The following is a 144179-nucleotide window of genomic DNA, read 5'->3' as shown; positions in this document are numbered from 1 at the left end:
TATATATCATACCCAGTATATATATCCCAGTATATATATCATACCCAGTATATATATCATACCCAGTATATATACCCATATATAATACCCAGTATATATATCATACCCAGTATATATATATATATCATACCCAGTATATATATCATACCCAGTATATATATATATATCATACCCAGTATATATATCATACCCAGTATATATATCATACCCAGTATATATATATATATCATACCCAGTATATATATCATACCCAGTATATATATCATACCCAGTATATATATATATATCATACCCAGTATATATATCATACCCAGTATATATATCATACCCAGTATATATATCATACCCATATAATACCCAGTATATATATCATACCCAGTATATATATATACATACCCAGTATATATATCATACCCAGTATATATATCATACCCATATATATATCCCCAGTATATATATCCCAGTATATATATCATACCCAGTATATATATCATACCCAGTATATATATCATACCAGTATATATATCATACCCAGTATATATATATATATCATACCCAGTATATATATCATACCCATATATATATCATACCCAGTATATATATCATACCCAGTATATATATCATACCCAGTATATATATCATACCCAGTATATATATCATACCCAGTATATATATATATCATACCCAGTATATATATATATATCCCATATATATATATATATCATACCCAGTATATATATCATACCCAGTATATATATCATACCCAGTATATATATCATACCCATATATATATCATACCCAGTATATATATCATACCCAGTATATATATATATATCATACCCAGTATATATATCATACCCAGTATATATATCCCAGTATATATATCATACCCAGTATATATATCATACCCAGTATATATATCATACCCAGTATATATATCATACCCAGTATATATATCATACCCAGTATATATATCATACCCAGTATATATATCATACCCAGTATATATATATATCACCCAGTATATATATCATACCCAGTATATATATCCCCAGTATATATATCATACCCAGTATATATATCATACCCAGTATAATATATCATACCCAGTATATATATCATACCCAGTATAATACCCAGTATATATATCATACCCAGTATATATATCATACCCAGTATATATATATCATACCCAGTATATATATCATACCCAGTATATATATACCCATATATATATCATACCCAGTATATATATCATACCAGTATATATATCATACCCAGTATATATATCATACCCAGTATATATATACCCAGTATATATATCATACCCAGTATATATATATATATATATCATACCCATATATATCATACCCAGTATATATATCATACCCAGTATATATATCATACCCAGTATATATATCATACCCAGTATATATATCATACCCAGTATATATATATATATACCCAGTATATATATCATACCCAGTATATATATCATACCCAGTATATATATCATACCCAGTATATATATCATACCCAGTATATATATCATACCCAGTATATATATATATATCATACCCAGTATATATATATATATCATACCCAGTATATATATCCAGTATATATATCATACCCAGTATATATATACCCAGTATATATATCATACCCAGTATATATATCATACCCAGTATAATACCCAGTATATATATCATACCCATATATATATCATACCCAGTATATATATCATACCCAGTATATACCCAGTATATATATATCATATATATATATCATACCCAGTATATATATCCCAGTATATATATCATACCCAGTATATATATCATACCCAGTATATATACCCAGTATATATATCATACCCAGTATATATATCATACCCATATATATATCATACCCAGTATATATATCATACCCAGTATATATATCATACCCAGTATATATATCATACCCAGTATATATATCATACCCAGTATATATATCATATCCCAGTATATATATATACCCAGTATATAGTATATATATCATACCCAGTATATATATCATACCCAGTATATATATCATACCCATATATATATATACCCAGTATATATATCATACCCAGTATATATATCATACCCAGTATATATATCATACCCAGTATATATATCATATCCAGTATATATATCATACCCAGTATATATATCAAACCCAGTATATATATCCCAGTATATATATCATACCCAGTATATATATCATACCCAGTATATATATCATACCCAGTATATATATATCATACCCATATATATATCATACCCAGTATATATATCATACCCAGTATATATATCATACCCAGTATATATATATATATATATCATACCCAGTATATATATCATACCCAGTATATATATCATACCCAGTATATATATCATACCCAGTATATATATCATACCCAGTATATATATCATACCAGTATATATATCATACCCAGTATATATATCATACCCAGTATATATATCATACCCAGTATATATATCATACCCAGTATATACCCATATATATATCATACCCAGTATATATATCATACCCAGTATATATATATATATATCATATATATATATATCATATATATATATCATACCCAGTATATATACCCAGTATATATATCATACCCAGTATATATATCATACCCAGTATATATATCATACCCAGTATATATATCATACCCATATATACCCAGTATATATATCATACCCAGTATAATATATATATATATCATACCCAGTATATATATCATACCCAGTATATATATCATACCCAGTATATATATACCCAGTATATATATCATACCCAGTATAATACCCAGTATATATATCATACCCAGTATAATATCCATATATATATCATACCCAGTATATATATCATACCCATATATACCCAGTATATATATCATACCCAGTATATATATCATACCCAGTATATATATCATACCCAGTATATATATCATACCCAGTATATATATCATACCCAGTATATATATATATATCATACCCAGTATATATATCATACCCAGTATATATATCCCAGTATATATATATATATCATACCCAGTATATATACCCAGTATATATATCATACCCAGTATATATATCATACCCAGTATAATATCCAGTATATATATCATACCCAGTATATATATCATACCCAGTATATATATATATAGTATATATATCATACCCAGTATATATATATCATACCCAGTATATATATCATACCCAGTATATATATCATACCCTGTATATATATCATACCCTGTATATATATCAAACCCAGTATAATACCCAGTATATATATCATACCCAGTATATATATCATACCCATTATATATATCATACCCAGTATATATATCATACCCAGTATATATATCATACCCTGTATATATATCATATAATACCCAGTATATATATCATACCCAGTATATATATCATACCCAGTATATATATATATATATCATACCCAGTATATATATCATACCCAGTATATATATATATCATACCCAGTATATATATATATATCATACCCAGTATATATATCATACCCAGTATATATATCATACCCAGTATATATATCATACCCAGTATATATATCATACCCAGTATATATATCATACCCAGTATATATATATATATCATACCCAGTATATATATATATATCATACCCAGTATATATATCATACCCAGTATATATATCATACCCAGTATATACCCAGTATATATATCATATATATATCCCAGTATATATATATACCCAGTATATATATCATCATACCCAGTATATATATATATATACCCAGTATATATATCATACCCAGTATATATATCATACCCAGTTTATATATCATACCCAGTATAATACCCAGTATCTATATATACCCAGTATATATATCATACCCAGTATAATACCCAGTATATATATCATACCCAGTATAATACCCAGTATATATATCATACCCAGTATATAGAATCTTAATGGTACCTGACTTATTCGAGTTATGTAAATTCTCAGGGAGCTCCCTCTGCAGAATAACAGCTTTTAGTTTTAATTTCATATCACGTGTTTCATGTAGTGGATATTCTTCTAAGACAACCAGAAAACACCGACATGGGAACATACTCATAATCCAAAATTAACTTCAATAAAACTTCAACAAAATGTGAACAAAGGAAAGATTTGCCGAAGACTCATGAAAAATCGAAAGGAGAATAAGTCTACGTGTTCCTGAAGAGTGAGCATAATATGCTTCATCTACGACACCCACCATGTAAATTGGATAAAATCGTTAGATACCTGTATATGAACATAGTGAAATTTATTGAATGACGGGACTCACCTCACCATCTAGAGAGTTTAATATTTCTTTGAATCACTTTAGATTTTTCTAAGGCTCATCCAGTGTTTAAAGATTTATACCACATGGTCACTGACGAGTCCTAGAGGGACGAAACGACCATATGATGCACTTGACTTAATTACTTAGCTATAAAGCGCCTATTCACTTGTGTGTTGTGTGACTCTGTACTATGATGAACTACAAATCTATTTAATGTTTCATATAAAGCTTATGAGATAAATCACTTATTGTTATGTAAACAAAAAAATTGTTGTAAGAAAGTCATAAAAATAAATGGAGCCTCTCAGTACAAATTCTCAATTTTATTGTAGTATAGTCAGAACAAAGTTAAATCGCATCATACAACTGTTTCGTCCTTCTATGGCTCATTAGTGTTTAACTGGTTGAAACCAAGGAAGCGATAAATGAAAACCAAAATTAGTCAAAACAGAAAACAAAATTACATGATTGGTGCACCTACCCTCATTAACCCCTAAATTAAAAAAAAAATCTCGACATGATTTCTGTATAATTGTGGACTAGAGAAATCTATACAGAAATATGATATTAATTCTAGTGTGTACTTAAAGACCATGTTACACTTTGTTAGATGCAGTTTAATTCATTATTCAGCCTTACTGTATTTAAGTTGTATCGAAAAGTGTATTTATTTTGTTCAGCTTTTGTATATCAATTTTAGATAAAAACAGAAAAAAATATTAATTCATTGTACCAAAAATCAGGTCCATTATGATATCACCGGCCATATCCTCGGAATCTGTGTACATGTTGTGATAACATGTAGATCTATATCTGAAGATGTTATATTAAGAGAGGATGAGGAAGATGACATTTAAATACATTTTATCAATGCTAGATTTTCATATAGGTTTTTAAGTGACCGACAATATGATAAATAACATCTTAATAAAAATAAGTTTTTGGCGATAATCGGCTCGGAAGTTGAACCAGATTTTTATTTTCATTGTTTAAAATGCTTACCAACAACACCGATTGGTGTTTAGGGTATTTAATTGATATGTGTGCTTTTAATGAAATCAACACCAGGTTTCAGTATCACTAGTAACAACTAATGCGATGGATGACGAATGTCGGAAAATCGGTGATGGGGTTTGGGGAGGGGTTTTCATTCTCTGTTCAGGAAATACTGAAAAGGAATTTCTCATTTATTGCCATCTTACTTTGCAACAAATCGCATTTAGTAAATGTCATATTGTTCCTGTGAATATTTACCATGTACCAGGTATGGACCTTATATTACCTTATATAAAGATATATATATTTACACGTATATATCAAATGTCACATTGATTTTGTATAAAAAAAAAATTCCGATTAAGGATATAAAAGGGGCAGATAAAAATGCTGGTATATCCAATGAAGAAAGATATACACGGTCATCACGTGACATCAACTGCCAATTGAATGCGTTGGTTTTATTCTAAGAAAAATATAAAGAAATATAATCGGTCACCACGTGACATCAATTGTCCAATGAAATGCGTAGATTTTATTCCGATGGAAAATAGAATAAAGAAATTAATGGTATACCGAACAATGAAATAGACACTGTTGGTGGACTTTTAGTCCCCGAGGTTTGCCATAACCTGCATGCCACGGTTAAATCATACACATGTACTTGGCGTTGTTCCAAAATTATCAGATATATGAAAGATACGAAATATTTTGAATTATGTGACTAATGCACCGCCATTTCATTTCATTTCGATCACTTCGGATTTTCCTCGGTCGCCTCATAAACTTCACTACTTAAGCCCTTATCATCACTATCAAGCCCTAGAAGGACGAAACAGCTGTATGATGTAGCATCACTGACGAGTCCTAGAAGGACGAAACCGCTGTATGATGTAGCATCACTGACGAGTCCTAGAAGGACGAAACCGCTGTATGATGTAGCATCACTGACGAGTCCTAGAAGGACGAAACCGCTGTATGATGTAGCATCACTGACGAGTCCTAGAAGGACGAAACCGCTGTATGATGTAGTTTTATTCATTGTTTGGCTCTAATGTATCTAACTCTAAATTTTCATCAGTGTTATTTACACGTGTCCTTTGTAGAATCTTGAAACCGTTAAAATATGGTATTGATTTGGTCTATTTTAAGGAGTCTATATATGTCTTTTTATCACCGTCTTTTTTCATCTACGAAAAATGTTCATTTTTTGTCACTTTGTAATAAAAATATCCATCTGTTAAACCATATTGAAATATTTATGTATTCATTATATAGTTCGTATTATGAATGTAAACTATAATGCTGATCCTTTTACACTGATAGACTATTTAAATAATACTCAATGCTTTCTTTACTAATCCAATATCTATTCGGACAATTAAAACTTTGTCCATCAGTCATATGCCATCCACAGGAAATTCTTTCCGAGCTGATACCAAGAAACTGACACATTCATCTGTGAGATATAGGGCATATAAATGCCATTTCGTTTGTTCATGGTATACACTTTTGGCCTTGAAGATGCTCAGCTATAAAAATATTAAGACAGATATCTATATTTTAAATAATCACTCATTCAGAGCCATTTCCGTAGTCGCTCACTCTCGCGTGGTAATATAAAACAAAATGAGACGACTGATAAATTTTAAAGCATATTCATGCAAAAAATATTTTTATGATCTGTCTTATAACTTAAATAAAACATTTCACTTTCAGGATTCTATCATAAAGTTGTCAACATTTTTATCATAGCAAAAATGGATCACACATAAAAAATCATCAATTTTTCTTAATCACATTTTTCAAAAGTTATCTATTTTAGTTCCAATCTTTACAAATATGTTATATTTTTGACAATCTGTATGTAAAATGCTAACAAATTCTAAAAACGTGTTTAGTGTTTTAGGCCTTTAGCATCACTGACAAGTCTTAGAAGGACAAAACATGTGTATTGTGTAACATCACTGACGAGTCCTAGAAGGACGAGTCATGTGTATTGTGTAACATCACTGACGAGTCCTAGAAGGACAAAACAAGTGTATTGTGTAACATCACTGACGAGTCCTAGAAGGACGAATCATGTGTATTGTGTAACATCACTGACGAGTCCTAGAAGGACAAAACATGTGTATTGTGTAACATCACTGACGAGTCCTAGAAGGACGAGTCATGTGTATTGTGTAACATCACTGACGAGTCCTAGAAGGACAAAACATGTGTATTGTGTAACATCACTGACGAGTCCTAGAAGGACGAATCATGTGTATTGTGTAACATCACTGACGAGTCCTAGAAGGACAAAACATGTGTATTGTGTAACATCACTGACGAGTCCTAGAAGGACGAGTCATGTGTATTGTGTAACATCACTGACGAGTCCTAGAAGGACAAAACATGTGTATTGTGTAACATCACTGACGAGTCCTAGAAGGACGAATCATGTGTATTGTGTAACATCACTGACGAGTCCTAGAAGGACAAAACATGTGTATTGTGTAACATCACTGACGAGTCCCAGAAGGACGAATCATGTGTATTGTGTAACATCTCTGACGAGTCTTAGAAGGACGAATCATGTGTTGTGTAACATCACTAACGAGTCTTAGAAGGACGAAACATGTATTGTGTAAAATCACTAACGAGTCTTAGAAGGACGAAACACGTGTATTGTGTAACATCTCTGACGAGTCCTAGAAGGACGAAACCTCTGTATGGTTTAGTTTAATTCATTGTTTAACTTTACTGTATTTAATTTAGATTTTATTACTGTTATTTGTATAATGTTTTCAATACACAAAATTTACACATTTGATGGAATTTTGAGCCAAGTGCGACACTTTCGATATCCTAACTTTTGGCCCCCTTTTAACTTTAAAAAAAAACCAGAGAACGATGAAAAGACAGCATAAAATATTTCAATATTCAGTAAGTACTGTATCTAGGTTCGTTATTGAATTGTGGTAGTCACTTAGATGTAATTTACACAATCCATTGATATGAAAACTAAAATACTTATACAACAATCCTAATTCTTCTCTGAATGTAGCTTTGCCATCAGTAAACTAAATAAGATAGTCGTGTTTCTATCATTGTTCCTCATCTATTGTTCATTTGGAACAGATATTAGTTCTTTTCTAGATAAAATTGCGTTATGATCTCGTTATTTTATTTATTCATTAAAACTATACCTTATTTCCGCATTCAAAACTGGACAAGGAGATAATTACACTCCAAATTAACTATCCTTTACCCTAGCTTTGTCTTTAGGAAAGCATCTGTTATCATATTTGTAGACAGGTAATGCAACTTTATTAAATATATTATTATAAATAAAAGATCTTTTGATATAAAGGAATACTATTGATTCCAGCTGTTAAGTCACTACTAGAGGTCAGGTGAAGGGTATACACTTATCCTTATCTACCAACAGAATGTACATCCCAATTTTTATTCACAAATTCTATAATCTTGCGATCTACGTCGGAGTTGGGTTGGTCTTAATGAAATGTACATTTGACATCGCAGCTTTGAAGAAGATATATTAAATGTAGCTATGAGTCTGGGATAAACTAAGAGTGATATTCCTTACCTAATCTCCAGCAAATGTTCTCATGAAAAGCCTCAGGGACTTTTACCTTCACCTATCAACGTTAGTTAGCCGTGTCTGGGCGTGAGCTACTTTCCAGCAAGCATGCAACAATTAGTACTCCCAAATCAATGGCACATGTCCTGCATTATTTCATTTTTCACTAATTCTTATAACAGCAAACCATCTCCAAGTACACCAAGATAGTTTTATTACACATGATAGGTCCTATACAATACATACGTTAAGCAAACCATTATAAAATTCCGTCATCACAAAAAGAGAATTTTGTAAAAACGTTTGAAAACTTTCAGATTAATCATGTTAGGTTATAATCAAAAAAAGAAAGTTGAATTCCAGTCTTTTCATCTTCAATTATATCACAAATTTGTAAGCACGCGCTTTTGTAATAAAGTTTCTTTATTCTAAAAGTGTCTTTAAAGTTTCCGGTCAAATCTGGGGCTATTATATGAAAGATATTAAAAGATGACAGAGGATCCTTAAGTTGATTATAATTAGGTTCTTTACAGGAGAAAATTTTCAAAACATCGTACAGGATTCCTGGTTCAACCCTTTACTGTTTGGTCTCACCTTAGTTGCGTTCCACTTTCACCTCTAAGTGTCAAAATTCGGGGTTCTTTGTTACATCAAACAGAACCAGACTGATTTAGAGGTTACAACACAGAATACAGTGTAAGACTTTATTTAATAAAAACAAGTTTTATGGTCTCTAAAATTAATATCTTAACACTAACGAACGAGTTTCATTTTAAAGTTTTAATTCATTCGAATTGTAGCACGGTTCAGAAGTATTTGACGTTCTTTTGAAATTATCAGATGTATGAATTTTCGAAATTTATTTCAGTATGTGACAAGAGCACATCTCCACTGAGATTTGTTTCTTCGAACACTTTTTTAACAGTTTTAAGATTTAGGCCCTTAGCATCACTGACGAGTCCTAGAAGAACAAAACAGCAACATGATGCAGTTTAATTCACTGTTTGCCTCTACTGCACCTAATTCTAAAATTGTATTGAAAAATGCTGTTCACTTGTGTGTCTTTTGTATAATCTTCAAGGAAGATTCTTCTTCATTTTCATAAATCAATCTTCTTAGTAGTTTTTTCGGAAATAAGCTCTTACTGTTACAAACATTGCTATGACCAAGACGATAAGAATTTCAATACTCGGAAACATGTTTGCAATTGATATCAAACATTGTCGTAATCAAGATGGGACACGGATTTCCGGAATGACTGGACATCGTCCAGGATCCGTCAACATGTGGCCTCATACCACAATTAATCTACCAGAAAAAAACAAAAATTAAGATAAAATTTTGCAAATGTCCTGGTTCTAGCATCATATTGTAGAACTATTTAAGTCGAACTTATACTTAGCTGGAAAGTACTTCATGACCTGTATTTAAGAAAGATATTTTCATTCAAATTACACTACCTCTCAAAATTATAGAGAAATACCCAAATCGCAAAATATCACGAGACTCATCACACAATGTGTCCTGACACACCAACAAACATGAAAATGATGTCAACATCAAATCCATCCACTACAATAGATATTGTACAACAATTCGGAGTAAGCTATATGTACATATCTGTTTTAAGTCTAGAAAACTATTTCTTAAGTGACATGTAATTTCATTTTGCACCAGGTTTGTGTACAACGACCCGGAAGTGAAACAGTGGTTTGGGGCCATGTATCATAATACAAAAATAAACCAACTTTCAGGGAATTACAAACTGTTTAGTCCACTTACTTACATCCTGACCATCTATATCTCAAAATTTTAGTAATCTTTCTCACAAAGAAACTTCCCGTTCATTAATAGTAACTAAACTTTGAATACTTCCTGTTATTGTTTATAATTTAAACATTTAGTAGGAATTTTAGCATTATTCAAGATTAAAGTATTTTCAAACAGATAGTTGACCAGATGAGAATTTTAAGTGTGTAGTTGCAAACATAATCGTAATATTAAAGGATACCTACGTACGTAACAAAAGGAGAACACAAGGGGATTAAATCATGTTTCGTAGAATGCGTAAAGGAATGCCTTACATCTTATTAATATTTCCTGTCTGAAACAACGGAGCATTTCACAATAAAATGTGAAAAAAAAACAAAGAAAACTACGTGTATTCAAAAGTATCATCAGTGGAAAAAGAAATATGTTCCAATTATAGAACCCAGAAAATAGTCATCGTAGTCAATTAAATAATAATGATAGTGAGGTAGACATCATATCTACCAGTGAGGTAGACATCATATATAACAGTGAGGTAGACATCATATGTAACAGCGAGGTAGACATCATATATAACAGCGAGGTAGACATCATATGTAACAGTGAGGTAGACATCATATATAACAGCGAGGTAGACATCATATCTACCAGCGAGGTAGACATCATATCTAACAGTGAGGTAGACATCATATGTAACAGTGAGGTAGACATCATATATAACAGCGAGGTAGACATCATATCTACCAGTGAGGTAGACATCATATATAACAGCGAGGTAGACATCATATATAACAGTGAGGTAGACATCATATATAACAGTGAGGTAGACATCATATATAACAGTGAGGTAGACATCACATATAACAGCGAGGTAGACATCATATGTAACAGTGAGGTAGACATCATATATAACAGCGAGGTAGACATCATATATAACAGTGAGGTAGACATCATATGTAACAGTGAGGTAGACATCATATATAACAGCGAGGTAGACATCATATCTACCAGCGAGGTAGACATCATATGTAACAGTGAGGTAGACATCATATGTAACAGTGAGGTAGACATCATATATAACAGCGAGGTAGACATCATATCTAACAATGAGGTAGACATCATATGTAACAGTGAGGTAGACATCATATATAACAGCGAGGTAGACATCATATATAACAGTGAGGTAGACATCATATGTAACAGTGAGGTAGACATCATATATAACAGCGAGGTAGACATCATATCTACCAGTGAGGTAAACATCATATCTACCAGCGAGGTAGACATCATATCTACCAGTGAGGTAGACATCATATCTACCAGCGAGGTAGACATCATATCTACCAGTGAGGTAGACATCATACATAACAGTGAGGTAGACATCATATCTACCAGCGAGGTAGACATCATACATAACAGTGAGGTAGACATCATATATAACAGCGCGGTAGACATCATATATAACAGTGAGGTAGACATCATATATAACAGTGAGGTAGACATCATATATAACAGTGAGGTAGACATCATATAGCACAGTGAGGAAGACATCATATATAACAGTGAAGTTGACATCATATATAACAGCGAGGTAGACATCATATATAACAGTGAGGTAGACATCATATATAACAGCGAGGTAGACACCATATATAACAGTGAGGTAGACATCATATATAACATTGAGGGAGACATCATATTTAACAGTGAAGTAGACAACATATGTAACAGTGAGGTAGACATCATATGTAACAGTGAGGTAGACATCATATATAACATTGAGGTAGACATCATATATAACAGTGAGGTAGACAACATATATAACAGTGAGGTAGACATCATACATAACAGTGAGGTAGACATCATATATAACAGTAAGGTGGACATCATATAACAGTGAGGTGGACATCATATATAACAGTGAGGTAGACATCATACATGAAATGATGTTGTAGAAGAATTAAGATGTCTATTTTCTTAATCACATTTTGACACAACATGATATTTGACACGATGTAAACCGTAACACAATAAGGTCCGAGTTCTCATGTTTATATTTTCTGATGGCAAATTAGATGCTTACATAACACATTGATGTATACCTACATTTACCTACTGTATATACCGGGTGGACGTATATTTGCTACAAACGAGGCACAGGGGAGATAAATCTGTGAACTGCACGGGAAAAAAGACAAGTATGCATTGTACATGTAGGTAGTATTTATTTGGATAATCTTTGTCACGAGATGTTTATAAGATGTGTAGTATGCACGACTAGTTTTTAAAAATGAAAATCTGTAACATACATTGCTTTTGAAAACATTCAATACGGAAGAAGATTTCGTTTTATCTTCAAAATTGTATTTTTCAATTCTCAAGATCATGATCTGCATATATATTTCATAGGAATATTTCACGACTAAATCCGATATTCTTTAGTGGTATTTTGATTGTTTTTAACATAAAACCTGTCCATTTTGCATGATGATTTATGAGAAGGTACAACCAAAATAGAAATGTATCATTTTTGTATTCCCGTACAACACCTTTGGTCTTGCATCGATAGAATAATAAAAAAAAAACACTTTGTTCTCGAAGCTTATCGACTCTGATCATCTACAATGCAGAGCGAACCAAACCTACCAACTGGACAAGATATAATCATACTGCAGAAAAGATACAGAAAAATGTCCAAACTTCAGGACAATTAGGTTATCATGCAAAGTAACCATATTTTCTTATTTCAGTTTCCACCAGAAGATTCCAGGGAAAAAAAGTATTTTTTACTACGACAGATACAAAGTATATCAAATTCCAGATACTTTAAAGAAAATCAATGACTGTAATCAATAGTTCAACTTCGAATACATAAACACTCTCGTGTGTTCTGAATCAACTGTGACATATAAACTACTGATACATAGAACAGACTCTGGTGTAGTGAATCAACTGTGACATATAAACTACTGATACATAGAACAGACTCTGATGTAGTGAATCAACTGTGACATATAAACTACTGATACATAGAACAGACTCTGATGTAGTGAATCAACTGTGACATGTTAACTGATACATAGAACAGACTCTGGTGTAGTGAATCAACTGTGACATGTAAACTAATACATAGAACAGACTCTGGTGTAGTGAATCAACTGTGACATGTAAACTACTGATACATAGAACAGACTCTGGTGTAGTGAATCAACTGAGACATGTAAACTGATACATAGAACAGACTCTGGTGTAGTGAATCAGCTGTGACATGTAAACTGCTGATACTTAGAACAGACTCTGATGTAGTGATTCAGCTGTGACATGTAAACTGATACATAGAACAGACTCTGGTGTAGTGAATCAGCTGTGACATGTAAACTACTGATACATAGAACAGACTCTGGTGTAGTGAATCAACTGTGACATGTAAACTGATACATAGAACAGACTCTGGTGTAGTGAATCAGCTGTGACATGTAAACTACTGATACATAGAACAGACTCTGGTGTAGTGAATCAACTGTGTCATGTAAACTGATACATAGAAGAGACTCTGGTGTAGTGAATCAACTGTGACATGTAAACTGATACATAGAACAGACTCTGGTGTAGTGAATCAGCTGTGACATGTAAACTGATACATAGAACAGACTCTGGTGTAGTGAATCAACTGTGCGTGTAAACTACTGATACATAGAACAGACTCTGGTGTAGTGAATCAGCTGTGCGTGTAAACTACTGATACATAGAACAGACTCTGGTGTAGTGAATCAGCTGTGACATGTAAACTACTGATACATAGAACAGACTCTGGTGTAGTGAATCAACTGTGTCATGTAAACTAATACATAGAACAGACTCTGGTGTAGTGAATCAACTGTGACATGTAAACTGCTGATACATAGAAGAGACTCTGGTGTAGTGAATCAACTGTGACATGTAAACTGCTGATACATAGAACAGACTCTGGTGTAGTGAATCAACTGTGTCATGTAAACTGATACATAGAACAGACTCTGGTGTAGTGAATCAACTGTGTCATGTAAACTGATACATAGAACAGACTCTGGTGTAGTGAATCAACTGTGACATGTAAACTACTGATACATAGAACAGACTCTGATGTAGTGAATCATCTGTGACATGTAAACTACTGATACATAGAACAGACTCTGGTGTAGTGAATCAACTGTGTCATGTAAACTGATACATAGAACAGACTCTGGTGTAGTGAATCAACTGTGACATGTAAACTACTGATACATAGAACAGACTCTGGTGTAGTGAATCAGCTGAGACATGTAAACTGATACATAGAACAGACTCTGGTGTAGTGAATCAACTGTGACATGTAAACTGATACATAGAACAGACTCTGGTGTAGTGAATCAACCGTGACATGTTAACTGCCGATACATAGAACAGACTCTGGTGTAGTGAATCAACTGTGTCATGTAAACTGCTGATACATAGAACAGACTCTGGTGTAGTGAATCAACTGTGTCATGTAAACTGCTGATACATAGAACAGACTCTGGTGTAGTGAATCAACTGTGACATGTAAACTACTGATACATAGAACAGACTCTGGTGTAGTGAATCAGCTGTGACATGTAAACTACTGATCCATAGAACAGACTCTGGTGTAGTGAATCAGCTGTGACATGTAAACTACTGATACATAGAACAGACTCTGGTGTAGTGAATCAACCGTGACATGTTAACTATTAATACATAGAACAGACTCTGGTGTAGTGAATCAACTGTGTCATGTAAACTGATACATAGAAGAGACTCTGGTGTAGTGAATCAACTGTGTCATGTAAACTGATACATAGAACAGACTCTGGTGTAGTGAATCAACTGTGACATGTAAACTGATACATAGAAGAGACTCTGGTGTAGTGAATCAACTGTGACATGTAAACTGATACATAGAACAGACTCTGGTGTAGTGAATCAGCTGTGACATGTAAACTGATACATAGAACAGACTCTGGTGTAGTGAATCAACTGTGCGTGTAAACTACTGATACATAGAACAGACTCTGGTGTAGTGAATCAGCTGTGCGTGTAAACTACTGATACATAGAACAGACTCTGGTGTAGTGAATCAACTGTGTCATGTAAACTAATACATAGAACAGACTCTGGTGTAGTGAATCAACTGTGACATGTAAACTACTGATACATAGAACAGACTCTGGTGTAGTGAATCAACTGTGTCATGTAAACTAATACATAGAACAGACTCTGGTGTAGTGAATCAACTGTGACATGTAAACTGCTGATACATAGAACAGACTCTGGTGTAGTGAATCAACTGTGACATGTAAACTGCTGATACATAGAACAGACTCTGGTGTAGTGAATCAACTGTGTCATGTAAACTGATACATAGAACAGACTCTGGTGTAGTGAATCAACTGTGTCATGTAAACTGATACATAGAACAGACTCTGGTGTAGTGAATCAACTGTGACATGTAAACTACTGATACATAGAACAGACTCTGATGTAGTGAATCAGCTGTGACATGTAAACTACTGATACATAGAACAGACTCTGGTGTAGTGAATCAACTGTGTCATGTAAACTGATACATAGAACAGACTCTGGTGTAGTGAATCAACTGTGACATGTAAACTACTGATACATAGAACAGACTCTGGTGTAGTGAATCAGCTGAGACATGTAAACTGATACATAGAACAGACTCTGGTGTAGTGAATCAACTGTGACATGTAAACTGATACATAGAACAGACTCTGGTGTAGTGAATCAACCGTGACATGTTAACTGCCGATACATAGAACAGACTCTGGTGTAGTGAATCAACTGTGTCATGTAAACTGCTGATACATAGAACAGACTCTGGTGTAGTGAATCAACTGTGTCATGTAAACTGCTGATACATAGAACAGACTCTGGTGTAGTGAATCAACTGTGACATGTAAACTACTGATACATAGAACAGACTCTGGTGTAGTGAATCAGCTGTGACATGTAAACTACTGATCCATAGAACAGACTCTGGTGTAGTGAATCAGCTGTGACATGTAAACTACTGATACATAGAACAGACTCTGGTGTAGTGAATCAACCGTGACATGTTAACTATTAATACATAGAACAGACTCTGGTGTAGTGAATCAACTGTGTCATGTAAACTGATACATAGAAGAGACTCTGGTGTAGTGAATCAACTGTGTCATGTAAACTGATACATAGAACAGACTCTGGTGTAGTGAATCAACTGTGACATGTAAACTGATACATAGAACAGACTCTGGTGTAGTGAATCAACTGTGACATGTAAACTGATACATAGAACAGACTCTGGTGTAGTGAATCAACTGTGACATGTAAACTACTGATACATAGAACAGACTCTGGTGTAGTGAATCAACTGTGTCATGTAAACTGATACATAGAACAGACTCTGGTGTAGTGAATCAACTGTGTCATGTAAACTGATACATAGAACAGACTCTGGTGTAGTGAATCAACTGTGACATGTAAACTGATACATAGAACAGACTCTGGTGTAGTGAATCAACTGTGTCATGTAAACTGCTGATACATAGAAGAGACTCTGGTGTAGTGAATCAACTGTGACATGTAAACTGCTGATACATAGAACAGACTCTGGTGTAGTGAATCAACTGTGACATGTAAACTACTGATACATAGACACTGGTGTAGTGAATCAACTGTGTCATGTTAACTATTGATACATAGAACAGACTCTGTTGTAGCGAATCAACTGTGACATGTAAACTGATACATAGAACAGACTCTGGTGTAGTGAATCAACTGTGACATGTAAACTACTGATACATAGAACAGACTCTGGTGTAGTGAATCAACTGTGTCATGTAAACTGATACATAGAACAGACTCTGGTGTAGTGAATCAACTGTGTCATGTAAACTGATACATAGAACAGACTCTGGTGTAGTGAAACAACTGTGACATGTAAACTGATACATAGAACAGACTCTGGTGTAGTGAATCAACTGTGTCATGTAAACTGATACATAGAACAGACTCTGGTGTAGTGAATCAACTGTGTCATGTAAACTGATACATAGAACAGACTCTGGTGTAGTGAATCAACTGTGACATGTAAACTGATACATAGAACAGACTCTGGTGTAGTGAATCAACTGTGACATGTAAACTGATACATAGAACAGACTCTGGTGTAGTGAATCAACTGTGTCATGTAAACTGCTGATACATAGAACAGACTCTGGTGTAGTGAATCAACTGTGTCATGTAAACTGATACATAGAACAGACTCTGGTGTAGTGAATCAACCGTGACATGTTAACTACTGATACATAGAACAGACTCTGGTGTAGTGAATCAACTGTTTCATGTAAACTGATACATAGAACAGACTCTGGTGTAGCGAATCAACTGTGACATGTAAACTGATACATAGAACAGACTCTGATGTATTGATTCAACTGTGACATGTAAACTACTGATACATAGAACAGACTCTGGTGTAGTGAATCAACCGTGACATGTTAACTATTAATACATAGAACAGACTCTGGTGTAGTGAATCAGCTGAGACATGTAAACTGATACATAGAACAGACTCTGGTGTAGTGAATCAACTGTGTCATGTAAACTGCTGATACATAGAACAGACTCTGATGTAGTGATTCAACTGTGACATGTAAACTACTGATACATAGAACAGACTCTGGTGTAGTGAATCAGCTGTGACATGTAAACTACTGATACATAGAACAGACTCTGATGTAGTGATTCAACTGTGACATGTAAACTACTGATACATAGAACAGACTCTGGTGTAGTGAATCAGCTGTGACATGTAAACTACTGATACATAGAACAGACTCTGATGTAGTGATTCAACTGTGACATGTAAACTACTGATACATAGAACAGACTCTGGTGTAGTGAATCAACTGTGTCATGTAAACTGCTGATACATAGAACAGACTCTGATGTAGTGATTCAACTGTGACATGTAAACTGATACATAGAACAGACTCTGGTGTAGTGAATCAGCTGTGACATGTAAACTACTGATACATAGAACAGACTCTGATGTAGTGAATCAACTGTGACATGTAAACTGATACATAGAACAGACTCTGGTGTAGTGAATCAGCTGTGACATGTAAACTACTGATACATAGAACAGACTCTGGTGTAGTGAGACACGTGTGATACATGAACTTGAGACATCTTAATTGAATTTAATCTTTCTGTTCTATAAAGCCTATATCTAGGTATTGTTTTTTTAAATATTATTAGCTGCCATTCACCTGTTCCTTTCATATGTTAAAGTATGGGAAATTATCCCTTTTTGGGAATGCGGTATTTTGTGTTCATGAAATGGTGTAGCTGAAATTAATGAAACGTTTGTTTCTGAGGGTGTGGTACAATCGTAATGCTGTCGTTAACAAATTAGCAGATTAATCAATATTATTTTCTAAATACAATTAAATTTTATCACGTAAATATAGCAGGGAGCAAAGTTATTATACTAAATCAACATTCCAAAGCCACAAAACCAACATGTCAAAATAATTATAATAAGCTCGAATTCAATAAAAAGATAACAAGAAAGGGGACTCATGAAAATGTACAACGAGAATTAAACCAGGTGTTCCGGAAGAACAAGCGTCGTCTGCTTCATCGACGACACCCACCATGTAAACGTTGGTCAATCCAAGTAATGCCAGATATGCACATGATAACATGGTATACAATATCGAAACATACAATCTAACGAGCTTTAAACACGTCCAGCTTCATATCACACAAATAATTAGAATAATGCAGAATATCAAATTCTGAATGAGCTGACAAAGTAATCATAAATTCTGTGATAATGAAACGCTTGTTTACCTGTCACCATTTTATTATGTTGCGTTAATCAGATTCGCGGTCACTGTTTAGATGAAACCCTTCAGTTTGTACTAGACATTAACTCCGATCTTATCCTCTAACACAGCATGCAGTGTGAAGGATTCTGCAGTGCACCTAAGCGCCTCGAACAGAGTTTAATCAACAGAACAAGACAGATGTGGAAATACCTATTGGAAACATGGGACCAATAACGTTCAGTGGAATGACAGGAAACAATACTGAGGAGAGCTAGAAAGATCGACAAGACAACACGCTTTGTCAAGTGAAATCACCTTGTATGTCACCGTGTAACAGTAGAACGAAGACGAGTTAATGAATGTTTTTACATAAATGATGTTGATATACATTTTAAAAAATACATATTTAGAAATCGGAATATTTTCAGAGTCGTAATATTTAACGACAAATGTATCAGTAGGAAAAAAAGATTCAAGCCAAATTCCATACATAAAACGTATCCATCCTGGTGCTTTATTTTATCATTGAATGGCAGATAGCTTTTATCTCAGAATGACTTGAATCATTATTCCAGGAATTTTATTACTTTTAACCAATATGGCTCACATTTTATGATGAAATTTGCGGTCGTTAAGTCCTACTGTGGACTTATTATTTATTTAACTCTTACATGTCTAGCCCTTTCTCAATTTATCTTGTTTAGATATTGGATTATATGTTTGTCAATTGTTTATTCGATAAAGATTTTTGTCTTTGGTCTTTGCTGTCGTGTCCTTAGACAAGACTTTTTTAATCTGGGGGGGGGGGGGCATGCGACGAGCCTCTCTTGTGTTGTTCAGTGAAATAACCACCAGCTACCTCAAGGAGACCCTGCTTCAAAATGGCTCTGACTGTTCACGAGAAGGTGAACCCAACACATCATTAGTACCCCGCCTCTTGGTCATCATCACTAGTACCCCACCTCTTGGTCCTCATCACTAGTACCCCACCTCTTGGTCGTCATCATCACCAGTACCCACCTCTTGGTCGTCATCATCACTTGTGCCCCACCTCTTGGCCATCATCACCAATACCCCACCTCTTGGTCGTCATCATCACTAGAACCCCACCTCTTGGCCGTCATCATCACTAGTACCCCACCTCTTGGCTGTCATCATCACTAGTACCCCGCGTCTTGGCCGTCATCATCACTAGTACCCCACCTCTTGGCCGTCATCATCACTAGTACCCCACCTCTTGGCGGTCATTATCACTAGTACCCCACCTCATGGTTATCATCATCACTTGTACCCCGCGTCTTGGCCGTCATCATCACTAGTACCCCGCGTCTTGGCCGTCATCATCACTAGTACCCCACCGCATGGTTATCATCATCACTTGTACCCCGCGTCTTGGCCGTCATCATCACTAGTACCCCACCTCTTGGTCCTCATCACTAGTACCCCACCTCTTGGTCGTCATCATCACCAGTACCCCACCTCTTGGTCGTCATCATCACCAGTACCCCACTTCTTGGCCATCATCATCACTAGTACCCCACCTCTTGGCGGTCATTATCACTAGTACCCCACCTCATGGTTATCATCATCACTTGTACCCCACCTCTTGGTCGTCATCATCACTAGTACTCCACCTCTTGGCCGTCATCATCACTAGTACTCCACCTCTTGGTCCTCATCATCACTAGTACCTCACCTCTTGGCCATCATCACTAGTACCCCGCGTCTTGGTCGTCATCATCACTAGCACCCGACCTCTTGGTCATCACCCACCTCTTGGCCGTTATCATCACCAGTACCCCACCTCTTGGTCGTTATCACCAGTAACCCACCTCTTGGTCATCACCCACCTCTTGGTCATCATCACTTGTACCCCACCTGTTGGTCGTCATCATCACTAGTTCCCTACCTCTTGGTCGTCATCATCACTTGTACCCCGCGTCTTGGCCGTCATCATCACTAGTACCCCACCTCTTGGCCGTCATCATCACTAGTACCCCACCTGTTGGTCGTCATCATCACCAGTACCCCACCTCTTGGTCATCATCACTTGTACCCCGCGTCTTGGCCGTCATCATCACTAGTACCCCACCGCATGGTTATCATCATCACTTGTACCCCGCGTCTTGGCCGTCATCATCACTAGTACCCCGCGTCTTGGCCGTCATCATCACTAGTACCCCACCGCATGGTTATCATCATCACTTGTACCCCGCGTCTTGGCCGTCATCATCACTAGTAACCCACCTCTTGGTCGTCATCATCACTAGTACCCCGCGTCTTGGCCGTCATCATCACCAGTACCCCTCCTCTTGGTCATCATCATCACCAGTACCCCTCCTCTTGGTCGTCATCATCACCAGTACCCCACCTCTTGGTCGTCATCATCACTAGTACCCCTCCTCTTGGTCACCACCATCACTAGTACCCCGCCTCCTGGCTGTCGTCATTACTAGTACCCCACCTCGTGATCGTCATCATCACTAGTACCCCACCTCTTGGTCATCATCATTAGTACCCCACCTCTTGGTCATCATCACCAGTACCCCACCTCTTGGTCGTTATCATCACTAGTTCCCCACCTCTTGGCCGTCATTATCACTAGTACTCCACCTCTTGGCCGTCATCATCACTAGTACTCCACCTCTTGGTCCTCATCATCACTAGTACCTCACCTCTTGGCCATCATCACTAGTACCCCGCGTCTTGGTCGTCATCATCACTAGCACCCGACCTCTTGGTCATCACCCACCTCTTGGCCGTTATCATCACCAGTACCCCACCTCTTGGTCGTTATCACCAGTAACCCACCTCTTGGTCATCACCCACCTCTTGGTCATCATCACTTGTACCCCACCTGTTGGTCGTCATCATCACTAGTTCCCTACCTCTTGGTCGTCATCATCACCAGTACCCCACCTCTTGGTCGTCATCATCACTAGTACCTCACCCCTTGGTCGTCATCATCACTAGTACTCCACCTCTTGGTCGTCATTGTCACTAGTACCCCACCTGTTGGTCGTCATCATCACTAGTACTCCACCTCTTAGCCGTCATCATCACCAGTCCCCCTTCTCTTGTTCTTCATCATAACTAGTACCCCACCTCCTGGTCGTCATCGTCACTAGTACCCCACCTCTTGTTCTTCATCATAACTAGTACCCCACCTCCTGGTCGTCATCGTCACTAGTACCCCACCTCTTCGTCAGTCGTCAGGTACTGGTCTATATCTGTGGTTTTTCTCTCGGAACCATGACTTTCGTCCACCATTAAAATCTGACACATCTTTAAACGACAAAGGTTGTCAATAGCACATAAAGCAACAATAAACTAGATAAACTAAGTATTGAAATGTATTCCCATTTTTACACATGGATATCTTTTGTATAGTCCTCTAGTATGAGATTCATGCTGTTATACATTTATCTACCTAGTATTTTTACAAATGCCGCTGATATTTTATGAAAGCATATTTAACAGGTATCTATAATTCTGTTATAAAATATCATACAGGCAAATATAACAGATATTTTTACTAGCGTGACTAATGTTTTTATACAATCAAACTTGGTGGGAATTTTGCTGATGATACTATTACCTTTTTCAGGGAACATATATCAGGTTTTCTTTTCTAATACATATATGATAAGTCATTTGTTACTACAGTAAGTAGGTGGCATTCTAATCAATGATAGCCTACCTAACACTTTGTCCTGTGTTCAAGTAAAACCGGCATGGTTCTTCCTCGAATAACCGGCATTTGTCAAAAGTACAGATGACATTGGTACCCCATACCGACATGTTGGATTTTGTAGTACAATTAACGAAGTAAGGCAATTTTTGTCTCGTGCCCTGTCGGAATCTCTACATCACGGCCTACGTCACCAAATCGGCTAGTAAGGAAATTCAAGACTGCCTTATCATTACGCAACCACAACATCCCCCAAAAAGTATGTTTGGAAGTTGTACTGTAAGACAGCGGGAATTTTCTCTAAATGATCATTTTGGCAAATTGTCTAATTAAGTGATATGAACACCTGGATCGCAATGTAATTACATACATGGATACGAATTGTACATACATCACACATCACACTCGGGTACAATTACGACAGGAAATTCAAATCTTGGAACCTTTGGATCAACATTACTGTATATGATGGTGTTAATTCATTGATATTTTGAACACTGTAACACAATTAACAAAGGACACAACATTTTACTCCTACCCTGTCCGTGCCTCGAGCACGTATGTATGTATGTATGTATGTATGTATATATTAAATATGTATGGTTACTTATCCGGCAGTAGCAAACATAAAGAGTAATCATTTGGAAAAGTACATTTTGGCTAAAATAAGTCTCAGAGATACTCCAACAAATATCGTTGGAAAACAGTAAAATTGCTTTTCAATTTTATAACAAAAAATCAATAATACAAAAACTGGAGAAGGGCGCCGTATCGATGGAGTACAAATGTAGGGTCATCTGTAAATTTCTGTTCTTTCATTTCAGGATTTGATTTAATGAAAAAAATAATAAAAAATCAACGAAGCTGTATGGAAATGCACCGACATTTTTACGACGACGCAGGACAAGATAAGAGCCATTCGAGGTGTACATGAAAGCTCATACAACGTTCTTACTGATCTTATTCAACAAGAAGGAGCATCTCACACTGTCACCCACTTTACTGTAGAAGGAGTATCAATCTCATCGCCATTTATCTCCTGTACAGGATTTACTGCCGAGTATAAATTTTCCTCTGACTTTGAATTAAATGCCTGCAAGAAGAGTAAAAAGGTCAACAACATCTTAACATCTACAACGGGTTGAAGAAGAAATAATGTGTAAAACATGTTTCTTTTCGCATTTTTTTCTGTTTTTCACAATTTAACATCTAGCTCCTGAAGCGTATACGTATAGCCATCTTCACATGACAGGATGTCACTTCCGTGCGCCAGAACCGAGGCTCGACGCAGTTCATCTCGGGCAAAACGTCAAACCTTATAGGGCTGTTAGGAAAATACAGAACAAATAGAAAGGTTAAAGTGATAGATGTCTATACAAAGAATGTTTATGTATTCAAAACAGAAAACAGATCAAATCTAGTACACACAGCATGCATGAATCCATTGACAAACTCTCAAAGCGCCACTGCAGTCAAATGACTGACACCACAATAGCGTCGCTACGGGACGTAAATTAAGACAGACGACAAAAATTATCACAACCCATGTTAAATGTAAATCAGAATTCTGTTGAATAAGGCCTTGATGCGGGTCCTGTACCTATCTGCACGCAGAGAAACCTGACTTTACCTACACTTGACCGTCAACATCAGTTTATTCTTCTCTCAGATTTACTAGTATCAAATTCTCAGACACACTGTATTATCCGACTTTCAAAAGACTTCGACGACGTCACGAAATTCAGAAATACCAAAATCCTGTATAATCCGACACACTGGGGTATCAGACTACAATGTCTAGGACGTATAAGATGGATCAGGCCTCGTTTAACACACATTTTTATACAAATATATCAGTCCATGTTTAAGGATATGACATTGACAATAAAACTGGCATTACTGGGTAACACTTTTTACTGTAATTAACTGACTTGACGAGAATTGTTATTGTTTATTTATTCATCTATTTATTTATCTATTTATTTTTGAATCGGCAATAACGATATCGGTAAAACCCTGGAAGTTTATAGTGGTAATGCAAACAACAATACTAGAACCACCGAAACGACAAGAACTGGACAGACTCTAAAACAGGGAGAGGGACAAAACCATCAGGCACTGGACAGACTCTAAAACAACGAGAATAGGGAGAAGGACAAAACCAACAGGCACTGGACAGACTCTAAAACAACGAGAATAGGGAGAGGGACGAAACCAACAGGCACTGGACAACAGGCAACACTAAAACAACAAATAGATTTCAGGGGAACACCGACACAATAAGAATAGTAGAGAGACGAAAACGACAGGGACTGGACAGACTCTAAAACAACGAGAATAGGGAGAGGGACGAAACCAACAGGCACTGGACAACAGGCAACACTAAAACAACAAATAGATTTCAGGGGAACACCAACACAATAAGAATAGTAGAGAGACGAAAACGACAGGGACTGGACAGACTCTAAAACAACGAGAATAGGGAGAAGGACAAAACCAACAGGCACTGGACAGACTCTAAAACAACGAGAATAGGGAGAGGGACGAAACCAACCAACACTAAAACAACAAATAGAATCGAGGGGAACACCAACACAGTAAGAATAGTAGAGAGACGAAAACAGCAGACGCTGAACACACACCAAAACAATATAACAGAGAATATCAAAATAGGAGACGCCGAAACAACAGGAACTGTGGCGTGGTACCAAAACAATTGATACTGTTGCGAGAGAACAACAGCAAGAAATGTGGAGACGCCGAAAAAGCCACGTGTCATTAATGCTGGCGTAACCCCACATTACTCCAGCACAGGACTGCACAATGTAACATTTTCTGTCAAACCATGAAACTTCACGTCCATAATCTCTACTGACCGACATAGTTATTTTTTATTATTCAACAGAACATCGTGTGTGATATATTTTGTTGTTGTTTACTGGACTGATGCGTCTTGTATTGTCTGCAGTATACCTTTGCGCGGAACACCAAGCACTCTGCGTATACCAGTCATGTAGTGATGCTGTCATTGTCATTCCATGCATTGTTTTGGTTACGATTTTCACTTGTGAGCTGGTGACATAATTTTAGACTGAGATATGTTATGTGGTGTTACGCGGTATTGAAATGGCGTTTGTTCTCGAAGTAAGTCGCTCCCATCACTTAAGACTAACATGATTCCGATGTGGAGGAGGATAGTGTAGTTTACGCAATTAACCATTCAGGAAATAGTACTTGTTGTTTAATTAACCAATCAGAAAACGGTAATAATTATAAAATAACCAATCAAAAAAGAAAAAGAGTATTCGTTATATAATTAACCAATCAGAAAACAATATATGTTTTACAATTAACCAATTAGGAATCATTATCTGTAAAATAAAACCAATCTAAGAACAACATTTTTTAATGTATCCTCAAAAGATATTTCCAAGAAATTCAAATCAAAAGCAACTATCCCTGATTTCTAAGATTTTAAGACGACCAGACCTGGACTTACAGCAAATGCATGTCACGCATGAAACTCAAAATGTGGCTAGCCGAGGTCAAAATGTCGACAACTAAACATGATTATTCAAATTGCTGAGGATGTCAAGTATAGTTTTATCAAAGAACCATATGCGCGTGTCTTCATTGAGGGATGTTGTGAGTGTTCCTTTGTCCCTGTGACTGTGGACACCTAAAACTAATACTAGATGTAGTGTCATGTAAATATTTAACTTTTGAAAAAAAATAATTTCAGAATATGTTTACCACTAGCAATTAGAATATACAAACAAAGGTGACAATAGATAATGACGCCATCGAAATAACATCGAAATTACCATCATTCTTGCAAACACAGCATAAAAATTGACTCACTGAAAATATACATACACATCAGAATTTTAAAACCAAATTATACACATTGCATATTGTTTTGGCATACGTGACAGAAGCCATTTACATTTGACTGATATATGAATAAGCAATATAGTTTGCATTGAAACTTAAGTTCCAGGAGAACATAAAGGGATCGCAAATGGTCTTCAAAGAATCCCAACTTTTTATTTAACACCTAGACAGACAGACACTACCTATTATGGTAATTCTGTTGTTCGGAATGCATGTCCATCACCGGTGAAAACGCCAATACGGTCAAATTCTACACAGGAAACTACAGGTCACAGCAAAGTTTGATAAATGAAAGAAAAAAATTAGCATAATTGAAATAAATGTACGCGACATTGTCGATTATACATGGCCGGTGACCTGATGGCAGATCCGGGCATTTCTTTCATGTCTCCAAGAGAAATATCAAGCCCGACTGGAGACACTCGGCTATTAGCCCTGGATCTCATATATATCTATACAAGGAAATGTAGTAATTTTATTTCCTTGCATTTAAGGCTGAATGTTAAAAGTGATGACGTCATTAAAGAGAAGTATGACGTCAACGAATTAAAACATAATCAGCTATACAGCAAAATGTATAAACAGATATTATTCACAATGTATATACAGTATCTTGTCTTACAGGAATTCGATAATTTGATATGTCACACGCCTTAAACGAATACGAATTAAATTAATTCCATACTTCATCGGCACGAGTTTGTTTTCATCATATAACCCGAATCTAAACAAGGGGGAATCTCTCTATTTAATTTTACTCTAAGTCAGGCTTATATTTCTGACAGACATGACAACAAGCCAGCTGTTAAAAAAACAAATGGAATTTTAAAATATCATTGCAGGATCTGAATATTTCTCCTGCTTTAAAACAAAGACGGATAAATACTTAATAAATGGAGACTAGATCACTGAAACTTCATCATATTTGCAAGTCTGTGGCAAAAATAAAAAGAAAACTATTATAAATCAAATGCAAATGTAACTGAAAGACAATTTTTATCATAAGGACTAATTTACTATTTTTCTTCACGTCACTTAATTTTCCACTTGTCTTCCGCTACCAGCTGAGGTGTCACCTTTAGTAGTAAATCGAATGACTCTACACTAAAAGTAGGTCAATGTTAATTAACTAGAAAAAAATAACGCGATCAGAAATTCATAATTGACTTTATTGATATTTCAAAACAAGGTCGTGACATAGAAACTGGTACTTACAACCTCAGGGGCATCTATCATTTCTTGAAATCTTAATCCGGTCTTATTTCGAATTCTATGAAAGTAGGGCAAAATATGAAAAGAAAAATATTTACACAGAGACACGTGAAAACAAAACTTAATAACAGGACCAAGTGTCCCGGAAGAGTAAGCGACGATACCTGGCATGTAAATTTTGGTCAATTCAAGTTCGTAATGTCACGTTCACAAAGTCAAACACGGTAAACAACAACGGCACCAACAGGTGTACTGACGACCACCAAAGACGGTAAACAACAACGGAACCACCAGGTATACTAACGAGCATCAAACACGATAAACAACAACGGAACAAACAGGTGTACTGACGACCACCAAAGACGGTAAACAACAACGGAACCACCAGGTATACTAACGAGCATCAAACACGGTAAACAACAACGGAACCACCAGGTATACTAACGAGCATTAAACACGATAAACAACAACGGAACCACCAGGTATACTAACGAGCATCAAACACGGTAAACAACAACGGAACCACCAGGTATACTAACGAGCATCAAACACGGTAAACAACAATGGCACCAACAGGTATACTAACGAACATCAAACACGGTAAACAACAACGGAACCACCAGGTATACTAACGACAACCAAACACGGTAAACAACAACGAAACCACCAGGTATACTAACGACAACCAAACACGGTAAACAACAACGGAACCACCAGGTATACTAACGAACATCAAACACGGTAAACAACAACGGAAACACCATGTATACTAACGAACATCAAACACGGTAAACAACAACGGAACCACCAGGTATACTAACGAACATCAAACACGGTAAACAACAGCTGAACCAACAGGTATACTAACGACAACCAAACACGGTAAACAACAACGGAACCACCAGGTATACTGACGAACATCAAACACGGTAAACAACAACGGAACCACCAGGTATACTAACGAACATCAAACACGGTAAACAACAACGGAACCACCAGGTATACTTACGAGCATCAAACACGGTAAACAACAATGGCACCAACAGGTATACTAACGAACATCAAACACGGTAAACAACAACGGAACCACCAGGTATACTAACGACAACCAAACACGGTAAACAACAACGAAACCACCAGGTATACTAACGACAACCAAACACGGTAAACAACAACGGAACCACCAGGTATACTAACGAACATCAAACACGGTAAACAACAACGGAAACACCATGTATACTAACGAACATCAAACACGGTAAACAACAACGGAACCACCAGGTATACTAACGAACATCAAACACGGTAAACAACAGCTGAACCAACAGGTATACTAACGACAACCAAACACGGTAAACAACAACGGAACCACCAGGTATACTGACGAACATCAAACACGGTAAACAACAACGGAAACACCAGGTATACTAACGAACATCAAACACGGTAAACAACAACGGAACCACCAGGTATACTAACGAGCATCAAACACGGTAAACAACAACGGAACCACCAGGTATACTAACGAGCATTAAACACGATAAACAACAACGGAACCACCAGGTATACTAACGAGCATCAAACACGGTAAACAACAACGGAACCACCAGGTATACTAACGAGCATCAAACACGGTAAACAACAATGGCACCAACAGGTATACTAACGAACATCAAACACGGTAAACAACAACGGAACCACCAGGTATACTAACGACAACCAAACACGGTAAACAACAACGAAACCACCAGGTATACTAACGACAACCAAACACGGTAAACAACAACGGAACCACCAGGTATACTAACGAACATCAAACACGGTAAACAACAACGGAAACACCATGTATACTAACGAACATCAAACACGGTAAACAACAACGGAACCACCAGGTATACTAACGAACATCAAACACGGTAAACAACAGCTGAACCAACAGGTATACTAACGACAACCAAACACGGTAAACAACAACGGAACCACCAGGTATACTGACGAACATCAAACACGGTAAACAACAACGGAAACACCAGGTATATAACGAACATCAAACACGGTAAACAACAACGGAACCACCAGGTATATAACGAGCATCAAACACGGTAAACAATGACGGAACCACAGTTAAGGCACACTAACGAACATCCAAACACGGTAAACAACAACGGAACCACCAGGTATCCTAACGACAACCAAACACGGTAAACAACAACGAAACCACCAGGTATACTAACGACAACCAAACACGGTAAACAACAACGGAACCACCAGGTATACTAACGAACATCAAACACGGTAAACAACAACGGAAACACCATGTATACTAACGAACATCAAACACGGTAAACAACAACGGAACCACCAGGTATACTAACGAACATCAAACACGGTAAACAACAGCTGAACCAACAGGTATACTAACGACAACCAAACACGGTAAACAACAACGGAACCACCAGGTATACTGACGAACATCAAACACGGTAAACAACAACGGAAACACCAGGTATACTAACGAACATCAAACACGGTAAACAACAACGGAACCACCAGGTATACTAACGAGCATCAAACACGGTAAACAACAACGGAACCAACAGGTATACTAATGAACATCAAACACGTCATGTCCTATAAGCCTACAGACGACTGTAAAACTTTCCCATCATTTTCATCAACCTGCATCTCTCGAAACTCTGTGTTGTAAGTTTGTCACTTACCGACAGCAAATGCAGCGTCAATGCACTATAGGTTATGTGTGCAGGAATGTTACTCCCAAGAAATGGAAAATTAACAAGTAGAAATGGAAATCATTACGCTCAATACACAGCTTGGTAAATAGATATCCGTGTTGATTTCGTTGTAGGAAAAGATCGAGGTAACCAGCTGATGAAGAAGGGTCTAACGTGCCCTAGATTTCCAATTTAGACGGGTGTACAATGGACTTCGTCAATAAAATTACTGTATTATTAATCAAAGACAAGACATCATCAATATATCTGATAAGGTGACATTCAAGAACTTCGCAAGGTTTTGTGACTAGTTTTGATAAGCTCTTCAATAAATTTAGTCTCATATGAAAACAAAATCAAGTCGGCCGGGGGATCATGGTTTGTTCCTTAATGTATTTCTATAGTGTAAGATAGCATAAAGACCTCACAACAAGAAGCCGTTCATTCTTTTTCAAATGGTCACGGTAGGTTAAAATTAAAATGCATGAGTATGTTAAAGAAAATGTGAGGATTCTGTTACAATTCACAACAAAGAGATTTTCTTTTGGTAACTTCAAAGACGGAACTGGTTAAATAGTACATACAACCTGTAACTCGTGTTAGTTCCGTGTATCACGTGAGAAGTCCGTCACGAGATAGTGTTGCATCACTAGGTATTCCAGCATTACAAAAGTGTGCGGAGGTTCATCTCCATACAACAATTTTGACTTCACCGATACAGTCCAAATAAAAGTAAATGAGGACGGCAAAATAAAAAAACACCATCGACATAGCCTTTAGAAATCATTATTTCGATGTCGACATGGACACCAAACGCGAAGGGAGCTCGAATAGGGTTTGATCAATGAAAAGACTACACTACTTGCCTGCAGTTTGGCTGGTGAGGTGTTTCCACATGTCAGAAATATACAGGTAGATACCATAGAATTAAAAAGATCAAGTTAAATAACATTGGAAAAGCATATCAGATCATGATGAATGATTTTATAGGGCAGGACATCAACTGGTCCCATTAAAAATTTTTGACGCATGCGCTAAATGACCTAACTGGACCCACCATGTTTGTAGGAACTTCTAGCTGAGCATCTTTCTAATACTCATATTACTTAGGTAGGTGATATATAACGGGATTTTTTTCATATGAGAACGCAAAGTTAAACGATAAATCGATAGAATCATTGTTAACCTAGCAAAAAGATCCTTGAAGGTGATCAGTGAACTCGAAGTTTTTATTTTCCCCTACTGGTTTACTAACATTGATACAATCTCGGAAATCGTCGATGAAGTTTTATTTTTTTATCGTCTTTGTTACCTTTACGACTCTCCCTTTTCTGCTTGATCTCGTTTTACGCAGATGCAGTAAATATTTTGCATGTTTTGCTTTTGATAATCGTATCCAAAAACTTGACCAGTTGAAGTTATCCGACTGTTTCAAATGTAATTTGTCTAGCGAATTATCATTGATTCTTTTTTTTTTCGTTTTAGTTTCAGAATCACGATTTTAAATGTTATGTTCGATGTAACGGTAAGCAAAGTATTACACCACCTCAAACAAAATGAGAAAAGTTAAGATAACTACTTATGATATCAAAACTCACTGTCTCGTCTTTTAACTTCACCATATTTCCTCTGGTCCACAGGTCCGTATTAAGATCGCCGTCGTGCGCCATGCGCCGTCCGTTGTGCGCCATGCGCTGTCTGTTGTGCGTACACTTTTTTCAACTTCTCATGTTAAGCCTACGCCTAAAGTTTGACGGAAATAATCTTGCGTTGTTCTCGTCTTATCATTTTTCGGAGATAATATGAATTCTAGATATGGCCGCCATGACTGCCATATTAAAAAACTTATTGAAACTTCTCCAGTTCCACAAGTACTTTCGAGTTGAATCTTGGTAGGGATATTAAGGAAAGAAAGCCGACAAAGTATTGCTATTTTTTTCATCTTGTTGAAACTTCGAAATGGCAGTCATGGCATGTGCAACTAACGGTTTCTAATTCTTATTCTTATTCTAAACGTCCTCCCAAGTTCCACCAATGAGATTCAACTCTAACTTGCGTTATATTTTTACTTATTCTGAAACCCAATCTGGCCGACATTTAGAAAAAAAAAATTCAAGATTCTTCTCTTGTCCACTGTGGTCACTCAGATAAAATTTTGAAGGAAAGCTGAAAATACTGAAATGGAAAATTATTAATATGACTACTGAAATATTCAGAAATGTTTTACTCATAGCTCACACAATAACTAATGTTATTAAATCATTGGTAGAATTTATAGTCAGATCACTGTCAATGCTCGTGAGCCTGTTGCTATGGTGATTTTTCCCTCCTTATTTTTGGCTATTGAAACATCATACTTCGTGCGATATTTAAAGACGCCATCAGACAACTTTATAACGATTACTACGTGTCTCTGTACATGGATCGTTTAAATCATGTGATAAATTTGTAAAATACAGCTACATGATGTATTTCATACCTTTATATTGTCTTTGAGGGGTTGTAAGAAAAAAACCGTCCTTTCTCAAAATAACAGACATTTTGATGGTTGGTTACAATATGGTGGAAGTCAGCACCTGGTCTGTTTTAACAGCGCACAGACAATAAACAAGGACTTAACATGGCAAGGAGCTTCATAAATCAACTGAGATGGACGATCCGAGTGTCCTTACATAACGCAAAAATGGCGACACTATTGTAATATCAATAAAAATCAATGTGGACGGAAGGTCATTCCATCACTAGGGAGAAATGAGCTACTGGCTTTCGGAACACAGCTTTATAACGAGTCTCGCATAAAACACGTCTGTCAGCGGTGTCATGACAAAGGTCCTGATTTATTTTCTTCCGAATGGCACTGTCGCATGGACGATCTTGTTTTAGTGTGAAGGAGACCATACAACCGTCTTCTGAGAGTGTTCCGAACGTCACATTACGTGACATGCTTACGATTACGTGGATTTTCGTACCATTTTCGATAAGACTTTAATTCCCATTTTTATATCCGTACCTTGCAGCAGTTTGGCGGATAGCACAAACTCTTTATTTAAAAAAAAACACACAGAAAAGTGCAATCGATCCCGTACACTGCGGCGTTGTCGGAGCGATGAACGCGTCACATCTATGTATATGACTACGTCCATTGTGTCATATCTTGGTGTCATGTTCAAAGACAAATTTTGAATTTTACATAAAAATCGTCAACAGCAACTTTGAGAGTGATAATTAATTTAAAATTGTAGACGTCTTAATTCGTAAATATCACCACATTAATCACTGTCACCTTTTGTTGAATTGTAAAATATTATGTTTTTTTTTTTGTTTTGAACAGTACATCTTTAAAACCTTTAATTTTAATTTTCACAAGTTGATCTACTACTTAATTAATTAAACTAACGTTTATTTATGATGGTTTTCGAATTTAAAACGTTAAAAAATCTTTATTAATATGTTTTATTGCTAAACTCTATTATTGATTGTCTGGTGTGAAAAGAAACCAGAATTATTCGAAGGGCAGAGGGGCGTTACAATAAAAACAAACAGGAAACTGCAAACAGGAAAATACGTCATGACAAATACGTTTTCATGACCACATCCGGCCACTTAACCCTATCACAACTACGATTACGGATTGCGAGGAATTTAAGACTGTGAAAGTGTTTGTTATGTTTGTGATTTATGAATGTAATCATTTAATAATAATATGGTTGTTTTGGTACATTATATATACAAATTTCACAACATTTCAAAACTTTTATGTGATATGTCACACATGGACTGATATCGAAGTGTCTAGATTTAGATTTTTTTTCGCTTGACATTTTTTTTATCATTTAAGACACGGTAATAAAACAATATGATGCTGTACGATCATTTTTCTGAAGCAAAAATAAATGGTACATCTGGATAGGATAAGAAATAATAGCGAAATACCTAAGAATGTTCTCGTGTGTTGACAGTTTCGTCGTGTTTTTTGGTGTACACAGATGCTGTGGTATATTTCTCGTTACTTGTTTCTAGATACTGTGTAATAGTGGCCTTGTCACTTCCCCGATGTTTTCACACAGATTGTAAATCTGGTTTTCGTCAATGTCCAACCCTGGCCTTGACGCCTGCTTGTTTCCCAACAGTTCCGTATTAGTTTTTTTTTGTCCATATTTTCCTTTATTTCTTATTTTATCGTTATTGCAAGAATACACCTTACTCTGTAAACTTAAAAAAAACAAGTAAATTCTCGCGAGATTGGAGGAAAGGATAGGTTAGCAACTACAAGCCCAGAGATATTCTGCACAGTGACGTGACGGCAATTGTAAATATGCTGGAAAGTAAAGTTGTCAAGGAAAATGACCGAAACTACTTCGTATAAAACATTTAATTCCTTTGACAAATATGCAAGTTAGTAGAAAATGTTTTTTCTTTCCGTAGATTTGTAATTTATAACTATTGCGCTGTTGTAGACTGTATAGAACATTGCCTGAAGGTCAAGACTTGCAGGGTCTCTTGTGGTGGTTTTTATATAAGGTAGAATTCTGACTATTAGTCTTCGGCAATGACAAAAGAAAATCGCAGATATATAGTATGAATCCTTCGGACTACACGTAAGCTTGCGACATAATCGAATCTGTGACAATAAAACAGCAGGTACGTCTTGTGTGGACAATAGTCTGGCCGTTAGTCGTATAAGTACATTTTATTTGTCCATAGATGGTACTAAACCCAATGCTACAGAGCAATTGAGAGGACGTCAAACTCATAGTAGCACTGAAACTAACATGGCCCAGTCTGAGACAGTTGTTTACGGCGACCTTCAGAACATCGCCAACACCAGAGGCTAGTCTAAGACACTTGTTTACGGTGACTTTCAGAACATCGTCACTACCAGAGGCTAGTCTGAGACAGTTGTTTACGGCGACCTTCAGAACATCGCTAACACCAGAGGCTAGTCTAGGACACTTGTTTACGGTGACTTTCAGAACATCGTCAATACCAAAGGCTAGTCTGAGACAGTTGTTAACGGTGACCTTCAGAACATCGTCAACACCAGAGGCTAGTCTAAGACACTTGTTTACGGTGACCTTCAGAACATCGTCACTACCAGAGGCTAGTCTGAGACAGTTGTTAACGGTGACCTTCAGAACATCGTCACTACCAGAGGCTAGTCTGAGACAGTTGTTAACGGTGACCTTCAGAACATCGTCAACACCAGAGGCTAGTCTAAGACACTTGTTTACGGTGACCTTCAGAACATCGTCACTACCAGAGGCTAGTCTGAGACAGTTGTTAACGGGGACCTTCAGAACATCGTCAATACCAGAGGCTAGTCTGAGACAGTTGTTAACGGTGACCTTCAGAACATCATCACTACCAGAGGCTAGTCTGAGACAGTTGCCAACGGTGACCTTCAGAACATCGTCAATACCAGAGGCTAGTCTGAGACAGTTGTTAACGGGGACCTTCAGAACATCGTCAATACCAGAGGCTAGTCTAGGACACTTGTTTACGGTGACTTTCAGAACATCGTCAATACCAAAGGCTAGTCTGAGACAGTTGTTAACGGTGACCTTCAGAACATCGTCAACACCAGAGGCTAGTCTAAGACACTTGTTTACGGTGACCTTCAGAACATCGTCACTACCAGAGGCTAGTCTGAGACAGTTGTTAACGGTGACCTTCAGAACATCGTCAATACCAGAGGCTAGTCTGAGACAGTTGTTAACGGTGACCTTCAGAACATCATCACTACCAGAGGCTAGTCTGAGACAGTTGCTAACGGTGACCTTCAGAACATCGTCAATACCAGAGGCTAGTCTGAGACAGTTGTTAACGGGGACCTTCAGAACATCGTCAATACCAGAGGCTAGTCTGAGACAGTTGTTAACGGGGACCTTCAGAACATCGTCAATACCAGAGGCTAGTCTGAGACAGTTGTTAACGGTGACCTTCAGAACATCGTCAATACCAGAGGCTAGTCTGAGACAGTTGTTAACGGTGACCTTCAGAACATCGTCAATACCAGAGGCTAGTCTGAGTCTCTGGGTACATTTTCTATTGTGATAATTAATCAACTCAATTTACTCTGTATATTTCAGAATTAAACTCGTTGCCTTCTTTCTGCTCAGTTGTGTCATCGATGTTAGATAAAAGACACCATTTCTGAACATGTTGGGCTGCCCTATCAGATGACCTTTGTTCCAATGGAAATCAACATGCGGTATCATTTTAAAAAATGAAAAGATAAGTTGCTGTTTGTACATAGTATGCAAATCCTTGAAAATGTTGTCATATTTCTCATGAAAACAAGATGAATATTGTTTCAACACCAAAAAGTCAATAAATCAAGAAAATTATGTATTTTTCAAATTAATGAGAATGACGGTTGCTGTTTATCTCCTGGGGCACATCAAACTATCAACTCTTACACTTGAACAACGCACGTCACGGTAATAGATGTGCTTTTCAACAGAACCATCCGAAAGGCTTCGACGAATCTAGAATTTTTAACACGGTAATGGAAAATCTTAGTCGCTGGTGTCAAAAATTACGATCTATTAACCGAGCACCAAAACTTTTGTCAAGGATTTCACCAATAGAAAAGTCTTTTAACAGCTTTCATTTTTCTTCTTTACCTTCTAATTCGTATTTAAGATGTCAATGATGCACCCGATGCAATCAGTGCCCACGATTTCGAAAGCTTCTTAGTCTCCTGTGGTCTTCATTATGTTTCTCTTTTGCACTTTTGAAAGTTAATGAAAATGAGCACTTTGAACAGCCAGATTTCCGGCTCCGACGCAAACGCTTATTTTTGTAGGTTGATTTTTTTTTTTTTTTTTTTCCTTTTTAGTTTTCATTTTCCATTTAGAAATTGCTTGACATCATTCTAGCCTTCTTTAAACAACAAAGAGGTTTCCGGTAACGGAAAAGCATCATGGCGATACAGAATGGACATACAATGGTTTTAGGTGATTTCTGTCCATTAAGGTTTTTTTCTCTTTCTGTCTTGAACACTGAGTTGTCATAATATGATAAAAAACGTTGATACTAAGTTTATCATAAAATCAACAACAGCAAATGTTAACATGATGTTCTTTTTACGATGTCGTATTTCACTGCAGTATGTTTACTCCTGGCAGATCCCCGTGTCGATAAAAAGAGTGTGGTCGAGTAGGTCTGTTGTGGTCGAGTAGGTCTGCTGTGGTTGAGTAGGTAAATTGTGGTCGCGTGGGTCAGTTGTGGTCGGGTAGGTCAGTTGTTTCCGAGTCGTCTTCTACATCGGCGTCTGGAGTTTGATATCCTGGTCGGACGAGATATGACGGTATAAGGTCACAACCACGAGTGTTTTAATCAACCCAACCTCCTTCAACAATATGACCTTCTGCACATTTACCTCCCGTCCAAAAACACAATTGCTGTAAATTAGAATGAGTTATTTCCAAATTGTGAAAGGAATAAAGCTCACAATTTAAAAGGATTACATTGAAAAAACATCATATTGATAAATACTGTAATCATACCTATTATAGCTGTTCTATTTTAGCGCTTTAGTATTGAGCTAAATTATTGTTGTACTGAATTTTTGCCTTCTGTTTACTTTTTATATCGAAATAATTGTTCTTGCTCAAATTTATCATTGCGCTTATTTGCTAAAATGTGATTATGCGCTTAAGTTTGATTGATACATTTGAAGTTTGTCTGAATACGGTTTGTCATTGTTTGAAATTGTAGACGTCATCGAAATCGTCAATTGTTTAGTGGCGTTACGTACTTATAAGTAAGTACACTATCCGGGAGAGACTGTATGCTCCAGTTTAGTTTTTTTTTTATATTGATAACGAAAGACATTGACTACAAGCACATTTCATTTTAATAATATATATAACTTGTTATTGTAAAAAATGAAGGTTTATTACACGAAGCTAAAATGTACACAAAACATCAACGGCATATAACAAATGTGTCTTGATTTTATAGTACCAAGAAATCCCTCTGAAGTGTCTTGACTTTATAGTACCAAGAAATCCCTCTGAAGTGTCTTGTACGTTATATACAATTCACTTGCATGTCTATGTATTTAAATTATGATAGCCTTTCCCTCGGCTACTTTTATACAGTTTCCTGTTTGGCGGAGTAATAAATATTGTGCAAGAAATATATAACATTATCACTCACAGGTTGTATTCATTATTTCTTTGTCTGTTCAAATTAATGAGCTATAGTTATCTAGTCTCCGTGGGTTAAAAACAAAATGCAGTTTCTAAATAAAAGTAGAAATAATTATGTACACTTAGTTTCGTAAATCAAAATTTGGATGAAAAAAATATATCAGTTTCGGCTGATTTTGTTTAATGTGGGACACATTTTAGAGAAAACCACTTATTCTCCCCGAAAAATTAAATTAAATGGAAATTAGCTTGGGCTACGTGTAACTAAAGTTTGGGAGATTTCTCTCAAAATGGAAGATCGACTGGCGACAATATCCTCTCAAAACTCTGTAATTGCATGCAGGTATGCTGACTTTTTGTTAGATAATTATATTTTGCTTTCATTATTTTTGAAACACTTTCTGATTTAATTATTTGTGTAGTTGTAGGGTGAATGCACAGGCTGATACACCAGAGTACATCATGCGTCATGCTTGGTCGTTTTCATGTATATTTCATAATACATGAACGTATACCGATATATTTATTTATTAGTAAATTGAAAATATTACCTATTCAAACTCAAAGCAATCATGTGTATGAAATATGCTCATTTAGAAATGTTCTACAATGGTTAAGTGCAGAATGTCTTACATTTGTTTACCCGACAATGTCATGCATCTGTTTTGATGTTCATTCATTTACACTTGTTAAAATAAACCATTTCTACTTTTGTTTCCTCAGGAATGCTGCACAGTTTTCTAATCAACAATCTTCTACTTTTGTTTACCTAATTACGTGTCATATTTGTTTTCTTAACTATGTTGTACTTTTGTTAACTTAACAATGTTGTACATTTGTTTACTGAACAATGTTGTACTTTGGTTTACTTAACAATGTCATTTTTGTTTACTTAACATTGTTGTTCATTTGTTTACTTAACAATGTGGTATATTTGTTTACTTAACAATGTTGTTAATTGTGTACTTGATAATGTTGTACATTTGTTTACTTAACAATGTTGTACATTTTTTCCTAAACAATGTCGTACATTTGTTTATTTAATAATGTTCTACTTTTGTTTACTAAACAATGTTCTACCCTTTTGTTTACTTAATAATGTTGTCTTTTTGTGTACTTACATGTATTATCTAACTCGTAGTTACTAGTAAAGCTTGTTCAATATTAACGATTGAGCTACTGTGGAGGAGTCATTTACCTTCTTTGACTCTTGTGTACCAGAGTTAAAAAGATCGAAGTTTAATCAGACGTTACGCGAGATTTTGGGTACAAATGACATTTTGTATCAATATAATATGTGTCTAAAAACGAAATATCAAATCTTTTCACTTCTAAAAATATTCTCGTGATGAAAGTAAGTAGTTCAATGCAGTCAGGCTGTAAATGACATGTTTCAGATTAAACTTAAAAGACACTTGATCCAATATTCGTCACTTCGTTGTTTTCATGAATGCCTCATTAATGACGGATAGGTGGAAGATATGATTAAAAAGAAGCAACCAGGAGACTTAATTACCTGCCTTTGAGCAGGTTTTCTCTGCTAAATTGTGCCCGTTGTATTTTCGAAGCGAATTTCAGCGAAGGTAAGAATACAAAGCGATGATATACTGGTAAAAGACTGTCCAAAACAATGTGCAACTTTGGTTAGAGAGTTTAAAACAATGATGGACGAGAGTCCCATAGTATTGAACAATGCTATACTGGTTAGAGAAAACAAAGCGATGATAAACCGTTTAGTGAGTATCAGAAAATGATGTACTGGTTGGAGAGTAAACAGCGATAGCATACAGGTAAACGATGGTAAAATGGTTAGAGAGTATTAGACAATGATATACTAGTTAAAGAGTATGAAACAGAGTACAAAGTGATGGTATTATAGCAAGAAACACAACTTCTTCTTTTAGGAATACTTAAACAGAGAATCAGTACAACTTTTATTGTTTATGACGAGCTTCGGAGGTTTCCACATGAAACTGAAGTTGAAATTAGGTTTTGGAATAAGTTAGTGCTGGGAGAAGGGGTGATTTATCTAGGAAAATATACATATGTAACGGGAAAGAATAATGAAAAACACCCTGCTCCCGGCGGGGTTCGAATAAGAGAACCTTTGGACTCTAGCCGAACACTCTACCGCTCGACTAAAAGAAACATTTGTGTATAGATTAATTTTGATATACTGGTTTGCATGTATGTTATGGTACTGGCCACAAAGCGCGTAACGATGATTTGATGTTTAGAGAGTATTTTAAAATACTGGTTAGAGAGTATATTACTGAGTCGCCTAGAAATTACTAAACATTGCTGGTTATAGAATACATAACGGTCTAAGAGGTTAGAGAGTCGATGTCGACCATGTTTAATAAGCATTGTACCGCTGTTGTACACATATCACTTATTGTCATTTTATATACGACATTTTAATGTGTTTTATGTTGATATTGTAAACCTACTAGCTAGAATATCATTAGATGTATCAATTATTTATAGCATTAACAATAACATGGTGTTGCAATAAAAATGTTAAGTGCGTGTGTACTTCACTTGTCCATCTTGGTCTCCGTGAACTGACACGTGCTTATGTACGAGAATTCGGATCGCCATGTTAGCCTCGGCTAGTGGGAATTTACCTTCAGTCAAGCGGTAGAGGGTCCGGCTAGACACCGAAGGGTCGTTAGTTCGAACCCAGGCAAGGACAAGGTATGTTTCAATTCTCCTTCCTATTACGGATTTGGCGCCGTCTACCATTTCAAGTGTAGTAGCTATGGGAGATTGATGTGTTACTTTGATATATGAACATGGGTTGTTGTTGTCTTTGGGTCAAAGAAATGTGAAGGTGAATAGTGTAGAAGATGAGAGTACAGGTCATCTTACTAGCTACAGTAAAAGCGATAGAATGTCCACTAGTTCGAACCAGAGCGGGGGCAGGCTAAATCTAGTATTTCTCTTCCTGTCACACCAACATGACATCAGAAGGCACAGCAAGTTAATGCTAACTGACATTTACTAATTAGGATCAAAAAATATAATTACTTATCAAGGTGTTTGGACACAGTGCACCACAAAAATCAAAGAAGAGATAAACGAGAGAGGTAAAAAAAGAAATTAAAATCACAGATAAATGAGGAGTGATAGACAAAACCTATCTAAGGGATGTAACTCTTACAAAATTTAAATTGACGAAAAAAAATAAATAATTGACCGCCCTTACATCTTGGGAGTCGTTTGAAGCGTTTAAAGTGAGTCATCTCAGTGTTTCAATTGATAATTACATCATTAGTTTTATTTAACGATTTTTTTCTTCCTGGGTGTAGAATTATTTTAAATAATACGCTTACGTGTTAGCAGAGAAATACTGGCCTCTCTTCTCGCTCGGAGACTGATTAGGACTGGTGTAATGTGATCGATACATCTAACACGAAACACATCTTTAAAATTGAACCAACGATAAACCTAGTTATTTCTGTAATTCTTTGTTGATCTCAATAAATCTTTTTACAACAAATTAAAATTAAACGATTTAAATTTTATCCGATATTTTTAGTTATTTGTTTACCCTGTAAGATGTCGTGTTGTAATAGACAGTGATTCTTCACACGTGTGTGAGATAGGATATATACATTATTTTTTACAGGTGTAAGAAATATGATAATCCAAGGTACACAAAGAAAAAAGTATGTATAAATGAAATGTGTTTCACATTAAATTGTGAAATTCGTTAAGTGAATTAAATGTCATAAATAATCAAATTTCTTTTTAAAGCTCCATATACGTGTTTTGTGACACATGCAGACAATAATAGGACCGAATACACGCTAACAACGCATAAATCAAGGGAAAAGGTGATGTTTTCTTTGTTTGCTGGGCTTATCGCCCCTTGAACACCCTGGGTCATTTTAAGGTGTGGTATCCTTCTAGTAGCCAGTGGCAATCTCACTGAACAACATATGAGAGGCCCGCCGCATGCCATTCAAAACCCCATATTAAAGTGTCTTGCCCAAGGACACAACACAACGGCACTTGCTATGATTAAAATTGTGGCGTCATCATTTAATGGCGCCATTGTGATGTCACCAAAGGAAGACATAGTTTTGAATTTCACTAAAACTGGTTTGACAACCTCATATAAATAGAAAAAATATACACCCACTGCAGGTAATTACTATTCCAGTATTTGGATGTGATATTCATTTATGCGGCCGGATTCTTTGGTAACGCAGAAGACGCTTTCCTTCAGGAACATCCAGGAAACCATTGTCATGCTCTCGCATGAATTTTTTTTATAAAACCAACTTTCTTTAAATTCGCTTTAATCATGGATTAGCAATTAAAAAGAAAAAATCTAAACATTGAACATAAAATCTCACTCAAAATCTTTCCGAAATTTCCTTCAAATTATTGGAAAAAAGGATAATTCATATATCAAATTTGTCACTTACAATTATTGAGCTTCAGCCAGTATTTAACCATGAGTACGGTTTCTTGAATTTTAATTGAGGCTACTTAAAAAAAGTCGAAATGCGTTTTTCTTGTTTTGCTGAAGACATTAAGGCCATATTTGCAAAAGTAGATTACGAAAACCGTCTTAATAACATTTACTCGATGGATTTGCTATAGACACAAATCAAACAAAATTTCAAACTTTATTAAACGTATTTAATTTAGAAATCATGGAGTTAGTACACAGGGTAGCTTGATAGATATCTTTTTGATTGTGTGTTATTCAATGGATAAACCCATATAATATTTCAAGATTTACACACGTGTTACAGAACCTCTATTGACATCATGTTTAGATCGTATTGTGACGTAACAATGGAGAGCATTTGGTATATAACTGGAATAACTACAAGTCTGACGTGGAAATGTCCGTTCAATACAGCAGTCGCTGAACATGTGAGAAACAGGATCTTTAACTCGTTTCCATTTGGCGTGTGATTATTGTAAGAGCCTAAGAATTGTTGATTTTCGAGAGCCATTTTTATGATTGGCTGTGCTCACTGCACCGTAATTTTGTAAAAAAAAAAAAGCAATGTTGGTTTAGAACCTGTATGTTTTGCGATAAAGATTTATTTCATTTTAAAATTCATTTTAGATCATTTTAATTGGCTATATGTTCTTTACAAATATGTATTCATTTATTCATTTATCTATCCATCTATTTGTTTATTCTATTTTTGTATTAATTGAACTCACATTTAATGAGAACAGTATATATAATAAAAATATCACATTGTATGGTTTTTTTTTTATAAAATTGCCTCTTATCAAATATGTCATGAACATATTGTAGATAAACATATAAAGTTATGAACTTGATAACAATAAAAGTTAATATGTTATACTGATAACTTATAAACAATTGTGGCAGATGTAAACATCTGTGTAGGAACAGAGTGCAGTGTTGTAATGGGACGTAAGTTATACATTTAAAGGTCTCCTGGTCCCGAGAAAATCTTAAGTCTCCTCAATACTTGAACGATATTTCATTCTAGGCATAGCGAACATTACAAGTGGGTTCAGCATTTGTTTCCAGCTGACAACAGGAAAGAGCCTGCAGACTTAAAAAGGGTTTGTTCCACTCTTCTACGGGCTTCTTGTAGCTCATTTGTGAACAGAAAAAAACCCAATTATTTTGTTACAAGTATTTGCTAACTCTTCAACAGCCGAGATGAGCTGACAGAATGAATCCTTGTACATCATGTTCCCGTTCTTGATTGTCGTACAAATTTCGTGGGATCAGAAGATATATGTACAATGCGTTATCTACGTGAGCTTATTATTGAAAAATAAACATTTGGAAATTGAAACTAAAAAGAATTATACATTCAAGATAATCTTCACGTCATTCAAAATAAGATATATAAAAGTCTTTGTTTTTCAACCTTATAGATTTTCAAATTTACAATTTGAAAAAAAGGGGGAAAACATTATGCTCTGTTGTATTGTGGTTGCCCGTTAAGGGCACTTAGCTTCATAGAAGGACGAAACAGTTGTATAATTTGATTTAGTTAAATCATGTCTATAAATAAATTTATATTGAAAGTTGATATTCACTTGTGTGTTGACTGTACAGTCCTTTGTATCAATATTAAAATTAGGAAACCATAGACTTTAATTACTAGTCATCTATTTAAAAATCCCGATTAGAGATAACGAGATTTGTCGTGTTCGTTGTACTGGGCATCCATCACACAAAACAAGCTGTGATGCTACCCGGACAGGTCAGATACCTTGGGGAGGCATATACAACGGGACCTCTTCTAATATGTTATTTACAATCATTTTATACGGCGTGTTTCACTTATAATTGGTTCAATTTGTTTGCTTGTCTCTGACAGCAGCCGACTCTGACTAGTCCAGTGGGTAGATAGTACCCAAACCCTGTCCCAGAGAGGGACACAGCTGGCAATGGCGTCGATATTTGGGGTTGAGGAAGCCATAGCTCAATCTGTCGTGTTGTCAGGGAGGAAGACAAATGGAACGGCCGCCATGTTTGATATTTGGGATCATTCGGTACAGACCTGCATTAAAGATAATGTAGCAAATTTTGTGTCAAACTGAAAACGTCTCACAATTTATGAGTTATCGAACCGACAAGGTCAAACACTTACTGTACATGCCAAGTTGTCAGGAAGGAAAGACATGAGATAAATGGAAACTCTCTGAGAGCATTCAGTGCAGTTGAAGTTTTCAAATATTCGAAATTCTTTTTATTAAGTTTTGCATCGATAACTTCTGAAAAACGAACAATAGAATTGATAACTTTGTTACATTTTTACATATTAACAAAGGGGGTCATAGAAACTGGGACGTTAAAGAAATTTCATTCCAAAGAATTTCTGTAGTCAACTTACTCTGTGACAATCAGTTAGATAATTCTGATTAATCACAGAATTATTGTATTGTCATCAAACCGGACATCTGTTGTTCTCTGACAAATAAGATATCGAATACATCTTGTGTTAGAAAAGTCTGTGATAATTGTACAGAGAAGTGAAACAGACTAGAATTGATGACTAATCAAACGAGTATTAACAAAAGGAATAGTTACATGAAGTCTCCTGGAGGAACGCAAGAAAAGTAATATAATTCGTTCCGGCAGAGTAAGCGTCTTCTGCTTCATCAACAACACTCGCTATGTAAATCTGACACCATATCCCGCAAAGAAATAGTATTTCCCGACGAGATAATTATGACGACTGTAAAACTTCCTTATAATCTTCATCAGTCTGCTTGTCTCGAAACCTTGCGTCTGCATATTGCATGTAATTCTCGTTATATCGGGAACTAACCAATGAATATCGAATCAACTGCGACATGTAAACACAATAAAATGTGGATGCACGAATGTTGCGATCCAGAAATGGAAAGTTCACATTGGAAAATAAAATCATCCCGTATATTGTATTCCCTTGTGCTGTAGAATAAGACCAGATGTCCAGTTTTATTCTCTCCATTTTAGGACTCTCCGTGTAAGTCTTTCTTTTGTTCACATTTCCCCTAGTCCGATTGAATTTGAGTTTGGATTATGGTTATGCTGACATGTTGGTATTTTCTTGATTTCTTCAGACGTGTTCAATGTCCGTTAGTATGCCTGGTGGTTTCGTTGTTGTTGTCCTTGTTCCCATCAGATCATTATGTATTTTTTAGGATCTCTGTGGAAGTATGTATGTGCCCTTGTTTCTTCAAAGTTAAGATCTTCTTGTCGTAAAATATTGTAAATGAATTGATGGTGACAGTGCAGTTATCGAAAAGCCACTCTGTAGCCTTCTCCTGGTTGTGTAATAAGAACGTCTATTCCAAATAGTAAATAAGTGTGTCAGAAATGCGACAAAAATAAAGGAAAAAAAGATAAAGTTCAAAGTTCAAGACGACAAACATACAGAAATTCAAAAATCCTTAACACGAAGATGTGTTAAAATAAACCTTAGTAATGGTTTTGAATGTCTCACTATTTGTTAGTTCCGTATATGGTTGCCGGTGTTACGGTAGAATTAAGTACAATTAAGATTATTCTGCTTAAAGCCGCCAAAAAAGCACGGAAACGTATACCACATCTCCTAATTAAAATAGCAGGTAGATTTTTATATAAATAATTAATTAGGCGTCATCACCCCTCACGCAATCGGGGGTCCATGGTGATGAATGAGTCAATACCATATGACCAGCGCTTTCCGCAGGATCAATACACTGATCCCTGATGTTACGACATAAGGCCGATTTTGATCTCGCGAGCATCGTATTACGGTGGACAATATGGAAATGATGTAGTCCTACTCAGCGTAAGTGGCCACGGCTTCTAAATTTAACGCTGATGTCACCAGACGCTAAACTAAACGACTAAGGGCTCGTCTTACACTTCCTTTTCCGTCCTTACTTCTGGGGAAACTTCTCTTTTTTTTAACTTCCTATTGCCGTCCTAAATATTAGGGACGCTTCATACATAAACTTCCTACTTCGTCCTAAATACCGAGGATATTGCATTTTTTAATTTCCTTCTTCGTCCTAATTACGTGGGATACTTCATACCTTAACTTCTTATTTCGTCCGAAATACCAGGTATAATAGATTTCTAAAATTCGTATACTTCCAACTTTGATATTGTGCACACTTCGTTATTTCAACTTTCTATTTCCGGACCAAATACGGGTGATACGTCACTACCTAACATCCGACTAACTTCCTAAGACTAAATATGTCTGCCAATCATTAGTCTCCAAAGCGGGTCAGATGTAATGACTCACGTTGTGGGCGGTATTACAAATTAGGCAAGCTTTTACTTTTGAAGACAGAAAATCGATTGAATCTTATATGCAAAATCATTGAAACAGAGATTTAATGAAGAGTTGAAATGATAACTGGACTGCGGCGCTATTACCGAGAAGGAAATGGTGAATAAAATTATACCAGATAAATACAACCTTTGATATTGTCATCATTAATTTAAATATTAACGTTAATAATGTTTTTTCCACGTTAATGATGATGTTTTTACGTTATTGCAGATGTCTTTACGTTAGTGCAGGTGTCTTTACCTTAGTGCAGGTGTCTTTACGTTAGTGCTGGTGTCTTTAGTTTGTGTTGGTGTCTTTACGTTAGTACTGGTGTCTCTATGTCAGTGCCGGTGTCTTAACGTTAGTGCTGGTGTCTTTACGTCAGTGTTGGTGTCTTTACGTTAGTACTGGTGTCTTTACGTCAGTGCCGGTGTCTTAACCTTAGTGCTCGTGTCTTTACGTTAGGGCTGCCTCTACGTCAGTGCTGGCGTCTCCACATTAGTGCTGGTGTTTTTATATAGTGCCTTTAGTTTGTGTTGGTGTTTTTACGTTAGTACAGTTGTCTTTACCTTAGTGCAGGTGTCTTTACGTTAGTGCTGGTGTCTTTAGTTTGTGTTGGTGTCTTTACGTTAGTACTGGTGTCTCTATGTCAGTGCCGGTGTCTTAACATTAGTGCTGGTGTCTTTACGTCAGTGCCGGTGTCTTAACCTTAGTGCTCGTGTCTTTACGTTAGGGCTGCCTCTACGTCAGTGCTGGCGTCTCCACATTAGTGCTGGTGTTTTTATATAGTGCCTTTAGTTTGTGTTGGTGTTTTTACGTTAGTGCTGGTGTCTTTACGTCAGTGCTGGTGTCTCTACGTTAGTGTTGGTGTCTCTACGTTAGCGCTGGTGTCTTTACGTCAGTGCCGGTGTCTTTACGTCAGTGCTGGTGTCTTTACGTCAGTGCTGGTGTCTTTACGTCAGTACTGGTGTCTTTACGTCAGTGCTGGTGTCTTTACGTCAGTGCTGGTGTCTTTACGTTAGTTCTGGTGTCTTTACGTCTGTGCTGGTGTCTTTACGTCTGTGCTGGTGTCTCTACGTTAGTGTTGTGTCTCTACGTTAGTGCTGGTGTCTTTACGTTAGTGCTGGTGTCTCTAAGTTAGTACTGGTGTCTCTACATTAGTGCTGGTGTCTCTACGTCAGTGCCGGTGTCTCTACGTTAGTACTCGTGTCTTTATTTTAGTGCTGGTGTCTCTACGTTACTGCCGGTGTCTCTACGTTAGTGCTGGTGTCTCTACATTAGTGCTGGTGTCTTTACGTTAGTGCTGGTGTCTCTAAGTTAGTACTGGTGTCTCTACATTAGTGCTGGTGTCTCTACGTCAGTGCCGGTGTCTCTACGTTAGTGCCGGTGTCTCTACGTTAGTGCTGGTGTCTCTAAGTAAGTGCTTGTGTCTTTACTTTGTGCTGGTGTCTTTTCGTTAGTGCAGGTGTCCTTACGTTAGTGCTGGTGTCTCTACGTTAGTGCCGGTGTCTCTTCGTTAGTACTCGTGTCTTTATGTTAGTGCTGGTGTCTCTACGTCATTGCTGGTGTTTCTACGTTAGTGCCGGTGTCTCTACGTTAGTGCTAGTGTCTCTACGTTAGTACTCGTGTCTTTATGTTAGTGCTGGTGTCTCTACGTCAGTGCCGGTGTCTCTACGTTAGTGCCGGTGTCTCTACGTTAGTACTCGTGTCTTTATGTTAGTGCTGGTGTCTCTACGTCATTGCTGGTGTCTCTACGTTAGTGCCGGTGTCTCTACGTTAGTGCTAGTGTCTCTACGTTAGTACTCGTGTCTTTATGTTAGTGCTGGTGTCTCTACGTCAGTGCAGGTGTCTCTACGTTAGTGCCGGTGTCTCTACGTTAGTACTCGTGTCTTTATGTTAGTGCTGGTGTCTCTACGTCATTGCTGGTGTCTCTACGTTAGTGCTGGTGTCTTTACGTTAGTACTCGTGTCTTTACGTTAGATCTCGTGTCCTTACGTTAGTACTCGTGTCCTCACGTTAGTGCCTGTCCTGATTTCTGTATTGTACAAGTACTCTATTGTTTTTTAGTTCATCGGGTCTTTTAATCCGCTCCTTAATGACTGCAAATAAAATTACTTTTCAATTTACTAAATCTATGGGCAACCGGAAGTGAAAGTGCACCGAAGGACGTTTCCAGTTAGTACATTATCACTGTTGGCATAAAAGCAATTTGAAAATAAAAATTAATACATCAGCATGATAGCTTTGACATTTGAATTATGAACGGTAATATTCATCATTGAATCGGATTGATATCAATACACAAGCTTCTAAGTAGAAGATAGAGTACGTTCAAACATTATTGGGATTCCTTCGTTCACAAAAATGTTTGTTTTAAATATCAAATTTACTGTTTAAATATTTTCATAAGCTGGATTCCATGAAATTCCCAGGCAATTTCCTCTGTCGTATTGTTGGCGAGTCTATTGGTACTTAACCTTTTAATGCCCAATGGTTTGAATATAAGAATTATTCCCCGAGATAACAACAGATTGTAATTAAAACCGACCATACACAATACAGGGATATATTTTTGTCATTGAAGAGTAAATGAAAATGAAACCGCCTTGCAAATACACGCCTGTCATTACATAATGCTTGTGTCGTCTGCTCGACCTAGATAGAACGGCCGGAAACGATAACAGCGTAGTTTTATCCTGAAGGACAACATTTCTTTGATCTGTGGTCAATCAATCAGCTTAATTGATATTAGCTCTTTGAATGACCGTGCCATCTTCATAACGCAACACAGTAGCAAAGAGAGTTGCCAAGTCACGCGAGAAACGTGAACTCGTTGAACATCCTAACAGACATTGACCAAATACACAAGCTATACGTAATGACACAAGCATGAGATGACACATTTCAAAAACAAAATTCTTTCATTTGAGTTGTGTAATAAAATAGGTAAAATTATACTACGTAAAAGTGTATATCATATTTCTCTAGGGTAGGAGTTAATACCAAGGGAAAATGACCTCGGAAATTGTGGGTCTGTGATCAAAGAGCTCGGCATTACGACTTGTCATCAGCGATAGAGAGGCCCTTTGGGAGATTCTGATGATAACAGCAGTACATGTTTTGTAATTAACACTAAGAGAAGACATGGACAGTCCTTATGTGTATAGAAGGAGTGGTATGAGATAACAAGTCTAAAAATATGTTGAATCCTTCTTCGTCGCTGTAAATAAGTCGATTGACGTAGTTCAGTTTTTTTCTACTCCCAAGATTTCAAATCTCAAAGTACAGTGCTGATGTCCAAATATCCATAAGAAGATTTAATAGTGCAAATGGCAATACATGAACTTTTTTCTCTATTTCTTATGATTTTTTTCATCTCTATCTTTTCCTAAATATATATCAGGTTTGGTAATACGAGTTATGTGATCTTTACATATTTTTTTGTTCTCACGGAATCAGGTAAATAATATGTATACCCATCTAGCAAGAGGGCTGTAGCCTATCAAGATAAAGGTCGACTCATTTTTTTATTATTATTTTTTTTTCTGTCAGCAAAATTTCTCCACCATTGAATGGTTTGAACTGGAACTTCCTAATGGTAGATGATACTGTTTTCGATCGCTGTTTAGATTTTATTTATTTATTTATTTATTTATTTTCTGTGTATAATTAGTATATACATAGAATAATCCGTACACACAGTCATCAGGATAGAAGATAATTGTGTCAAAACATAGGCCACTTTCAGCCTTACCCGATATAAAGAATATCTGCATGACACCAAGCTATAGAGGATGAGAGTTTCGTGAGAACGTAAGGCATTATACACCTTCCAGTTTTTTTGTTTTTGTTTTTTCAAATGAAGGTGGTAAGAGATATTAATACAATATGTATATATTTCTATTTTCAGAATCCTCGCTTTAACAAGAATTATATGAAGACGGGTACGTGGATATAATCAGGAAAAAAAGAAAAGATAGATGAGTGACAGAAGCCACTATAGTTGTACATCTGATCCGCCATGATATAATGACTATGTTTCAGGTTCCATGTGATGCTCTCTATAAAGCTTTGTTCGTAATACGTTTACCTGTTGGATATATTCGTGGGTCCAAATTTCACGGCAATTACATGACATTTTTCTACATTTAGATAAATGTTCAGGTCTATTTGGATTTTCTTGATTATTAAACAGGTACACAGGAAGTCTTTTTATTTCCTTTAGATAAAAATTGTATCGATCAATAAATGAATAAATAAAAGTGTAAATATGTGTGTTTTACATTATTTTTTATTGAAATCGACGTTTTCCGTGTTTGTTTTTTTTATCACTTGTGTCTACTGGGTGCACTTTTTTCTATTGGTATAAAATACCAATATCAATGGCCATATCTCAATAACTACCAAAACAGATATCCAAATCGACCAGTACTTAGGACACGCCAATGTTGATTGGCAGTGGCTATAAATATACAAATATTCGTTATCTGCTGTTTCTAAATCAATACCACTTTGAAAACCAAGTATAACATGCTTAGTGCCAAGGCCGTAATAAGTGTTTATCAATGATCAAATTCGTATCTTCCGTGTGACCAAATGAAAAAAAATGCTACAACTCAAATTTCATCCATTCATACTTTATCTCATTAGGAGATGTATGTAGAGAGATGATAAAAAATGTGTTTACAAGAAGCCAAGATATTTCCAATTTGATGAAGTCGATTGGGTTGCAAGACAGGAAGTGGATTGGCAGGACCGGAAGTCGAATTAGAAAAAATCGAAATCAAACAGCCAACCTTATTAGGTTTGAAAGGAATCCAGTTTCTCCTGGCAATCGATAAGGAATTGGTGTTGAGGTGGTGCCACCCTCCAATTACAACTTAACGTGAAGAAAACAGGTCAAATTTGAATCAGGAAGCCGGTATATTGGAAGAAACAGTCGGTACAAAATTTTGCACACATCATTTTAAATCTTTGGGCGAAGCACCGCCGTGACATTAGGGGAAATTACAGTGCAAGGTCAAATTACCAGGCACGCTACTAAAGCATAGTTCGTTTAAATCCATGCTGTGATTTTTTAAAAATGTTTTGCCGGTGTTAAATTTATAATTAAGGTATAACTATTTTATTTTAGGAAGTTTTATTTATTTTCTTTTTTTCGCAAAATGTTTTCAAAATGGAAGAAATTATAAAAGAAATGTTTTCTTTATAAAATCGTTTTGACTGTACTATCTAGAAAAAAATCGATGAAAACTTTAACCAGTACACTCCATTTCTTGAACTACTTTTACAAAAACAAATATACATTTACATCAACACAATGTCATACTTGTAGATTTTATGCAATCGACCATTTTCCTTCCAAGAGCGAAAAGCTGACAGCAGCGATTTCGAGCCAAAGCTAACAGTGCCTAGCTTATTTGGTATTAAGAACCCGTATGTTTCGAAAACGTCGACTTGGAATAGTACAGTCGTATTTTCCAAACATTAGCTTGGTCATTAAATATCTTATTCATTTAATAAGGGTCGAGCAGAGGATAGCAGTAACCAGGAGCAATTAAACCAGATACAAAACGTTATTCAATTTGTTTTCAGATACGTTACTCTTTCTGTTGTTTTTTTTTCCGGGCTGAACTTAGTCTTTTCATGCTCACATATTCTTCCATATCTGTGTTTACAGCTGACACATCTAATCTCCAACGAGCATCCGAACATTATATGGCGTAAGTTTGTATATAACGGCAGTCTCCATCGTCTGAAAACTAGCCACTTACGACCAACGTGCCTAGCACAGCCAACCTCCGCCTAGAGACCCCCTCAATAGTGGCTATGACAGAGATATTTAAAAACAAATTTTAGAATGAAAAAAAACATAAGACATTTTTCTTTTCAGACATTTTATTTCCGTATCAAAATATTGTATAACGTTCAATTCCCTGTAGCGAAGAATACACATATGTTAGTCACTGTAAATATGGCTTTGTCCTGATAAATTATCTCCCCTGACCGGAAGAAGATCCATCAAGATGCAGTACCCTTCGTTCCTTTGACAGAGGAATGCGCATCGTGGCGATAATTCATCTAGTCTGCCCATCCAATGAAGATCGATGAAGAATAGGACATGCACTATTTCGCTCTACTAGGGCGTATTCAGGTTTATTGGTAGTTTCTCTCTGCTGCAAAATGGTCTGAAGAATTTGTCAAGAAAGACCCAAAGTACATATCACTGTAGAAAGTTATATGCAAACGCTAATGTTTAAGGAAAAAAATATAAAAGAGTTTGATGATTTTAAAATCTCCGAATCCTCTGGTGTTCAGTTTAACATTATGATGTTTATAAATCGAAATGAACCTAACGGTTGGGTTTACAGTCTTTACAATGCATTACAGATAGCAGTGATACCGCCCTAGTGTCTGCTACCGACTTAAACGTGGACGTAAAAAGGTGTACATAATTACCTTGTCAACTAGACCAAGCTTGGAGCGTGAAGGAAATCGAATTGGGCCTCAAGCACCTCTGAATTAATGCCAGGCGCCATTAATTATCAAGTATAGTCCTATACATAATCAATTTGGTCGAAAAATTCATTATTACACAACAAGCGAAGCCCTAGCAGTGCATGTGCGTTGGGGTACGCAAAAGTTCAAATTTCTAATAGTGTCTCAACTGAGCATAGAAGCCAAAAGTGTCGTGTGATTTCTTTATGAATTCTCGGCTTGTCAGATACAGCAAGTTCACAAATGCATTGGTCTGCTTTAGAAAATAACACAGTTTTTTCCTTATATCTTTCATTTCGTTAGTTCTTTTTTTCAAATCAACACTATCTTGGAGAAAATTGGCCTCTTTTGTCAGTTCATCCCTGCCCGTTGTGATGCCGCGGTATGAATGCTCTAGCTAGCCTGCATCTTCACATTGTCAACACCATGCATGGTTATAAGCCCTAGTCTAATTGTACCCACTGGCAACGGCAGTAACCATGAGAACCAAAGTATGAGGCCACTCCTGACACACAAGGTTTTCTTCTGTCCGCTAATTATCCTTGGAAACTGCCTACATTACATAACAACTTGTCAAATTTCATCGCTAACGACACGTTGAGATGTAGTGAAACGCATATTGCGGAAAGAAGCACCCTCTATGCTATAACCCTAAAGAGATGTGTAACAGTTTTCAATCCACCATTAAATTAGTGACGTACTTTCCATTCAGGGAATTACAGACCTAGAAATGATGTGAAGGATACATGTGAATTTGGTGATAATTATAAGAATTAAACAGAGGACTATTTAACAAAGACACGCCGTAGTAGGGAGTGTCATTGCATGCTGTTTACCGTCATATCACTGGCTTCCAGCATGGTCATTTCTATGGTACATTCAAACACGTAGATTTTAATTAAATTTTTCACTTTAAAGTTAAATGAAATCTTCTGAAATGGATTCGAGTGAAATGGAACGCAAAAATCAATAGTTTGTCATCATATACCCAAAGGTTTAGTGATTTTTTATAATATGCATTGCCAGAAACATGATCTTTTGCTAGTCTTTTTTTCCTATGGAACAGCATGGCTATATAATTATGTTTTATTCTATCTAATTACTGGACACGTGCTACGAATTATTGGCCTATATTCAAAGCAGAAAAAATCGTGTGAAAATGTGAAAAAGTGTCAGTTCTGTAATTAATTTACGTATAGTATAATGTCTCACTTAAAAGTAATTTCTTAAACATCGATTCTTGTTAAACTAAAAAAATTTCACGCAGATTTTTATTTTTATTTGTGAAGTTATAATTGCGGTTAATACCGATTATTGGCCGGAGTAACAGTAGTCTCCCTCAGGAAGCCGAGAAATCCTCTAGATGTCATTAGACGGACCTTCCGAATGTTGATCAGTAAGCAATCCACCAGGTTCTACAAGGTGTTCACGTCTCAGCATTATCCATGCTGTTCACAGGAAGATACACCAGAAAGCAAACAAATAAGTCCAATGCTGTCAAGAATTTGTGTTATAAATACAAGTTAAAGAAATTAAGGTAATAAACAGTAAGTACTAAAACGAGCCAGTTTGCTAAGATTTTTTCTCTGCAGTGGAAGACTCTAGTGTATTTGCTATATAAACCGAGTTAGCTTTAATTTAATAAACACATGTTAACAACTACACAACAATGAACAAGAAACTGCAAATAAACACAGACCGAAATCAGTTTTGTAGTTAATAAAGTCGACTGAGGAGGTAATACGTCGAAAAGAAAAAACCAAGATATGATAAAAAAAAATTAACAAAAAAAACATATGAGCCTAGTTATATGCATCAATATTTCATTCATTTAAAGGAAGCGAAAATACTATGTTGTCAATTTTCAGTTGAAACAACTTCCATTTACAGGTCACTTGTGGGTCATAAGATTCGTGTAAAGCAAAGTCGCGTGCTAGAATTCTCAATGGTCACGTAAAACTGGTCATTGTAATGTTTGATTTACAGTGCCATACTTCCGGACAAATTCTATATATGTTGTCCCCTGAACATCTCAAATATGAAATATCTTGCCTCTAGGCATTGTGTAAGCTTTCAAAAAATTGTTTAAGAAAACCGGAATTAGACATTTCAGAAAAACATTTCCTGAATAATGTTGTCTATTTGTTATCCTACATAACATATCCAGGGATGACTTAAATACATTCAGCCGTTAATGAGATATTGCAATAAAAGGCAAAATCGGATATGACGTCACGGTGGTCATTTTGGTTTTCTGATGAAGTTGAAAATGTCACTAACGGATGAAGAATATAATTGGAAACGTTTCTCACAACAATTAGGTGAAATACAAATACAAATAAATTGAATTAAAATTTGTGACCTTTGACCCGAAAAAGAGCTTTTTATTTGATATATTTTGTATAAGTATTTATTGTGAAAAAGTTAGACATGGAAATTATCTACAAATAATATAATTGAATAAACTCTGTACAATCAATGATTTTCGAGATATGACTATTTTTAACTTTTTAACATATGACGTCACGGCGGCCATATTGCATTTTTGACAAACTCTAAAATGTTACACGTACATTTTCAGATACTTACATACAAAATTGTAACTAAACTACAAACCTATTTCTTACCCAGCAAAATATTTTGACTTCACAATATTTCTGGAAAAAATAAGAAGAAGAAACATAAAAACAATGTCTTTTTCCTCAGATGGTGAAAGCCTTAGATCAGACATGGAGAGCGAACAGCCAATTAAAACACAAACGATAAGTTTTATATCGGTTGTCTTTGATTCTGCAGTGACGCATGGAGAACACAAATGTTTTGTGAAACTGTAACACCATTTTGTCACGTGTTAATTATTACGGCATGAGTAATCTCCTGGCTGTTCCAAGAAATTCGTGAACTGACGATAGCAGTTTGAAATGATTAAACAAGTATTAAGATTTTATGAAGATGTTTATATAAGTAATTATTGTTTTAGGGAACGCTGTTAAGGTTCTATAACACAGTACGGCTTAAACAAATAAACTGTCGTTAGTCCTTCCTGGGGTTTGTCAAGTTTGTCATCAGAATGTTTTAAAGCATTAAACCAGTAATAAGGATAAAAAAGGATGGGGGATAAAATTTGACATAAACAAAAAGGTGAAGAGTTAGATAAAACTATTTACTTAATTCAAGTGATGCTTGAGTAAGTGATGTGAAGTTACATACAATCTGATGATGACAAGACAACAGGACACCGGGAACAATAAAAATACAAGCTTATCTCCAAAACAGGGGGAAATATATCTGACTGATAAAACGATCAGATAAACAAGGTTAACAACGATGTAAGAGAAGATGAAATAAAGAGACGCACAATTTTAGAGTAATGACATCCAAATACGACACACGAAAGACATTATGATAAAAACACGAAGACACCGAAACTAAATGGAAGGCTATTATTTCACTCTCTTCGGGCGAGATAACGGGATCTCAGCCTGAGGGGAAATCATTGCACGTTTCAATTCATTCGAATAGTGGCATGGTTTAGAATATAGTCATGTACTTGACGCTGTTCTAAAAGTATCACTAATTCGTCTCTCTATCTAGATTTTTATATTTATTTCAATCACACTGGATTTTCTGCAGTCGCCTCCTAGGTTTAAAATATAGGCCCTTAGCATCACTGACGAGTCCTATAAGGACGAAACAGCTGTATGATGTAGCATCACTGATGAGTCCTATAAGGACGAAACAGCTGTATGTTGTAGCATCACTGACGAGTCCTATAAGGACGAAAGAGCTGTACGATGTAGTTTAATTCATTGTTTGGCTCTACTGTATCTAACTCTAAATTTGGAGCAGAAGGTCGTTATTAATTTGAGTGTTTTCTGTGCAATCTCTTTAACTAGTGAAACACGAGCTTTTCCCATTTCAGTCACAAAGAAGTGAAGAATTATTTCTCTCTTACAAGTACCCTTCTGGTCTTTATAGATATCTTGTTAAGCATTAGGTGTTGTTGACATTACGTCATTGAATAGATAACTTGACGTCATTTAAATATTTTTGTGATGTCATACAGTTGTCATAACACAAATACCTACGTCTCCACCCTAGGAAAAGACAGGTAACTATCCGTACAGTTTTTTGCTGTTGTGCAGTGTAAGCGAAAACATAGCACGATACTGTAATACATTTACCTACAAGGAGGGGAGACATTTTGGGGAAACCGAAACAACACGGGAATCAACACTGAACTGAGACAGGAACGTTTGCCATTAGTGCAACGAGACTTTCAAACTAGTCAATTTCCATGACGAATAGAAAATAGATTTTGTTTTATAAGCAAAGGTACATCTGTTATCTGCTTTAATCAGGCGACTTATGATTCGTTTGTTGTTTTGTGTCCTATTTACTAACATTCAGGTACAAAGCGAGCATTAATTTTACCATCCACGTTCATAGAAGTCTTTAATATTTGACAAAACAGGCATGAATTGTTCCAGAGAACTGTTGGTTTTTGCCTATACAATATATAGATAATCGTCACATAATTTTCTTTAAAACCACGTGTATAGGTTGGCGGTGCCAGAGGATACAAAACTAATGGCGATGATTATTTTCATTCGTGATTTCACAGCTTCACTCTGGTCCGTGTATAATACCAAATGTACTTTGGTTTATTGTGCAGTCGTCCCTCTCTTCGATCTAGTATAAACTCATTTTACAATTTTAGAAAGTAATTCCCGGCCCAACGTGTGCTCTGTCAACTCTAGTTTTCAAATTAACACACGTATCATACATAGAAGATACGAAACTGGTGGCTGCCATTGACAAAAACTTCAATGCCCCGAGGAAGATGTACTGTTAAAAAAAATAGTTATCCAATCAAATTGTGGAGCGTAATCACATGATGTTCTAAATAAGAAAGATTTTTCTATTTACTACTGGTATGGAGACGTGTAGTTGACTAACGACTGCCCCGTAAAGGTTGAAGTTGTGTAATGAGTGTTGCTAGTAAGTTAATTAGGGAGAGCAAATGTCATTGGCAGCACTTTGGTGCTGATACATTTCCTAGAATCAGAGGTCAAGGTCACATATTGATGACCGTTAATATTGATGACTAACCCTGGAAGTAGCAGTAGAATAATACGAGATTAATATCTGCAACTGCATGAAAAAATAGTAATATTATGATTGTTTGAAAATATGAAATCTAAGCCAAAATTATTTCCCTAATGAATAGTCGACAAGGAAATTAAAATAATAAAATTCATCTGAAAAGAACGCACAGAAGACAACAAATCGTTTTACTCGCCAACATAAAAAAACCAATGCCTACACAACCATAAAAACACGAAAGACAGTTAAGCTGTCAATTATACATACAATTCAGTCTTAACAACTATTTGTCACAAATAGCAACAGAATTTCTTTCGTGTATAGAGTTACTTAAATGAATGTAAGCCTAGCTAGCCAGACTCTGGCGAAACATAGGAACACAGAGAATGAAACGATCTGGCTAGACTGTGAATCAATCTAGAGACGACACTTGACTCTGAAGGAACAGAGAAGCATAGAGAAAGATACCAGCTAGCCAGACTCTGAAGAAACAGAGAAACACAGAGAAAGATACTAGCTAGCCAGACTCTGACGAAACAGAAACACAGAGAAAGATACTAGCTAGCCAAACACTGACGAAACAGAAGGATACTAGCTAGCCAGACTATGAAGAAACAGAGAAGCACAAAGAAGGATACCAGCTAGCCAGACTCTAAAGAAACAGAGAAACACACAGAATGATACTAGCTAGCCAGATTCTGGAGAAACAGAGAAACACAGAGAAGGATACTAGCTAGCCAGACTCTGAAGAAACAGAGAAACACAACGCAGGATACTAGATAGCCAAACACTGACGAAACAGAGAAACACGAAAAGTATATTAGCTAGCCTGACTCTGAGGAAACAGAGAAACACAGAGAAGGATACGAGCTAGCCAGACTCTGAAGAAACAGAGAAACACAGAGAAGGATACTAGCTAGCCAGACTCTGACGAAACAGAGAAACACAGAGAAAGATACTAGCTAGCCAAACACTGACGAAACAGAAGGATACTAGCTAGCCAGATTCTGAAGAAACAGAGAAACACGAAAAGGATATTAGCTAGCAAAATTCTGAAGAAACAGAGAAACACAGAGAAGGATATCAGCTAACCAGACTCTGAAGAAACAGAGAGACACAGAGAAGGATACCAGCTAGCCAGAATCTAGAGAAACAGAGAAGAACAGAGAAGGATACTAGCTAGCCAGACTCTAAAGAAACAGAGAAACACAACGAAGGATACTAGCTAGCCAAACACTGATGAAACAGAAGAATATTAGCTAGCCAAACACTGACAAAACAGAAGGATACTAGCTAGCCAGATTCTGAAGAAACAGAGAAACACAGAGAAGGATACTAGCTAGCCAGACTCTGACGAAACAGAGAAATACAACGAAGGATACTAGCTAGCCAAACACTGATGAAACAGAGAAACACAGAGAAGGATACTAGCTAGCCAGACTCTGACGAAACAGAGAAACACAGAGAAGGATACTAGCTAGCCAGACTCTGACGAAACAGAGAAACACAGAGAAGGATACTAGCTAGCCAGACTCTGAAGAAACAGAGAAACACAGAGAAGGATACTAGCTAGCCAGATTCTGAAGAAACAGAGAAACACGAAAAGGATATTAGCTAGCAAAATTCTGAAGAAACAGAGAAACACAGAGAAGGATACCAGCTAGCCAGATTCTGAAGAAACAGAGAAGAACAGAGAAGGATACTAGCTAACCAGATTCTGAAGAAACAGAGAGACACAGAGAAGGATACCAGCTAGCCAGATTCTGAAGAAACAGAGATACACAGAGAAAGATACTAGCTAACCAGACTCTGAAGAAACAGAGAGACACAGAGAAACACAGAGAAAACAGAGAACTAGCTAGCCAGAATCTAGAAGAAACAGAGAAACACAGAGAAGGATACTAGCTAGCCAGACTCTGAAGAAACAGAGAAACAAACAGAAGGATACTAGCTAGCCAGACTCTGACGAAACAGAGAAACACAGAGAAGGATACTAGCTAGCCAGACTCTGAAGAAACAGAGAAACACAGAGAAGGATACCAGCTAGCCAGACTCTAAAGAAACAGAGAAACACACAGAAAGATACTAGCTAGCCAGATTCTGACGAAACAGAGATACACAGAGAAAGATACTAGCTAGCCAGACTATGAAGAAACAGAGAAGCACAAAGAAGGATACCAGCTAGCCAGACTAGAAGAAAACACAGAGAAACACAGAGAAGAAGATACTAGCTAGCCAGACTCTGAAGAAACAGAGAAACAGCAGAGAATGAAGAAGTACACTAGCTAGCCAGACTCTGACGAAACAGAGAAACACAGAGAATGATACTAGCTAGCCAAACACTGAAGAAACAGAGAAACACAGAGAAGTACACTAGCTAACCAGACTCTGACGAAACAGAGAAACCCAGAGAATGATATTAGCTAGCCAGACTCTGAAGAAACAGAGAAACACAAAGAAGGATACCAGATAGCCAGACTCTGAAGAAACAGAGAAACACAGAGAAGGATACTAGCTAGCCGGATTCTGAAGAAACAGAGAAACACAGAGAAGGATACGAGCTAGCCAGATTCTGAAGAAACAGAGAAACACAGAGAAGGATACTAGCTAGCCAGACTCTGAAGAAACAGAGAAACACAGAGAAGGATACTAGCTAGCCAGACTCTGAAGAAACAGAGAAACACAGAGAAGATACTAGCTAGCCAGGCTCTGAAGAAACAGAGAAGCACAAAGAAGGATACTAGCTAGCAAGATTCTGAAGAAACAGAGAAACACAGAGAAGGATACCAGCTAGCCAGATTCTGAAGAAACAGAGAAACACAGAGAAGGATACTAGCTAGCCAGACTCTGAAGAAACAGAGAAACACACAGAGGAAGAAACAAAGAAGCAAAGAGAAGGACACTAGCTAGCCAGACTCTGACGAAACAGAGAAACACAGAGAATGATACTAGCTAGCCAGACTCTGAAGAAACAGAGAAACACAGAGAAAGATACTAGCTAGCCAGACTCTGAAGAAACAGAAAAACACAGAGAAGGATATCAGCTAACCAGACTCTGAAGAAACAGAGAAACACAGAGAAGGATACGAGCTAGCCAGACTCTGATGAAACAGAGAAACACAGAGAAGGATACTAGCTAGCCAGACTCTGAGGAAACAGAGAAACACAGAGAAGGATACTAGCTAGCCAGACTCTGAAGAAACAGAGAAACACAGAGAAGGATACTAGCTAGCCAGACTCTGAAGAAACAGAGAAACACAGAGAAGGATACTAGCTAGCCAGACTCTGAAGAAACAGAGAAACACAGAGAAGGATACTAGCTAGCCAGACTCTGAAGAAACAGAGAAACACAGAGAAGGATACTAGCTAGCCAGACTCTGAAGAAACAGAGAAACACAGAGAAGGATACTAGCTAGCCAGACTCTGAAGAAACAGAGAAACACAGAGAAGGATACTAGCTAGCCAGACTCTGAAGAAACACAGAGAAGTACACTAGCTAGCCAGACTCTGAAGAAGCAGAGAAACACAGAGAATGATACTAGCTAGTCAAACACTGAAGAAACAGAGAAACACAGAGAAGGATACTAGCTAGCCAGATTGTGAAGAAACAGAGAAACACGAGAAGGATATTAGCTAGCCAGACTCGGACGAAACAGAAAAACACAGAGAAGGATACGAGCTAGCCAGACTCTGATGAAACAGAGAAACACAGAGAAGGATACTAGCTAGCCAGACTCTGACGAAACAGAGAAACGCAACGAAGGATACTAGCTAGTCAAACACTGAAGAAACTAGAGAAATACTACAGAGAAGGATACTAGAAAACAAGAAACAGAGAAACACAGAGAAGGATACCAGCTAGCCAGACTCTGAAGAAACAGAGAAGAACAGAGAAGGATACTAGCTAACCAGATTCTCAAGAAACACAGAGAAGTACACTAGCTAGCCAGACTCTGACGAAACAGAGAAACACAGAGAAGGATACTAGCTAGCCAAACACTGAAAAAACAGAGAAGACTCTGACGAAACAGAGAAACACAGAGAAGGATACTAGCTAGCCAGACTCTGAAGAAACAGAGAAACACAGAGAAAGATACTAGCTAGCCAGACTCTGAAGAAACAGAAACACAGAGAAAGATACTAGCTAGCCAGACTCTGAAGAAACAGAGAAGCAAAGAGAAGGATACTAGCTAGCCAGACTCTGACGAAACAGATAAACACATAGAGAAGCGATACTAGCTAGCCAGACTCTGAAGAAACAGAGAAACACAGAGAAGGATACTAGCTAGCCAGACTCTGAAGAAACAGAGAAACACAGAGAAGGATACTAGCTAGCCAGACTCTGAAGAAACAACTAGCTAGAAAGAAACACAGAGAAGGATACTAGCTAGCCAGACTCTGAAGAAACAGAGAAACACAGAGAAGGATACTAGCTAGCCAGACTCTGAAGAAACAGAAACAGAGAAACACAGAAAAGGATACAGCAGCTAGCTAGCAAAATTCTGAAGAAACAGAGAAACACAGAGAAGGATACTAGCTAGCCGGATTCTGAAGAAACAGAGAAACACAGAGAAGGATACGAGCTAGCCAGATTCTGAAGAAACAGAGAAACACAGAGAAGGATACTAGCTAGCCAGACTCTGAAGAAACAGAGAAACACAGAGAAGGATACGAGCTAGCCAGACTCTGATGAAACAGAGAAACACAGAGAAGGATACTAGCTAGCCAGACTCTGACGAAACAGAGAAACGCAACGAAGGATACTAGCTAGTCAAACACTGATGAAACAGAGAAACACAGAGAAGGATACTAGCTAGCCAGACTCTGACGAAACAGAGAAACACAGAGAAAGATACTAGCTAGCCAGACTCTGAAGAAACAGAAACACAAAGAATGATACTAGCTAGCCAGACTCTGACGAAACAGAGAAACACAGAGAAAGATACTAGCTAGCCAGACTCTGAAGAAACAGAGAAGAACAGAGAAGGATACTAGCTAGCCAGATTCTGAAGAAACAGAGAAACACAGAGAAGGATACTAGCTAGCCAGACTCTGAAGAAACAGAGAAACACAGAGAAGGATACTAGCTAGCCAGACTCTGAAGAAACAGAGAAACAAAGAGAAGGATACTAGCTAGCCAGACTCTGAAGAAACAGAGAAACACAACGCAGGATACTAGATAGCCAAACACTGACTAAACAGAAACACAGAGAAAGATACTAGCTAGCCAGACTCTGAAGAAACAGAAACACAAAGAATGATACTAGCTAGCCAGACTCTGAAGAAACAGAGAAACACACAGAATGATACTAGCTAGCCAGACTCTGATGAAACAGAAGGATACTAGCTAGCCAAACACTGACGAAACAGAAGGATACTAGCTTGCCAGACTCTGAAGAAACAGAAACACAGAGAATGATACTAGCTAGCCAGACTCTGAAGAAACAGAGAAACACAGAGAAAGATACTAGCTAGCTAGACTCTGAAGAAACAAAGAAGCAAAGAGAAGGACACTAGCTAGCCAGACTCTGACGAAACAGAGAAACACAGAGAATGATACTAGCTAGCCAGACTCTGAAGAAACAGAGAAACACAGAGAATGATACTAGCTAGCCAGACTCTGAAGAAACTGATACTAGCTAGCCAGACTCTGACGAAACAGAGAAACACAGAGAATGATACGAGCTAGCCAGACTCTGACGAAACAGAGAAACACACAGAATGATACGAGCTAGCCAGACTCTGACGAAACAGAGAAACACAGAGAATGATACTAGCTAGCCAGACTCTGAAGAAACAGAGAAACAAACAGAAGGATACTAGCTAGCCAGACTCTGACGAAACAGAGAGTCACAGAGAATGATACGAGCTAGCCAGACTCTGAAGAAACAGAGAAACACAGAGAATGATACGAGCTAGCCAGACTCTGACGAAACAGAGAAACACACAGAATGATACGAGCTAGCCAGACTCTGACGAAACAGAGAATCACAGAGAATGATACGAGCTAGCCAGACTCTGACGAAACAGAGAAACACAGAGAATGATACGAGCTAGCCAGACTCTGACGAAACAGAGAAACACAGAGAAAGATACGAGTTAGCCAGACTCTGAAGAAACAGAGAAGCACAAAGAAGGATACTAGCTAGCCAGACTCTTACGAAACAGAAGAATATTAGCTAGCCAAACACTGACAAAACAGAAGGATACTAGCTAGCCAGACTCTGAAGAAACAGAGAAAGACAGAGAATGATACGAGCTAGCTAGACTGTGAATCTAGAGACGTTACCTGACTGTGAAGAAACAGAGAAGCGAATCGGTTCAGAGAAGCTATTGATGGATTAAGTCGACAAGAATCAAGAGAAACCATTTGACCCCGAAGAGATTATGAAAACTCTAGAGAAGTGACTTGACCCACGGGTCGTGTTATAATGATCATGGTGAGGATAATGATGAAGATTCATAAGATGCTTACAACATTGGTGTTTGTGACTTTGCGGTGTAGTTGTGGTAGCAATGCAAAGTCAGACTTTACTCCAAAGAAACAGATGAGGAGTCTTTTGACTGACTCACCAATGGTCTTGGAGAAGCCGAAATGAGTGCCCCTAACACTATGACAGTGGTTTCATCCTTGTAGGACTCGTCAGTGGTACTGCATCATACAGCTGTTTCTTCCTTTTAGGACTCATCAGTGATGCATGCCACATCAGACAGATGTTTCATCCTAAAGAAAATAAAGACTTGTCAAAAAATGTGAAAACTTAGATGAAGAGGTGCAGTAGCCTCCGAATTCAATAACTTTTCGAATTTTCATATATATGATTGGTTACCCCGAGGTTGTCTATTAAGGAAACATTCCATCAACATTGCTTTATCAAGGATAATGACCTATTTAGCCCCTCTTACTGACGCGAACGTTTTCCACAAGAGTCAAAAGGATGCATCACCAAGGACTTCATAAGGAAACAGAAAGTTGGAGGAAAAAACAAAAGATCAAAGATGTTTCGGTGAATGCTGATGTCACAAATCAAAATTCATATCTGGTTCAGACTCTGAACTCGTCATTACTCATTCACAAATTATAATGTTTGGTTGTCACTCTGAACTCGTCATCACTCAATCACAAATTATTATTCATATCTGGTTCACACACTGAACTCGTCATCACTCAATCACAAATTATTATTCATATCTGGTTCACACACTGAACTCGTCATCACTCAATCACAAATTATAATTCATATTTGGTTTACACTCTGAAATCGTCATTTCCCAATCACAAATTAAAATTCTATCTGGTTCACACTCTGAACTCGTCATTAATCACAAATTAGGATTCATATTTGGTTCACACACTGAACTCGTCATTACTCAATCGCAAATTAAAATTCATATCTGGTTCACACTATGAACTCTTCATTACTAATCACAAATTGGAACTGATATTTGGCTCGCACTCTGAACTTCTCCATACCCTATCACAATTTAGAATATACATTTGGTTTACACTTTAGCTCGTCACCATCGCCTTACATTGAGATGTAGATCTTTATACCGCCAGTGCACAGTAAGATTAAGCTCGTTTGTCACATATCCCGATTTAAAACACGTGTTTAGACGGACTGGCATCGCTTCAGTTAGGCCAGGATGTTGCGTGTATAGAAGGCAATACTGATTTACCACACATTTTTATTTTCAACAACATTCGTTTCAGATGGCGATTTGAAATTGAAATGTGTTTTTTTACAAAAATAATTGTCATCATTAGGACATTGGGGCTCGGCTACAAGTAATCACTATATACAGGGATGATACCTTCTGATCTCGTGGCATGATTTTCAAGGAGCGTCGAGTCGCTTTTAAAGTGCATCTTTGTGCCGTTTCAATAAAGCTTTCCTTACGCAAGAATCTCTTACTTTTAAACCCATTTAAAAATTTATGTTTATTTCTTCACATTTTTTGTGAAGCTTAAGAAAAAGAATATTGAATATAAGGAAATTGCACTACGTTTGCGGCCTAGGTGTACTCTACACACTCCGTTAGGTGATTTGCTTTAATTGTGCGTTCTCCGGCCTTGTTGAAGATTCGTAATTACAGTCAGTAGGTTCCAGATTCAAGAGTACACTGAACTTTTTCCAAGTGTAACAAAACTCAGATTTTAAATTTCCAATCAGAGTAGTCCTGCAAATATATCGTAATTGCACTTTTGAGAATTAACACGATCTAGGAAAATAAGAGAAATGGCCACAAACGTGCTTTGTGAAATCTGTGACATCATACCCAATGGCCCCAGAATTAACTGCGGAGCTTTCAATACGAGTGACGTAGGTGGCTGCCAGTTTATTTAATAGCGGGGTCAGAATCGAAAACAGGAGATCATGCATCGTATTTCAGGGGATTCTTTTAACAGTGATGGGCTTTTACTTAGCGAGTCACGGCAAAGCAGACTCATTAAAGGATGACAGTAATGTAGTTTTAAGGTGACAAGCAAATGCCTTATTGTGCGTGAGTGCACTTTTTTTTAAATTAAACAGATAAATATATATTTGTTTTCACTGTTTAAAAAGAAATCAACAAAAATGAGCATGTAATGAAGTGCATTGTACCACAACAATATAATTAAAAGTCTATTTTAATAGCAAATTGTATTGTAACCATTTCGTGAAATTCGATGGGTTTAAGATAGGTAATCTGTAAGTTAATTTACAAAATTTGTTTTTGAGATTTTTGAATTTGTTTTAAGTGGTATGTATTGGTAAATAAGAATATATCTTACTGCACAGACTGTTTGTTAAAATGGAATTATGATTATGCCTTTAGTACACAGAGTTTGAATAGACAAAGCAGGCTCTTTAAGAGAGAGTTCGTCCGTAAATTGAATATTTCAGAATACCGGTATTCGAAAAATACTGCGATCCAATATTCCCTACCCACCGAAGTTTTATAAATCACACGCGGTCATTTAATTACGTTCTCCCCGTTTGTTCTAGAAGTGACAAATAACGTCTAAAAGCATTCAATGGAGGGAAAAAACAGTTGTACAAAAGATATAATTGTTTCACATGAAATTGGCCAGCTCTCTGGATAAATGAGAGATCTTCCATCTGCCCTTAGGGAAGATGTTTCTCCCTAACAACCAGTGACAGGTTTGGTGTAGGAAATTGAATGGCTATTTTAAGGTCAGAGGTCCCTAAAATGGGAAATATATATAAAGTTATCTGTGTAAAGAGAAGACTGTCTTGGCACCACGCTACAACCGTATATAACATTATCTCTTCGTAACTCGTCATAAACAATCTCTTCGTATTGGAATTGAAAGCTCCACCGTGCTGGACCTACACAACGATACCATCAGGCACGGAATTCATGAAAATGATTATACCACTGTTATTAAATAAACAAACCTATGCATCTATATCAACCATTTAAAATGTTTTATACATAATTATCCTTTCTCCGATTTCTGTGTTAAAACGCCTCCATACTCTTTGTATTCCTTGGACATTCACTCTTTGGATAATTCGATATGGTCTTATGATCATTTCGATCAGATACCAGTTATCGCTCAACAATGGCCAGTTGTAGCTCTTTTTGCCCCCAGGGGAGAGGACAGGCAGCCACATTGATGGACTCATTCACACAATGTTTCAGCCATTTATAATCTTACGCCGCAATAAATTCAGTCACGTCTCACGCACAACTCCCTGTTAAAATAAAACAAAACAAAAAAATCGGAGCGCCATTTTACGGCCGTATATATATATATATATATATATGAAATTTACACAAAACAAAATGTGAATTTCAGTGGTGTTGAAATGACACATTGTGACGAGACAAGTATCATAAAATATTTGACATCTAACACGTATGTGTGCCTTTGTTTAAATGAATTGTAATATGTAAGGAAGACAGTCTTCGTAGCGTGCCTGTCCATATTGATTTCCGTGGTCAAATCGGGATCATGGAAATTGATCATGATTATGTTGCATGTTGCGATAGCTAGGCTGGTTTACGTGAGAAATAATACTGGTCTTTACGGGACTCAAACCCCACTGGCTGCACTCAGGCCACAGAGTTCTGTGAATAGCGTTGCCATGGTATCGTGGTCCATTTTAGTTGCAATTACGTTCTCGTGTTGTTATGGATTTTGCTTGTGTAGTTTATTCGATGCGTCCATTTTGAAAGAGCTTGAATTTATATTTTAACGAATGCGTCGTGTAAGAATGATATAAATAATATCTGGTTTTTAATTTATTTTTTTAATAATTTTTGATACTGAAGGTTTTCGACGCCTAATCAATAGTGCCGGAGACATCTAAAAGACAAAGAAAAACAAAACAATGTTTCAAAAATTTACCAATCAGGTATATTATTCAACATTTCAAAACGAGGGTAAAATTATGGATAGCAATACCATGATGTGTGAAGCGAGAGCTGTATTACTAAATAACCGTGTTTGGTGACTGTTGTATCACACTACATGATCGTGTGAGGTGACTGTTGTATCACACTACATGATCGTGTGTGGTGACTGTTGTATCACACTACATGATCGTGTGTGGTGACTGTTGTATCACACTACATGATCGTGTGTAGTGACTGTTGTATCACACTACATGATCGTGTGAGGTGACTGTTGTATCACACTACATCATGAGGTGACTGTTGTATCACACTACATGATCATGTGAGGTGACTGTTATATCACACTACATGATCATGTGAGGTGACTGTTGTATAACACTACATGATAGTGTGTGGTGACTGTTGTATCACACTACATGATCGTGTGTGCTGACTGTTGTATCACACTACGTAATTATGTGACTGTTGTATCACACTACGTAATTATGTGACTGTTGTATCACACTACTTGATGAGGTGAGTGTTCTATCACACTACATGATCGTGTGAGGTGACTGTTGTATCACACTACATGATCATGTGTGGTGACTGTTGTATCACACTACATGATCGCGTGAGGTGACTGTTGTATCACACTACATGATCGTGTGTAGTGACTGTTGTATCACACTACATGATCGTGTGAGGTGACTGTTGTATCACACTACATGATCGTGTGAGGTGACTGTTGTATCACACTGCATCATGAGGTGATTGTTGTATCACACTACATGATCATGTGAGGTGACTGTTATATCACACTACATGATCGTGTGAGGTGACTGTTGTATCACACTACATGATCGTGTGAGATGACTGTTGTATCACACTACATGATCGTGTGTGGTGACTGTTGTATCACACTACATGATCGTGTGAGGTGACTGTTGTATAACACTACGTAATGATGTGACTGTTGTATCAGACTACATGATGAGGTGACTGTTGTATCAGACTACATGATCGTGTGTGGTGACTGTTGTATAACACTACATGATCGTGTGTGGTGACTGTTGTATAACACTACGTAATGATGTGACTGTTGTATCACACTACATGATGAGGTGACTGTAGTATCCCACTTCATGATCGTGTATGGTGACTGTTGTATCACACTACATGATAGTGTGTGGTGACTGTTGTATCACACTACATGATCGTGTGAGATGACTGTTGTATCACACTACATGATCGTGTGTGGTGACTGTTGTATCACACTACATGATCGTGTGAGGTGACTGTTGTATTACACTACATGATCGTGTGAGGTGACTGTTGTATCACACTACATGATGTGGTGACTGTTGTATAACACTACATGATCGTGTGTGGTGACTGTTGTATCACACCACATGATCGTGTGTGGTGACTGTTGTATAACACTACGTAATGATGTGACTGTTGTATCACACTACATGATGAGGTGACTGTAGTATCCCACTACATGATCGTGTGTGGTGACTGTTGTATCACATTACATGATAGTGTGTGGTGACTGTTGTATCACACTACATGCTCGTGTGAGGTGACTGTTGTATCACACTACATGATCGTGTGTGGTGACTGTTGTATCACACTACATGATCGTGTGAGGTGACTGTTGTATCACACTACATGATCATGTGAGGTGACTGTTGTATCACACTACATGATCATGTGAGGTGACTGTTGTATAACACTACATGATAGTGTGTGGTGACTGTTGTATCACACTACATGATCGTGTGAGGTGACTGTTGTATCACACTACATGATCGTGTGTGGTGACTGTTGTATCACACTACATGATCGTGTGAGGTGACTGTTGTATCACACTACATGATCGTGTGAGGTGACTGTTGTATCACACTACATGATCATGTGAGGTGACTGTTGTATCACACTACATGATGTGGTGACTGTTGTATCACACTACATGATCGTGTGTGGTGACTGTTGTATAACACTACATGATCGTGTGTGGTGACTGTTGTATAACACTACATGATCGTGTGTGGTGACTGTTGTATAACACTACATGATCGTGTGAGGTGACTGTTGTATAACACTACATGATCGTGTGTGGTGACTGTTGTATCACACTACATGATCGTGTGTGGTGACTGTTGTATCACACTACATGATCGTGTGTAGTGACTGTTGTATCACACTACATGATCGTGTGAGGTGACTGTTGTATCACACTACATCATGAGGTGACTGTGTGATCATGTGAGGTGACTGTTATATCACACTACATGATCATGTGAGGTGACTGTTGTATAACACTACATGATAGTGTGTGGTGACTGTTGTATCACACTACATGATCGTGTGTGCTGACTGTTGTATCACACTACGTAATTATGTGACTGTTGTATCACACTACATGATGTGACTGTTGTACGTGTGACTGTTGTATCACACTACTTGTGGTGACTGTTGTATCACACTACATGATCGTGTGAGGTGACTGTTGTATCACACTACATGATCATGTGAGGTGACTGTTGTATCACACTACATGATCATGTGAGGTGACTGTTGTATCACACTACATGATCGTGTGTAGTGACTGTTGTATCACACTACATGATCGTGTGAGGTGACTGTTGTATCACACTACATGATCGTGTGAGGTGACTGTTGTATCACACTGCATCATGAGGTGACACATCACACTACATGATCGTGTGAGGTGACTGTTGTATCACACTACATGATCGTGTGAGATGACTGTTGTATCACACTACATGATCGTGTGTGGTGACTGTTGTATCACACTACACATAACACACATGATCGTGTGAGGTGACTGTTGTATAACACTATCGTGTGTGGTGACTGTTGTATAACACTACATGATGTGTGAGGTGACTGTTGTATCACACTACATGATCGTGTGTGGTGACTGTTGTATAACACTACATGATCGTGTGTGGTGACTGTTGTATAACACTACATGATCGTGTGTGCTGACTGTTGTATTACACTACATGATCGTGTGAGGTGACTGTTGTATCACACTACATGATGTGGTGACTGTTGTATAACACTACATGATCGTGTGTGGTGAATGTTGTATCACACTACATGATGTGTGTGGTGACTGTTGTATACACACATACGTGTGATGTGACTGTTGTATCACACTACATGATGAGGTGACTGTGTGATGTGTGTGGTGACTGTTGTATCACACTACATGATAGTGTGTGGTGACTGTTGTATCACACTACATGATCGTATGAGGTGACTGTTGTATCACACTACATGATGTGTGGTGACTGTTGTATCACACTACATGATGTGTGAGGTGACTGTTGTATCACACTACATGATCATGTGAGGTGACTGTTGTATCACACTACATGATAGTGTGTGGTGACTGTTGTATCACACTAGTGTGTGGTGACTGTTGTATCACACTACATGATCGTGTGAGGTGACTGTTGTATCACACTACATGATCGTGTGAGGTGACTGTTGTATCACACTACATGATCATGTGAGGTGACTGTTGTATCACACTACATGATCGTGTGTGGTGACTGTTGTATCACACTACATGATCGTGTGAGGTGACTGTTGTATCACACTACATGATCGTGTGTGGTGACTGTTGTATCACACTACATGATCGTGTGAGGTGACTGTTGTATCACACTACATGATCGTGTGAGGTGACTGTTGTATCACACTACATGATCGTGTGAGGTGACTGTAACACTGATCGTGTGTGGTGAATGTTGTATCACACCACATGATCGTGTGTGGTGACACACTACGTAATGATGTGACTGTTGTATCACACTACATGATGAGGTGACTGTAGTATCCCACTACATGATCGTGTGTGGTGACTGTTGTATCACATTACATGATAGTGTGTGGTGACTGTTGTATCACACTACATGCTCGTGTGAGGTGACTGTTGTATCACACTACATGATAGTGTGTGGTGACTGTTGTATCACACTACATGATCGTGTGAGGTGACTGTTGTATCACACTACATGATCATGTGAGGTGACTGTTGTATAACACTACATGATAGTGTGTGGTGACTGTTGTATCACAATACATGATCGTGTGAGGTGACTGTTGTATCACACTACATGTGTGAGGTGACTGTTGTATCACACTACATGTGTGTGAGGTGACTGTTGTATCACACTACATGATGTGAGGTGACTGTTGTATCACACTACATGATGTGGTGACTGTTGTATCACACTACATGATCGTGTGTGGTGACTGTTGTATAACACTACATGATCGTGTGTGGTGACTGTTGTATAACACTACATGATCGTGTGTGCTGACTGTTGTATCACTACATGATGTGGTGACTGTTGTATAACACTACGGTTAATTTATTTTTTGATGTTTACCTAGAAAGAAACAATTGTCGACATTGATAAATGATCTTTTATATCCATATTTATTCAAATTTACTGAAAGTAATTCGTTTTACATAATTCTTGTCTAACTTTGACACCTTAATTAATCCTGTCCATCAAAAATTATAATTTACAAGCAGCTGTTGGTCAATGTGCGGAATTTACTCGAAATTATTGGTATGCTGACAAAAACACGTGAGTAGTTCACTTCGACATTTCCCATACCCCCGCGCACTCAACCATTTCAGGGTCACATTTAGTGTCGTCTGCGAGATTTAGGTCACGTGCGCGACACTCACGTGTTAAATATGTTGTCCAGCAATGGTTGTGCCCATCGTCCAATATGACGAAAGACGGTTTCATAACTTGCCTAAATTCAATTTTGGTCCCTTCACGAACTGGCTATAACCCTGTGGGATTCATTCCCGTGATAATTCAGACAGTGAATTAAGAAACGATCAAGCAGCCATTGGTTGATGGTACAAAAATTACAATGGTTACGTAGGCTAATACAATTGTTATTTGATTGAAGATATTGGCCATTAGTCATGTCGACCACATGACAACATTGTTCCTCTCGCGTTGATGTTGATATAATATTCCTGATGTTTACAAATGAAATGTTGGAAAATTGAACAAGTTTGTCATTTACAAACACTTTTTTGACATTTTGAAAATTCGAATTTTTTAAATTTACCATGCTTAGTTACAGTTCAAGTTAGTATCAATGTCTGTAGTGTTAGACAGATATGCATGGTGCATGTGTCCCTCGGGTAATAAAAATGGTAGTAGCGTCATTTTCATCTTGTCTGGTGACGATGCTGCGACAGGGTGGAAATTGGTCTCAACTTGTCAGTGACAATATTTCCACTTTTGATGTCATCTCCTCGGTTTACCTCCAGGAGGTTTCGGTAGTAGTTAAATACTGGATAATTGAGAACTTGAAACAAGTTCAGACTAGTTCGAAAAAATATTCGCATGTGCAACAAAATTACTAATATATCAATTTTCAAAGATGTTACTTAACTCGGGAAAGTCAGAATAACTGGGACCGAACGTGACGAGAATAGAAAAATAGGGAATGATAGAAAGGGATTTTAGATAACAGAAAGGAATGATTATAAGAATAAACGGGATAGAAAGTGCCAGGAAGGGATGAAGAGGGAAGGTGAAAATAAATGGGCTGGATGAGTAAGGAAGAAGGAATGAAAAACTGGTGCCATCTTTTTTATCTTACGAGTGATGATCTATGTACATCATACAGAACGAGGTTGAAATTGATTTCAGTAATTAGCGAAAGTGTTCGGCTTCCTTGCTTTTACATGGCTAGTGTGAGCTTTGTGATATTTTTTTCTGGAAACGTCTTTCTTTAAGATCTAAATGTTTTGAAAGACCGTGAGAAAATCGCTATTTCTTCAATATAGGTAAAAAGTTCTCCTTGAAAACTGCGCAGATCATAATTTTCTTCACTATCGCTATTACTAAGCAACTGAGTGAAATATACATAAGCAGTTTACAACACTGAATCTACCGTCGATTTCATGTCTATATGTAAACAGTGGTTCTGGTTAAGCACTATTTGGTTGACGACACCTACACATCCGGGTCGCGGGTTCGAGGACTACGTGATCCAGGTGCTGACGGCAAGTCGGTGTTTTTTCTCCGGGACCTTCAGCTTTCCTTCGCAACCAAAACCTTACACGTCCTTAAATAATGCTGGCTGTTAATAGGACTCAAACAGATTAAAACAATTGACAAATAGCCAGCTAACTTTTTAAAAACTAGACAAATTGTATTGTATGTATGTATTCTCACACCAATTCTTATACGTCGTAGTTTAAAAAAAACCATTGAAATCCTGCGTTTGTCATAATTTAGCTCATTTGATAGCTGGTTAACGCCATGTTAGCTAACCACGAGTTCAATCATCTGTGTATTCATATTTATTCACTGAACGTTTAAACTGAAATCGGCAAATATTTCTAAACACAAATTAAAATATTCATCTGGATTGCGATAATTCTTTTTCAAGAAAATTTGACAACTAGAGAGAGTCAAATTGCACAAGAGATCGGGGAACGGGTTTGACGGAATTAACCGTGATGTTTTGACGGAAACCGGACAACGCCATTCCTGAATTTTTGTTTGTTGGAAAGCTACTATTCTCGCTGTCCGTATTCCTCTTGGTAATTCATGTCTGGTACACCTTTTAAATACGAGTCGCTTTACATCCCAGCCTATGGTTTGTGACACTGGGGCTTGTACGTAGTGTGTCTGGGGAAGGGGGCTTGTGTAGTATATCACCTAATTTAATTATTTGAAAGGGAATCGAACACCGGACGGCTGGGTAAACGGCGAATGTGTTCCCACTGCGCCACCTGGCCACCTTTTGGTACAGACCGCTGTGGTCTGTTAATGGAACGGTGTACCTTTTAGACGATGGTGACGACACTAGCATACATCCAACCTATCCGCACTTGATATTTAGGCTAACGTGACGTCAGAGATGCAATCACCTCAGGGGGACCTTAAGAGTAATTAACACAAAGCAGAAACATTTTATCGAAACGATGAGGCTGTAAATTACAAAAATAACTGACCTCCATTTCGGAACAGACCGGAAACGCGATAGAATAAACACTATTAAAAGCGAATGATAGAAAGCTATTGCGATCCAGGAAAACACAGATTTACGATTCAACAACCGGCAGTGAAATCAATCATCCAAATAATTGTATTCAGTTTTATCTTACAACTGGTGATTTAATAAAGTCACTCAAATATGTAATTGCATGCCTTCTAAATGATGTCTTTGGTTGGTTTGGATTTTAAGGTCGAAATCCAACACGCTCGGTGTATGACAATACAACATGCGAATGCAAATATCATGCATTTTTTTTTAATATGAAAAAAAAATGTTTAAAAAATAAACGTAACAATTGTAGAAACTGACAGAAATGGGAAGAATAAGATAAAAAAAAATATCAAGAAAAAAACACAAGCAAACAAAACAACGACATTTGTGCTGTATTCAACTAGAGACCCAGAAAAGTCAATTTATTATTATCATTTTCTTTTTAGAAAAAGCTGATTAGCTTTTTTCACATTATTGCATAGCACACATTTGATAAGTGGTAGGTTGAGGGGGTGAGGGAGAGGAAGGCGATCACCAATACCAACAATCACGGTTAAATTCCAGTGTTATGTAAATCCAAAAATAAAAACAGATGTCATAAAAAGATAAAATTTAAAAACAATCACAAAATATTAGTTTTAGATGGTAAGGAAGAAACAGGAACACAGGCAGAATCAGCCCCACTTGTTTACCCAGCGGATAATTGCCGACTCGTAAACCAAATCTACGTTATAAATCACACGAACTGTCTCCGTTATGAAAACCCTATGAATACAGTTTTACTGACTGTTAAATTTAATTTCCTAAACCCTATGAGAATTGAGAATAAATCTTCTGTTTGCTCCGGCCTTTCCACGTGATACCTAATAGCCGACCATATATTAAATTTGTATCCAGTAAATTTCATTTCAATTGTAGAAATAATTAATATGTTTTCCTCTTGTGTTGTTTTAAATCAAGCAACGTTTTGTTTTATCATTAAAGGTTCGATAGATATTTTGACAGTTATGATGTGTTTAGATAAAAATTAATTTACCAATATTTGCGCCCCGTCGTTCTATTAAGCTCAGAGGACTGGTCTTGATTCGCTCGACCTATTTAGCCTGATATAGAGGACAGACCATTCCATTTTTATTACAATGGACACTGAATACAGATTTAAATTTGCTGCCCACACAAATTATTATTACATGACATATCGAAGCAAGAAAATATTATAACATTATGAAGATTTAATCGAATTTGACTTTCCTTTGTTGTAATCGTTTATCGTTGACACGACCTCGTCTAGATCTTAGGTCTTTAAGCGTAGAATGTTTAATATATATGTTTTATTTATTTGATACATGTGATGATTTATTTTCTAGTTAAATAAAAAGAAAAACAGTTTTAAGATATTGTATAGGCAAATGTTAGCAAAATCCTAAATTATTGTATTTAATTGTGCATAGTTTGAAAATCGCACGAGATAAAAGTTTTGGTTTGACCTTACCGTGAGGCTATTCGGACTAAACTCGGACTCGGTCGTCCGTATACTGGTATAAATGAGCACTATTTCGTCTTGATTGGTGAAGTGGTAGAGTCTATCTTTTAAGACCATATGACCTTGAAGAGTGTTAAAGCGGGAAAATGACGTAAAAGTTCCCCTATTTCTGTTTAATATGCAGCATATATTTAATTACACCCACACTTATGAAAATCAGGGCTCTTAACAAGTATTTAGTAATCATGTTGTTAATATATGTCTTCGAGTGCGTCCTAAGCAAAAACTTTGGTACAAATTATTTCATGAATTTCTCGACAGATTTATTTCATATTTGCATAATTTTTTTTAAATGTGCAGAATATATCATGAAAAGAGCGTGTTTCCCCCCTGATTGTAAATGAAAGCGATGATTTGAGTCCACGGTATGAAAGTATACATGGATAAATATTCGTGTCAGATTTCTGTACGACAGTCCTTCACTCTATAATCAACATGATATTAAGGACTGTATGATTTCAGAGATGCTAAACACTGGTACCAAGTCACAAATCACGACCCAGCGAGACGTCGAGTGATAAATAAAGGCAATATTCAGCCAAATAAAATTGATTAAAAAGGAAAAGATCAATCGCAGCCAGCTTATAAGTTCAATCAATTATTCCAGTTAACCAGAATTGATTTCATATGGCGGGAGGTTATATGTATATATATAACAGTTACAAAACGGCATTTGACCTGTCGAAATTATGCATGGCTAGATGTATGCATATTGTCCTAAGAATGACAAATCGGTCTAGTCTACACTAACCATAACGTACATGCATCAATGACACGGACGACGTAGATTTGACAGGTCGTCACGGATACCTTTCAAATCGGGAACAATTAAAGCGTTCCACAAGTTCAGATCAATCATTAAAACGCTTTAACGCCTATGAACACATTGGCGTATAATTATAACTAAGGAAAACAATTGATCGTCCTGATGTATCTCCACCTATGATATATGTATAGAGGACAGGAAAATATTATTAATTCGTCATAATATTAGGTGTAAATGTGTTATGTGTGGAGTCACCGGTCTGACTTTCGCTATTGTTTCGGCCCACCACACGTCCGTCAGACAGAGATGACTTAATAATTCCTCATCTGAGGTGTTCCTTGCCATGTAAAAGTTCAAACAACTCAAGCCAGTGATATTTTTAATTACACCTCCACGTGAACTCACTCAAACTAGCACGGTATAATAAACGTTACTGTTATGAAGGCGGTTATGATTCAACGGCTTTCAATTTCGAAGCCCCTCTTCCCTGACATGAGAATATTATCTACTTCCGGTACTCTCACTTGACAAGAATGTCTTGAATTAAAATTGGACTCCAAAGGAATTCGCCAGTTGTGCTAGTGACCCATCAGCTAAGATCCCGACGTCATCTATATAATGGATTTTATGTCAGAATTTAGCTGAACTAGGTTTCCCGTGTTTACTTTGTTTTGTTTATTATTGCTTAACGTCCTTTACAGTACCGGGTCATTTAAACGCGTGCCAGGTTTCAGAGCTATCGATCGTCCAGTAGCACGTTCATTATAATACATTCCGAGGAGAATGGACTTTCCTTTTATAATGTTTAAAAAATTCAACTAGAATAACAAATAGCAATATGCAATATGTCCGGAACGAATTCAGTGAATTAATGACTTTTTGAAATCGGGAATCATCTAGTAATATTTCAATCCTTTATCTGTTCGTCCGTCTTTATGTTCTAGTGATTCGTTTTATTTTGTTTATTTGTTTGTTTATTTAAGTTCTTATATAGATATGTATGTATACCCTGGTCATTTGAACAAGATCTAAATATAGATATATATATGAATTAAATATGTTTTTATCTCAACGGGTGCGTTTCGTTCATATTATGAAATTAATGTAAATTTGAATAACAGGTAAACTGTACCCTACTGTTAGCACAGTTTTTATTAACTCCACCATGTCCTTGAAACTGATTTGAAATCGTACATCATTGACTTAGGCGTACTACCGAATATAGATATACTTACTTACCTCCGTCAATCAATACGTGTATCATCATTTCCTTTTAGAATAAATTAAATCGATAGGCTAATCTATTGTCTATACAATAACTATGACATATAAATCATTATGTGACAGGTTTGTGCTTTCTTTATATAAGTATCGCTTGTCCAAGGATTATTAAGTATGAATTAAATAGCTCTTTTTTCTGTTAAACAAAAGAAGGCCTTGCTGAAGTTGTAATGAGAAAACTGTATATGAGCCAATTGGTAAAAAAAGATAAATAAATAAATTAATTAAGTTTGATTATCACAAACGATTTCTTCATTTCCTCAAAAACAGTTCCTTTTGATTATCTTTTTCAAAACGGTTTTTTATCTCCAAAATGTTTGATTGATTTGAAATATAATCATAAACGTAAATTTTATTTTACAACATTTTGAAGCAAGGTATTTCAACTTAATCACACTTGTTCGCGTTGGCACGGATGTAAATTGGTTCTTATTGCGGGAGGAAACCGTATAACCTGGGAAAAGCCCACATGCTCGAGCTCGTGCCCCTTACCTTCTCAGTTCCGTTCCGGGAATCGAACTCCGGACGGCTAGGTGAAATGCGAGCGTGTTACCACACCGCCTCCGGATAATTCACACCGTTCTATCATGATTGTATCACCCAATCGTACATTTCGTGACATACTTATCTCTACCGACGAGAAAACAATTTAACATTTTGTCTGCTCTTAATACGTAGATATGGGATTTTAATTTCTACAACACAACATAAAAATGGGGGAGATTAAGTGGAGAAAATCTGCAAATACAAATAAAAACAACATAGATGATGAAGGTAAGAAATGGAACTAAAGTGAAATTGACGTCACGCGGGAATCCCACTGAGACGCGTTTACGATTATTATACCGACAAGTACCAAGCCGGCGATTATCACATACATTGATATGTTGAAACGGAAAGACAATTTTCTAACCAAGCTTAACCTTACCCGTGGATAAGGAAATAGAAATTCGGTCTAAACATAGTCTCCGTCAGAAGGCGCCTTCATTGGGATACTCCAACTTCAGCAGACATCATAATTTGGAATTAAAACACCTCCGGGTATATCTATACCCAATGTATGGCTTCATTTTACCATTGTCGATCATAAAACTACCTGTTTAGTCACTTTTATTGGATAATGTTTTAATTGGGAAAAAAAATCCAACAGAAATGCCAAACCTCTCATTTAAGAGTTTATTCGATAGGAAAGTATCAGCAATTATAAAGGGCAACAATTCTGAAATTCACGGACAAATGAAAATAGTTTTCCAACTTGTATGAGCTTTTAGGACTCAGTATATTGAGCGAGCACTATTCACATCCACAAAGGGTAGTGACTCCAAAAATAATAACGGATATCAACCTGAAATTTCATGTTAATTGGTTTTATAGATGTTAAGTTACTTCAGACATTGAGGAAGGACTTCACATCCCAATCTACAAGGGGGAATAACCGAAATCTCGACTCCAGATAACAGCAGATATCGAACGTTCTTCCAATGTTCGAATGTTACTTTACAAATTTGAAGTACTTTTGTCAGCTAGATATATACTGAGCGGACATTGCACAGCAGAAATATATAAAAGGTCATTATTCCGAAAATTATCATCGGAAAATAACTGTCTCTGAATTTACTCTAGTTGTTTTGGTAATTAAGCATGTGGTAAATTTTTAATTAAATCCGTCATTAATTACGCGAGTTATCAAGAGGACACGTGGACCTCCGTTCTGCCCTCTCATAACGAGAAACATAATATTCAGATATCTGGACGGATGTAAAGGAACTCAATTCTCTAGATTTTTTTTAAGGTGAAAGTTTTTTTAACATGTTCTGAGTTACAGTCAACATAACATCGTGCATTGTAAAAGAAAAAGTACGTATTAAAGACTAGTTACAGCAAATAAATGTAAACGAATTTGTCACGTGTTGCTAACTACACGTTGAGATGTATGTTCACGTCACACAGGGCCACTACATCACATACAGTTACTGATTTTTACATACACCAAAGCAATAAACGTTTAATATAACTGGTAAAGTGGGAGTGATCAAAGGCGACAAAAACTGAAGACGGACTGCACTTAATGTCAAATGATTAAACCACAAGTCTGTCTTAATGCATTGTTAGTTTGTTAACAACAATACTAATTGTAAATTCGCCAGAAAGTTATCTTACGACCGCCTCTGTTACCAGAACTGCTGGCCTTTTGATTTTTATGTTACGTAGACATGTGTTACTGGAACATATTATTATGAAGTGCTGTAGGCATTGATAGAAGGTATTTATTAGAAGACTACTGACAGACTTGCAGAAGACACTAGAGAAGTAACAATCTATTTACCTAAAGACAAAACCGTAATTAAAATTAAATGAAATATATAAATAAACACTAAACACACAAAAGGAAAGAAAATAGAAACAAAAAGAAACAAAAAACAAAAACAAGAAAAAAAACCCAAAAATACAAAAAGGAAGATTTATATGGAGACTCATACAAAAAACACATGTATATATTCTCTTTCGATTAGGCCTAGGACCTAGAATCTTGGTATCTGGCTGGTAGGTTTCGGGGATGAAGCCCGACACAGTTTGCGTAAAGAAGTGACCTTGAGCCATATACAAGCCCACAAGTGTCAAAATTTATCAAAAAGTTGAAACGACCTTTGATTCACCAAAGGGTTAGGTAGGTTCTTGAGATGAATGTCAAAAATGTGACATGATTTTGTATTTGTAGCATCGAATACCAAGCGAGCGGTGCAGGGCTGTTGAGCCTCTTTTTTCTATTAAACGTATCAGTGACTTTGATCTTCGACCTTTATAACTGACAGGTTATAGCAAGCCTGCACCATCGGCCGAAGGGAAAGCAAACTCAAGACAGATATTGCATGAATGATTATTATAAGCAATGAGGCAAGGGGCTTTCACCATGTTAGGGTTGTCTCAGGGAAACACAATATAATTGTAGATGAACCATTGACTGGAGTCTATTTATAGAAATTGTACACCTTAACTACCGATTTTCAGATCCGATATATATATCGAGACTTTTCAGTAGGGGATGCACTAAATACGAGGAGGCAACAAAAGTTTTGGAGCCCAGTAAAGAAGGGCAAGTTTAACATAGTCACCGTTCAACTCCGCACATTAGTACCACCAATTCGTCAGTCAATGATACCCGACAGATAGAACCCAGTACCTTGGTCCCATTAAGATCCATTCACAGCAACTCTCAATTCACCATCATCCCCAAATCTCCGGCCTCGAATATGTATTTTTTTCAGATTGGGAAAGAGGTGGACATCACTGGGGCTTGACTTGGAGGATCCATAGCCAATCGGCTGTTGTGGGCTGGCACATTGGCCTGGTGAAACAGAATCCGTGACGAAGTGTTTCGTGTTGCTTCAGTTGCTTGGTGTTACGCCCCTCCTTGACTGTTGTACCATGGGGTAGGTTCTTTATGTGAATCCCTTCTTTACTGCCCCCGAAATAGTTGCCAAAACATTCTTGATGGACCTGGTGAAACTTTTTCGTTAAGGCACATTTCAACCCAAACAATTTTAAAACTAAAAACTAAAAAATAAATATCATCTTGACTGACCGAGCTAGCGAGGCTCCACTGATGGTGGCCCATTACTAAGGAGAAGAGTAATATGGAGCTTTTCCATTAATTTTACAGTGTTTTACGGGCTGACAGGGCTCATCTTTAATCAGCGTTTGACAGCTGCAGAAATAGGGAAAGACTGCCTATGTACGACAGTCACCTGGTCTTCAACCTGTTGGCAAAATCGGTTACGTCCATTTTACCATCTCATCTGGGAGTACGTCTATCCCAATGATGTTAGTAAACACCTGCAGTCAGTAATATGATCCTACCTAAAAACAGCAGCTAAGACAAGGATGTATAAAAGGTGTGACGCATTCTACAGGAAAACAAGCGATCCTAATGGGATTTCCACGCCCACCATTGATACCAAGTGCATTCATTTTCATTTCTTAGAAAAGTTAGATCCTTGTCGTTCTTTTTAAATCTTTATGCCTCATGGTTAAATAAGATTTGAAAATTCTTCTTAATATCCAAAAAAATCTTTCAGTCAAGTTCCAGATGGCTGCCTGTCGTCCATATTTTTGTGATCAGTCCTAAAATCAAACAGGCTCAACTAGTGACTAAGGAGAACCTGTATATGTTATTTAAGTAAGATTCATCTTGAATTGCACAAAAAAATCAGATCAATTTTTCATATTCAAAATCGAAGATCAGTCCCCAATTCTAAAGGACACAACCAGGGACCAAGGAAAACCTACATTGTTTAAGATGGACCATGGCTGAGTGGAATTAAGATCGATGTTCCTGGTTTGATGCTCCCTTTCAGTGGTGATCTGTGTTTTTCAAGAACCTGAGAAATAGTCCAGCCTGTACAGACGTGTCCTTAGGCAAGACACTCTTCCCTGTTTGCATAGAAATTGCATGTGATGGACCTCCCATATGTTGTTCAGTGAGGTTGCCATCAACTGCTACAAAGAAGTACAACCTAAAACTGACCTTGCTAGATCACCACATTACGTGCCATGGAGCTATTGTTCTCCAGATGATGTTTCATACTGGTTCATATCTACATATAAATACAAGGTTAGAAATCTAAATATAGATCATAGTGAATCATATTACTGTACCTATCATATGGATGTAATGTAGTGGACATAGGTTCTTAATGAGATTGTAACCTACTTCAGCAGCTGTATAAGGTATTCATGAAATATCCCCGTCCACTTTTGTTTCGTGTTTACCATATCTATCTGTATTTTACAGTTAGATGTTATTTTCATCTTGTTATTTTTCCATTAAGAAATGAAACAGTTGTGTTAATGTTAAATATTTCAATTGGGCGATACATAAACCTCGTGCTGTCTTTATAAGCTATTTAATGGCTTTCTCCAGTAGATAATTTCAGGTGATTGATGCCAGAAACCTTGAGCAATCATTAGGAGGCAAATGATTGAGGCCTTGTCCGTTGTTCAATCTTTTATCAATAACAAAATAAAATCAGCTTCTCAGCCAAGAAAAATCATACCAAAGCTCTATAGGGTCAAAACCACTTTAAAATGTGTGATAATGCTCTTCCAAGAATGACCTTGAACTACCAGAGTAATGTCTCGGAAGACGGCCAATGTTTTTAGTTCTAAGTATCATTACTCCAGAATCGGGAAACAGGATAATCAATGCTTAATAAAGTATTTATCTATTATTTTGATCCAACAAACATCTTTTGGAATTTGACCTATCTTTTGATATTTTAAAGTTTACACATGTATACCTTATATTACAGATGAGCAAATACCAAATTAAACTAGAGGGTCTTGGGTGTGTGTGTGCAGTGAAGTGTGTGTGTGTAGTGGAGTGTATGTGTGGAGTGACTTTGTAGTAGAATGTCTGTGTGCAGTGGATTGTCTGTGTGCAGTGATTGTCTGTGTGCAGTGGAGAGTATGTGTGGAGTGACGTTGTAGTGGATTGTCTGTGTGCAGTGATTGTCTGTGTGCAGTGGAGAGTATGTGTGGAGTGACTTTGTAGTGGAATGTCTGTGTGCAGTGAATTATCTGTGTGCAGTGGAGTGTATGTGTGGAGTGACGTTGTAGTGGAATGTCTGAGTGCAGTGCAGTGTATGTGTGTAGAGGAGTAACTGTGTGGAATGTTTATGTTTAGTGGATTGTCTGTGTTGAATGTTTATGTTTGTAGAGGAGCGTCTTTGTTTTGACAGTCTGCATTGAGGAGTCTTTGTACCGTGGATTGTCTGTGCGTAGTGGAGTGTTTATGGAGTGGGGTGTAAAGTGGAGTGTCTGTGTATAGTGTTTGTGGAGTAGGGTGTCTGTGTAAAGTGGAGTGTCTGTGTAAAGTGGAGTGTCTGTGTAGAGTGTTTGTGGAGTGGGGTGTCTGTGTAAAGTGGAGTGTCTGTGTAGAGTGTTTGTGGAGTGGGGTGTCTGTGTAAAGTGGAGTGTCTGTGTAGAGTGTTTGTGGAGTGGGGTGTCTGTGTAAAGTGGAGTGTCTGTGTAAAGTGGAGTGTCTGTGTAGAGTGTTTGTGGAGTGGGGTGTCTGTGTAAAGTAGAGTGTCTGTGTAAAGTGGAGTGTCTGTGTAGAGTGTTTGTGGAGTGGGGTGTCTGTGTAAAGTAGAGTGTCTGTGTAGAGTGTTTGTGGAGTGGGGTGTCTGTGTAAAGTGGAGTGTCTGTGTAGAGTGTTTGTGGAGTGGGGTGTCTGTGTAAAGTAGAGTGTCTGTGTAGAGTGTTTGTGGAGTGGGGTGTCTGTGTAAAGTGGAGTGTCTGTGTAGAGTGTTTGTGGAGTGGGGTGTCTGTGTAAAGTGGAGCGTCTGTGTAGAGTGTTTGTGGAGTGGGGTGTCTGTGTAAAGTGGAATGTCTGTGTAGAGTGTTTGAGGAGTGGGGTGTCTGTGTAAAGTGGAGTGTCTGTGTAGAGTGTTTGTGGAGTGGAGTGTCTGTGTGCAGTGGAGTGACTGTGTGAAGTTTGTGTTGAGAGTTTGTTGTGGAATTTTTGTGTTGTGAACCGTCTGTGTGTGGTGGAGTGTCCATGAAATGGAGTGTCTGTGTAGAGTGTTTGTGGAGTGGATTGTCTGTATTGTGGAGTGCCTGTGTGTAGAGGATTGTCTGTATTGTGGAGTGCCTGTGTGTAGAGGATTGTCTGTTTTGTGGAGTGCCTGTGTGTAGAGGATTGTCTGTATTGTGGAGTGCCTGTGTGTAGAGGATTGTCTGTATTGTGGAGTGCCTGTGTGTAGAGGATTGTCTGTTTTGTGGAGTGCCTGTGTGTAGAGGATTGTCTGTATTGTGGAGTGCCTGTGTGTAGAGGATTGTCTGTATTGTGGAGTGCCTGTGTGTAGAGGATTGTCTGTATTGTGGAGTGCCTGTGTGGAGTGGATTGTCTGTATTGTGGAGTGCCTGTGTGTAGAGGAATGCCTTTGTGTTGAAGAGTATCTAATCATTTGGCATAGATCTTATCTTTGACAGGAAAATACTAGGAATAAACCTCAAAACAATGATGGAAGAACAAATTTTGTAATTGTAATTAAAAGTAATTAACAACTGTAAATATTCTTATTACAGGTAAATTAGATCTTGAAGCAATATCAGTTTAGAATATATACCAAACAAGCACAATGATGAATCTGCACATTAGAATAACTGCTATATTTAAAACACACTGAAACTGCTATTTTAGCACAATACTAAGCATGAAAATGATGACACAAGATACCACTGAAACATGTATAATTACGGTACATTATCAAGAGAATAGGTCCTTTCTTGGTTTTAGCACTGGAAAAAATTAATCAACACTGTGGTAGATCAAAGTGTTCCGAGAAACAGAGTTCACCAATAGAATTGTAGCATGACTGTGTTGATCTATTGATACTCCGAAAGTCATTAATGGTAAGTGGTTTGGGTCTTGCTTGGTTTAGGAAATGCAGGGCCAAGATTAAGATTTCAAGATATTTAGATACCACATTGCTTTCACTATATCACCATAAACATGAAAATTGTTCACAAGTGTGACCTTTGACCTTTAATTTTCACCAGTGACACCTGATAAAATTGGTATCAAGATACTGTATATCCGAACTAAATCTGAAGAATAGATTAAGACACCTAATCTACAATGTAGTGTCAGGATACTGCAAGTGTATATCCGAACTAAATCTGTAGAATAGATTAAGACACCTAATCTACAATGTAGTGTCAGGATACTGCAAGTGTATATCCGAACTAAATCTGTAGAATAGATTAAGACACCTAATCTACAATGTAGTGTCAGGATACTGCAAGTGTATATCCGAACTAAATCTGTAGAATAGATTAAGACACCTAATCTACAATGTAGTGTCAGGATACTGCAAGTGTATATCCGAACTAAATCTGTAGAATAGATTAAGACACCTAATCTACAATGTAGTGTCAGGATATTGCAAGTGTATATCCGAACTAAATCTGTAGAATATATTAAAACACCTAATCTACAATGTAGTGTCAGGATACCACAAGCTTAAGACACTTCTTTTCAGCAATTTATTAAATACCAATGCATAGACGCACAGCAAAAATGACCAAATGTAAGATCAGAGTTGAATTGCTCCCCGTTTTTTTTCTCTGCACATTTCCTCTCTCTAATCATTTCCTTTTTAATTATAAGCTGCCATCAAGAAAATAGGGTCAAAATTATTTCAGCAGTTCTGAGAATAAGTTAATTCAATTTGACTTGAAATTGGATGCCAATGTGTGTCAAGAAATAGCATGAGATCACTAACCTATTTGAAACAGCTGTATGATGCAGTTCAATTCCATTATTTGGCTCTACTGTATATTGTTCTAAATTTGTATTGAAAAATGCTATTCACTTGTGTGCGTTTCCTGCAGACAAGCTAGAGCTGTTAAGATAAGAAGACGCTTGTGTTGGTATCTGCTTCTCAGTACACAGTTAAAATAATGCATCACTGTAACCAAGCATCAATGGGTCCAGTCCTGCTGCAGGTACCACTATGTCCAAAATTGGTTGTAATTCTGCTAGTGGAATCAATATCAAAAAATTTAATTTAAGGTGGCTAGCTGTAAAAGCTTCTTCAGCAGAGAAACAAACCTTCAGGGCATGGTTTCAACCCTACTTCCCAAAAAAGTTGAGATCACTGATCATTCTAAGCTGACATAATTGTAGGGCATACACAAAACTTTACATCCACCTCTGAACTCCCCCTACCCAGGATCAAGCGTGTTTAAAGTTGCAACACCAAAACCCACAGAACCTATGGGCCTGTATTGTTCACAAATAATTAGGCAATGATCTCTCAACATCATATTGGCCAATGTTAACAAAGCATGACAACTAGGTAAAATTCACAACATGTGTTTGACAGAGCTTAACTCAGCAATCTTATCAACTAAAACCTTCCTCAATATGGACTCAATGTGGACAATTCACACTTAATTTGTACATACAGACAGTGTCTCTGTACAGACAATGTCCTGCTACTTTGCCACTGTATAGACAATGTCCCTATACACACAGTGTCCCTGTACAGACAGTGTTCCTGTACAGAAAGGGTACCTATTAAGACCGTGTTCCTGTACAGTGTCCTTGTACAGACAGTGTTCCTGTACAGTCTCCATATTCATACAGTGTTCCTGTACAGACATTGTCTCTATACAGACAGTGCCCCTTTCAAGAGAGTGTTCCTGTTCAGACTGTCCATATACAAATTGCCCCTGAATAGTGTCCCTAGGCAGGTATACAGACAGTGTCTCTATTACCAAATATACCTTTACTGACAGTGTCCTTGTACAGACAGTGTTCCTGTACAGACAGTGTCTCTGTACAGACAGTGTCCCTGTACAGAGAGTGTCCCTATACAGACAGTGTTTCTGTACAGACATTGTCCTGCTGTGCCCCTGTATAGACAATATCCCTATACACACAGTGTCCCTGAACAGACAGTGTTCCTGAACAGACAGTGTTCCTGTACAGACATAGTCCCTGTACAGACAGTGTCTTGATACTGTGCCCTTGTATAGACAATGTCCCTATACACACAGTGTCCCTGTACAGACAGTGTCTCTGTACAGACAATGTCCCTATAATCACAGTGTCCCTGTACAGACAGTGTCTCTGTACAGACAGTGTCCCTGAATAGACAGTGTCCTGTACAGTGTTCCTGTACAGTGTTCCTGTACAGTGTCCTGCTACTATGCCCCTGTACAGACAGTGACCTGCTACTATGCCCCTGTATAGACAGTGTCCCTATACAGACAGTGTCCTGTACAGTGTCCATATACAGTGTCCCTATACAGACAGTGTCTCGGTACAGACAGTGTCTCGGTAGAGACAGTGTCCTGCTACTGTGTCCCTGTACAGATAGTGTCCTGCTACTGTGCCCCTGTATAGACATTGTCCCTATACAGACAGTGTCCTGATACTGTGCCCCTGTATAGACATTGTCCCTGTACAGACAGTGTCTCTGTACAGAGTCCTGTACAGATAGTGTCCCTATACAATGTCTCTGTACAGACAGTGTCCCTATACAGCCAGTGTCTCTGTACAGACAGTGTCCCTGTACAGACAGTGTCCCTGTACAAGGACATTGCACATACAGACAGTTGCTACCATACAGACAGCATCGCTAATGTCCCTATACAGACAGTGTCCATGAACAGTGTCTCTGTAGTGTCCCTGTACAGGCAGAGACCCTGTACAGACTGTGTGTCTACAGAGTGTCACTGATCAGACAGTGTCCCTACACAGACAAGCCTCCATACAGTGTCCCTACACAGACAAGCCTCCATACAGACAAGCCTCCATACAGAGTGTCCCTACACAGACAAGCCTCTGTACAGAGTGTCCCTACACAGACAAGCCTCCGTACAGAGAGTTTCCCTACACAGACAAGCCTCCTAAAGACAGTGTCCCTGTTCAAAACCCCTATACAGACCAAATTTCCTTATCCAATCTGTCCTGCCAAATTCCTTGAGTGGGATTAATTACTTATAACCTCCATCTGTTAAATCTCAGAAAACTGCATCATCAGAAATTAGAAATTCTTCAGTGGTGACTGAAATAATAGTTCTAGGTCAGGACTGAAGTTTTTTTATGCATTTGTTAAAATTCAGTCTCCAAACACTGTGCCAAAAGAAGCCATGAAGAACCTGGGTTCATCACGGAATTCAAACAAATGATATACGAGAAGTGATTTCCATGTAAAGTTCCAAAATGTGGTGAAATATTCATTTCTGTGTTTAAAAATAAAAGAGGTCCTGTATTGCTCAAATGGATATCAAAGCAGCAATGTCAGTACAATCATGTTCTATATTCACTGTTCTAGGCACCAATGTACATGACATAAAGTGCCAGTGTTCATGATACTCTGGTTCAAGAAAAGGCGATTGATTTTAGCAGCTCTGACCCTTATAAATCTTAAGGCCATCTACATAAGGAAAACATGAAGTACTTCATCAGTTTATTTTATCAAAACCCCAAGTCTTCTTAAATTTGAGTTGATTCTAAACATTTTTTTTTTGTATATTTTAATCCCTTTGACCATAAAGTAGGTGATTTACATGAGGAAATTTCAATGCACTATATCTTAGTTACCTTCTGACCAAATATCAGTCTTTCTTACAACACTTCATAAGATTCTAGATGTTTTAACATATTTGACCAATATGACAACAGGTTCAGGTAATTTATATGAGGAAATTTATAGGGAAATTAGGTTATGGTCTATGGGGCTCCATCCATGGTACCTACTAGCCTAATGTCAGTACCCTGGGTCTTCTGAAACATGGTAAGAAGATTCTCAAGGTAGTCTTTACATACATGTTTCATCCCTGTGACTTTAGGTCAAGATAATTTTAAATTAGGAAACTTGTTGCAATTTATTATAGGTACCAACAAGTAAAATAAATTGACAATTTCTTGAACTTCAGAACTTTACTATATACTCACTGGCACTTTGTGCGATGTGAGCTAATAAAACAGATGTACTCACATCAGAAACATTGATTTATATATTATGACCCAAAATCTTGACGTAAAATTTCCAAATGTATTTTATTTCATACACATTTATACATAGCGAAATAAAACAAGACATTAAATTCAATTCCAGTATAAATTGTTTTTCCATTATAAATTACGTAATTCCGAAATAAAGAATTAACGGGTAGTCACCCGTAGCACAAAAAGCTGTATCTCTACATATCATCTCTTAAAGAACAACAAAGAAACCTAGGGCTTATTGTTATTGAGAAAAAACAACCCAGTGCACTCCACACTTGGGGGAAAAAATGCAAAAATGAGGGTGCTTTTTTTAATATAAAAGATTTGCCAATTGTTGCATGACCAATTTAATTGGAACAATATCAATGAAGGAATCCTTATTTTATTCATAGGAACACATACTGTGGATGGGAGCTAATTAGGTCATTTACCAATTCACCAGTAAATCAGCAAAATTCATTCAGAGCATTGAAAACACATGCATGGCACTAAACACTTCTAAGTGGGAAATCATCTAACAAGCATACTTAAGTACATAACAGGCAAAACAAACATAATAAAAAAATCTTAAAACATAAATTGTGTGACCTTTGACCAATTCATGAATGAAATCAATAAATTGCATGACCTTTGACCTCTAATAAATAATCATATTACCTCTAATCAATTAACTGTATGATTTTTAATCTTTATTTACTGATGACCTAACAAAGACTAAAATAGACAGTCCCAACACCAAAGTGACCTGAGCCAATAATAAGAATTGTTCTTCTTGGAAGTGTAACAAATAATTCTTAATTCATCTGTCACATTTACCATGTAATTCATTTTGGCTAAAACATTATTTAACAACATACACTGATTAGATATTGAAGCTCCAGTACACTAGTGTCACATTTTCTGTAGCAGTAGAAATTCAGTAACTTCTATACAGATTTAAAATAATCATACTAAAATTACCACTACATTAACTGTCCAATGTATGAAATTATTTCATAATTTATTCTAAACAGGAAAGCATAATCATATTTCAAAAATACTGATAATCACTAGGATATGGAAATCAGTAAAATCAGTTCATACTTGGTAATGGTAATTTGAATTTATTCTAAACAGGAAAACATAATCATTTTACAAAATACTGATAATCACTTAGATATGGAAATCAGTAGGAATTGGATCATGCTTTGGTAATGGTAGTTTATTCTAAACAGGAAAACATAATCATTTTACAAAATACTGATAATCACTAGGACATGGAAATCAGTAGGAATCAGATCGTACTTTGTTAATGGTGAACAGCATGTTTGTTCATTAACTATCACTTTATTGGTAGTAACTGCATCACTTTCCAAATGTTTCAACCATGTCCTGCGTTGTCAGAAATTCCTGATTTTACCATGTAAGGTCCAAACATCAAATTGTTGTCACTGTACCGCAAGATTAACAACATCCTTCACAAATATAATAAGTGTATCACATGATCAGGGTGATTTGATAACTCCTCAGTTCTACCACCCAAAAAGTATGACAGAATGTTTGCTGTACGCAAAATGTTGGTACTCCAGCCCCAAATTAGGTCCAGCACACATATGTAAGGCCTAGATTTTTGGTACATGGGTCCTGAATAATCACCAGCATATTATGAAAGGCCTACATGTTTGGTACTTTGGTCCAGAATCATCACAATTACCAGAATGAAAGGCCTAAATGTTTGGAAATAGGGTCAGAATCATCACCAGTACGAGTATGAAAGGCCTAGATGTTTACTGTCAATGCTCAGTCCCTAGTCACACCTAGCAAGAAGGAAATTCTCGATTATTATGTAGGTATTTGGGTCTTAAAAAGCCGCCAGTGTAAATGTGAAAGACTCAATGTTTACAGTGGATAAATTTACAAATAACCCTTGACATTTAAAGTCAGTTTTCCATTCAGTAGGACACAAGTTTACTACTACGGTGTGGAGGTGATCGTGACCTTGATCTTGACCTGTATAAAATAAAACGGAGAAACAATTACAGTATTTCAAATTGATGGAGTACAGTTGATTATTTAATAATTATTTCAATCAATAAAAAACATATCTTACTTCCTCATAAATGATTTTCAAGTTATTGTCTTTGAATTTGATATCTTACATATCATATGTGGATATTCTGCCAACATACATACAAAGGGAAATAACTCATTCAAAGTCAGCTATAGCCTATAACTCTGCAGACTAATACAAGCATTCATATGGTCTGCCTTTAACATTATGTCAATTAACAATAAATTATTTAAATAAATTAAAATTTTCATTCCAATTTAATATCAATACCTGCGTTTCCTATGTCTACTGACGGGGTTAGGTGATGGGCTTCTGCTGCCACAATCATATTTCCTTGACACTGGTGAATGTTGCAGTTTCTCATCACCGCTACTTTGGTCTTTTTCTCGCTCCCGGTGTCTACGTTCTCTCTCTTTTCGTCGCATCTCCAAAGCTCGAAGGCGTAGTTCTTCTTCTCTGTCCTGAGAAATACAGTTCATTCAGAGTTCAAATTTAAAAGAGCATAAAAAACCCCAATAAAACCCCCATTGCCCATCAATTACAACTATTTTTAACAAAATAAAGTACATAATATCACACCTGTAGAGAATCAGTGTTGGTTATCCTTCCATAAAGGATACTTCAGATCAAATTTGGACAAAATCCTGCCATACCTACAAAAAGCATTTCAAAGAATTTGCTTATTTCCACTATTTGGACATTCTCTGGGGGGGCATTGGGGCCCAGACGCATCATTTATAGAATTCTGTTTCCCCTTTCCCCAAAATGCTAAATAAACTCACCTCTGTTTTTACTATTTCTCCCCGAATTTCCCATCTCTAAGACTCAAATTTATGCAAAATTGATTCAATTTCACCCATGTATATTTAAGACCAGAATCCTGATATTTCTACAGTATGAGAATAATTTTAATGAATTTGCTCCATTTCCAATATTGGGCCCTGTCCCTCCCTCCCCAGGGGGCCGAGACCCACTATTTATACATAACTGAATTCTCTTTGTCCAAGGACAATATATATATATATAAATAACCAAATCTGGGCAAATTCCAATAATTTCTACAAGAGGTGTAGGATTTTGAAGGATTTGCTCCATTAATACAAAATTTACTTCCCTTTCCCTTCGGTGGCTTCCAAACAAATTTGGGTCAAAATTCTCAAAGTTTTTAATGAGTACATGTAGCAGCAATTTTAGAAAACAGGTTGAAAGACTAGGTGAGCTGAATGTTATCACATTTAAGATGATTTTGTATGAAGTTGACCGATTTGTGAAGTACGAATTGTACAGCCATTTGTCTTTAAATTTTAAATACAGATTATCAGTACATACCACTCGTTCACGTTCCACCTTTTCCAATCTCTGAACCTCTGCTTTCTTGTCTGCTTTGTCTGTAAATACCAGCCACAAGTTTTATCAACCAACAACATTCTCAATAGGAATTATATTATTACAAGAACTTTTTGTGTTTTCTACAAAAACTCTACCCTGAAACTCAAACTTGGCTTGACAAAGATAAAAGCAAGCGTGTGAAGTTTGATGAAAATCCCTCAAGAAATGAAGCTGGTAGAACCTGCTTCTGATTTAAATAGTATCAGTGACCATGACCTTGACCCAAAAACTTAAACTTGTCCTAGCTATTTCAATTTCAAGTTTAATGAGAATCCCTCAAGGAATGAGTTTGCTAGAGGGCTGACAAACTTTCAGGGATGGAGGGAGGAAAGGGTCGATGGATGGATGGATGGATGGATGGATGGATGGATGGATGGAGAGAGGAAAGAGAAAAACTAGAGCCCCCTCCCTCCTCCCCTAGTTTTACCAGTAGGGATCTACATTCACAATGTTTCGCATTTTCATTCTATGAACGTATTGCAAATAATTGGTACAAAAAATTTATAATATATAAGAATATCATATAAACCTGTGTAATTAAGATGTCACAGAAATAATCTGTTCTAAATTTTTCTTTATAAAAAATTAATCAAGTATCAACATATATATTGATTTCTTTCATCACAATTTTATCAAACCACACAATAACTTTATGAAAGGAAACAGATACTTCATCAAAGTGTGATTCCTTTTTAACATTTCATACTCACATTGTCGATTTAAAGCTGCCTGCATTTTTTTCTTCAGTTTCTCACGGGCTGATAACTAAAGTAAGAAAACAATCATCTGTGATCACATGTCCCCCTACTTAATGTATCAGACACCAGACCCCTACTTCAGTAGTGACAGGTGATCACATGTCCCCCTAGTTACTGTACCAGACACCAGACCCCTACGTCTAGTGACAGGTGATCACATGTCCCCCTAGTTACTGTACCAGACACCAGACCCCTACGTCTAGTGACAGGTGATCACATGTCCCCCTACTTAATGTATCAGACACCAGACCCCTACGTCTAGTGATAGGTGACCACATGTCCCCCTACTTAATGTATCAGACACCAGACCCCTACGTCTAGTAACAGGTGACCACGTGTCCCCCTACTTAATGTATCAGACACCAGACCCCTACTTCAGTAGTGACAGGTGATCACATGTCCCCCTAGTTACTGTACCAGACACCAGACCCCTACGTCTAGTGACAGGTGATCACATGTCCCCCTAGTTACTGTACCAGACACCAGACCCCTACGTCTAGTGACAGGTGATCACATGTCCCCCTACTTAATGTATCAGACACCAGACCCCTACGTCTAGTGATAGGTGACCACATGTCCCCCTACTTAATGTATCAGACACCAGACCCCTACGTCAAGTAACAGGTGACCACGTGTCCCCCTACTTAATGTATCAGACACCAGACCCCTACTTCAGTAGTGACAGGTGATCACACACTCCCCCTACTTAATGTATCAGACACCAGACCCCTACTTCAGTAGTGACAGGTGATCACACACTCCCCCTACTTAATGTATCAGACACCAGACCCCTACTTCAGTAGTGACAGGTGATCACACACTCCCCCTACTTAATGTATCAGACACCAGACCCCTACTTCAGTAGTGACAGGTGATCACATGTCCCCCTAGTTACTGTACCAGACACCAGACCCCTACGTCTAGTGACAGGTGACCACACATCCCCCTACTTAATGTATCAGACACCAGACCCCTACGTCAGTAGTGACAGGTGATCACATGTCCCCCTAGTTACTGTACCAGACACCAGACCCCTATGTCTAGTGACAGGTGATCACACACTCCCCCTAGTTACTGTATCAGACACCAGACCCCTACGTCAGTGGTGACAGATGATCACATGTCCCCCTAGTTACTGTATCAGACACCAGACCCCTACGTCAGTAGTGACAGGTGATCACACTTCCCCCCTAGTTACTGTACCAGACACCAGACCCCTACTTCAGTAGTGACAGGTGATCACACACTCCCCCTAGTTACTGTATCAGACACCAGACCCCTACTTCAGTAGTGACAGGTGATCACACGCCCCCCTAGTTACTGTATCAGACATCAGACCCCTATGTCTGTAGTGACCGGGGATCATACTCCTCCAAGTTACTGTATCAGACACCAGACACCATTTTTTCTCTAAATGGTTATAACTGTCACCAGCTGTACATTACTGGGTCTCTTTTCTATCACTGGTTATAACTGTCACCAGCTGTACATTACTGGGTTACTTTTCTATCACAGGTTATAACTGTCACCAGCTGTACAACACTGGGTTACTTTTCTATCACAGGTTATAACTGTCACCAGCTGTACATTACTGGGTTACTTTTCTATCACTTGTTATAACTGTCACCAGCTGTACATTACTGGGTTACTTTTCCATCACAGGTTATAACTGTCACCAGCTGTACATTACTGGGTTACTTTTCTATCACTTGTTATAACTGTCACCAGCTGTACATTACTGGGTTAAATTTCAATCAGTTGTTATAACTGTCACCAAGACAGAACATTAATGCCATTGGTCTCCTTATTAATCTCTCTACTTAGTTGAAACAGCAACACATAAACTTGGCAAAAGTAAGAAAGTCTCCCACAATGAAAAAGAAATTGCAATATTCATGTATATCAAATTATTCCAGTAGGTAATTCTTATGGATTTTCATAATTTTGACACAAAACTCAAACAAAATCTATTGATATTGTCTCAGATGTCAGCTTCCTGAAATTAAACTACTTCAAATTGAGCACAGACAATATAACATCATCAACCTATGGTATAATGCAGAGGGAAACTGTTCTAATGAGAAATTTACAAACCCAAGTAACCATAATGAAGATATTTCCCCACAGACCCGACCTACGGGTGATAAAATGCTGGTTAGATTATACCCTGACCTACCACTGCTACATGGGATGTAGAAAATGGGAATTGTTTTAAATTTAAATATCACATAATGTTCAAATATCATTCAAATGTGTAACAAGGGATGTAGAAAATGGGAATTGTTTTAAATTTAAATATCACATAATGTTCAAATATCATTCATATGTGTAACAAGGGATGTAGAAAATGGGAATTGTTTTAAATTTAAATATCACATAATGTTCAAATATCATTCAAATGTGTAACAAGGGATGTAGAAAATGGGAATTGTTTTAAATTTAAATATCACATAATGTTCAAATATCATTCAGTTGTGTAACAAGGGATGTAGAAAATGGGAATTATTTTGAATTTAAATATTACATAACTATCATACAGTTAATATTACTTCCTGTATTCTTTAAGAATAGCAATGAAGTTGCTGTACAGGAGTTCTGTCTCTAACCAGTAGTAACTTAAATAATGAAATCTAAGATACAGTCTTACAGGAAAACGATATTTGATACTGATTTACAGGATAGACAGCTCAGATTTAAATACACCATCCTCGGACAATTATAAGATGAAATACAATAGATTATCACAAAAATCGATTTTCCTGCTATAATACATTAAGAACTTGAAATGAATATAAATATATCACTTTCTTCTTTAAATTTGTAAAATGTTATTTAAAAAATGTGAACAGGAAACTAGGAAATAATACTGAAAGATAGTTAATCCTGAAAATCAGTATAAAATATCTGTATGATAAAGTGTTGTTTTCGTATCGGAGTGGAAATTAATGTCAGCATTACACTGACGAACCATGGACAAGGCAAGCAATTCTTACTGACTTGAGGAGCTTGAGGTGTCAGTTTACCAACCACAGCTACACCCGGGGGTCTGTAATGGAATACATATTGCCTGTTACAACATTCCACAAACATCACTGTAAATATGTCCATAAAAACAAATGCAATGATTTTTTTCTAAGGTGCAGTCAATAGCCTCTCTCCAAAGGAGGAGTTTAAACATGTAAATGTATAATGATCCCAATTTTCCATTTTTTTCTCTCATTTCTTTTTTGTAATAATTACCAATCAAAGTATTCGTATTAATGAAAGGCTTAACATGCCCATAATGTAGATATTTAAAACTTTAAATGCAAGATAAAATCCATCACATGCAAAACAATCAAACACTTTTATAGAATATGACTTATCAACAATTTTGAAAAAATACATTTTTCCTTTAAATCAGTTAAATTTGTGCAAAATAAACAGTAACCTGAAACAGTTTAAAGTTCTAAGTCAAGAGATTACCACTAGTATTGATATTAGCTGCTGAACCCAGACATTTAAACTTCACTATATATTTTACAGGGTTTATTTAATTATAATTTGGTGCATGATGACACAGAAGTCTAGATACAAAGCACTGTTAATCAACATTGTTCTTGTTCCTTATCCTGCATTATGTGAAGGCATATATAAAATTTTATGACATCAAAATAGTTTCAGTTATTTTAGTGATGGTATGAAGCGTGTTTGTTCAGTGAGGAAAAGTAAGATATGCAGCAAGCTCACACTCATTTGATTCATATGCAGTGCTATAACCAAAATATTATGCACCACCAAAACTCAGTGACAAGGGTACATGGACACTGAAGACATGTTAAATGGATGGATAAACTATGAAAAAATAAACCAATTAAAGTCGATACCTACCTGGATGGTTTATTAGTTTTGCTTTCCTTTTCCTCCTCCGATTCACTGTCACTTGATTTGGACGACAGACTTTGCCTGCGGTATCGCTTAATCACTGGTTCTTCTTTGCTCTGTACTGGTGAAGGTGATTTTGACCTAGTAACAATTTAAAGTTATCATTATTTGAAATTATTTTTGCATGTTTATTGTGGAAATTTACCTTAATATATTAATTACAGGATGTTTCACTCTTAGGGTTGCTGAAATCTTTTCAAACTCAAACCCTTCTTAAATATTTAGGGTCCTTACACTTAACACCTTCCTGAACATTAATCAATGTCCATGACAGAAAACTAGAGAAGCCACAAGAGGATCATATTTGGATGGTATAAATTTGCTTTGGAGGTTTTGTCTTTTAAACTCAAACCAAAGAACAGCTGTCCTACAGATCAGAAATTTGTTAAAGCTTCAGAAATATTGCTATCAAACCTTGATTTTGATGACCTTGACCTTGATGAAGATGATCTGCTGGAGAAGGAGGATGAACTTGATGAACGTGATGAATGTCTTGATGTGGACCTCCTGGATCGTGACAATGACCTAGATTTTGGTGACCTTGACCTAGACTTTGACCTTGATCTAGACTTTCTTGTCCTTGATTTTGATGAGGAGCTACTGCTGGACCTTCTCCGTTTTGATGAAGAACTTTTAATCGGCGATGAATACCTTCTATTCCTGTTGTCATGGCTGTCACGATTTTCCCTATAATCACGGCAATCGCGACTGTCACGATCCCGGTTATCCCTAAGATTCCTATAATCCCGTCCATCTCTGTCTCTATTGTCACGAACATCCCGATCTCTGTGTTCAGGATTGTCTCTATAATCACGATCCCTAAAATCACGTCCATCCCGACTATCCCTATAGTCTCGGCTATCCCGATAACCTCGACTATCCCTGTAGTCTCGAGTATCCCTATAATCTCTATTGTCGTTATCTCTGCCACGCCAGCCAGATCGGGGTGGTGGTCCGTATCTGTCCCTGCCTTGATAGCCACCCCGACCTCGATCTCTGTCTCGATCTCTGTCACGATCTCTGTCTCTTGACCTCGAACGTGATCTCTTTCTTGGAGTCCTTGAACTACGCCTGTCATTTCTTTGTGGTGATCTTGATCGAGATGATTTGGAGCTTGACCTCCTATTTCGTTCCTTTTTTGAATTTTTTTTTGCAGATCTCTTTTCACTAAAATAAATATGAAAAAAAAAATCTTATACATAATAAACAAGACAACAAAACTAAAATTCGAAGTCCTTACAAAACATTATGAATCAAATTATCTCAAGATCTCACTTCCTGGTCAATAAAATTCTACTATTTAATGTTATCTTTCCCTCCTACAACCCATGAATGAGACAACAGAATAAGAATTCAAGGTCTAGTTGTATTTGAGGTAAGCCAGTCCTGGGTAGAGAACAAAGCTTCACTATATAGACACAGACCATGGTGGTGACTTTTTAGCCTCAGGTTTTCCGTTGTTCTCGACGCTGTGTTTAGGTGGAAGAGCTGGTCCGTGCATGGTGCCTTCTTCCTCACTTTCTGCACCAAAACTTGTGATGAACATGACCTTCCCTCCAGTCTCGGGTGATTTGGAGCGGGAACGGGATCTAGACTTTGATGATGACGATGACCTAGAAAACCAGCAGTTACCAATTATGTACATAAATTTTGAAGAGCTTCACAAGAGGCAAAAGCGCTTGGAACATCTCTGTTATCTTAAGTGTAATATTTATACATGTATTACATGTAATAGAAATCAATTCTAATAAAAAAAATAATTCCAAAAGGCTCAAAACTACGATAGTACAAATAAAGTCCATCATGAAAATATAGCTGTTGTTGCATGGTAACAAATAAAGACGGAAGAATTGGGTATCGCCTTATAACAAGCGATATGTAAACATCACTTCAAGCAACAGACCTGATCTGCAAACAAAACCTTAATTCTTTGTTTATGTGAATGGTGTACCTTTTGCTGGATATCAGGTACAATTATATGTCATCTTGACATTTGACCTATGACTTTCCAGATCCATTTTGTAATGTCATCAAACTACTCATAATGTTTACTTATTAACTTAAACTATATTAAAAAAAAAAAAATCATGCAAATGTCAGAATATACATTTTAATTTTCCGTTTTTGCTTTTCAATGCAAAGATAAACAAAGGTTTCCCATAAACATTGAAGTTTTACCTTTTCCTGTATGGCTCGTATTTTGGGCTGTCTCGCGCAGCATAACTGAAACATAACAACAGATGAATTAACAATCGGTGCTATGCTAAAGCAAGAAATCTAGATAGTGTTATTGGTATTTGGTTTCAGGTGTCTCCAACGTTCCTAATTATCATCAAAGAAATATATTTATAAGACTTAATCACCAAAACAAGAAATTTTTTCTTGAAACCAGAATCCATGTTTGAGTATGATAATGGTTTCATGAATAATGACCTGGTTTTTCAAAAAATACTTTGATATCCTAGATTCTTTTGCCAGTCTTCTGTAATCAAAAGCAAAGCTACTAATCAGTCCTGGCATAACATTTTACTAAAATAAATCTTTAAGATGTAAATGCTCCTGATTTCATTTCAAATTTGCATCGTAAGTCCAATATGACCTTTGACCCTTAAGCCTAGACTGATGTGCTCCTTAGTACGATAAGGTGTGAAACTTGTTCATTAGGAACAGATGGACATCTGAAGGATCATACAACAGTAATTTCTAACAGCCAAACCTAAGTCTGTCCCTCTATACCGCCAAGTCTGTTCATCTAATCTTTAATGTAAAGAGACAAAGGGCCATAACTCTGTATGTAGTGGGACATTAGACCAAGGCTGAATTTGCTTAACCCGGTTGAAATGGTGCAGGTGGTCAGGAATTACTCCACTATACACGAACGCACATGGACCTAATATACGTATAGCTCAAAATGAGGTTTCAGAATTTCTTGTCAAGCATAAATCAATGTATTTAAAATTAAGATACTATACGTTTAACTTATACTTTATAGCACAATATGTGAGTGCCCTTCCCTACTTTTTATGCTGAAATTCTGATATCTAATGATATTAATCAAGTTGGTTTAGGACAGGAATGACTGGAACCCTCAAACTGCATGTGTCAAATTTTCTATAGTCTAGCATGGTACTGATCTGTACCTGGCATTTTTCTTGCAGATTCAACTGGTCAAAACATTTCAAATGCTTACACAAAAGCATCCCAAGTTTCAGTACAGATTGTCCAAAGAAATATTTGCATGACATTCTTAAGTTTTCATGTGTGTGCAAAATTTAGCGATAGTAAGTTACACAGTAAAAAGAAATGCAGAATTCATGTACAATGAAAAATGGGCTAACACTCTGGTGACGAATTGTCCTTTATGATGTTTTTTTTTTCCAAGAAAAATTGTCCCCTGAAAAAGGGGAAGTCAGAGGAAAAAGAGGAAATCAGATACAACTGCCATCAGCATGTGAATAAAGAAGAGATTTTTCAATGTGTGTGAGCTATGCATGTGAAAAGATGATTTCTTTCCACAATTATCGTTTTAATACCATACTATTCTTATTTACCTTGGTGGACTCAGTTTACGGCCTGCTAATCGCTTCTCCTTGTAAGCCCGCCTCTCTCTCCTTGATTTTCGACCCTAATCAAAATAAAACACTGATATGAGATGGGTGCATACAATAAACACAGGACTTCCAACACACTGCTCATCCACAAGTGTCAAGGAATAGCTGCATGTTGATTTATATTGCTGCATAAAATATCTACCAAGAAAGGTCCCTATTTTTGTTCAATTATGTTATTTGGCTTTTTATACCAGTAAATTCTAAGGATTAGATTTCCAACTTACAGATGTATGAAAATCTAGGCATATTCCCATATCACTTCTTCCTTTGTTTTCTGAGGATATCAAAATATTGTGTCATGAACACTCTTAAATTACTTATTTGATTCTACCTCTCAAAAAACATTTGTATGCAATGAAATACACAACTGCAAGCATATCTATTACCTATTCAAAACAAAAATATCTTAAATTAAGGAAACTTACTGCAAATTGTGCTTTTTCTTCTTCCAACATCTTAGCTTGTCGCAATGCCTCAATTTCCTCCTTGTCTTTAGACAAAAGCCTGCAAAAAGGGTACATGTCAACTGTGATGCCAGTGATTAGGAAAATACATGGACTAGATGTGTCTCTGCGCCACAAATGCCCCCTCCTGGCGGCAAAGCTTTTCAAATATTTATTTCTAAATGGATATTGAATTTAATCTGCATACAAAAGAAAGATCCTCAAATTAAATTTTTAATCACAACTGCATAGTGGTCAGAGTAGCAGTTTGCAGATATTCATCTACAGGAATGGCTGAATTGGCAAAAGCAAGGTCTAACTTGGAGCCATAAACATTAGTTGCTTGATGAATTTGTTGAATGGTTTTAAAATATTCAATAATTCTGTGAAAGGCTCATGACATCTACACCTTGCAGTCTTTCTTTGTAACAAGTTTTATTCAAATCCTTCAAAAGCTTTAAGAGGAGTTGGGAAGATAAGTCATTTTGCGTAGAAAAATCCAAGTCCAAGGGCCATAACTCCTGTAAAAAAATTGAACAGCATTCCCTTTGCATTACATACCACTGCTAAATGTGTTCCTTCTTTGCACCAAGTTTCATTAAAATCTTCAAAAAGGTTTAAGAGGACTCAAAAGAAAAAGTAAAGAGGACAGACAAGATGACAGAATGACTGGAATGACAGGAAGGTAGAACACTATATACCCACTGCCATGTAAGGCTGAGGCATATAGATCATCAGACTGGCTAAAAAACTTGTCTGGAGGGTTATATTTCTAAAATTCTTCTGATGTGAGTTCTAACTCCCAGAACAGTCTGGAAAACTGCCTCACAAAGACTTATAAGGTTATTTTTTGTTGATGAAAATGAGGCCCAGAAACATGAGCTTGAAAGTGTTACCTGGTGTAGTCTTCTTCCTTCATGCCAAACAGCTGAGCACACTGATTCAACATGGTTAACTGTTCTGCGGTCAAGGTATCAACATCCAAGGTGATATCTATTGGGAAACAATAATCAGAAAGTTTATTAGCTATTCAGTTTAAACCAAAAAATATCCTCATACATATGATTCTTACTAAAAGTTACTTTAAACATCAAGAACAGAAATAATTCAAGCCTTTTTTCAAATCCTTATCAAAATGTTTTCTTACATCTATCAAGAATTATCATGAGGAATCATGACACAGATGGTTTTTACTGGGTTCTGTGGGTGATTTATCACACAACATCTTTTTCATTTCCTCAAGTATCTGTCACAAGCCAATCATACCGGAACCTAGAGGTAATACATTACAAATTCCTTATTGCTGTGTAGAAATCTTTTGATAGAGAAATATCGTTATGACCCTGTTACAGAAGTGAACTCAGATTCTCCAAACAGTTGATAGGATAAATGTAAACTGTATAAATGTTTCATCATTAATCATAGAAATATAAGGCAGAAATAAATAGCCAATATTTAAATCTCTGGAACATTTACAGTCCAATCCCTTTATATTGAAATTCTTGGGGAATGACAAAATACTTCAAATTTTCTGGATTTCAATATAATCAGGGACAAGCTTGTTAGACCGTTCAACGAACATCTTATTGACGCGTACAATAGTATACAGTACAGGTATGATGTGTGTATACACAACAAACAATATACAATATATCTGCATTTAAATGAAGTGTATTGTTTTTTACGGGTCCGTCCATATTGCTGCTGAGAAGTGTGCTTGGATTGATTCTGAAATCTCTTTAGCTTTTTCCTTGTGATCAACAGATCAAATCTGTTGATATTTTTCACGGATTGTAAATTGTTTATGTTTTTACTGGAGAGAGCCTCTACAACTGCCATTCTGTAGACTAATGTAGACTGACTTAGGTGTATGTCTGAATACTCACAATTAATTTCTGTTGTGTCAGACTTTTACCTGGCCATTGGCATCATACTCGTCAAAGCGCACAAGGATACAGATAGGGCTACTCTCAGATACAAGGATACGGACAGGGCTACTCTCAGGTACAAGGATACAGACAGGGCTATTCTCAGGTACAAGGATACTGATAGAGCTACTCTCAGGTACAAGGATACGGACAGGGCTACTCTCGGGTACAAGGATATGGATAGGGCTACTCTCAGGTACAAGGATACAGAGAGGGCTACTCTCAGGAACAAGGATACGGAGAGGGCTACTCTCGGGTACAAGGATACAGGTATGCTACTCTCAGGTACAAGGGTACAGATAGGGCTACTCTCAGGTACAAGGATACGGATAGGGCTACTCTCAGGCACAAGGATACAGGTATGCTACTCTCAGGTACAAGGGTACAGATAGGGCTACCCTCAGGTACAAGGATACAGATATGCTACTCTCAGGTACAAGGATACGGATAGGGCTACTCTCAGGTACAAGGATACGGATAGGGCTACTCTCAGACACAAGGTTATGGATATGGGATGCTAAACTTGGTTCAGAAACTCCACAAATGGATTAGTTTGGTCAGCAACTATAACAGATACACTTGACCTTAGTCAGTGACCCATCTTTCAATTAGCCCACATAAGTCAGCTAATTCATTGTTAATCAGACCTGACTTAAGTCAGCTACTTCCTTCTCAATCAGACCTGACTTAAGTCAGCTACTTCCTTCTCAATCAGACCTGACTTAAGTCAGCTACTTCCTTGTCAATCAGACCTGACTTAAGTCAGCTACTTCCTTGTCAATCAGACCTGACTTAAGTCAGCTGCTTCCTTGTCAATCAGACCTGACTTAAGTCAGCTACTTCCTTGTCAATCAGACCTGACTTAAGTCAGCTGCTTCCTTGTCAATCAGACCTGACTTAAGTCAGCTGCTTCCTTGTCAATCAGACCTGACTTAATTCAGCTACTTCCTTGTCAATCAGACCTGACTTAAGTCAGCTGCTTCCTTGTCAATCAGGCCTGACTTAAGTCAGCTACTTCCTTGTCAATCAGACCTGACTTAAATTAGACCTGACTTAAGTCAGCTACTTCCTTGTCAATCAGACCTGACTTAAGTCAGCTACTTCCTTCTCAATCAGACCTGACTTAATTCAGCTACTTCCTTCTCAATCAGACCTGACTTAAGTCAGCTGCTTCCTTGTCAATCAGACCTGACTTAAGTCAGCTACTTCCTTGTCAATCAGGCCTGACTTAAGTCAGCTACTTCCTTGTCAATCAGACCTGACTTAAGTCAGCTACTTCCTTATCAATTAGACCTGACTTAAGTCAGATACTTCCTTGTCAATCCTTACCTACTTCCTGATCTATCACTTACCTAAATCTGCTACTTCAACATCGGTGTCACTGCTATCATCACTGTCATTCTCCTCCTCCTCTGGCTCCTCAGGGGCTGGGGTACTGTCAGTGTATGTGTAGCCAATTGCAGCCTTCTTCCCTGCAAGTCTGTTCAATGATACACAGACTCTATATAAAAACTACATCAATAACTGTGGCAAAGTTATTGTTTGTTTCAATCCAAATGATGCAAGTAACTGAAGATGACTACAAAATGCACATCTGTGATAAAAGTATGACAAAATAGACCTACATCTGAGTACATATCAGTACACCTGTCTGAGAAATCTGACAAATACATTTAATAGAGTTAAACATTGAATTTATCTAAAACTGAGAACAATATGCTTATCTGTGATTAAATATCCAAATTATCTGTACAAGACAAGCAGAAACTCCATTTTTTCAGGTGTGGTCTCCTTGTAGTACAATGACTTGCCAAACGTATTTGGTCACAACTCAAGCATATTTTCATTCTATCACGGCCATGTATTAAAAGGCCTTGGCCTTCGTTTTCTGTGTCACTGTTGACAATTGGTGCTATTTTAAGCTTAATAAGTCACATGTCTTTATGTGACTTAATATATATTTGTTGTCGTCTTCTTTCTTGTTTTCTCCCAAATGCTATGAAGCCAAGACAGGACAAAAAGCCAGGGAACTTTCAATGTATGTGAAAAATATGAAAATTGGGCTATTTCAAAGCGGATATACTCCGTAAAATGACAGTATCGCAAGTTAGAACGAATTGTAAAACAAATTACAAAGAGACTTTCGTGGTGCTAAGAAAAGAGAAAATGAACTTAAGACAACTTGGAAAAGGTCGTATTCTAAAACGAAGAGTATAACGGAGAAAATGAGACAACGGAGACCTGATCTCGTCTAGCCGTGCTTGGTGCATAACAAATGTGAAGTGATGATTTGTTGTTGCATTTGCTGGAATGGTGTGGGGAAACTGACTTCTATCTGTGAGAATATTGATGCTGTGAGATATCATAAGGCTTGGAAGAAAGTTACAGCAAGGCATTGTCCTGCATGTGATTATTTATCCCAAACCGACAACGCATCCGTACATCATGCGATGTTTACCCAAGAATATGTTGCCTTGAATGGAATCAACTGTAGAAGTTGGCCTGCAGTCTCCAGATCAAAATATAATTGAAAATGTTTGGTTGTTTGTCAAAATAAAACCCCAATCCTGCTTAACATTTGTAAAATTGAGAGAAGATCAGGAAAAACAATAAATCTGGTCAAGATTACCCCTGCCTACATCCACAGCTTACATAATGTGATCCAAACATGAGTTTTAAACGTGATCCGAATAAAAGGACATCTCAAAAAATACTTAAGGTAAGTGCGAAATTTGCAACTGAATTATCGATTTCCCTCTCAGTGACATTTCATATCGACCGTATTTAAGAAAAAATGTTCACACACCACCATTGTGACAGAATATTTTTGGCACGTCAATGTAGCTGGTGGCTACTGAATTAACAACATACAGGAGGCTATCTTGGGAATTTAGGCCAAAGGACACAATATCAGCACATACTGGTCTGTTTCTCAGCTTCCCCACAAACAAAACCACCACAGGTAGGGAGTGTTGAACCTCAGAACTTGAGGTTACGTAGGTCAAGGCTCTTAACCAAATGCGCTGCCATGGCCATATGCTTTTGTCATTACACTTCGCCATTTGAAAAACAACAAAAACTTCACATGTATAACAGAACTGTGAAAAACATTCCTGCTGAGTGCCCCTACAGGGATTGAACCCCAGTGTAGAGTGTGAGAATCCATTAGGCTTTGTCAACTGAACTAACAATGTACATATATCCATTAACCATGTCCTTATAAGCTACTTCCCCTCTTTTAGGATCTTCTCGTTTTTCAATTTGAGACACAAAATATCACAACCTCTAAGATTTTGTTGGAAGCCAAAACAACAGAACAGCTAAAAAGACAATTTCAGCAGAGCGACCCAGCTGAGTGACAGGGACCATATTTTGAACTCTGTACAAACAACACCAACCTGCATCTTTTAAATATGTATGTACATTGCACATATCTTTGAGTACGGTTACTCACTTTTTTTTTTCTTCTTCAATTTGAAATGTTCTGTTTGCAGCACCAAATTGTTCATCAATAGCTATCTGCTGTAGGCATTGTTCCTCTGTCACTGTTGGTTAAAAAATTACAACATCTCTAAACAATATCTCTCCAACAAACGAGGACAATTTGAGGACACAAAGATTCTACTCATGTTGTTTATATTATAACTTATCTATATATGCATTTAACATGACCAACAGAAACAAATTCAAGAACAGAAATGGCCATGTTATTATATGCTGACATGTGTTGTTAGCTTATTGTAATCTAAAATGTCTATAAGTTAAATTAAATAATTTATTTTGTTAATATAGAGTTTGAAAGCTTTCGTTTATAGATACCACATAAAGGAACAACTTACAGCCAGAACATTCATTTTCTACAAGTGTTCTGTATCTTTCATAGCAGCACAGTCTTTCTTCTTCCTCTTCATGTCTAGTAAGCCTAAAAAAGAGTAAACAACTCAGAGCATAAACAAGACATTTGAAGGTAAGTCTGATGTGATGATGTCATATTTAAATAAACAAAAGTTTAATTGCCTACTTACAAGCCATGAAATTTAGTCAAAGATGATGGGACATTATGTGATGTTAAAGATGATGGGACGTTATGTGATGTTCACTGTTGCCATTGCCAAAATAGTTGCATTAGTTGGGTTGATTTTACAGAGTAGTGAAAACAATCAGTAGAATCCTAAACACTTGTACTTAACTCATTCCAAAAGCTTAGTTTTATGTTTGAGATAGTTAATATTCCAGTCACACTAGATTCTACAAGCCCCAGCCACTTTGATTAACAAGAGGCCTACGGGCCTTAAGGGTCATCTGACTATAAAGACCTATACATGAAAGAGGCCAAAAAGGCCTAAAATAAATTGCTCAACTACACTACAGCTTACACAAAAGACATTGGTTGGTTCATAAAGACATTTTCTGCAACTTTGAAAACATTTTCTTTATACATCACTACTTAAATGCCATTACTCTGGCCATTTGCTTGTTGAAAAAGCAAGCTACGGGCCCAATAACAAGACCCTTAGCCTTTTGGTTATTGAGAAGAAGTTGCTTACACATTTTACCCCTGACACCTTGAAAGTGGATCAAGGTCATTCATATAAACAAACTTGGTTCATCCCATCATGCTACAGGCCCAATATCAGAATATTTGATGAAGTTCAACCAAATTGAAATATAAAGGGATCATATATAATGGATCTCATAAGTATAAGATCCATTGATGGAGGAATACATACGTAGGAGGTGCTGCTATATTAAAATGTGGCAGATAGTCCAGATGTGCCCGTACATCAAACCTGTCAATCATGTTATCTGTCTGTCCCTGCCATGGCATCCTGTGAAAGACAATAAAGTATTTCATATTCACTCAAAAGGACAAACATTAAAAATCTAAAGAAGACGAGTATCCAATTTTTTTTCTTCAAGTCAGCACCAAGCTAGTGTAGCCAGATGGAACTAGAGTTAATTTGACCAGGAAAATGGAGAAATTGTGACTTTTACCCCAACCTACAGACTGCAGACAACAAGCAATAACATCTTGGTAATGTTTTTTATCTAAATAGAAGTGAACATTTTATCATTGATTTTTTTCACATAGAGCTTGTCTTCATTTTTTCCCTTCAGAAATTTGACTTGTTAAACACTTAATTAGTGGTAAATATATCAAAATTGTTAGTCATTTACTTATCGTGATTTTCATTTTAAGTTATGCATTAACACTCTTAAAAAATTATGTTGTTTTTGCGTTCATATATTCTGGCACATGTCGACCCAAGTTAAGATCACACTGACCTGCGACTATATCAAGGTTGCAACCTTAGCCAAATACTAAAATTGTAAAATTTGAGCACAAGATCCCATTTCAGTTTGCAAAACTGAACAAGCAGTTGTAGGTCAACACAATGACAGTACAAAGCTAATATCTCTCCTGTATTAATGACAATCATAAATCCCTTCCAGTTGTACCTACAAAGAACTTATCAACTGGGTCTTCTCAGTTCTGAACACCGAGAATGACCTGCCAACTTCAGGAATGCACATCTATATACTTGAAAGGTAATATTAATTTCAATTTCTATGCAAATATAAAAGTTTTCGGTTTTTTATGTGGCTTAAAAATGAGACATTAAAAAGGCAGATTTCTAAGAGAGCAATGGTGTATGATATGGGACAGAAATTGTGACACTGAATATTGACAGTTTCAATATATGCATACCATCGAAACTGTCATCATGTACTGATCATTCTTATAAGTTCTTATACAGTGGAAAATAACCAACGTTGTGCTCAAAATACTATTTTTCTATGAAAATTACAGTACAGTCCTTAAGATGCTTACATTCATGAAAAGTATTTGATTCTACCATATCTTGGTCTTGAAAAGAAGATTTTTAAAATCTGAGTCAATTTGACCCCTTTGGCCCCTTGGGGTTGGGGACTGTATTATTTCCTTCATTTTAGGCCAGGGAAAGCTTCTGAAAAATTTCACTGAATTTGGATCAGGGTTTTTGAAAGTTGAAAGTTGAAAGTGTTAAATTGTTTACAGATACACCATGCCGGATGAAGGGTATTAGAATATGTCATCTAAAAAACCAAACACATGCATCTAAGGCATACATTGCAATTATTTGGTTTATTCTGACAACAGAGACTACCTTTGATATACATGTAAATAAATCTGAACATAATGACATGTGCTGTCTGAACTCTTGGACAGATACATGTGGGGATTCTAACAGATACACATATGCTGTGTGGGGATTCTGACAGATACTCACATGATCTGTGGGGATTCTGACAGATACTCACATGATCTGTGGGGATTCTCACAAATACTCACATGCTCTGTGGGGATTCTTACTGATACTCACATGCTCTGTGGGGATTCTGCTGCTATAGCCACCGCCTGGTCCAGGTTTATCTTGCATGGCCTTCCGTAGATTCTCAGAAACTGGGTAGGATCTAATTTCTAAAAGAAAATAAATTAATGTGTAATAATTCTGTATAACTGTGAAACAAGATAAAAGATATATAATTATATGAAAACTGAACTAGTCATAATTATAACAACAGTAGGCTTCCAATGTTCATGACAACAGGCCTTCAATGTTACCAAGAAATTTTCTATTTACAATATTACTCCATAGGTATCACATATGTTTGAATTATGTACAATCCTATTTATCAAACATGGACTTCAGAGATCTAACAATGAATGTGGATTTATATGAACAGGGATGCACATGCAAATAAACTTTTGATTACCAGGTACACATTAAATCTTATTTTGTTTATCTACAACAAAAAAAATACTTCAATTGGATCATCAGAAAGAAAAATACAGAGAAATATGTTAGTCTAAATCTAGTACATTAAATGGTACAAGCAAAGAATATTATTCGAAAAACGATAACAAGTTTAAAGATCAGTAAATCAAATGAAAAAAGTCAAATATTAAATTGGCTAATAAGTCAGATGAATTTCAGTTATCTCCCTTACAATCACCAATCAAAAATAAATACTGTATTTACCAAATTTTCAAAAATATTGTTTTTATTAAAAAATGATATATCCTCCTCAAACTGATTGTTTTGTCTACTGTGTCATGAACAGTGTTTTGTAATTAATTGAAATACTGTGTTTAATACCCATTCTCAGAAACCTTGCTAGGGAATTTCCTTAGTTTGTCAACTAAAAAAACTATTTACACCTAATTAGACACTTTAGATAGACTGTTATGAATAAAATCTAATTTTGGACCGCTGACATAAATTTTCAATACTCTCTAACTTTCAAATGCACTCTGCATGTGATAAATGGGCCAGGTCCACTTGAGAGATCATAACATTTCAAATCATGTCTTACAATTTTTTCATAAAATTCTCTTCTTCTTTCTGCTCTTTTCTTGTAATCTACCATCAGCCCCCGAATCTTCTTCTCCTGTTTTCGTGCCTCGTGCCACATGTTGTACTTCAGATACTACCAGTTGCATAAACCTGAAGCAAAAATACCTTTATGGTCAGTAATGAATATAAACTGGTTCATAAAATCTGATCCTTTGAACTAAATCTGTAACTCCTATTGTTTTAATTCTGTAGTATACTATACTTAGTAAAGTTATCATCATTTTTACCAATGATACAAGTATCATATGTTTAAGAATTAAATGGTCAGATCAGCAATGATAAAAAGAAGAAAGAAAACATTTGAGGGAGTCTGACATGTTATAGTTTTCAAGTTTCTAGAACAAACACTGGTAGAGTAAACGAACACTTGGTCATTGTAAACAGTCGTAATCCAACTGTGATGTGACAAAGTTTCATCCTCTGCAGATTGGGGAAGCCATGCTTCTTTTGTAAAGGATATTCTTTTAAAGTTAAAGAGATATTTTCCGGACAAGTTAGTGAGAATTTTGTTAGATTTACATAAGGATTTACTTACATTCCTATGGAAATTGTTCATCTCACTCTGACACACAAAAACAAATTTGAAATTGTGATATCTAATTTGCATAAATTCTTCAAAAATTTAGCTAGATAAATTCACAAATGGTGCTGATTGTGTCATCATAATCAAACCCTTGACCAATGACTTCCTAGTCCGACGCTCAATCAATCAAGTTACAAGAAGTCCTCTTTATCCAAGCGGTATATTGTGGTTAGTATTTAGCAGGATTACTTAAACAACAGTCACTAACATAAAATACATAATATGTCACAATGTAATGTTGCAATAATTACTATTCAAAGTAAACTATATTGTATATTTTGCTTCCATCACTACACTAGGAAAAAACTAGACTGACATCTTTAGGTCAATAAGGTTACTCCTTGCACAGGTTTGTATTGGTCGATCACATGGTGTAACCCTTCTGGTTCACCCCTTCCATTTCTTGCAACGGGTGATTTTAAATTCCATGCAGACAACTGTTTTGTGTAAAAAATTTGAAGAAATATGCAAGATCTACCATAAGGGAGATAAGTCCCTCATCGTCATTTAATAATTCCATAAACTTGATCATACTTTCCATTAGACGTGTAATAGAGCACTGGCAAATCTGGCTTAATTGGCATATTTGGCTACATAGCCACATCTGACTATATATATATGGTAAACGAAACAACTGAGCCATACCTATTCGCCATTATGATGTGCACATTGATAAAATGGATGATAAATTGAGTGAGATTGTTATAGGTCACCATTTTTGGGGGTTAAATTCATTCCTTTACCCGAATATTCTGATGGTAGGCATAAGAATTCCTTAATTCATTATTAAAATACCTCATACCTCACTTGCTTCCACCACACAATTCACATTCATTGTGGATTACATATTTTTAGCACAGAAAAATGCTGTTAGTGCACCTGTAATATGTTTATAAACCAGGTTGGCCACAATCCTTCTTATGGTAACAGCCCAGCATTGGAGGGGTTGCTTCTGCTTTGTCAGTTGAAACATAAACACTTGACCTAACTGTTAATTTGAAAATGAATTTAATTGCACAAAAATATTCATTTCTGTTGTCTTTGTGCTAAAATGACAATTTATATCACTAATCTTTTCTCCATTGACTGCAGTATCTAGCTATTGGGCACATTTAGTGCAAATGTCACCGGTGAGCATGAATTTACCCCTGTTCTATTTTTAGCCACACTATTAGCAATGGAGGTGACTTTTTACAAAAAGCAAGATAAATGAATTCACTTCTTATGTAAAAATGTGAAATGCTGCATTAGTAAATGGGCCATGTCAAAAATATGCCACATTTTGTTGCAAATGCTTAAAAGAACTTTTTGTGTTTCTCTATCAAATGACCCTGCATTTGATTAATTAATTGATTACTAGTTGATGGTAATTATCCCTCAAACTCAAAGACTGGACTATTACCCAAATGAATGGTTGTGTCCAAGCTGTTAACCTGTAAAATCGTACTGGTCTTATGCTATACAATACATCGTATACTACGTAAACAAAAAGTTTCCATCCTACTAAGACTACTGTACAGTGGATCCGTACTGTCAGTTCAATGTCGAATCCACTTCTACCATGTTCTACACTACAGTGCACCATCTCAGGTGTCGTCACATTTGGCATCCTATTCTTGATTTCAGTGCACTTCCTTTCATAAATAAAACAAATGCAGCGAATGGACAAAATATTTAGACAACATTGTCAACGCTGACATCTAATGATATTAACAGACGCGGATGTAAACTTGCATTAAAATCAGCTAGATACTTTACCTTCCCAATCGGCAGTTCACCGCCATTTAGCCGGAAGTGAACATATACTCTCCGAACCAAATCCGTCAGATACTCTAAAAAGTAGTCTTATAGTTGTTTTATCCATTCATTTAATTGGTTGGTTTTTCTATTTGTCGGTCCATATTGATAAATTCTTGATATCAAGCAAATATTTTAGTTTTGATGTCATTTTAAATATCACATTCTGAGTGACAACCTAATGACTCGTCAAATTCATTGGCGCGAAAATGGCATCGGCTGCTAAACTTTACTACTCATATCTACAATCATTTGAAGTCAACTTCAGTTAACATGATAAACAAAGTAATTAAAATAACCTGGATATTTGACGTTTATTGAGGTCAGAAGTTATACCCTAGACTTTTAAAAATTATTCTGGTAGCTATTTTGGTTCTAAAAAACACACACAACAAAAAAGACATAACATAAAATAAGATGGCACCATGAATTACCCCGGACGCCAGCAAAACAACGGTCTAAGTCTTCGTTAGAAATTTCTTTGGTATAAAATAGAAAGTGATTTAAGTAAGAAATGTGGGGAAAATTTAAAACATGTGTTTCTGTCTCTGCTGAGCCTCGAAGCGTGGAACAGAATAGAGTCTTTCTCAAGTCCCGGGTTTTATAAAAAAAAATATAATGTTCATTTACTGATTTTTTTAAAATCGAAACAAATGTGAAATATTCTATGTCTGCTAGGTGTCGATTGGATAGCAAATAAGATTGAAATTCTAAAAAACACAGAATCTCATGGCATCACGGACTTAGATATAGATGTATAATAGGTCCAATAGTTTAATTGATGTTCATTATTTCGTTAACATTACAAAATCAATATTCAAACCAGAGACATATATAACACATATATGTCTCTGTTCAAACTAAGTGTTTAATTAAAGACATTTATCCAGTCAGAGGAAGTGCAATCCAACGTGTGACGTTATAATGTCGACGCCAAGAATTAGGTCATGGCACTCAAAAGGATACGATCATTGTCACTGAATTTGTGATGGCTATGAAGTGGAGTTAAAAACGAAGATGTCGGTAGTTTCGCAAATTAGAGCACATACAATACATGTATATGACCTGTTAGATAAAAGGAAGTAAGAGGAAGCTTAGACTGCCTTGTGAAAGCCTTTCACCAAGCCGTCACTCACTATGCCACGGTTTTCCCTCGGGCGGAGTTACAAATGACCTACGATACAAGGTGTTTAATCTACACGTGTGTTTTAGGAATATCAAGTGTCATTGATGGCTAGCTAACCTTTGTGAAGCCCCTGTCAGACGTGATATTGATTTTCAACAAAAAATATATAAATCCATATTGTATCAAATCGGTATAGCGTGTGAAATCGAGCTGTGGGCTTGATGAATTTCATATGATAATCCCAATGGATTTCTAAGCAAAACTGCATTACGTCATATTGACGTCAATTAGGCCTACGTCATTTTCATACTGGTCGGTTACGTAATCTTTCGATAACACATAACCTAACGTTATTTAAAATACAGTTTCAAATTATTTTTAGTTCCAAGCGTTCAATTTTATTACCTTTTGATATGTAACACATTCAAGTCTTGCCAGTGCTGCGATCCAGAAACCGCTCAGATATTGTTGAGTCAAAGCTTTTCCGTTCTGACACGTTGAACGGGGAATAAGGTGTACGGTGAGCCAGACGCGCAGTACGATATATTATTTTCTTTGTGTTCCCCTGAAATGTGATAAGCTCTTAATACAATTTTTAAAGGTCTCATCACAACTATATCATCAGCATCAACAATAATAAGTGTGTTTTTCGTGTTTAAACGGATACCTTGCACGGAATATGGTGGATATTCACCAATAAGTTATAATTTGTAATGAAGGAAAATTTTGAAAAAAATGCCTGCCAACATTTATTATGCCGTTAATAGACTCGAAAGATGTGCTTAGTTAGATAATTTATTGTACTTAAATCTCAAAATTTTGGATAATAAATTTCAAGAGGTATGGAGACCCATTGGTGGATACTCGTAATTGGCCGAATTGTGTACGTTGTTTGCAGAAGTAGCATACCAGCTAAGCGCAATGATATCCACCGTCTTTGGAACCATTCGCTTCAGAATATCAAATTCCATATTTCATCTACAGACAGGCTTAGTGGGAGTAAAAATACGTTCGTATTGAGCGAAAATAACATTTAATTCATCGTCATAACATCTTTGTGTTACAAACATGAATTCAAATTGGAACTATATTCACAACTGAGGATGGCATCGAAAACAACGGTGTGATCACACTACACTCTGCTTGAGTTACCGACGGCCGTAGTTTCCGTGTGAGGACAAAAACTGTTTACCAAACTTAAAGTAATCGGGAAAACTCATTTTTTGGAGAGTATAATGGTTATGGCGGACAGAAATGTCGTAGATATTAGAAATGGAAGGCGTTCTCGCTGTGCAAGTCCAAATGACTTTTCAGACGACGACAGCGCCGACTCTGATCACGGTAAGTTATCGCCGTTTGCTTCGCACATGGTGTTAACGATAATCTATAATGGGTACGATTTCTTCTTTTTGTTTAAATATGAAAATTCCACATTTTATCATTATGCTTGAAGATAACAGTGACAGTAATGTTTTTATTATAGAGGGTGGTGGAATGAGAGTGGGGCATGATTTCCAAGCAACAGTTCCCGAGTTCACCCCAGGTGAGTAATGTTTTCGAACACGTTGGGATAAAACAGGTTCATAACAAAAAATATATAATTTGTGGCGAATTCGTTTTGGTTGTATTTTCTTTTTTGTTACAGCTATTAGATGAAGGAATGGACATCGTTTTTGGAAAATAAATTTATCAACACGTAAACGGATGAAATTAAATTGCACATGCATTAAAACTATTCATATCCGTTTTTTTTTCTCTTTTAGATTGATTTTTTAAGACAAATGTTTTTTCTCATAGTGTCATTAGCCTGTTTATACAGACAATCTGCACTGCTGGTTGATCTGCATTTTGAATATTACATTTCAGGCTTATATCGAGACAGGCCTGCAAATATTGATACAGTGCACAAATTTGTCAGAATGCAAAATAATATCATAAGATCGATCCATTTCATAAAACAGTATCAACATCAATGGAAAAAAAAGTGGTCATTGTAGTTGTTTGTCCGTTTGGATGCACTGTAAATGGATTTCTGATGCAGACCACAAAAATGAGGAATTTATGAAAATAGAAATTGTGCATGTTTTAGAAAATTGCCAATGTTGGAGAAAAAGGGAAAAAAAACTTCTTTCCAGAAATAGAAGTGTTTGTTTGCCTTTTTTTTCCTTTGTTATTTAGGCAAAGGGTATGTATATATATCTTATGAAATATGAAGTTATTAAATAAGATAAGTTTTTCCATATTGCGACAAGTTGTATGGCTAAAGAAAACTTGTTTAATGACAAAAAGCAGCTTGATATTGGAATAAATTTCAATTCATGTTAGAATATTAAAATCAGACCAATTCTTTGTCAAATGTCAATAATGTTATGCATTTGGAATCTTTTATCTAAGTGTATTTTTTTTTATTTAAAACTTTTGTTCAATATATGAGACCTTTCAAATGCAACTGTATAGAAAAGGTTCCCTTGCAGAAACAACTCGAATAATCTTCTGATTTAAATGTTGAATGATATTAAGGGGGATAACTCTACTGAATTTTAAAATATGTAGCATAGAGTTATGTCTATACTAACTTGGATATGGATTTAAATAAGTACATGATTTCCATTGACCAAATTTTTGCATCTTGAATGAATTTTGATTTTTGTGTTCTATAATTTATTACATCCAAAAGATAGAGAACAAATACATTTTTAAAAACCTGTGATATTAATAATATCTCCTTTTGTTCAGATCTACGACCTGATCAGCGAAATGAAGCCATTTTGGTATGGGCTCCTGGAAGCGAGTTGTCTGATATCAATGGTAAATACATTTCCAAAAGTATTAGGCCATATGTATAAACTATGCAGTTTGCATGATGTATCCTTTCTTAAAACAACTTCATCCTTACTTGGTACAGGCTTCAATCTTTGAAGTTCTAAATCCATTTTGCTTTAATGATCGAGAATACAGTAATTATGCTTTCTGAAGGATTGAGGTTATGTTACTTGTCCCTGTAGCAGAATAATTCTCCCATCACCTTGACAAAAATATACAGTAATATGAAGTCCTTTTTTTGCTTATTAAGCTAGTTTATCTACCAGTAGGATATAGTTCAGAACCCTCTTCATGCTGATTTTGAATTGATGATGTTGAGATAAATTTGTAATATGATATGCTGGTTCCTTGATGTTAATTTCTTAAATGATATCTTGTAGGCCAATACTTGGCCAGATAATTAATTTTCTCCAATGTATTATGTGAAAAATGTTTTATGTGACACTAAAATGAATCATTTTCTTGTTATAATAAAGATTCACTCTGACTATTCTGGTATTTTGATGATATATGAATAACTTGTGTGTTTACAGATTTGACACTTTGTTATTAAAATAATTGGAAAAAGATAGGTAATTGTCAGGTTGTGTACTCTTGTGTATCAATATATCATATTAATGTCATTCTTGTTGATGATATATTTATTTTGAAAGGGGAATATAGATTATACAATATCATTTTATCATAATTATAAAACGGTGCATATCAACAACAAATTAAAAATAAATCTTTTTTTTTTAGTTGATGAATATGTCACAATAGCCAAAGAGAAGCATGGTTACAACACTGAACAGGTAAGTTCACGAATTTTGTACCATTAAATATGGCATTATTTTGTGAACATTATGAAGATGTTGTCTCTTACAAGGGACATAACTCTTACTGATTTGTGTTTAAGGCCCTTGGCATGTTATTTTGGCATAAACACAACATAGAAAAAGCCTTAGCTGACCTGCCCAACTTCACCCCCTTCCCTGATGAGTGGACTGTGGAGGACAAGGTGTTATTTGAACAAGCATTCAGCTTTCATGGGAAAAGTTTTCATCGCATCAGACAGATGGTAAGATATATTTTAAGATGGTGTTGTGGATGTAGTAAACATTTATAATGCGATTGTACTGGGATTTTATCAATAGTCAATAAATTTACTTTCTTGAGTGCATTTTACAAAACATGTTTTTATGATGTTATAGACTCCAGCTTGTAAATAGGTGACAGTTAATCTATTGAAATTAGTAGAGATATATTACTTTCTACTCCAGAATTATTTCTGAGTTATCAGAATGACCTTGAAATAAATGTTTTTTGCAATATTCACAGAAATTCTAATTGTGTGTGTGATCAAAAGAAAGATCTTGATGAAGATTTAAAATATCAATGAAAAAATCTTTAAAATGTTGTTAAACTGCAACTTCTGTTCCTCAGTTTAATAAGTAACTTAATTTCTAGCTTCTCTGCCAATTTCTCAACAACAGTTAAGAGTATAAAAGTAAAACATGAAATAGAAACAGATGTTTTCTGTTAATACCAGCGATAAATTTTGTGTGGCTAACATGGAGTAAATGATTCTTCTTTTTTGATAGTTGCCAGACAAGTCTATTGCTAGCCTTGTCAAATACTACTACTCCTGGAAAAAGACTCGATCACGAACAAGTCTAATGGACAGACAGGCCAAGAAACTCAGTAAAGCTGGAGACAGGTAAATATGCAAATGTTTAATCATATACTTAATTAGATCCTCAAAAATTAACCTCTAAAGTTTTAAATTATCAAATTTCATTGATTGAACTTGTCTTGCATGAACATGGCATGACTTTGGTTTTAAAAATTGATGGTTTGAATTAAAAGAATATTCCGGTAAAGAATCTTTGCTAAATTTCATTTAGAACTGTTTCACAAGATAAAGAGATGATTTAATGTTAAGCATCAGGTCATTATAAAGGGAAAAACCTTGTTACCTTTTGTGCATTTGTTTTGTTTATAGTGACGAGGAATCAGGAGATGAAAATGGTAAACCAGCAGAAAATGGAAAAGATGAAGCCAAGGAAAATGAGGCATGTAGAAATCACTCTCTGGTTATTGATAAATATTGATTTGTGATGGTAAATTATCCCATAACAAATGTTTTTTAATGTATAATTTGATTCAAGATGAGGTTTAAAGTGATCTTGATCTTGGAAAGATTAATGGTTTTGTTTCCTAAGACAGCTTAGATGATCCCTCACAAAAAAATGTACCTAGCAAAACAGATATAGCATTAGGTCAGAGAGCTGGATTGTTTTAACGTTTTGATTTTGGTTGTAGAAAGAAGACAGAGAATTTTATCATGAAAGGTAAGTGAAATTTATATCAATGGTCTCACAATAGTGCACAAAATACTAGGTCTTAAATGTGCTGTATGAAATTCATTATTGATTGTTGACAAAACTGAGAAAAAAATAATATACTTGAGCTATTACCTACTAACATTCAGATGATATAACAGTTAAAGTAGAATATAGCAATTTACAATATGAGCAAAATTTTGAAAGAATTGATTTTGAAAATTCTGCTTCATGTAAGCTAATGAATGTTAAAATTGTTTATCTTGGTATTTTGCTTGCTACAAATATGGTTATGGTTTATACAGGAGAACCGGTGTGATCAGGTCAAAACGACATGACCATGGCCACAGTCGACACAATCCCATGAAACACAAACGGAAACCTCCACGCGGAATGCACATCAACACCGAGGATTTACAGCTGGTAGGAAGTGGTTTGTCTGGTCAGGCTGAAGCACTGCTCAAAGCATTGGACACAGAACTAGTTTCAATCAAGCGACAGGTAAATCCCTTGATCAAATTATCACAGGCTTAGGCAAAATGAACAGTGTGCTTTGCACTCTATGGTCAGTGTAATGCTTGTTGAATAATACCATGTCAACTGGTATCGTGTTTCATATTAATATCATTTTCAGTGAAAATTTTGTCACAAGTATTGAAGTTATCCCATTCCTTTCTTGAGAAAGCTGAACCACACTAGAGGCATTTGCTCAGGTTTGCGATGTACCTTATTATCATGCAAACAACTCAGGAGGCCAACACATTACCTGTGACTCGGGAGGGGTCGTGTTTGATGAAGGGCAATGTAATGCTGTTTGTTGGTAACTCTTTAAAATAGTAGTACATATAGGTGGGATAAGGGGCATTGTTTTATTGTAGATGATGGCTTCTCAGATTTTAAGTCTCAAAGGTTAATTCAATTTTGAATGTACATCTGGCCCGTTTACTTCATAAAAAGTGAGACAATTTCCTGGAATATTGGTTTAGGAGTGATTTCTTGAATTTTCAGCAGTCAAATTCGTTAGAAGGGCAACATTTTTTTTTTTTTTTTTTTCAAATTGTCAATGATTTAACCTCAACAGTATATTATTTGTGTAAAACATAACGTGACAATTATTCTGTAAATAGTGATATCTGAATCCATTGATTACTACAAAGAAGAAAATGTGGCAAATTTTACACGTCTTTATTGTGACACTTTTAGGTGCAGAATAACAAACAGATAATCAGCATGCAGAAACACAAACTGACCTGTGGTATAGATGAACTAAAACCTCCAGAGGTAAACTACACTCTCAGATTTTGGTTTCATATGATATAAAAACTTTCAAAATATTTCTAATTGTATCATGAAAGAGGTGGTGATTCATAACTTGTAAATATTAAACCACTCCATCCTTTGTAAACAAAATTAAAACTGAAATAAAAAGTACCCCCTCCCCCAGTATTGTGTCAGTAATGAAGCAAATATTTGTGTAAATATGCCTCTTAAGGTTTGAATATAATTGAAATACCGATTAGCATTCTGTACTGACAAGTAGTTTTATACACTTTTTTATAGACTGATTGTTTTATATCAAAATTTATGTTTCAGAGTAATCAACGTATTAATGCAAAGTGGACCAATGAGGAGCTATTGCTAGGAGTGCAAGGTTAGTAGACATATAGGTATTTAAAACAAGGAAAATGTACTGCAGTGATGTCTCTTAACAGCCCCAAACCAGAAGGAAGGGACCTATAATTTTGTGTTGTGTCCTTCATCTGTCCTTCCATCCATCCTGCTGCTTTTGTCTGGGCTGTATCTCCTACATTACTTGTTACTGAAATGTCATACTTGGTGTAAAGGGTCCCCAATGTGAGGCAATGTACCTATGTGAGACAATGTGCTTTATCAAAAGTAGGTCACTACAACCTTCATTTTGACCTTTGACCATATCAAAATTGATATTTAGTATTTGGATTCTGTCATGTTGAGAAGGGTTTGGGGACTGTAATTTCCTGAATTGTTATAAAGTGAAATTGTTTTGTCTACAGGTGTCCGAAAATATGGAAAAGACTTTCAGGCTATCGCAGAGGTGATAGGAAACAAGACAGAAGCTCATGTACGAAGTTTCTTTGTAAACTTTAGACGACGATATAATTTAGATGAAGTGCTGGCAGAGTATGAAGCAGAACATGGGACAGACAATACGAAGGATGAGGAAGAGACAAAAGAAGAGGAAAAGGTGAAAGACGTTTTGTGCACACTATAACTGAATGTTTTTGTGAATATATTTACATTAATCCCAGACATTTAAATCTTTATTATTTTTTTAAATTTTGTAAATCAGAAAGGCAGTTTTTTTATTTCAAAAGAATGTATTTTCAGAAAATCCATAAAATTATGGTTTTGTAAAATAATTTCATCCTCAAGGAATCCATTTTTAAAAATGATATTCCACCGTCCAAAAATAGGTGAAAATAAAGCCTCTTGAAAAAGTGTTTACCTGACAACAATAAAGCCACAAACATTGTCTTTCAATTTGCTGATAATGAAATACTTGAAAATGAATTTACCCAATTTTGCTGACATATTAATTCAGATGGAGACTGACTCTAATGAGATAGAAATGAATGGTATCAGTACTGATGACAAAAATGGGACCTCAGCCTCCTCTACTGCTCCTCCACCTCTCCTCAAACAAGCTCAGGGATCTGTTAGCCTGCGGGTGCCATCAGTACCTCAACACTCCAGGTAAACATGCATCACTCTTCTCTAGCCCATTGTATGTAGAAGAAATTTATGTTGTACATGAATCATACAGGATTTATTGACAGTATTTATCTAAAGTATTGTCAGCTAGTTTCATGTCCCCTCCATTTTGTAGGGTTAGATGGAAGAGTGAGGACTGTTGCCTATGTCCATCTCTCTTGTCTGAACCAGTTAGAGAGGATTCCTGTGTGGAACCAGCAGCATGGGTGTTGGGCCATTCATTTTCTAGTCTAATAAATCAATTTCAACATATTTTGCAGACTGATCATTTTACCTGCATAGCCTGCTCTGTATATGCAGTACTTCCTTGAAAAATGTTTTTTTAGAACCAGACAGCATTAGCATCATATTAAAATCTCATTTTGTTTTGCAGATTACTTCCTCCCCAAAGAACGATACTTCATCAACCACCTCCACTGATTGCTGGCCGTCCTAATTCTTCTTCTCCTTCAAATATCACAAAGTCCGTCAGTGCCTCTTGATAGTCTACAAACACTTTGTCCGCTATATTATAAATGTTTGGGCGGAGTCTTGTATACTGTAACTGTTAGGGCAGAATTTGGTATACTATAAATGTTAGGGGCAGAGTCTTGTATACTATTACTATTAGGAGCAGGGGAACAGAGCCTGGTGTACTTTAATTGTTTTGGACAGAGTTGAGTAATAATTGAGAACTAGTAACAACAGAAGACTTGACACATTTCCTGCACTCACCCGATCTGATCTTAAAGATGATATCTGTTTAGCGCCAAGCTGATTAAGAACACAAGAAGCGATATTCAAAATGTGCCATGCTCTCCAAGACAAGTATATCCAGTTAGTGATGATAGTGTTTGCCGAACTTTAATTTGGAGAGGACATTGTGATGTGTACAGAACAAAATGTCTGACTCTGGTCATGAGAGGTCTGCTGTGTACTGCATGCAGAATGTGTGTATCTCACAAGAGGTTGAGCACATTTTTCTGTGTACTGAATGCTAGGAACCTCTGATCAGGAGAGTACTTTGTTGTGAACCTCTGATCAGAAGAGCACTCTGCTGTCATCAGGAAAGAGATATTTGTACTGAATGCCTAACTCTGGCCAGTGCAAAAAATTTTGTACAAGTTATTTGATAAAGTGCCTATTATAGGTAACTTCAATATATCTTAAACACTGGCTAATACCATTGATGATATGACCATTAAATATTTTTTTGGCATTTTCACATAGAAATCATATTGTGTGCATGTACTACATTTGAAAACCAATATTTTTAATTGAATCAAAATTTGTATAGGGTCAATAAGAACTGTACATCTTCATTTTATTTCATTGAAAATACATGAATGAGAAGAACACCTACAATTGAATTTATCTTGTGCAATAATTTATCTTGTATCCTAGTTTTGTATGTAGTCTCATTTGTTTCCTGTCAAGTGTAATAGTTAATTCTATCAACTGTTTATTTGTTAAAATATTCTGGATATCTCTATTCTTGAATTTGTCATTTGAAGTTTGTTGGGAAAATCTGCAGCTGAGAATATTATAGAAGCTATTTTTGTGTAACTTGGCTCAGATATTTTTTTACAAGTAGTTTCTGAGATTTTGAGAAGAATGTCACTTGTACAGTGTTCCTGTAAAATTTATCCTAATTGATTTTAACCAGTTGTAAATTGGTGTCATGTTTCCTAAATAGTGTTTGTGAAAGTTGTCATACACCATTAGGGAACAGTTTAACTTTACCTTGTTGCTTTGCTTTTTCTGTTGGAGTACCATAAGTCATTAGTATTGTCTTTCTCAAATTCATTGTAGTGTGTAGACAATAGTTTTGGTGGGTTTAGTGTATTTTTCTTTGTCTTACAGACAGAATTGTTAGTGGTAGATTATCTAATTAGTTCCAGAATCACTTTACCTGCTAGGTGTACATGGCACAGTGATGGATATGACTGTCTCTACAGTTGAATAATTTGGAAATATTTCGAGACACAAGATTTTTTCCAGGTTTGGGAAAATTCCTCAGAATTGCCATTGTCATGTAAAATTGGTACAGCTCATTGTAGTGATGAACATCAGTAGGCCATGGTTTTGTCGGGTATATCAGGTCCTGCATATTTCCAATCACTCATTTGCGCATGAATCTTTTTTTCTTTTTTTTATGTACCATCATGTTGCTGGGAAAGTATGTGATTTGTCACACCATTTTGTAAATAACTTTTTTATTTATTATATGTATTTGCAGTTTAAGTATATATTTCCCATGATTTATCTTTAAAGTGCTCAACTTTATTGGATGTTACTAGAAGTTGCATTTGGTTTACCTTCCCAATCATGACAATTATTTTGGATGGGTACTGATGTACTAAGTGTGTGTGACAAAAATGAAAGTGTTTTATAGTTTTTTTTTCTCTCTTTCTATCAGTTTCAACTAACTATTCATTCCATAACCACTGAGATGTGAAGATGTAAATTAGTCGTATAATATAAAATGATGAAAATATAAAATAAAAGCTGAAAACAAAATTGTTTTTTATCTCATCATCAACCCAAATTCTGATGAATCTTTTCTTAATGTTTGGTCCATTTCTGAACCAATATATCAGTTTCGTTGAAAGTCTTTTACAGTCCAATAAGAATGAATTTTTTGTCTGTCATCATACTGTCATCATACTGATAAGATGACCAGCAAGTTGATTCTCATTGCTACCAAATACATTGTATGTCGATTACAGACTTTTACACAGTTATGTTAAAATTTCCCAGTTTTTTTTTTGAAGAAATTTTAACAACCATCTGAAAACCACCAATAGGGTCACATTTCAGTAGCATGCTTAGACAAAACCAAACCAGCTATTGAATGTTTCACACGATGCACTGATATATTGTACATTACTTTGACATACTGTGGAGCCAAGATAGATTGGCCTACATAACTGCAGATACGAATCTGAGGTGTACGGTTCAATATTTTCTTTCATGGTGATTTGTGTCACTCAGAAAGCTTGAGAAACAGGCTTGTCTGTGCTGTCATGGTCGTCTCTACAAAGGTATGATGAGCCACCTACAAGTATTTCAGTAGCCATCAGTTACCACAAGAGAGCCCAACTCAAAATGAACCTGGCTGATCACAGGGCAACAAATACAACCTACTTAACATTATGTTGATAAATTTGCCAGCCCTATGTTGACATATTTCCTGGCCAGTTGTGATGTACATTGAAAGAATTCAATAGGAAAGCCTAACCTTTGCTGATTCTGTTTCCTTGAATATAAAGAAATACTTAACAATAAAACACTAATTGGCCATAAACTAAGAGTATCAGTGAAATTGATGAATGTCCCAATAACAACTTTATTGGACACAAAATTTGATCAAAAGGCAATAATTCTGTAATCAAGAAGTAGCAGTCCCTGACTTTAGTATACTGGACATTCTCTTGAGTATGACCAATGCATACACCCAAGTTTTAATAACTCCTAAATTATACAAAAGACAGCTATGGTTTTTTGTACTCTGCACTTTCCCTTATAGAGAGCTATCAACCTAAGAGTAATCTCTTTAAATTTTTTGTGATATACTTCAGACATAAATTATGATGGACAGACGGACAAACAGATGGCCACACAAAGCAGGGACTTCAAGCTCTCCCTTCAGGCATAAATATGAAATTCCATCCCTCACCAGCTGAAAGGCTATAATAGATGTAATGCACATTTAATAGTTCCATACAGTGTTAAAAATATATTTAACGAAAGAAATCATCTCGTGAAATTCTCTCTTTAGCTGAAAGTTGGAATGACCTAATTCCTTCATAATGCATACCATCTGAGTCATATATAGTTTGAAATTCTATCAATATTTTAGCCAGTAATATATGATATCTGACTTTGAAGTATATATCCATTTGTCCTCACAAAAAGTCACAAGCAAAGGTGGAAAACAGAAATCTGTACAAGTCTTTATTGTAACACTTTAGATGTAATCATAAGAATATGGAATCACACTGATGATGTGATGAGTTCATTTTCCATAAATATTGTCATGTTTTGTATCCATCGATGAAAACATGTCACATTTGTGGTATTTGTATATCTAACAGTCTATTAAAGGGGTTTGTAGTCCAATTTAGATTCCAGCTTCTTGTTGTCACCAACTTTACGAACAGCTTTCATGAAATCCTCTTCTATTACGTAGTCGCGTTCAGCACGGATAGCAAACATACCTGAAACAAGAGACAAGCGTGAAAGTTTCTTTCAGCATCAAAAATATGGAAGAAAGAACAATCTCATGTTCATAAGATTTTCACAATGAAATACACTGTAAAGTTATAACAATGAGAATATGTACATTTATTACAATCTGGCGGTTTCTTGATCAGTTGGTAATTTGCCCACACATTTGACTTAAATACAATATCATGGGTCTTAAACATCTATAGGAGATTAAAAACTTGCACAACTAAACTTCACTTTTCTTTTGTAGATGGCATAGTAGTATTTGAATACACATGTACTTTTCAGAGGTTCTTTTAAAATTAGCAGATATATGAATTGCAAAATTTATTGAATTATAAAATAGTGCACATATCCATCTAGATTTTGCCATTTATTTCTATCGATTTTGATTTTTCTTTGGTTGCCTCCAAGGTTTCAAAATTTAGGCCCTAAGCCTCACTGAAAAGTCCTAAGACAATACATTTGTAAAATACAATTCATTTCATTAAGTGGCTCAACTGTATCTAATTCTTAATATAAGTTGAAAAGTACTATTCTTTCATACAATATTTAATACAACAACAAGGTACCAATACAGAAACTCCTTGTACCCAGAAGCCTACAGAGTCCTGAGGAGAAATTTGATAAATTTTGATACCTGCTTCTGTGCAAACATTTCTCAAATCAGCTCCATTAAAATCATCAGACAATTTGACAACAGCTTCCCAATCTGAAAACATTAGAAAAATATGGATAAAAAATTCTTAATCCCTCATGTCATATGATAGATGTTCATTAAACAGTGTAAATTTCACAAGTAAATTAATATTCAAAATAAATTACACTTAAGGGTCAGATTAAAAGCTGTACATCTATCTACCATATTACTTGTAATTTGGTAAAACAGTCTCAAATTTTGGAATATTTTGACTGCTATAGTTCCTTTTCTTGACTTAATATTTCAACAATGATACACATTACTACATTTGCCTCTTTGTATCTTTTTGTCATATCTCTCAAAATGGTATTGCCAGTGATATCATAGTATCTTTTCCAAGATACCCTTACCTCACACTATATCAACATATATTTGAATCAAATCAAAGCCTCCAGACAATGAACACTTACCTATTTCTCCATGCTTGGCTATAGGCTGTGCATGGATTTTCATAATTTCTAATCTTGACTGTTCATTTGGCAATGAGATTTCTGAAAGAAACCCAGAAACATTAAATATTTAGAACAAACCATGACAGTTAATACTTGTGAAAATTGTTTATACATCTAAACAGCACACTACCTATTTACAGCTACACTGGACCAAGCAGAATAATCATCACTTCTGCTTTAGTTCTCCAAAAATAGATAGAAGAAAGCTAGACAGATTTTTTTATCACACACACACGAATACTTTGCATAGGGTATGAAAAGAGATACGGTATAAATAAGTCAAACTACAGCCAATAAGAAAGAGCGAAAGCGCTGTCTTGCAAACTATTTATGACTTCTGTGGGTCACACAAGGTCAAACAATATTGTACCCACTTCATCATCACTCCAGATGACTTCCATCACAAGTAGGAATTATTGTAACAATTAATATATATTAAGATAAGTGTTGACATTTGAGGTGTTTTGTCTACATACCTATCTTTCTGTCTAAGCGTCCTGGTCGTAGTAAAGCAGGGTCTAGTGTATCTGGTCTGTTTGTTGCCATTATCATTTTTACCTGACCTAATGCATCAAATCCATCCATCTGGTTCAACAACTAGTCAAAGAAAGAAAAAACACTTGAAGCTACTGACAACAGCATAACTCCATTGGGAAATATTTTAAGTTGATGCAGAAAAAGTTTCTTCATCCACATTTTCAAAATATACTGCAAAATATCTTGAACGAAATTCCAACTTAACTAAGCAAAATTACTTTGAACTTTTTGATACATTTTTCATTATTCACCACAGATAATGTAGAAATTGTCTTTTTTTAATTTTTTACAAATCATCCATCAATGGCTGTATTCAAGAAGAAATTCTATTTAAATTTAATTTTTGTCCTACACTGTTTCAAAAGATAACACCAATACAATGCATGAAAGGTCATATTCAGTTAAGTTTTCGTTTAAATCAGGGATACTTTTCAAAATGTCTAAACATGTCTTCGAACATCGAGAGTTACAAAAACATCAAACAAACCAATTTTTTTGAAAAAAATCGAAAGGGCCTGTATCACTCACTTATTCTGCAGATTATAGAGTGACAAGTTATTTAGGTTTATTTGCTTAACTTTCATGGTTCTTATTTTACAGTATATAAGATGTGGGTGAAATAGATGAACTCTACGTCTCTTGGTTAAGGAGATGTTGTGTAAAGATTTTAGCTCAATTGATCCCTTTGACCTTAAGCAGGTCAAGGTCATTCATGAGAACAATCCAAAATCCATTCAGCAATGGATTTATTCACAATCAGAAAAGATTATGTTAGGAACATACTAAAAACTATACAGAACCTAACCTCCATTAATGTTCTCTGTATTTCTCTGTCTGCAGATGTTCCTTCTGAAAATCTCCTCCCACCTGAAAGACAGAAACTGAGACTCTTACTACTTTTGTTAAATCAAAGCAAATCAACATCAGTTATAATCTATAAAACTGAAAAATGTATTTTCTGATTTTCAGTCCAAAACAACAACTCAGACTGACAGTTTAGATAACAAAATTTTATCTGTAAGTCTGTTAGGTATTGTTGAAGTCCTATTACATTTTAGACTTGGTAGCCCTCTGACCCATCACTTTCATACAAACTCCTCCATATCATATATTTTATCAACTATTCTTTAATGGTACATCTTTTTAGACATTTAGAGACATATGTTTACATTGGGTTAAGTTAGTATTTTTTCTAGATGCACACAATAAAAAGTTGATTATTTTATGCAAATTTGTTTGAATAATTTTCCATTTTATTTTCATAATACTGACATCTATAATCAACATTGGATTATTGAGTTACAGATATGATGAGCTGTAAGTTCAAAGAACACTTTACCAATAGCGTCTATTTCATCCATGAATATAATACAGGGTTCATGATCCCGGGCAAAGGCGAACATCTCTCTGATCAATCTGGCACTTTCTCCAATATATTTGTCTACAATAGCACTTGAGACAACCTGAAAACAAGACATTCCATTTAAACAATCTCACACTAGGTAAGGTATCTCATGACATAATCCTATGGTCCCAAATGATACTAGATAAGACTGAAGTCACTCTGAGAGATCCTGAAACACAGCTGAATCAATCTAAATTCCATTGTAATGCAGGCTTTGGGTATGTGCAAAATCTAAGCTCTTTGAGGTAGAAAAAACTCTAAAGGAAAGCTTTGAATACAAAAAGTGCTGCTTCAGATGGTGATTGGACTTATTAATGTATTTCTGTGAATTTGAATACATTTATAACAGGAATCCTTTCCTATAGTTAACATATGTACATCACCATAGTACGACCTAGTTAGTTTTCAACAAACCTGTATATTCTATCCACTACAGTGCTAGCAAGGGTATGCTTCTCTCCCTTCAATCTATACGGATCTAAATGCTTTCATAGTGAACAATGCTTTTGTTATTTTGTTGTTATTACAGACAGATGTTGTACTTTATTTTTATGTGATATTATTCACAAGTGTTCTTTGATTAAAAATCAGGAATATATCTTATTTCAAAGTTAGGAGCTCTCCAGCGAGGTATGAGGTATGTGGTATTTTCTTCATTGTTCTTCACGTATCTATCCAGCAATAAGCAAAAAAAAAACCACAAATACATGTGCACATGCGCACCCACGCATGTGCATACAAATCAGTAGGTAGAATTGTTGCATCTGTTTGTAACTGTACTGAACAAAAAATAGGTGTGATAGGGGTGACCTTACTTACTGTATAACAGGACATGGACTTATTGTTAGATAATATGGTAATGATTTTTATCAGATATCGCCTTTTAAAAATGTAAAACTTTATATCTTTATCACATTTGCCCTATCATTCAATGACTGTACCTAGATAAGATTTTTTTTACATATTACACATGGGTAACATAACCTATCGTGATGCTTGGTTTAGTGATGAAATGTCTTCACATACTAACAGATTGTACTTTGACCTAACAATGGAGAACATAATGGACCCAAAAGACTATCAAGTCTGACATTGAAATTCCGTTTTCAACCTGTGCTTGAATGGTGCCTGAATACTTAATCATATGATAAAAAGGATCTTAAATTTGTTCTCATCATGATTCATGATTTATGAACATTTTTCATTTTAGCTCACTGAGATTTAAAAAATTCTTGAAACTCATTTCAGAATCATCATACCATACTCATTTAAGACCCAAGATATTTTTGATCATTAGGTATCAGATATTGATTATTTTGATTGACAAATCACCATAACAACAATTCCAACTGTTGTAATGTTGTAACCCTGCAACTGAATCACCTGGGTGATGATAGAGCTTGTGTTTACAGGAATTTTAATGGTAAAATTATATCTGTGAGATGATAGTAAAATAAAGCTGCGCAAATACTGCTTACCTTTAAGAAGTTTGCATCCAGCTGACTGGCAACAGCTCGAGCTAAGAGAGTTTTACCAGTACCTGGAGGACCATACAAAAGACAGCCTTTTGGAGGGGTGATGCCTACTCTCTGGAACAGCTCAGGGTTCAACAGCGGAAGTTCAATAACCTAGACGGGCAACATAATCAGTTATATCAGAACATCTTTAGCAAAATTTTGGAAGATAAATTTATTTTCACCAAGTAATCTTAACCTGATGTACAAAATGATAATTGTCAAGACCTCATAATGCAGATTCTAAACACTCTTTATCTGTCCACTTCAGGTCAGGGACAGTTTGACTATTTTTCACATATTTTGAAATCAGTTTACATTTCTTTACTTTTTTAAATGAAGTTGATGTTATTTCTGGTTCAGTAAAAAGGAAATAAATTTAAATCAAATTTTCATTGAGTCTTCTGAAATCTTCAAACATCTGATGTAACATTACCTCTCTAAGTTCTCTGATCTGTTCACCGAGACCACCAATCTGGTTGTAGCTCACATCACCAGGATCCTCCATTGACATGTTGTACACCAGTGGATCAACCTCACGAGGTAAGTATCTACAAATGCATGAATGAATGAATGAATGAATGAATGAATGAATGAATGAATGAGGTAAACATTAAAGTTCTCAACAAATTTTCTCACTAAACTAACACTGTTAGTGAATTGTTTCACAAAGGAATTTTTTAACTATTTCAACTACACATGATTGTTATAGTTTTGTGTTGTTTCACGACTTATTGACAACTGGAGTCATGCAAGGTAAAGGAACACTGGAATAAACTTTAACAGTTCAATAACTTTTAAATATCTTACTGATTTCTTCACATAAAAGTCAATATCAAGTTGCTTTAATAGTAATTTGTATCAAATTTGCAAAATGTAGCAAATTCCTACAAGACATACCTCATAACGGTTAGTGTGGTCATGTCCAGGGCAACACGAGTTCCCTGCTTGAGCTTGGTCTTGTCCAGCTGGCGTCGACAACCAACAACATATCTTGGTCCATTCGTAGCTTTAACAATGACTGGAAAAATAAATGAAGAAAAACATCTTAAAGCAGAAAACATTCATTAAAACAATAACATATAAACTTTTTGCTTACATTATTGCAATAAATTGTTACACAGAAGCATGAATGACACATTAACCCATTTTTGACCTGTGCTCTGTTTAGAGCATCATCCTCGCCATCTACAGGACCCTATTATACTTAAAGAAATTCAACTGCTCAATAGAATCATTTATTATACCATGACAGCATGCTATAAGTGATATTTTTCAGTTAAATATTATGAATATTATTCTTGTGAATTTCAAAGGTGTCTGGGTCTGTATAAGCTGAGAAAATACAGTATTTTTTCCGTGTATTTACTTCATTACAATGGGTACATATTTTCTACCTCAGGCTAATTTCCAGTTGTGCATGTTATTTAAAATCTTCCCATAATCATTATAATAGATATAATTTAATGTGAAAACACAACTCCTACAATGATGTTCCTGTTTACCCCAATTTGTCACATTTGCCTTTAACCATAAACAAATCCATCCAAATTTCCTCCAGGTAGCAATTTTCCAAAATTGCCAGGAAAACCATTGATTTTTTTTTTCTAGAAATTTAGAAAATTTCTTGTTATTTCATAATTTTGAGTGAATCAAACTTTTAACACAGATGAAATAAGCTTTTTTAAAACTGCAAAACTGGGCAAAAATTATCCCTTTTAAGCTGGATCTCCATTTTTATATATCAATGGGTCTAACTTTAAATCTTAAAACATTCAGATCATCAAACATGTTATATCATTTTGTTAAGTATTTTGAGTGTCAGAGTAATATTGATGTAGTACAAGTTCACCAGGACATGGTGAAGGGACTGGTTTAAGTGTAAATACAAATAGGACAGTTGATGACCATATCTGGTATGTTCCAGTCATACTTACATTTATCTTCTGTCAGCTGTTTTAAAACTTCTCCAACAATCTGACCAATAAAACACATTTAACATGTTAACTTTCAAGGATAATTTTTTCTCTCCATTACTTTTACCAATCAATCTGTACTTTACAGAATACATCAATTTAAATTTTAATCCTGATTAGTGAACTGCTGACCTAAAGACCTGCAGATTTTAAAATCCCACACAACATGATCACAATTTAAGTATATAACTTTGTGTACATAAACTGACCTCAAGGCTTTTGTTTTACCAAAGGCAAATTCAAGTCATATCACAATTTTTTTTATCTAAATCTTTAACAAATAACTTAAAGACAGCTTCTCATGTATACAAGAGTAGGAAACCAATACTTTTCTATTATAGCTGTCAAAACATTTCATCCATGTTTCTTGCAATGATGACTAAAACTAATTTTGTGAAGGATCCAGAACAATTATTTAAGTCATTTCTAGAGAAACATTATTGCAGACTGCAGGAAATCAATGAACTTGTCAATTATCATATGAAAATAAGCTCACACAGCAGTGAAATTTCATATAAATTTCACATGAATTTTTGCAACAGCTAAGATTTAAACAGTGTTCCCCATTACCTCTGAATGAGGTGTACAAAACCTATCAAGTCTTCCGAAGACACCCTTACATCAGTTTTGACCACTGTACTGTACCTGTCCTACACTCTGTAAGGCTTTGAGGTCATTTTCTGATTTATCATACTGTTTTGTTAGCTCCTTGGAGTTTTCTCTCACTGGAAAAATAAAAAGGATAAATATAACTAGATTTTTGGGTTTTTTTTTTCAAATACAAGATTGTTCTTTCTGCATTGTCATCGCGAATATATATATTGCATATAATCAAACTGCAAATTGTGATACTTTTCCTGGAAAATCTCAGGTTGATTGAAGGGACACAGTAGTAGTGACTAAACTGTTAAATGATAGCAGTCGGTCAGATCAGCATTAAAGTCCCCTGAAGATGTTTCTTTAATTCTGTTTTGATTGTATCAACAATTTGGAAACGACACTTTCCTTGAAAATTCAAACACCACTACAAAAATAAGACAAAAGAAAATGTTTAAATAACCATTTCAAAGTTCCAAGTATGCCTATCTACAACTTAATACCAAAATTAAAAAATTATTGTATTTACTTAATTTTGGTGGAAATAATAAATTAAATTATAAAAATAACACTACCAGATTCTATGCTTCAAACATTAACATTTAAAAAATTTCTTTGTTGTACAGAATTAACATATTCCCTGAATTGCTGTAGCCAGTAATAAGATAGTTACTTCTATGTTATACTATCAAATTCATATCTCCTTATTCCTGCTTGGTGTTACTAACTTATTACCAAAATACACTTGGTTGCTTATATAACACATTTACATAGTATGAAGTTGATAATGATTCCCTAGCTGTTCTCATCTGCCACCTGAAGACGTATAACTATGAATATTTTAGGAAAATTAAAATACATCTTAAAAGGCAATGTGTACAAACACACAAATTTATCAATACCTATTTCCTGCATTTGTATCTATTGACATTGTTATTTGAAATACAGTTTATGGCAAATATCAAAACGTCTATCAAAGTATTTTTGGTGCGAATATGCAATAGAAACAGACCAACTGTAGTGTAGCCAGTGTAAGGTATAGTAACCGGTGCGAAATTGTACAGCCACGGAAATTGCTGAAACCATCTATGATTAAGATGTAAATTATGATTTTAAAGCCATAGAACAAATGTGAACAGGAACGAAATTGTTAGAAATTTGACTTTACAAAGTTCTTCATAACTGCTGACATTGAAACATATATATCCAGAATGCGAAGTTAAATGTCACAAAATAAAAACGTTTCCGACAATGACAATGCAATAATGTACCAAAATAACGATGGACGCTCATAATGATCAGTAGCCAACAACTCACCAATTGGTCTACGGTACGATGTAAATATTCATATAAAATAAACAAATATCTAACATCATATTCTTACTTTCTTTTAGTCGAGCTTCCAGCTCCTTGTGTTCAAGAAGCTTTCTTCTGTAATCTCCCAATGCTTGTTCTCGTGGATCGGTAGTCGCCATTTTCAAAGTACTGAAGAGGTCGACAAGGTAGATAACTCACCAAAAAAAAAAAAAAGATAGAAAAAGAGGCATAATAGACCCGTACAGTCTAATGCTATGCCCAGATTTAACCATAAATACAGGTGTTGAAATAAGCATTGACATATCTTGGGATGAAACAATTCCTACCGAAAACAACAAATAAATTACTGACATGTTAACAGAATCATAATCAAAATACAAATTTGATCAAATTAGAGTAAACTATGACCGGATGAAAGACTGTGGACTGCCTTGGAGTAGTTAACTTGTGCATCTTCCCAGAAACAATATATAAAGAGGAAACTTTTAGTGTCATTTCAACTTTTAAATAGTAAAATGTTTTTGCTATTTAGCATTCCATTGTCTATACTATGTAATAACTGAAAATCTTAGAATTTTTATAGGAAACATCTCCTGATCAACATATAATTTTAGATATGGATATAGAGGCATTTGTTCTGCCTGCGTCCATTATTTACTTAGTATTATTATTTACAGGCTCCAGAAAAGGTACAAGAATAGGATCAATTGTTTCAGATGAGCAAGTGTCTTCTCAGTACCTTAAACCTGCAGAATGTTGAGTTTTATTTTGATTTGGTGGAACAGCTGACAACTGTATGGTTCAAAAAGGTTCAATTTGTTTATGCTTGTAATATTCTTGGATATATGCCTAAAAATATCTCCAGTTCCATGCTGTGCTTTTCACATTAGGAGTTACTTCATAAAAACATGCATTTCTGTTCATAAAATTTATTTTCATATAACCTTTGTTAAAAATTTGCCACCCTTTGTATTCATGTTATTTTCCCCAAAAGCAATTGCTTGTGTAAAAATATTAGGATATTAGTAGAACTAATAAAATCAAGCGTGTCAAAGTCAAATTAGCAGAAATAAGGACTATTTTGCGTTCCAAGCCACCAAAAAAACATCATCATGAGTTGTAAACATTTAAGGCTATAAGACTGAAGTGGAATTATCCAGTATCTTTTTGAAATTCTAAAATAAGTTGAAGTTAAACAATCAAATGTTACGGTGCCAATATCTGATTTTAAAACAATTCCAGATAAGGAGAAAATTGTCTGCTAAAATTGGGAAGACAGATTGCATATATTTCATCTAGACAATTTAAATTCTCTGCCTCAATTTCCTCTTTAATGTCCCTTCAGTTGCTGTATTACAAATCTTCAGCTGAGTTATTGTTCTTTTCAGTATGTAGATTATCAGACTGCACTCTGGAAAAGATCATTACTTTCCTGACATACAGATTTGTTCCCTTATTCAATGGTTGATGCATACTAAATTTTCCCTTCAGATGGATTCAACTTTGAAAGGAAAACTTAACCGTACCAGATGGATGACAGATGGCTAGTTTTCTGTTCCTTCAAATGTAAACACAATTGGTAAGGTTAAGGAATAAACTGTAACACAAAAATGGAGTATTTGCTATTGCAATAAGCCAATGGAGTCCATACATTACTTCGTACACAAATTTAGGGGCTGGGCTTATTACAGAACAATAAGTCAACTGGTCAAACGTATATCATACTGTAAAATCATGCGTTTTTGTGGGGCTCAATTTTCAAGGTTTTCAAAAACAATATAATTTTTCCGATACTTGATTTTATAGATATTTTCTGGTCATTTAATCTATTTTAAGTTTGTAGATATATGAATTTGAAACCCATGAAATCAACAAAAGTAAATCCCCCACGGAAATTTGTGATTTAACTCAAATGGATGGAGAGGGCTTAATAAGCCCATTGGGTGAACATTATACTTCATACTCAAACTGAGTGGAACTATTACAGAATAACACCAGTGGGCAAATATATTCACATTTAAATTGAAGGAGAGGGCATATTACCGAGTAATATGTCCAGTAGGCCAATATATTGCTCCACACTGAAATTCAGAGAATGGGTTTATAAGAGGCCATTGAAATGGTATATGTTGGTGATGCTATTAAACAGCAATATCTGTTAATAATATGAGACGGCATATCATCAGGGACAGGATTACCTGGTATTTCTGAATTAATATGGATAAACATTATCAAAATATATGGTCTACTCACAGATTGCATGTTAGTCATGATGTTTGAGGTATAAAAGATAAGTTGCTTTGGCGACATCTCATCAGCCTTGACCTCAATTGAGCAAAAAATAACACAATAGATGTTTTAATCCTCATTGAAATCAAATTTATTTTTCAAACAATACAATTACAGGTGACCATGACACAAATTTTATCTGCATTTCAACTTCTTTTTTTTACACCAAACAAGGCATTTTGGAACACTTAAATATCTTAATAAAAACATGTACAAAATGTCACATTTAATTTCATCAATATTTTTATACATGCACTGCAAACAGCATCTTGTAATCTAAAATCTTGAAAATACACCAACATGTAATTTACAAGATTCTCCTAGAAGCAAGCACTTCGGCTAACACTTCAGTCTCTGAGAAGCAGCAATGTATATTTCATTTTTTCTAAAAAAAAATGTTTTTAAATATTTTTTTAATTTTACGTTATGTGGTGTTTTAAGATATGTCAAGTATTGTAGCAAGCAGTGTTACTGAAAACATATCAACAAGATAAATTTAAAATGAAATGTGCGAGGATATAAGGGGGAAATTGTTATGAATACTGACAAGAAATTAAATAATATGACAGATCTGAAAAAAAAATTACAAACTAATCTCTTCATAGATATCAGAACAGTGTACATTGATAAAGTAACCTGAATATCACACCAGTTATCATACAACATGTAACAATATATATATTACCATAGATAAGTCAGGGGTGTCCACAAATCCATGTTATATCACTCCATCCCACCAAACTCAATCTATGTTTTTAATAATTTACATGTGACCATAGATGTATTTAAGTAAGATTTGTGACCCCCATTTGTATGTTATATCAAGAACCATTAGTTGAAGTGTATCTTATACTTTAACTATAAAAAAACTGAACTAATTTTCCTCTGATTCCTATTTAACTATCCAGCAGTGAGAATATTTTAACTATAATCATCTTTACAGAATTCAGAAATTTAATAACATGGTCACAAGCCTTACATGGAATATTAATACTTGATTATATAACACGACACAACATATCACCACCAATTTCTACATTATACACACATGAATAAGGAACTTAGATATTACTACAGGTATAAATAACACTTGATTGTAGGAAACAAGATTACCAGACTGGATTTTATTGGTGCCTGTGTAATTCAGACTGAAGTTAATCACTGTTCCCATTTTAAACATAAACATATATATATATTTTTCTGTTTGAAATATAGGGATCTTCATTAACACACCAAGTTGTGATGATACTGATATAATTTATATTTACAATACAAATTTAAATGAATACAATCACCTTCATATAATCACAACTGACTGATATCAATGACCTTTAGCCTTCACATGAATTTCCATATAAGCCAACTACAATTGTTCATTGTAAACTGAACAAATGATAATTTTCAAATTTGAGAGCTTTTATGTATAAAATTCCTGAAGGAAATGGTAAAAAAGTTAGATTTGATTTCTCCTATCTAATATTACTTCACACCCTGCAAGTTTACAGTCTCAATTACGATCACTTATAAGAATTTAGCAGAATAAACTGATTTAGATTCTACTAACCCCTTCAATATCTCCTGTAATATGTTTATTGAAGCAACATTGAAATAACCCTAAAGTGTATTAGAACTTAATACAGATATATGTGAGTTAATCACTTGGATTTTATAAAAAATGAATGGAAAAAGATTCAAAAATATTAAACCATGTGATCAAGAGACTAGATAAATTTATCTTTTTCTAACACACAGACGTATTCTTGTTCATAGCATCAACAGGAAGTTGACATTACTTCTTCAGACACATTTTTATGTGCCTCAGTACTTCATAACAGTGAAAAGCATACTACAAGCCCATGATTGATGTAATTCCTACTAAAAATGGCAATGGTTTTTGATGGGCTTATTACCAAGCATGGACTTATTACTGGCGAAATACCAAATAAAAAAACATAAATAAATAAAAAAAATTATATCTATTAAGAAGTTTATATCTTTTGATATTAGAGATGTACGATATCAAATTTTTGTGATGAGTACAATTATTCTGATCACAAGTCATGATATAGAGAAAAACGTTATGTGTAACCTGGTTTGATAATTAGAGTATTGGAAACTTGTAATAAAGAGACAGCAATCAAAGTGAACTAGTCATATAGGATACAAATATTTATCAATCATCACCTTGGACTAGTTTCAACAGAGGTAAGGTGCAACATGTTCACATAAAACACATTGGGATAGTATGACATTTCATGGACGGATACACAAAACCACTAGCTATGTTAAAGCTGGTCATCCTGTACTTAAAATAGCAGACTAGCAAAGTTCTTATTCTGTCACATTTTACCATAGCTCAATCTCAGTCCAGACCCAAAAGTTAACCAATAAACTAGACCATACAAGATACAAATGTTTTATGCAGTGTCAAAAGGTCACCAAACCTGAAGGTATCAAAGCCATGTTCATTCCAATCAATCAAAGATGGCTGGATTGCAAGATAAAAAACATCACTCTGATATAGAAAAAGATTTAATAGTTCCCTAATATACTGGCTAGATAGTGGACCTAGATCACTACACGTACAGAATATATCCAGTCCCTGTATAACAGTGACGAAAACAGAGCAGACAAATCACCCTGTCCAGTTCCACTACATGTACAGAATATACCTGTCCCTGTGTAACAGAGACAGAGCAGACAAACCACCCTGTCCAGTTCCACTACATGTACAGAATATATCCTGTCCCTGTGTAACAGAGACAGAGCAGACAAACCACCCTGTCCAGTTACAATACATGTATAGAATATATCCTGTCCCTGTGTAACAGTGACGAAAACAGAGCAGACAAACCACCCTGTCATGTTCCACTACATATACAGAATATATCCTGTCCCTGTGTAACAGAGACAGAGCAGACAAACCACCCTGTCCAGTTCCACTACATGTACAGAATATATCCTGTCCCTGTGTTAACAGTGACGAAAACCGAGCAGGCAAATCACCCTGTCCAGTTCCACTACATATACAGAATATATCCTGTCCCTGTGTAACAGAGACAGAGCAGACAAATCACCCTGTCCAGTTCCACTACATGTACAGAATATATCCTGTCCCTGTGTAACAGAGACAGAGCAGACAAACCACCCTGTCCAGTCCCACTAAATCATTATGAAGTATGTATCCTCTCATGATACCATAACAAAGTAAAACGTCCCGGATGAATCACATTGTTCTTGTAACTGAAAACTCCTAACTTGATTAGTCTAGCATAAAGACGTTCTCGATTCATTACACTTAAATATCATTGTTCCATTCTTTCTAGTGCATACCAATAATATCTACACAAGTTCTTAACTTCCAAGTTCTGGGATGCAGGCACAAATGTATTGCATGTTTTCTACCCAAAACCTCCTGAGACAGACTAGTCTCATACTCTTTAATAGATGAGCTTTATAAAACTATTTTTCCAGGATAAGTTTCAAACTAATGATGAAATCAGACACATCAAATGAATATTTTTTGAGTTTAGGAAATAAAAGAATTGAAAATTGCAATTTTTCAGTAAATGGGAAAAATGTCATTTCAGAAAACATTATCATTCGGTATACACGAAAGGGGAAAAACACTAATACGGTACTTTGTAGTTACTGAATATATCTGGATTTTTATACTTTTACATGAGTATACACATGTATATATGCAAGATGTATTTCACAAAATCATGTTATAAAAATACAAGAGGACTGGATCACTTCATATCTCTTTTACTTCAAACCATTCACTATTATATCGTTACATTTTTCCCATAAAACTTCTAATTGGATTTTGACAAATCACTTTCAAAAAGAGAAAAAATACCAATATGTGAATAGAAACATAATCCAAACTCAAATTCAATAAAACTATTGCAAAATGTGAACGAAAGAAAGACTTACAAGGAGGCTCCTGAAAAAGTACTAGAAGAATCAGATAAGGTGCTCCTGAAAAGTAAATGTCTTCTAATCTTGGTCAATCCAAGCAAGAAATGTCGTGCTACCAAATGAGAACAAGGTAAACAAC

At 36.2% G+C, this 144179-nt stretch overlaps 3 protein-coding genes across 4 annotated transcripts; 1 reads left to right on the top strand and 2 right to left on the bottom strand.

Annotated features, from left to right (window-relative positions):
* Window positions 1-92245: 92245 nt before the first annotated feature.
* Window positions 92246-116082, bottom strand: LOC132549962 (CLK4-associating serine/arginine rich protein-like). Of its 2 annotated transcripts, XM_060213947.1 has the most exons (19): window positions 116058-116082; window positions 113676-113806; window positions 112682-112779; window positions 111047-111145; window positions 110156-110238; window positions 109771-109861; window positions 107669-107796; window positions 105285-105381; window positions 104371-104449; window positions 103886-103959; window positions 102513-102557; window positions 101759-101947; window positions 100749-101501; window positions 100281-100415; window positions 99408-99456; window positions 96363-96417; window positions 95593-95651; window positions 94534-94724; window positions 92246-94202 (listed from the first exon to the last, which is right to left on the bottom strand). In XM_060213947.1, the coding sequence occupies exons 2-19, from the start codon at window positions 113772-113774 to the stop codon at window positions 94145-94147; spliced, it is 2382 nt and encodes a 793-aa protein (XP_060069930.1). In that variant the 5' UTR covers window positions 113775-113806; window positions 116058-116082; the 3' UTR covers window positions 92246-94144. The 2 variants fall into 2 exon arrangements, with proteins under 2 accessions (XP_060069930.1, XP_060069931.1); XM_060213948.1 differs by lacking the exons at window positions 92246-94202; window positions 94534-94724 and having other exon boundaries at window positions 99404-99456.
* Window positions 116083-118404: 2322 nt separating this feature from the next.
* LOC132549967 (REST corepressor 3-like) lies at window positions 118405-127619 on the top strand. Its single transcript, XM_060213958.1, has 14 exons — window positions 118405-118563; window positions 118706-118765; window positions 119959-120030; window positions 120787-120839; window positions 120944-121105; window positions 121629-121744; window positions 122030-122099; window positions 122350-122378; window positions 122675-122870; window positions 123573-123650; window positions 123963-124020; window positions 124403-124593; window positions 124951-125102; window positions 125494-127619. The coding sequence occupies exons 1-14, from the start codon at window positions 118458-118460 to the stop codon at window positions 125600-125602; spliced, it is 1452 nt and encodes a 483-aa protein (XP_060069941.1). The 5' UTR covers window positions 118405-118457; the 3' UTR covers window positions 125603-127619.
* Window positions 127620-129032: 1413 nt separating this feature from the next.
* Window positions 129033-137985, bottom strand: LOC132549970 (26S proteasome regulatory subunit 10B). Its single transcript, XM_060213961.1, has 12 exons — window positions 137895-137985; window positions 136559-136638; window positions 135875-135914; window positions 134838-134958; window positions 134374-134488; window positions 133902-134051; window positions 132358-132481; window positions 131824-131885; window positions 130958-131078; window positions 130440-130520; window positions 129970-130041; window positions 129033-129319 (listed from the first exon to the last, which is right to left on the bottom strand). The coding sequence occupies exons 1-12, from the start codon at window positions 137983-137985 to the stop codon at window positions 129201-129203; spliced, it is 1176 nt and encodes a 391-aa protein (XP_060069944.1). The 3' UTR covers window positions 129033-129200.
* Between the last annotated feature and the right edge of the window lie 6194 nt (window positions 137986-144179).

The sequence above is a fragment of the Ylistrum balloti genome, unplaced genomic scaffold (genome assembly GCF_031769215.1).
Source record: "Ylistrum balloti isolate Yb309-2 unplaced genomic scaffold, AGI_CSIRO_Ybal_v1 Utg370094, whole genome shotgun sequence".
Lineage (NCBI taxonomy): Eukaryota > Metazoa > Mollusca > Bivalvia > Pectinida > Pectinidae > Ylistrum > Ylistrum balloti.
Note: the sequence above shows the minus strand (reverse complement) of the source record. Positions and strands in the feature narration are given on the sequence as shown.

What these genes read in the sequence shown, in the direction of transcription:
- LOC132549962 (XM_060213947.1), bottom strand. Translation starts at nt 113,774, where the DNA reads ATGTGGCACGAGGCACGAAAACAGGAGAAGAAGATTCGGGGGCTGATG. An exon ending in CGTAAACTGAGTCCACCAAG is followed by an intron (nt 102,558 to 103,885) that starts GTAAATAAGAAT and finishes GTTATGTTTCAG; the next exon opens with TTATGCTGCGCGAGACAGCC. An exon ending in AAAACTAATAAACCATCCAG is followed by an intron (nt 99,457 to 100,280) that starts GTAGGTATCGAC and finishes ATTCCATTACAG; the next exon opens with ACCCCCGGGTGTAGCTGTGG.
- LOC132549967 (XM_060213958.1), top strand. Translation starts at nt 118,458, where the DNA reads ATGGTTATGGCGGACAGAAATGTCGTAGATATTAGAAATGGAAGGCGT. An exon ending in TTCATCGCATCAGACAGATG is followed by an intron (nt 121,106 to 121,628) that starts GTAAGATATATT and finishes CTTTTTTGATAG; the next exon opens with TTGCCAGACAAGTCTATTGC. An exon ending in TCAGTACCTCAACACTCCAG is followed by an intron (nt 125,103 to 125,493) that starts GTAAACATGCAT and finishes TTTGTTTTGCAG; the next exon opens with ATTACTTCCTCCCCAAAGAA.
- LOC132549970 (XM_060213961.1), bottom strand. Translation starts at nt 137,985, where the DNA reads ATGGCGACTACCGATCCACGAGAACAAGCATTGGGAGATTACAGAAGA. An exon ending in GGAAGCTCGACTAAAAGAAA is followed by an intron (nt 136,639 to 137,894) that starts GTAAGAATATGA and finishes TTATTTTTCCAG; the next exon opens with TGAGAGAAAACTCCAAGGAG. An exon ending in AAATGTTTGCACAGAAGCAG is followed by an intron (nt 129,320 to 129,969) that starts GTATCAAAATTT and finishes CTCTTGTTTCAG; the next exon opens with GTATGTTTGCTATCCGTGCT.